Genomic DNA, 144,179 nt, shown 5'->3' with positions numbered 1-144,179 from the left:
TGTTGGTCTCCCTGGCACACACCTGGTCAGCCACTGAGAGTGGTCGGAACGTCTAGGTCCAGTGAACTATGAAGGTAGGCTGACTGATTACCCCCCAGAGCAGGACCAAAAGGATGAAGGTGAGAGGTGTGTTGAAAATCCTTCTGAGAAAGCAGTTCAAGGGGCTACACCACATCCAATTCTGTGAGTCCCGAAGCTTCTTCTTCATTGTTAGAGACCCTCTTTAGGAAAAGAAAAACAGAACTACAAATACAAAACTAGGCACCAAAATGAATCATTTCTTTAGAATAACACATCACACGTTTAAAGAAGCTGGCCAGTCCTACAAATACCACAAAATCCAGAAGAGTCGTGCAATATTTTTACTTACTCGTTGTCTGAGGCATCTCTAAATTCCCTTTTCCCTACACTTCTTTGGTCTTCATACTTCTCTTCGTGTAAGAGTGATTCTGCAATTAATTTTCTGTAGAGAGAATAGACAGAGAAATCTTTTCTCCAGCACGACTGATCAAACACTTATTATTGAAGCTCAGGAGAGTTTCAGGCTCAGAACTCGTTATTGTTGGTCATGGGGGTTTTTAGGACTGTTGTCAGCCTGGGAAAACCACAGGGAGCTTTTTTTCACTTATGATCCATAGCTTTCAGGGCATCTCAAGTTTTCTTGTGGGGTGATTCATCTTAAGGAGTCTGCGAGTTGGTGACACTCCTTACCCAGTTTATTGTGAATTCCGGGTCGTGGTACATTAAGAGTTTTGAGGCGCCTCCGTATTTCAGGCCAGTCTGCTGAAAGGGAAAACAAAGGCCTCCCTAAGAAAAAATGCCTACCAGCTCCTGCAGCCTGGACTCGCCACACCCAGAGCCTCATTTGCAGCTTTCCTCTGTGAGGCAGTGCATAGAGATTGCTTTGTGTTTAGAAAGGGAAGAATGAGTTCCCTGCCCACGGTGCCAGGGAGCAGCCTCCTGCATCCTCTGTCTGGAGGCCAGGGAAAGGGGAGGCAGGGAAAGCAGACCAGGTGGGAGGGCCAGGCTCTGGGGGTCCTGCTGATCTGGACTGGTAGGATCTCAGAGATCCCTGGGAATGGACGTGTAGGCGAAAGTGGGGTCCTGGGTCTGGCTGCTCGCCAGTCAAAAGCCAATAAAGAGGCAAGGTTGGTGGAAGGGAAAGTTTGTTTTATTTTGGAGGCCGGCAACTGGCGGGGGGAGGGGCGGGGGAGGGGACGCTTGTCCGGAAGGCCGACTTCCCACCCCGGCCAATTGGGGGGCAAGAGCTTGTACAGACAGAGGGAGGGGGCTCCATGCAGAACGGCACAGTCAGCTCTGACGCTCATCTTGAAACTGGTCCTGCGGAGGTCTGCTCAGCATCATCTTGGCTGTTTTAGGTACAGTTAATCTTCAGTTCCAGGGTCGGTTTGCTCCCATTTCCTTGAGGCCAATTCTTGGAATTGTGGCAACTTATGTCATGGCTACAGTCTGGTCATCATGTAGTTCACTTCTTCCACCTGGTGGCGGTTTCAGTATCTATAAGACAGCTCACAGGATACGGCTCAGAATATTATCTATAGCCCTTGAGGAGGGACTAAAAGTCCTTGACTTCGCTTACTGACTAAACTATTATTATTTTGTCCCGTCTGATTGCTTTTCTTTGCTTTTGCATTTTCTTACTTCTCTGATTAACCTTATTCTTTGGCAGAAGTTTTTCCACACACAAAAGGCAGGTGGGGGACATCGGGGGGCGGGGGGGGAAGGACCATAACGTCCTGCTCCGTTTCAGCCAACCTTTCTAGAGTAGACAGAGAATTTCAACTTGGTCCCGGAGCATCCAGAAGCAGATGCATTACAAAGTGTTTGCTAATTGTGCTCTCGAAACGTGAAAACAGCACCTGGGATTATAACTGCAACAGTAGTCACGTTTGATATCTTATCTCGGACTGAGAATAAGGAAACTAACGATATTAGTTTGTGAGGGCTGTCATAACAAGGTACCACAGACAGGAGGCTTAAATGACAGAAATTTATTGCTCAGTTCTGGAGGCTGGAAAGTCCAAGGTCAGGGTGTGCCAGAGTGGTGAGGTTCTGGAGAGGCTCTCCTTCTGGTTTCTACGTGGTCGTCTTCTCTGTGTCCTCACACGGTGGAGAGACAGTGAGCTCTCCACTGTCTCTTCTGATAAGGGCACTAATCCCATCAGGAGGGCCCCACCAGCCCAGGGCGCACGGTGAGCTGAGTAGGTGCCCAAGCTGGAGACGCGGGGCCCTTGAGCAGGAGGCAGGCCACTGGCACACCTGGTGCCAAGCTGCTGTGGCAAGAAATGGGTCACTCTGGGCTCTGCCTGGGATGGCCATGTGCTGTGCCTCATTATTTAAACACAGCCTTGCTGATAACCATGGCTCTTTCCATCCAGACTAAGGCTGTTGTGAACACGAAATAAAATAACGCATAGGAGCACTTAGACCTGGATCTGGAAGAGCCCACCCATTGGGAGTGGTGAGAGGTGCTGCTGGTGACCGTTTAGTGATGGTGGTGGTAGACCAGGAGCCGTCTTCACCTTGGCAGTGAGGGGGTTTGCTGGCCTGTCTGCCTTCTCTTGTCTGGTTTCCTGTTGTAACAAAAGTGGCTCAGCAGCGGGTGGCCCTGAGATGAGCAGTCACTTAGGAGATGTGTCATCCCCCTGCTCCAGGACTGAGAGTCATGAGGTCAGGATGGAAGAAGAAGCAAGTGTCTAGAGTTAGCTCAGGAAACAAGCGGGAACTAGGAGTGTGAACAGAAAAAGACAGGTTTGGTAGACAGCAGAGTAGAGGGGTCAGATATCACAGGTCGTGATGGCTGTGACAGGGGACAGCAGGCAGCTCTGGGATTATCCTGAGGAGGTCAGAACATGAGGAGGTGGGCTGGGGAGGGCTAAAGATGGAATTTCATAGGCTCGAGGAAAACCAAACCAACCAAACAACCACAAACACTTTTTTTTTTTAACTCCCTAAATTTTATTTATTTATTTATTTTATCCAGCAGGTTCTTATTAGTTCTCTATTTTATACATATTAGTGTATATATGTCAATCCCAATCTCCCAATTCATCACCCCACCACCACCGCCCCTCCCCCCTTGGTGTCCATGCACACAAACACTTCTAAGGTGTTCGAATGAAACACTTTCACGCCTAGTATTTCATGCATTCCTAAGCATGCCCCTATTAATTTGTAACATGGTTCTCTCTGGCTAATGAGTGATGAAAGGCTCAGAGAGGTTAGGGGGCTTCCTTAAAGGCACACAGCACACAGAGGACAAAGCCAGCCCGGGAAGCCCCAGGTCTACCTCTGAGCCACCGCATAAGGCTGCCCAGAGAGCACACGGATGACCCACCCCCGCCAACCCAGGGTGAGACCACGGCCGATTCCATGGGCTGTGTGGCCACGGCAGTGACCTCTGGAGCTGGTGACTTTATGAACTGTAACATCCCCTGTTCTTTAATGTACAGCCAGGAGCTGGACTCTGGTCAGCCCAGCAAGGGCAGCGAGCCCAGGTCAGCGGGCAGCCAGCTTGGTTCCGCTTCAGTACGAGCTGCCCAGTGACTGCTCTGCAAAGGCATCGTAACCACGAGCTTCTTTACGGGCTTTGTCCAGGTCTGGATTCCACCTGATTCTGCCATTGCACAGAGACCCGATGCTGGCCCGGGGTTGCTGTCTGTAAGCTTGACCGGACTCCAGGGAGTGAGAGACAAACCACCAGGGACAGAAGAGAGCACGCAGACATCCCCACGGATGCTGATGCCACACGACACAGGCATAGGTCTCGAGGAACCCAAGACAGACACACTTACACACCCATGTGACACTGGGAGCCCAGCAGAGGGAGGCTTAGCTTCTGGTGGAGAATCTGAGCTGTGTCACTGGAGCGGGAGGCTTGTTGGCTGTCAGCAGGCACTGCGCAGTGAGGGCGGCTGTTCTGGTGGGAAGCCTGTCTGGGGCCCCTGGAGAATCTCTGCACCACCAGGGCTGCAGGGAGAGGGAGGCTGGAGCCCGGCCAGCAGCCACTGGCCAGGCAACATGTGGGATCTTAGTTCCCCGACTAGGGATAGAACCCATGCCTCTGTAGTGGAAGTGTGGAGTCAACCCCTGGACTGCCAGGGAAAGTCCCGGGGATCTTATTCTTTAGAGACTGTGTTTGCCAGCACCCTCTGAGCTGTAAACTTTGCACACATCTCCGTTAACTTAAGCACAAGGAGGTGAGCTCAGGGAGTCAAAGCTCAGGGCAGGCAGCGGTGGGGCTGGTCTCAGAGGGGCTGGGTTGAAGGCAGGACTCCAGACAGGCATCTGCTCTGTCTCTGCTCCTGCAGGGTCTCTGCTTCTCAGGCAAGGCCATGGCTGTCATGCAGCTCTGTACACAGCCCTTCAAGGAGCTGGCCAGGAGGGCGCTTCCACCCCCAGGCATGTCTCAGAGCTCCTGGAGCAGATGCTGAGCGGCCTGCCCCGGTGTGCTCACTTCTTCTGCCCCACTTGCGGGTGGAAACGCCTTCACAGGTGTCTGGTGCACCTTTGTGTCCTCGTGATGGCAGAGGCCTGGCTCTAAAAACCAAACCCAAGTCTTCTCTACTTTCATATCTTTGGGAAATGAAGGGCTAAACAAGGTGTCTTCATTTGTACGGGCTACCTCACAAAGTCCCACAGAGTTGGCGGCTTAAACAATAGAAATCCATTGTCCCACAGTTCTGGAGGCTGAAAGTCCCAGATCAAGGTATTGGCGGGGTTGGTTTCTTCTGAGGCCTCTCTCCCTGGCTCTTTGATGGCCGTCCTCTCCCTGTGTCTTCACATGGTCCTCCCTCTGGGTGTCGGTGTCCTAACCTCCTCTTCTTATAGGGACACCAGCCAGACTGGATAATTTAATGACCTTCCTTTATCATAATTACCTGTCTAAAGACCATATCTCCAAATTAGTCACTTTCTGAGGTACGGGGGGTGGTTAGGGCCTCAACATCTGAATTTCAGGGGGACGAATTCAGCTGATGACGCAGAACTAACCAGTCATCTGAGTTGAGTTGTGGATAGGAGGTGAGAGTGATAATAATTTCTAGTGGTTCCTGGGTTTTGTCTTTGTGCCAGACTGTAAGACCTTTTCCGTGACGTCACACATTTTGTCCTTGTAACAACCCACGAGTTGAGATGTCCCAATAAACTGCTTACCTCCATTAAAAAAAAAAAAAAAGCTGAACAAAACCAAGGCCCAGATGTCAGGGTTGGTATTGAATAGGAGCAGGAAAGATGCAGGCAGTGACCTGGAACAGTCCGGGTCAGCATGTGTGTCCATCCATCTTTTTTTTTTTTTTAATTTGTTTATTTATTATCTTTGGCTGTGTTGGGTCATCGTTTCTGCGCAAGGGCTTTCTCTAGTTGCGGCGAGCAGGGGCCACTCTTCATCGCGGTGTGCAGGCCTCTCACTGTCGCGGCCTCTCTTGTTGAGGAGCACAGGCTCCAGACACGCAGGCTCAGTAGTTGTGGCTCATGCGCCTAGTTACTCCGCGGCATGTGGGATCTTCCCAGACCAGGGCTCGAACCCGTGTCCCCTGAATTGGCAGGCAGATTCTCAACCACTGCGGCACCAGGGAAGCCCTGCCCATCCATCTTTAATGCATATCGTGAAGTCACGTTCCTTCTTGTCCAATTTTTTGTTACGATACCCATTAGTCAAATTCATCAACAGATATTGATTGCAGAATTCACTCCATATTGGGCCCAGAGCAAGGTAGTTGGGAAATTTGTAGGTGTAAGACTTGTTACTGTGGGGAAAATCTTTCCGTGTTTGCTCATATGTGGATAAAGAAGCTCTGGAACGCGACAAAAGAGACGCATGTTACCGTTAGCAGTGGGGGAACTAGGCGGGTGGGGACAGAGGAGTGAAGGTGAATTGTCACTTTATACCTTTTTGTATATTTTGATATTTTTTGAACCATGTATCTGTATGGCCTATTCACAAAAATGAAGTTTAAAAAAGAAGAGTGAAACAAGAGCCCGGGGAATTCCCTGGTCATCCAGTGCTTTCACTGCTGGGGGCCTGGGTTCAATTCCTGGTCAGGGAACTAAGATTCCCACAAGCCAGGCACAGTGTGACCAAAAAAGAAAAAAATCAGGCTTTAACTTTGACAACACAGGCTTTAACTTTAACAACACAGTAAGTCTAAAATTATCCCACTGTCTTCACTGAACAGCCTCTGAGGATAGGTAGGAGTAGACCTTGTTAGCCTTGTTTTGCAAGTAAAACAATGAGGCCAGGAGAGGGTGTGGACATGACCACTCAGCCAGAGGGTCACTAAGCCTAAACCAGGGCCTAGTTCTCTGATTCCTCATTTGGGACCCTCTTCACTACACACATGGTTGGTCCTTAGAAAATGGGGACAGTGGATGTTACTATTATCAATCATTCAACAAATACGTTTTGAGTCTCTGGTGAATTAAATGCACGTGGTCCCTGACTTTTGGGGACTTACATTCTAGTGGAAAACAAGTAGATTCTCAAATGAGCATATAATTACACATTATAGTAAGTTTTATAAAAGAAAGTAAAGAAATGCCATAAGAAAACAACAGAGTATACCTATGTCCAATGCCATTGTGTTAAATATTCATAAATTACTAATAAGTATAAAATAAAACTGACTTTTTCTACCTGGAAAAAAAATTCTCCCAGTAAACCTGTTTGGGCGTATTAAGTGTCACTGTCTATTGACACACTAAAAGCCCCTTCCTTAAAACCAGACTGTCACTGACCGGGATGTCCCCCCCACCATTGACCCTTGGACACAGATCCCAGCCCCTCTGAGGTCGATAGGGGGACCCCGTGAGCCACTTGGGACAACCAGGAGCTTGTCAGGTAAACAGCCAAAGGGAAAAAACAACCAGGACATAACATAGGGCAGGAAAAAACCTTTCTTCTACCCTTCATAGGTCCGCAGATGATGCTGTGTAATACAAAGACAGATTAACAAGACAAAGCAAAACAAGTGTATTAGACCTATGGTTACCAGGGGGGAAAGGGGTTGCAGGGGAGGGATAAATTGCGAGATTAGGATTGACATATACACACTACTGTATATAAAATAGATGAATAACAAGGACTTGCTGTATAGCACAGGGAACTCTACTCAATACTCTGTAATGACCTATGTGGGAAAAGAATCTAAAAGAGAGTGGATATCTGTATCACTGATTCACTTTTCTGTGTAGCAGAAACTAACACAACATTGTAAATCAACTATACTCCAATAAAAATTAATTAAAAATAGTAAATGTGCATAGAGTTAAAAAATCATGTTTATTAACATGTTTGTCTCATATATGTATATGGGAAAGAATAACTCAAAAAGAGGTGGCTTAGAACTCTGGTTTATATAACACCTTCAACAAAAAACAATAAATTTATAGAGAAATGGAGAGAGAGAGAGAGAGAGAGAGAGAGAGAGAGAGAATAACCAGGGCTGACACTTGAGTCTGGGTGGCCAGGGAACAGAACGTCTTTGGTGGGGGCTCTGCTGGCCCATCACCTACCCCACGTGTAGTACTGTACTCAGCTTGGCACTGGGTAATTTGGGAGGAAAAACGAAGTAGGAAACATGTTCCTAGACCTCGAGAACCGTACCATCTGGCTGCAGAGGTGACAGTAATCTGTGAAACAATCAGAGAGGTTTAGAGAGTCGGGGGGACTGGGGAAGGAAGAATGAAGGAATTAGCCAATCACACGGGGTGTGATTTGTTCAGTGGATGGAGATGTGGGGAAGGCCTGAGGGGTGGGGAATTGAGGTGCGCGGATCTGGTTATGCAGAGAGTCAGGGCGAGGTCCTGGGTTCAGGAGCGACTGTGAATCCCGGATCCTCCATGCGCCAGCTGGGTGACATCGGAAAGTTAGTTTTTCTCTCTGAGCCTCGGTTTCCTAACCTGGAAACTAAATCTTATGGTTTTTACCCCTTATGTGGTTGTACTGTAAATGAAGTAAGATATATGCAGGACTTTGGAGAGTGAAACGCCCTTGACTCAGTCATCTAGGACCTGGAGGTGGACCCTCTCCACGGGCAGCACTTGGTGAATTTCCAGTGTCTGCTGCAGCCACCAGCTCAGCCTCCTGGTGAAGAATCAGCTTGGGAGCTATAGGCATCGGTCCAGATCTGTGTCCCCTGATTAACGAGTAAATGATAGGTGGGGTTTGTGGAGACCGTGATCTGGGTTTGCAAAGGGAAATCAGTCTCTCTCTCTTTCTCCCCCTCCATCCCCCTCCCTTCTCCTCCCCTTCTTCCCCCTCCCCCTCCTTCCTCTTCCTTCTACTCTTCGTCTTCTTCCTTCCCCCTCCTCCCCCATCCTCCTTTCCTCCTGGGTAGTAGCTCAGGGCTACATCTCCTTCAGTACAGCCATCTTTCAGAGAACTCCGAGCAAGGTCTCTCTCACACAGATTAATCAAATACGTCATTGACTTCAACTCATAACGCATGAAAATAGTGAAAACCAAGAGTGCAACTACAGTTCTTTCTTCCAGGGAAGCTCCTCAAATGACTGGGGCATTTATATAAGCAGCAGTCATCTGGCAGCAGGTCACGGTCACGGGTGAGTGCAGGGGAGGCTGTGATTACTAGCCCAGTGAGAGGATTCAGCCACCGCTTTGATACCTTGGAAAATGTGGATCCACTGATCCTTAAAAGCCTGGAACAGCCTTTAAACGCAATGTTTCCTCTTTCTGAGTTTTTGAGTTGAAAGAGATCTAAATACCCTTCGTTTTACACATGAATAAGGCTCCTGGGCCTTACAGAGTCACATGGCCAGTGAGTGGCGGATCTAGAAAAAACACAGAACTAAGTATCCTGACGTAGACAAGATCTCTTTCAGCTCCACTGCTCTGCCTTTCTCGTGCGAGCTCATTATGAATTAGCAAGCTCTTGTGGGCTGAGATCCATCAGGAGGTGGACAGAGCCCCTCGGCCTGGGGAGGACAGAGCGACATGCCCCTGCCCCCTCCCCACCTGCCTCTCCTCTGGGACACTCAGCAGGTGGCAGGAGAGGAGCCACTCCAGCAAGCCCAGAGGCAGCAAAACCAGCCAGGCTGTTCTTGCAATGGCCTAGGGAGTAGGGATGAGTTCCTGAGCCAGGAGGAGGAGATGTCAGAAGACCCAAAAGGTGAGAGGAAACCCCAGGGACAGGGTGTTATAGAAATATCCGGAGGAGGAAATGTGCCGGACGGACTGGAAAACAGGGTGGCCCAGCGGTGCAGACCCGAAGCCAGACAGGGCCAGGAGGCAGCCCGTGAGATTCGGCCACCGGGAAGGGCTGACAGCCTAACGGGACCGGTTCTGGGGCAGTTGTGGGCAGAAGCTAGGCTGCAAGTGTGACGGAGAAAAAGGGAAGGGAGATGAGGGGAGAGGAAGCAGGCCTTGGTTTCCTTACCTGACCAGTAATAACATGTGTTATGAGACTGTGGATTCACCAGCTCTCAGAGGAGATGATGAAAACTTTCTGGTGATGGATGATGGCGTAACAGTGTGAACGTACTGAACGCCACGAAACCAAAAATGGTTAAAATGGTAAAGCTTATGTTATGTATATTTTACTACAATTTTTTAAAAGGTTAAAAACACAGTTTACAGAAAACTATAGCATTCTGTGCAAATTTTGTTTATGTAAAATATCTCAGTGGTAAGTTGGACTATGGATTACATATGGACATGATAATATTTAGGATATATTGGGTTAAATACACTATATTATTAAAATTATTGCCACATTTCTTTCTTACTTTTTAAAAATGAAGTTGCTCAAAAAAACTTTAAATCACATATGGGGTGAAACTTTGAGGCTTGAATTATATCTCTACTGGACTGCCTACTCTGGACTCTCAGAGAACGTGGAAACTTATGTGAATTCACTGTGTGTGTGTGTGTGTGTGTGTGTGTGTGTGTGTGTGTGTTATAAGCCTCATGATTGGCACTGCTCTAAGGGGCCACAGATAAGGGGCCAATCAAACTGTACCCATAGGGGTCCTGAGCAGGATAATTGAGTGTAGGACATCAGTCACAGAAAGGACTTCATTTAGAAAAAGAGTTAAATTAATACTACTCAGCCATAAAAAGATAATGAAATTTTGCCATTTGCATCGGCATGGATGAACTTGAAGGGTATTATGGTAACTGAAATAAATCAGAGAAAGACAAATACTGTATGACATCACTTACATGTGGAATCTAAAAAATACAACATACTAGTGAATGTAACAAAAAAGCAGCAGACTCACAGATACAGAGAGCAAACTAGTGGTGATCAGTGGGGAGCGGGGAGGGGTAATATAGAGGCAGGGGAGTAGGAGGTACAAACTGTTAGGTACAAAATAGGCTGCAAGGATATATTATACAACACGGGGAATAGAGCCAATATTTTATAATAACTATAAATGGAGTATAACCTTTTCAAATTCTGAATCACTATATGGTACACCTGTAACTTATACAATATTGTACATCAACTATACTTCAATTAAAAAAAAAAAGAGTCAAATTCACTTGATCTAACGTTAGGCTCTGCCCTGCTGGGCTTTCCCCTTGTACAGTCCAAAGCTCCACGTCTTGGGGGGACGGCTCTTTTGCTCTGGCTTCTATCACAATCTCTGGCCCCAGATCCATTCACTCACATGCAATCTAAGGAGTCAAGTGTCTGTCTGCTGAGGCTGGAGGGGCTTCAGATTTTCCAAGATCTTTCCCATAAGTAATAGTCATCAAGTGAGGTGGGAAAACATCCATTTGGCAGATGGAAACACTGAGGCCCAGAAGGCAAAAGCCTTTGTGTTAAAGAACACTGTACACTCTGTCTGAAAGACTCTTACTTCAATCTACATCAAATTAAAAAAAAAATGTTCTGACTCCAGGAATGATGTCTTTGAGGAATTACGATTCATCCTTGGAAATTTCTGAGGAAATTAGTTGGTAGAGACCAAAAGGCAAATGTGAGAAGAATATAATTAAAGAGACCACGGATGGGGCTAAAGCGCTTACTTACCTCAGGCATCTTTCAAAGAGAAAAGTCAAAGAAACCAAGCAGTCAGTGGAACATTAAAAAAAAGAACAAGTCAAAGAAAAACTACCATGCTAGAGTAAGTAGATACATCAAAAAGTCAGAAAGATAATTAAAGATGAGAATCTAATTACAGAGCATATGGGTTTAGACTAAAAATCAAAAGCTTTGCAAACACATTTGGAAAGAGAGGAAGGAAAAAAATGTCCAATTTAGAGAAGGAAGTCCCACCAGTCCATCTCCCTGAACCTCAATTTCCTCATCTATAATGCTCTCCAAGGCCCCTTTCAAACCCACATTTAGGATTCTATAAGATGAATAGCTAGGGACTTCCCTGGTGGCCCAGTGGTTAAGAATCCACCTGCCAGTGCAGGGGACACGAGTTCGATTCCTGGTCCGGGAAGATCCCACCTGTCACGAAGCAACTAAGCCTGTGTGCCACAACTACTGAGCCTGCAAGCCACAACTACTGAAGCCTGTGCACCTAGAGCCCATGCTCCACAACAAGAGAAGCCACCGCAATGAGAAGCCGGCGCACTGGAACGAAGGGTAGCTCCCGCTCACCACAACTAGAGAAAGCCCGCGCAGCAATGAAGACCCAATGCAGCCAAAATAAATAAAATTTAAAAAGATAAAGAGGGCTTCCCTGGTGGCGCAGTGGTTAAAAGTCCGCCTGCCGATGCAGGGGACATGGGTTCGTGCCCCAATCCGGGAGGATCCCACATGCCGCAAAGCGGCTGGGCCCGTGAGCCATGGCCACTGAGCATGCGCGTCCGGAGCCTGTGCTCCGCAACGGGAGAGGTCACAACAGTGAGAGGCCCGCGTACCACCAAAAAAAAAAAAGATAAATAGCTAAATTAAAATGTTTTATTTTTAACTTAAAAATTACATAGGTAATTTTTTGTAGAAAAAGTAAAACTTACGTTTGAGCAAGAAAGGAGACTCAAAATCATCAATCTTACCACCCAGAGAAAGCTACTGTGACTATTTTAATGTATACTCTCCCAGATTCATATATGTATAGATAATTTTGTATGAATTTTGTTATTACTCTTTTTTCAGTCACCAAAATATTTTGAGGACATTTTCTTGTCATAGTTTTATTTCCATGCCATTGTCTTTGATGGCTGCCATGTATTATAGTTTAAACAAAGGCATCAGAGTATAATGTTAGTTGCAGGTGTGTTTTAGTGCAAATGTGGGTGTGTCCAGATTGGAAAAGATGAAGAAAGTTGAGGGGAAAAAATGTATGTTGCCTTCTAATTTACAAAGGACTCTTTACATAAAAGCTTTATAATCTACAAAGGATTTTTTGGGATTTTATTTTTTTGCTGTACGCGGGCCTTTCACTGCTGTGGCCTCTCCCGTTGCGGAGCACAGGCTCCAGATGCACAGGCTCAGCGGCCATAGCTCACGGGCCCAGCCGCTCCGCGGCATGTGGGTTGCAGGATGCGGGATCCTTCCGGACCGGGGCACGAACCCGTGTCCCCTCCATCGGCAGGCGGACCCCCAACCACTGCGCCACCAGGGAAGCCCTACAAAGAGTTTTTATATCTTCTCTATGACTGCCCAGCTAGTACAGTGTCTATTATATAGGAACCATCAATAAATATGATCAAATAACTGAAAAAATAAATATGCATTATTTTATGTATTCCTCATAAAACTGGGATGAGATAGGCACCATCATCATCATTTTACAGATTTTACAGGTTGCCTCTGTTAAGTTGGTAAACTCCATTATGATTTATATAGCATTCTGCACAAACCCAACTCCTCTGAGCTTTATAACTGCTCTGTAACTAAGTAGGATTTCAGTCCCATTAAAGAAAGATGGAGAATGCGGCTCAAGTAGTCGGGGCCCGGTAGTCAATAAGTAAAAGAGCTTGACCTTGACTCCAAACCCAAGACATTTTCCATTGCTTCCCACCTGTGAAATGTTCTACAGTTTGGAATACTGGAAGTTGCTAGATACACCAGCCAAGGCTACAACCCTTGGGACTATTTTCCCCCCTAAACATCTTATGGAGGATTTTCTGCTGTGGACCTTCGCCAGAAATGGTCTGTGCTGATAAGGAAACTTCACTTTTTTGAGGGTGAACCCTGCCGACTGTGAAGCAGTGAAGCAGTGAAGCGCAGGAGGAAAGTGGAGAAAAGGCAGACTTTGGCGCCATCTTCTGGGAGCTGCTGTTCTTACATGCCATGCGTGAATTGAATAAAATTGACAAAACAGAAATTGTGTACTTTGTTCTCTGATACGCGGTCGATTTTGAAAATCTCTTGTAAGAAGAAACGTGGAAAACATAAATCTAATAAAACGTTAGTTAAATACTAACTTCTCCCCTACTAAAACATTGATCAAATCTGCAATCAGATCGAATTTTAACTCCACTGACTCTTCCCTCCCACCCTGCCCTAAAATACTATTACCCAGTAGAATAGCAACGATTAGAGAAGGGAGAATGAGAAAAGCAAAGGCTGTGCAAAGCCACTGACCTGGAGAAACTGAGACCTGATTCTAGGTGCAAAGCCGGCACAGCTCGCTCTCTCAGAGGAAAGAAACGTACTTCCAGCAACTTCTAAAACCAGGTAACCGCAGCAGAACGGAATCAAGGAAAGAGGCGCCAGCTGCATGCAGCAACGAGCCGCCCCCGGCAGCGACTTGGCTGGAGAGCTTCGCGCGCTGCTGTCCCGGGCCGGAGTTGGACCTGCTGGGTCCTTCCTTCGCGGCTGCTCTGGGCAAGTTATCTCTGCGGAGCCCGACCGGCCAACGCCTTGGGGGGGACCCGGGGGCTGGAGGTGGAGACGGGGTCGCCTGCACAAAGCCTGGGTGACCTGCTCGTACTGCCCCCTCAACCGCAGGCAGCCTGAGCCGGCCCTCCGTGGAGCTGAACTGGGGGAGGGAGGGAGGGAGGGAAGGAGGGAGGAAACCATCCGAGGACCCGCTGAGAACACCTGAGCTGCTTGGGAATCGATTCACAGTCACGTGAGCACCTACCAGCTGCTGCTGCTGCCGGAACCCGAAGCAGGGCTGGGTCCCGCGCTGTCCGTTTGTACAAATGACCCCGATAGAAAGCAGGCAGCGGTCATTATCGTTAAGACAGCACGTGCTAGGAGACCTCAGAGAAGAGGTTCCCTTTTGCGGGGCCGGCGGTGGGGGTGGGGGTGGACGGGGTGGGAGGGCGCCGGGGAGCACTCAGGTGGCCAAACGGGGCCTGGAAATGGGAGTGTAGGTGTGAGGGGTGGTGTGAGATCAGAAGCAGTCATGCTCACGTTAACAAAGGCGGCCGTCCCATCCCTGTCCGCCCCTCAGGTTTCCCAGGGGATCCACATGAAATCTCCAGGAACAAGTCACGCAGGTACTGATGAGGCTGAAACTCATGAAGATTTTCTCCAAAACTGACGATGGCAAAGGACCGGCTCTCTCCACTTTTCCACACTATGGGCTTGGTTTTGGCTTTGCTGGGACCAGGCTGTGCGAAGCCGGGGGGCTGTACAGTGTCACTGGCTTGGGCCAATGGGGCAGCTTTGCCTTGATTCTGGAACCAAGGGGCCTGGTGGTGAATTACAGGCCTGGCAGTTATTTCTATGTTTCCTGGGGTCTCCAGTCCTTCCTGGAGATGGGATGGTGGTCACTGAATTTGGTCCATGGTGGAGTTAGTACATCTGGGCTGCAGGAACTCTCCAACTAGGGGACACCCTGCCAGTGACCTCTGCTGTCACCCTCACGCCCCTTATCCCCCCTCCTCCCTCTGAGATGACTGTTAACAACCTTGGCAGGAGCTTCCCACAAACAACTGTGAGCAATTCCTTTTGAGTGTTTAGAACATGAGAAGCGAGGAAATGATTTCAGGTGTTCAAAAGTGAACTGCAGGTTCCATTTTGATGTTAAAGGCTTCACTGAGGTCAATAATAGGTTCTGTCATTAGGAGGAAAGCAAAATCCTACCCTCTTCGGCCTGTAAAAGTTCTACCCATTGGCAGCACAATAACAATGATTTTATCTGGGCCTCGAGACAGGGGCCCTTAAACAGAGCATGTGGGGACCCATTGCTGCCAGTGCAGTGCTGTATGCTTTGGGGTTCTCTTGGAATCCTCTGTGGATGTTAGTTGGAGAACAGGAGGTCGGTCTCTCAACAGAGATTTTATTCTCTCCTCACTTCTGTTTTCAAACCATAAACTGGATCAGAAATAGAACTCAGGTTCGTTCATTCATTTGACATTTATTTAATACTTGCCCTGAGCACGCCTTATCTTAGGCATTGGAAATGCATGTGTGATTAGAACCTGGTCCCAGCCGTATGGGATAAGCTATATCCTAAAAGTGTATTTAACACGAACCCAGAGCTCCTCAATGCCCAGGTCTCTCTCTCACTCATTTTCCATCACTTGCGCTTAGCACGGTGTCTGAGATTTAAGTGAAGGAGCTCAGGTAGGGTTTATTGAATGACTCATTGGCCAGTGATTAAGAATCTGCTTGCAACAGTGGCAATGAATCTGCTTGAGAAGACAAGTGGCAACTCTAGGGTAAGTAACACACAGATAAAGGAATGATTACTACTGCTTATTAAGAAATAAAATAAAATAACATGGGCACAGGGGAAAGAACATTTAGTCCTGCCTAGGAGAACTGGGATATTGAAAGGGGAAAACTCACTGTGTTTCTCTTCTACTTACCACTCTCCTCTCAATACTTCTGGCTACCAAATATGAGGGGGATTTTCTTACACCAAACAATTCTCCAACACCTGCAGGGTGTCCTACAATTCAGCTCAATTCTGACACTATCTCCGGGAGATGGCATCAGATCCCACAGTTTAAGGGCTCAGTCCCATAAGACCATGCCCCTGCCTTCACTCCAGACACCAACCTCAAGTCCAGGCTGTTACCTGTGCTTCTGACCCACTATAAATTGAGGGTTCCCACGACCCCCTCTTTGGGTTCAGTAATTGGCTAGAATGGCTCACAGAACCCAGGAAAGCAGTTTGCCTACTGGATTACTGGGGGTTGTTTTGTTTTGTTTTTTGTTTTCTGTGTTTTCTGTTTTGTTTTGTTTTTAGATTACTGGTTTATAATTAAAAAATACAACTCAGGAACAGCCAGCAGGAAGAGATGCACAGGGCTAGGTATGGGGGGAGGGACGCAGAGCTTCTGTGCCCTCTCTGGGACCCCATCACCTCTGTGAGTGCACCTACCCAGAAACTCTCTGAACACCATCCTTTAGGATTTTTTATGGAGACTTCATTACGTAGGCATGATTGATACATCATTGGTCAGTCAGTGATTGAGTCAACCTCCAGCCCCTCTCCTCTCCCTGGAGGTTTGGGGGCTGAAAGTTCCAACTCTCTGATCCCTGAGTGGTACCCTGGCAACCAGCCCTTATCCTGAGGGACTTTCCAAAAGTGACCTCATTAACATAAACGCAGCTGTGGTTGAAAGGGGCTTTTGATGAATACAAAAGACACTTCTTTGAATTCTCTTATCACTTAAGAAATTCCAAGGTTTTAGGGGCTTTGTGCCAGGAACTGGATCGGGAGGAAGACCAAACAGATATTTCTTATTATACATCACAGAATCACAGATGTCGTCACAGCGAAGTTGCCAGCTGGGCTGAGTTTTAAGGGACAAGTAGAATTCACAGAAAGTAGAAAGAGGTCCCGGAGAGAAAATAACTTAGGCAAAGTCCCTAGAAAGTGAAAGATCATGACCCACCATGGAGCAGATGGAAGTACAGGATACGTGTGGGCAAGCAGAGAGACGATGCTGAGAATCTCGGCAAAGGAATGTGTTTTCTTTTGGCCATGCTTTAGAGGTCAGGCTTTCTCTTATAGGGGGTGGCAAACCCTTGAAAGGTTTTAGATCTCACTGTGCGAACAACACGGAAGTGCAGGCTCAAAGGTGGAGCATTAATAGGGGGCGACTTTGGTCCATGTGAGCAATGATGCAAGCACAAAAAAGGGCAGCCCAGGAGATGGAGAGAAGGATGCAGAGGTGAGAAGTGTTTAGGACGAGTGATCAAGGTGCAGGGTGGTGATGAAGAGCTCAAGCTTTGGAATGAAACAGATTCCAGTGTCAGCCCAGCTGTCTATTAGCCCTGTGACCTTGAGCAATCAATCTGTCCTTCAATCTCCTCATCTATAAAGCACTGCTAATAAGAGTACCTACCTCGTATAATTGGTGTATCAGATGAAAATGTTAGTATAATGTCTGGCACACAGAATGTGTCCATTAAATATGAGCTATAATGATTACTACTGATTTGACATGGGGTGGAGGGAGATGAAAATTGAGAAGTTGAAGGAGACAGGCTTCTAGACAGAGCAAGTAGGGCAAAAGTGGTGTCCTGGACCCAGGTGAGGAATCCAGGTAGAAGAGCACACTCGGGGGAGAGAATTTTGAGTTCCAGTTTTGGAAATGTTGAATTGCAGATGTCCATGGGACAGCAATGGAAATGTCCATCGGGCATTCAGTAGAGAGATTTGAGCTGGAGTTGGAAATCTGGGGGATGCACAGCATAGAAGAGGAAGTTTAAGCCAGTACAGGACATGAAATCGTTTAGGAAAAGGCCTTCAAGTAGGAAGAGGAGAGAACTCAGAGGACACCAGCGTGCAGAGGGGGCGGAAGAAAGGCCCCCAACAAGGATGCCGGGATAGCTGCAGATGGACGAGAGAGGTCTCCCAGAAGCAGCGCTGCCAGGGGAGAAGAGATCACCCAGGACCCACCCACTGGGCTCTTGCTTTCTGCTGGGCAGCTCACAAAGACAGGTAAGGCAGACACTTACAAGAAGAAACTTACAAAAAGGCTGCAGGAGCCCCCCAAACCTCACTTCAAGGGACTGCAATTCTGTTTCCGTTGGTTCTTTTCTTTCTTCTCCCTTCCTTATGAATAAAAAATCTTCACTTGCCATTTCTCTGCCCATCTCTGTCTTTGCTTATAGGATGGAGGTTGGGCAAGGCCCCATGTAGAGGACAGGTCTGCTGAATGCATTACATGGGCGGGGCAGGCAGACCAGTTGTCCCGTGCTGCCTTCCAGCCAGTCAGTACTTTGAGAAGCGAGTTAAATACTCTAGTCAGGAAGGAAGGAAGTATTGGAGGTCCGTGAGAATGTAATGCAGCTGCTTTACCATCTTTGGCATTGCGAGAGACACACGCATTTCAAATTAACGTTAAAGCTTGTCTCGTTTTGTGACAACGCCATACATGTCTAGGGCAGGCAAGAAGCTCTATTTATGTATACTTAATCAGTATAACCACATGTTTGGAGTTTGACTGAGTGGGAACTTTTAATAGTTGCTCCCACTGTCAGCAGGTTAGTGTGAAGCTCTACCTCTCCTGACCCATTGACTGCCAAATTCTCCCCTCACCGTGATGAAACGGCATCCCAGTGCAAATCTGCAAAAGATGTTCCTCAGAGCTCCCTCCATGGGTTAGAGAACTGTGTCCCAGAATCAAAGGCTGGGGTGCTTGCCCTAGGGTGGCTCGTGTCCCCCACTCTGCTGAGGGTGCACAGACTCTGAGTATCAACTGAACAGTTATTTTGGGTACCGTGCAAGGAAATCTTGGGATGCGAATCAAATCCAGTTTAGTTGACTTCTAGGTCCATAGTGACAAGGGATGAGGATGATGGGGAAAGAATAGCAAACCCATCCCTCATTCTTAAAATGGACCCAGACATTATTTTAAGTACTTTACATGTATTGATAATAGCTCCATCCTTGTGAAACAGGAGGGAAGGGCAGAGCAATCCACTTCTTACCTATCACTTCGTCTCTCACTGTATTCTTTCTGCCACGAGACATAAAGAACCTGAGCTTCATTAAGTCCCGAGAACAGGTGTGTGATCTCAATTAAAAGACAGCAGGTTCAAGTCCCATCCTGAGTTGTGCGGTTTCACTTTCAACAACCATGAGGTAGGTGCTATTTTTAACCAATTTAACAAATGAGGAAACAGAGAAGTTAAGTAACTTGCCCAAGGTGGCACAGCAAGCAAGTTGTGGAGCCAGGATTTGAACCTAGGCAGCCTGCCTCAGAGTCCGTGCTCTCAGACACTGTCATTGCTATATATCTGCATCATCTCACATAACTCAGCGTCACAACACTTTTTTTCAAAATGGAGCTCTCTTTTTAAAAAAATTTTTGGCCACACCCCATGGCACGTGGGATCCTAGTTCCCCGACCAGGGATCGAACCCACACCCCCTGCATTGGAAGCACTGAGTCTTAACCACTGGACTGCAAGGGAAGTCTCCAGAACTCTCTTTTATCCTGTCCCTATTCCCATTTTCACTTCTTTCTGATAATTAGCTCTCTCTAGCCCCTCCCCTTGCTAATTCACACCTATTTTCCCTTCTGGTCAGCCTCTTGGCCTTTTGTTCCCTAGCTTCCTGGTTCTTTCTTTCTAAAGTTCCCCCTTCTGGCAAGTAACTTCTCACTCACTTCACCTGGACTGTGCCTTCCAACTCCGTCAGTGTGAGGGTGTTGTGTTCAATACCATCCTCCAGAGGAAAGGCAGAGAGGCCATACTTCCTGGGTCTGCAGGGAGTCGGGGGGGATCAAGGACAGGTTAGGAAGCCATTGAAATCGACTGAGAATGACTAAAATGAAAAAGACCAATAACATCAAGGACTGGCGAGGATGTGGAGCAACTGCAACTCTCATCCATTGCTGGTGGGAATGCACCATGAAACACCCGCTTTGAAAAACAGATTGGAAGTTTCTTCTTAAGTTCAATATACACCTACAAGCAGCCCAGGAATCCTACTCCTGGGTATTGTCCCAAGAGAAAGTAAAGCGTATGTTCACGTAAACCTGGGAAGAAACATGCATAGTAGCTTTATTTGTAATAGCTAAAAACTGGAAACAACCCAGTTATCTATCAACTGGTGAATGAACAAACTTTTGTGTATCCATACAATAGAATGATACTCAGCAGTTAAAAAAGAAGAAACTACAGATATTTGTAACAGCATGGATGAATCTAAAAAGCAGTAGGGGGCATCCCTGGTGACACAGTGGTTGAGAATCCACCTGCCAGTGCAGGGGACACGGGTTCGAGACCTGGTCCGGGATGATCCCACATGCCGCGGAGCAACTAGAGCCCGCGAGCCACAGCTACTGAGCCCGCGTGCCACAACTACTGAGCCTGCACTCTAGAGCCCGCGCGCCGAGAGCCTGTGCTCCACAACAAGAGAAGCCACCGCAATGAGAAGCCTGCGCACCGCAACGAAGAGTGCCCCCCGCCACCGCTGCTCGCCGCAACTAGAGAAAACCCGAGTGCAGCAACAAAGACCCAACGCAGACAAAAATAAATAAATAAAAATAAATTAAAAAAATAAAAAGCAGTAGGCTAAGTGAAAGATGCCAGACACAAAAATCACATACTATATAGTTCCATTTTTATAAATTCTAGAAACAAAATTATAGCAACAGAAAGCAGATTGGTGGTTTCCAGGGTTGGGTGGAGGAAAGGGATTGACTGTAATGGAACACAACGGGGCTCTGGGGAGGGATGAGGATGTTTCATATCATGATTGTGATGGTGGTTACAATAGGATCCATTTGTTAAAACTTGCCAATTGCGGGGAGTTCCCTGGCGGACCAGGGTTTAAGACTCCGCTGTGCTTCCAATGCCGGTGGGGACACAGGTTAAATCGCTGGTGGGGAGCTAAGAAACTGCATGCCTCGCGGCCAAAAAGAAAAACCAACAACAAACTTGCCAACTGTGTACTTAAAGTTGGCGAATTGTATTATATGTAAGTAGTACCTAAGAGAAGAATGAATGAGGAAAGCTTCCAAAAAGACAGAAAAGAGAAGGGAACAAGATCTTGCCAGGTAAGGGAACTGGGCAAAGTATATAACTGCTCTCTGCCTCTATTTTCATACTTAGAAAGTAAGGATAATAATACCCAGTCTTCAATGAATGTCAAGTTTCTGCCTCCTGTCCTTCCTTTTTTCCTTTTTCCATACCACCAGACGGGACCAACTGTAAATCAAGATAATCATTTGATGGGTGGGGAGGGCAATTGTGGCTACATACCCTATCTCCAAGGTCTTTAGATGGAGATAGTTGTCTCTCCAAAGGGGAGATTTCCCCTCTGTAGATAGAATGACACAAAGACTCTCCTATATTGTTGGGGGAACACAAAGAGATACAGTATTTCTAGAGTGGAATTTCATAGTATGGAAAAAAATTTAAATGCACATGCTCTTTTCCTTAGCAACCCACTTCTATAAACCTATGATACAGAAGTGCTAGCAAAAAAAATTGCAGGACTTCTCTGGTGGTGCAGTGGTTAAGAATCCGTCTGCCAATGCAGGGCACACGGGTTCGAGCCCTGGTCCGGGAAGATCCCAAATGCCACGGAGCAACTAAGCTTGTGCGCCACAACTACGGAGCCTGCGCTCTGGAGTCCATGAGCCACAACTACTGAGCCCGTGTGCCACAACTACTGAGGCCTGTGCGCCTAGAGCCCGTGCTCTACAACAAGAAAAGCCACCACAATGAGAAACCCGCACACCTCAAGGAAGAGTAGCCCCCGCTCGCCACAACTAGAGAAAGCCCGCGTGCAGTAACGAAGACCCCACGTAGCAAGAAATAAATAAATAAATTTATTTTTTAAAAAATTGCAAAAAATATCTATGTGGAAGGATGCACACTAGACCTTTGTTTGTAAGAGCAAAGATTGAAAATGACCTCAGTGCCCATCGCTAAGGCTTGACTCAGTGAATTACAGGACTTCCATTCCCTGGAATATATGTGAGCTGACAGACAGCATAAACTAGATATGTTTATACTGACATAGGGGGACCTACCCAATATATTGCCTAGTGGAAAATCTGTGTGTAAAACGGTATGTCTGGAATGATACCATCAGAGAAAAAATGTGTGGGACAGAGATTGCTAGCTGTTTGTCAGTATCCCTTCTTTATTTCATTTAGTAATAGAATTCTGGTCTCCCCCCACTCCTGTCTATTTTAAGTGGGCAGCTAAAGACTGCATTAGCTTGTGTGGGTATGAAGATGCCAGGGGGCAGTGTAGCCAATCCTACACTTAAGTGGGCGGCCAAAGCCTTCCTTTTAGCCAGGTTTAGCAGAGAGCCTAAATTCTGGCCAGTGGGATGTGAGCAGAAGTGATGTGTGCAACCAAATGGTCACATCCTTCTAGAGGAAGTTAGTGGTTCACTTCCTCTGTCCCCTTCCTGCAGCTGGACCCCAGAGATAAGGCTTTGATGCAGTCAAGGACCCCTGCTAGAGGATGAAACTTCATGGAACAGAGGCAACTCCCTGCCCTGTCCCACTCCTCCAAACACTTCTAGAAAGAGAAAGAAACATCTGTCTTGTTTGAGCTACTGTAGTTTGGGGCCTCTGTTACAGCAGCTAATCCTATATTCTAAGTAATACGGTATGTGTTTATAGTATCACCACTACTAATAATGATAATTAACACACACCTAGTGCTTATTAAGTGCTAAGCTCTGCTCCAGCCACTTTGCATGTGATAACTTGTTTAATCCTCACAGTAGCCCTATGAGGTGAGAACCATAATTCTCCCCATTCTACAGATGAGAAAACTGAAGCACGAGGAGGTCGAGGAACTTCCCGAGGTCTTCCAAGGAGAGTGACAGTTGCACCCAGGTAGTCTGACTCCAGAGACCATGTCCTAATAGAAATCCCCAATGACCTCTGGAGTATGGGATGCAGGGAGGGGAAAGGAGAACCTTTCCTTTCGACACTGTACATGGCTGAATGTTTGAAGTTTTTCTAACAGTCATGCACTGCTTTCATAATTTAGAAAATGAAATTTTTTTAGGTCTAGACATTTAAGGGGAAAGTAAACACAATGGAGAGAGGTAACATTTGCTTAAAATAAAACTCGAAAAAAGAGACAATTCATTTCTGGGGCTAATGGTCCCCTCAGCCTCAGAGAGAGCAGGGATGCAGGTGGAAAGCCCTGATGTTGTAACAGGACAGTAGTAAAGGGTGGATTGGATGCTAAGACGAGCAGAATGGGACTGAATTGTCCCATAGATGAGCCAAACAAGTCAGCTGGTGCGATGTTGTCCAAACAACCAGTTCAACACGCTTCCCATTTTTCATCATTTGTTTTGCCATAATCTATCTTCAGTGTAAACTTAGGAAGGAAAAAAACCCTCTGAGTCAAACACTCCTGCCCTGAGAGGGTCTCAGGAGCACTGTCTCTCTTTACGTTTGTAAATATTTAGCACTCGAGTTCCTGGAAGAAGAAAAGTACTTGACTTTCCTAAACATCCCTGGGCTGCAGGACAACCCCGTGGGGTGTGTGTTCTGAACCAAAATGTCACACCATATTTGGGCTGAAATGAGTAGATTGCTGATGGTTTTAGTTTCAGATCTTCTAACTTGAACGAAAGCTATTAGGTCCACACAGTTACCAGACATAAATAAACCGTGTAAACTATATGGATAATAGGTCTGTACACTCATGCAGAATAAATGGACTCAAGGGTTTCTGTCCATTTATTTATCTGCAGGGTTTTTGTGGCAGAGAGGAAATTCTTGTGCATTACACAGAACCCTATGGGAGACCCAAGCTGACAGGTTTTAGTTAAAAGGGTATTTTGCATCTCAGTTAGACTACTTATAGAAAATAATATTTGAACAAGTTTTAGGTTGAAAAAAAAATCCACCCACAGTACAATGTGTACCAAAGATGATGTATTAGTTACAGCTTCAAAATGGCTGTTTTATTCATTTGCGCTTTTTTTTAAAAAAACAATATAATAATCAGCTGCATTTTCTCCTCAATAGTATCTGTGGAATAAGGTTATCTGGACCAACGAAGACTCCATGCTGAGAGCTATCATTTTATTTTTTATTTTTGTTTTTTAAAATTTTTATTGGAGCATAGTTGATTTACAATGTTGTGTTAGTTTCAGTTTTCAGCAGAAGTGAATCAGAGGATGGACATTTTAAATTATATTTGTTTTAAACCCATCTACAACTATCATTTTCCCCAGGACCTTCCTGGACACAGGGACCAATGACTCAGTCTCCCATGCAGTGTTTGATGTTTACACCCCCATGGAGGTGGTTTTGTTATCCAGCTGGCTCCTGTCTGAATTGTTCTCATTAAGGAAACTTTGCTTTGAACAACACAGTTTCTGCTCATAATCAGTTCAGTTTGGTGAGTATTTCATGAGCACCTACTATGTGTTTCCTCCTGTGAGAGGACCCAGAGGTGAACAAGGAATTCAGGGTCTGGTAAGGAAAAAAGACTAACAGTGACGGAAGTCTGAAAGTGATACTATTCTAAGGCATGAGTGATAGAGTCTATCTTCTAAAAGAGGGGAGAAGGAGTGAAGCTCAGGAAACTGCAAGGGGTGTGGAGTGGCCAGAGCATGAAGAATGAGGTGGGGCGTGAGGGGGCCAGGGAGGGCCTCAGGGGCCCCATCACTGATCCTGCACCTCCTGCATCGGCCGTGGCTCCCAAGCAGGGGCCTGGGGTCAGCTTTGTTCTGTGACAAAGCTTTCATTAGTCCATGGTAAAACTGTTAAAAATTACATGTATTATAATTGCAAACTATATAATCACACATATGTAGTCACATATACATTCCTATATTCTTTATATAAAGTGGATGTTTCATAGTCAACCATATTCAATTAAAAAGACTCTTGTTGGGGACTTCCCTGGTGGCACAGTGGTTAAGAATCCGCCTGCCAATGCAGGGGACACAGGTTCGATCCCTGGCCCAGAAAGATCCCACATGCCGCGGAGCAACGAAGCCCGTGCTCCACAACTACTGACCCTGCATGCCACAACTATGGAAGCCCGTGTGCCCAGAGCCGGTGCTCCTCAACAAGGGAAGCCACTGCGATGAGAAGCCTGCGCACCGCAACAAAGAGTAGCCCCACTCACTGCAACTAGAGAAAGCCCGCAAGCAGCAACAAGACACAGTGCAGCCAAAAATAAATAAATAAATTAATTAAATTAAATAATAACCAACAAGGACCCACTATATAGCACAGGGGACTCTGCTCAATATTCTGTAATAACCTAAATGGGAAAAGAATTTGAAAAAGAATAACATCTCACAAATGTTATGGTACCTTCCCTCACAAGGTTGTATTCAATCCAATTATTTTATCCCTTTCCCAAAACACTAACCTATCTTTTTTTTTTATTGGAGTATAATTGCGTTACAATGTTGTGTTAGTTTCTGCTGTACAATGAAGTGAATCAGCTGTATGTATACATATATTCCCCTCCCTCTTGGACCTTGGACCTCCCTCCCCACCCTATCCCACCCATCTAGGTCATCACAGAGTACCGAGCTGAGCTTCCAAAAAAAAAAAAAAGAAAAAGAAAAAGAATAAGAATGGATACATGTATATGTATAACTGAATCACTTTTCTGTACATCTGAAATTAACACAACATTGTTGATCAGCTATGCTCCAACATAAAATAAAATTAAAAAAAAAAAAAGGTAATGAGGTCTCAGCTCCCAAAGTCCATTTCTGTTTGTATTTCATCGTAGAAAGCACCCTCTTCAGCCTGAATTCAGTCAATCCAAGTCCCAGCTGACCTGGATTCGCCAGGGGATGCCCTAAAACAGAGACAGCCACCTGCGTTCCCTTCCTCTTGGTACTTAGGCTGGGGGTGGGGTGTGTGGGAGTCTTTCCTTTCCCAGGAAGTGGTTCATTTTCCCTCCTCCATTACAGATCCTGAAAAACAACCACCCAGAACATCCCACCCCCTCCCATTCGGTCCTTTCATCTCTAATAGGAAATCTTTTATTTTTTCCCTTCGTTTCCAATCTGAGAGGTTACCTGAATGTTCTAGTGAGTTTTCAACTCCCCCTTAAACTGGATGCCCTGCTGATCAGCGTATATCCCTACCTCTGGCTCTTCCCCACTGGCCAGGAGAAGTGGCAGGCCTGGGTCAAGCCATGGCACAGACTGCAGAGGGTCAGGCAAATGACCCTGGGGAGGGGCTCATAGCAGATGCTTTCTGGTTTAATTGGGAAGATAGACTGGAATCAGGCTCAGGAAATGGGACAGAGTTCAGAGACCAGGTAGTGGCCCTTTCGGCAGCTTCTCCTCTCCTCATTCCGCAAACATCACACAAGCACCCCCCAAGTGCATGCACACACACAGCACGTGAGTCTACACACTGACCTCACCTACCACTCCCCTCTCTCACCCTGGCTCCAGCCAGGTCGACTGCCTCACATACCAGGCTGGTTCCTGCTGCAGGACCTTTGCACTGACTGTTCCCTCTGCCTGGAACACTCATAGCTCCTTCCTTGGCTTCCTTGTAGTCTTTACTCTATTGCCACCTTTTCAGTGAGGCTTTCCCTGACCACCTTATTTAAAATTCACACTTCCCTTCCACCACCACATTCCCCAAACCCCAACTCATCTTCATTTTCTCCATAGCACTTGGCCCTTTTTACATATGAGATAATTTACTAATCATATTTATTTTTTCTCCCTCAACTAGGATGTGAGTTCCATGACAGAAGGAACGTTCGTCGCTTTCATTCAATGCTGTATCGCCAATGCCTAAATCTAGGGGTCAACAAACAATAGCCACTAGGTCAAATCCCACCTACCCTCGTTTTAGTATAACCAGCAAGTTCAGAAATGTTTTGTATTTTAAAATGTTTAAAAAAAAAAACCCAAAACAACACAACAAAAACCCACTATTAGCTTTTCAGAGAGACAGTTGCTTCAAGATTTGAGGACATTATCTCTTGACCCACAAAGCCTAAAGTATCAATATTTACTATATGGCCCTTTACAGAAAATGTTCACCTACCCCAGCCTAAAACGATGCCCAGCACAGAGTAGATGCTGAAAGAAGGAACGAACGAATGAATGAATAAATGACCACCGTTTTACTTTTAATTAAAGAACTGAATAAAGAACAGACTTGTGGTTGCCACAAGTTGGGGAGGGGGAGGGAGGGAGTGGGAGTTTGGGGTTAGCAGATGCAAACTATTCCATATAGAATGGATAAACAACAAGGTCCTACTGTATAGCATGGGGAACTATATTCAATATCCTGTCATAAACTATAACGGAAAAGAATATAAAAAAGAATATGTATATGTATAACGGAATCACTTTGCTGTGTAGCAGAAATTAACACAACAATGTAAATCAACTATACTTCAATTAAAATATTAAAAAGTAGGGCTTCCCTGGTGGCGTAGTGGTTAAGAATCTGCCTGCCAACGCAGGGGACACGGGTTCAAGCCCTGGTCCGGGAAGATCCCACATGCCACGGAGCAACTAAGCCTGCTCGCCTAGAGCCCGTGCTCCGCAACGAGAGAAGCCACCGCAATGAGAAGCCCGTGCACCACAACGAAGAGTAGCCCCCCGCTCGCTGCAACTAGAGAAAGCCTGCGCACAGCAACAAAGACCCAATGCAGCCAAAAATAAATAAAAATAAATAAAATTTTTTAAAAAAGTAAAAAGTAAAAAAATAAAGAACTCAAATAGGAACTACGTGGCTGTATTTAGGAGGAATTTGATTTTCGGAATTACGTGGATCGAAGGGGAGAACGTGGGTGTCTCTCTTGTTTGTTAGAGGATGTCAGAGGAAACAGAAGGTATATACAGGACAAAGTAAAGGGAAGAACAAAAAGGGAATAGTAGAAAGGGAAAGAAGTGGAAGGAGAGGGAGAAGAAGGGAAGAAAATGAGGAGAGTGTGAGACCAGGGCCTCACAGAAGGGTGGTACGTACCTCGCTTCTCCCCACAGTCTGGAGGCACAACCAGAGCGAAGAAAAGTGTCTGTTCCATTTGGTCCAAAGACATTCATGGACCAACTAACGGATGCAAGGCCTTACGCCAAGCTCTCTAATGAGAATTCAGAAACAATCATGTAAATGCCAGCTGACCAGGATCTGACGGTCTTGTGCAGTGGGTCTCAAACTATCAGCACCAGAATCCCCTGGAGGGCTTGTTAAAACACAGATATGGGGCCCACCCCCCAGGTTTCTGACGCACTAGGTCTTGGTGGGACCCTGAGAATGTGCACTTCAACAAGTTTCCAAATGTTACTGCTGGCTCCACATTTTGAGAACCACTGGGCTTGTATCTCTTCACCAGGGAGGAATGATTCAAAACACTGGAGTGGTGTGGAGAAAACCTGCAACTTTGATTAAAGGCAACAAATCGATTTGCACATCAGATGGACTCCGATCCTTTGATAGAGGACCTGCTCAAGTTGTCACCTGACATCTATTTTCCATTCCACTCCCATGACCAAAAATCATTCCTTGGCCCTTGCACACACCCTTCGGGCTGACCTGTTCTTATGAATTACTTTTTCTTTCATGCCTACCCTTGAGTTTCATATTCATCTGATATAATCTGTAGTCAGACGTTGAAAAGTGAATCAGCTGGTATGTGTTGATCTCACACCCTCTTGTATCTTTCCATAAAGGATTTGAGGGGATGTACAATTAAAATGACAACAAATTTAAAAAATTGAGAACAGATTAATATAGATGGAAGCAGAAGATCAAGATGGGAGAAATGAGGGACTTCCCTGGTGGTCCAGTGGTTAAAAATCTGTGCTTCCACTGCAGGGGCCACGGGTTCAATCCCTGGTCAGGGAAATAAGATCTCACATGCCACACAGTGTGGCCAAAAAAAAAGAAAGTTGTGGAAATGATAAAGGAGTTAATACAGACCATAGGGTCTGCACAGCTATCAAAGGTGAACCTTACATTTTACTCTGAGAGTTCCATGAGCAGACAAACCAAAGGAGAAAATCAGTCAGTCAACTCCTCAGGGGAAAACTCATAGCAGTCCCTTAGGGAGGGTGAAGTTTCTCCTGGCACTTGGATTTGAAGACAATCTAAGACTCTGGATAACATTACAAGCAAGGTCCTCAACAATCTACAAGTGATAAATGAGAGTATTTCCTGCAGCTGTCTCTTCTAGGATCCCCCTTTGTGAGCCAGGAGCAACTTTACATGAGCCCAGGCGCAAGACAGTGTGAGCAACTCTATATGGGGCCAAATAACCTGATCAAGGTGTCCATCTTTCTGATGTTCCAGAATGTTCCAGGGCCATCAGAAGGATGAGTAGACTACATGATTCAAACAACCAGCCTTAAAACTTTGACTTTCAACCAGGCTTTGCTGACGGTTAAACAGCAAACTAGTCTTCAGGAGAGACCATAAGCAGGCATTGAGTGCTACAGATCAAGGGCTGAGCCACATTCTTTAAGGATCACCCTATGGATTGAGGGTCAGCATCTGGAATCTTTATTCCTTTTTTTTTTTGGCCATGCTGTGCAGCATGCAGGATCTTAGTTCCCTGACCAAGGGTCGAACCCCCTGCAGTGGAAGCTCAGAGTCTTAACCACTGGACCACCAGGGAAGCCCCTGCATCTGGAATTTTTAGGTCTTTTTGCCTGCAAGTCACTGAAACCCCTCAATATGGCTTGAGCCCAAAGGTAATTTACATTATCTCACAAGACCAGAAATCCAGGGGCAGGGCTGGTTGATTCAGTGGCCCAAAAATGTGGTTAGCTATGGGGGTCTAAGACCTCCAGTGAAGTGTCTTCCACTCACTTCATTGTCTCCAAAAAATTAGTGAAAACTAACCAGTGGTAACATTTCCAAATTACTTACCTATATTGTAGGACGGTTCAGCATAAAAATTACCTAATGTAGAATTATTCACTCTATCTAGACTAAACATTCCTATTAATATACATATTATGCACACAACATCCCTTTTGGGTATAGGTTAAAAGGTCCATCCTACCCAGCGCTGGGCTGTGGATTGTTACCAGTCCCCAATGAGACAAGTACAGAACCTGAGAGCAACTGTGATTGGAAATTTTATAGCAATTTGACAGAGTAATTTTTTTTTTTTTTTTTTTTTTTTGCCGTACGCGGGCCTCTCACTGTTGTGGCCTCTCCCGTTGCGGAGCACAGGCTCCGGACGCGCAGGCTCAGAGGCCATGGCTCACTGGCCCAGCCGCTCTGTGGCATGTGGAATCTTCCTGGACCAGGGCATGAACCCGTGTCCCCTGCATCGGCAGGCAGACTCTCAACCACTGCGCCACCAGGGAAGCCCTGACAGAGTAATTTTATGTCCATCCAATCTAATCATTACAAATGTAAGATTTATGTCTTTTTAGAATTTTCATTTTAATTGCAGACCCAGAAGCACTCCTCCGGGCAGGCTCCTGCACTAGATCATCAGTCACAGTATAGGTATGGATTCCTCTCTCCCCAGGGGTCCCAGCCCTCACTCTGGACCAGATCCTGTAAAGAGTTCCTGTCACAGCCAAGTCCGGATTCAACGTGCAAGCAGTGGAAAAGTGGAAAATCAGAACGGACCCTGCAGGGGAAGCTTGCACCATCTGCTGTGAGAGGTTGGGGCTCTTCTACCCTGTAGACAGGGCCTCTCTTTCTGTGATTGGTCCCCTAACGATGTTGCACTTGGCCCTTCCCTGTGATTCCTTTCTCACATGATAGAAGTCCAGAGGCCAGCAGTTCAGGCAGTGGGGCAGCTCCATGTATCCTCGGGGACCCTTGCAGCTCACTGCAGCCCCCTCCCTGGGTGGCCTCGTGATTCACGTTGACTGCTGAGCTCCAGTCCACACATCTGCATCCCAGGCAGCAGATGAAGGAAGGAAGAAGAATTCCCCAGAAGATACTTTTAACAAAACCATTCATATCACAGAAACCGTTGGTTTTCAAGTTCATTGGCATGCACAGTTTCTAGGCCAGGTCTTTTCCTACTGGGCCACTCAGCCATTAGTAGGACATGGGTCAAACTGCTGTATGTTTCTTCCTAGCATTAGAATGAAGAGAGGGTTAAACAACCAAGTCCTACTGTATAGCACAGGGAACTATATTCAATATCCTGTGATAAACCATAATGGAAAAGAATATGAAAAAGTATGTGTGTATATATATATATATATATATATATATATATATAGTAAATCAACTATATTTCAATAAAATAAATTTTTAAAAAAAGAAGGAAGAGAGGGTTGAAATGTCCCTTCTTGATCTGTTTCCATCGTCTGGGTTTAAATTTTCTTTTTTCTTATAACTTTGTGCATAAGGAGTGGATTGTTTGTAATGAGAATTAAATGGAGTGATGGGAATTTTCCCGAATGGAGCCTGGAGAGACGGCGCAATCGCGACAGTCAGCAGATCCTCAGCTTTGATCAATTATTCTCCATCTCTCCAGCCCCTTCCCCCCACACCTTGCTGTCCCACGGCAACCTGGCCACCTCTTCGGACAAAGACAAAAAGTTCACTATTGATCTGAGTTGTTCTTTTACAGCTCTGTAAAGGGAAGAGCCCTGCCTTTGAAAACCTAGCATTGCCTTTTGCTAATTGAGTGTCCTTGAGCAAGGTACTTACTCTGACTCTCAGTTTCCTCATCTGTAAAATGAGAGTTAAAATACCCCTGCAGATTACACGAGATTGTAGATATACTTTGTAAATTAAAGGGTTCTCAGCCAAGAGGAGATGTTGCTACAATCATTGATCTAATAGGGTGCAGGAAAGGGAGAGATGGATTCTCTTGGGGAGGGGTCTGGGAAGGGTTTTTGCAGGAGGTAGATTTGAGCTGATTCTGTAGAAAGGTTAAAAGACACACGTCTTGTTTCTCCAGTGTTGGTGGTGATTTTGTCCACATTCTACCTCTCAACTCGCCTTACCCCTCACTCCCAACAGCGGCAATACATTATCAAGGGCCATAAAAATGTTCTCATCCTTTAACCCAGTAATCCTATTTGGGGTAGAAGATTTGAAGAAATAATCCCCAGAGAGAAAGAGCAATAGTCACTGCAGATGTTTTTTAACAGCGGCCAAAAAAAAAAAAAAAAAAGGAAACAGCCTAAATGCTAACAGATGGGAGATGGTCAGATGAATTAAGCTCAAATAAATGCAATGTTTGTAAAGTAATAATTAGGAAAGCTACACATGGAAACATGGAAAATGGAAAGCTACACATGGAAACATGGAAAATCATGACATTACCATGTGAACTGGAAAAAAGTGAATCTAAGTGTATGGGACTTCCCTGGCAGTCCAGTAGTTAAGGCTCCATGCTTCCACTGCAGGGGGTGTGGCCTCATTTGTGGTCGGGGAACTAAGACCCCATATACTGCGGGATAAAGTGATGTATGTATACTCTAGTGGTAGCCCTGTATAGAATACTGACATATTTGAACAGATTCGAATCCAGAGAAAATACTTGTATTTGAGTAAGTCTTATGTTGCCTTAAAAATGTTTACACAAACACTTGAATATCATTACATGGGTGCAAAGAGTATTGTGTTTGGAATTAGAAGGAGGCACATTAGCCTCAGCTATAATATTTATTAGCCGTTGAGACCTTGGGAAACCATTTAAATACTCTGAGTCCCAGTTTCCTCACGAGTAAAGTGGAACAGACACAAGGCTGCTGTAATGATTAGATGACATCACATATATGATACATACTTTGTAAATGGCACAGATGTAACCATCCTTTTTGCCCACCAGGTGGTGAGTGAGCCAGTCCCCAAACCTCATCCATTTTCTTCGGCCTGGGGAACTACCGTAGACTCAGTGCAGGTCTCACACCTGTGAAAGGAGAGGGAGGAAACAGGAGGATGGGTGGGAAGACACTCAGGCTGCAATGTGACTCTTGGCCAAGTCACCTAAAGGAGGTGACTGCATCCCGCAGGAGTGGGGCTGCGTAGTGCCCCGTCGGACTCAGTAAAGCGGGGCCACAGCGTGATGTGTCGGTGGGTGCGGAGGGCCAGCTCTACCTACCTTTAGCCGCTCGCTATTCTTTGATGAGAGGGGGCCCATTCTTGCTGAGGAACTTTCAATTTGCGGTCCCCTGCACCGCAGCACAACCCTGTCCAGACGTTCGCCTGGAATGCTCCTTCACCCTGCACACATGTGGCTCACTCCCTCACTTCCTCAGGCCTCGGCTTCAAAGGTATTTCCTTGAAGAGGACTTCCCTGATCACCCTAAATAAAACTACCTCTGACACCCACCCATGTAAATACTTACCCTAATTTTTTTCCTAATTTATTTTTATTCACAGCACTGTTACAACAGTGTCAGGTACATAGTAGGTGCTCAGTAAATGTTAGTTGATGAATAAGTGATCAGTATAGCTTATTAAAAGTGTAACTATAAATGCTAGATAAAATTATTTGGCATCAATGAACCCATGAAAAAGTATGCCCTGGGCTTCCCTGGTGGCACAGTGGTTGAGAGTCAGCCTGCCGATGCAGGGGACACGGGTTCGTGCCCCGGTATGGGAAGATCCCACACGCTGCGGAGTGGCTAGGCCTGTGAGCCACGGCTGCTGAGCCTGCGCGTCCGGAGCCTGTGCTCCGCAACGGGAGAGGCCACAACAGTGAGAGGCCCGCGTACCACAAAAAAAAAAAAAAAAAAAAAGTATGCCCTGTCCTCAGTACTTGAATGGATACACCTGGCTGACCCCAGTGGGCCTGTGAAACAGGCCAACTGTGCCTTAAGCACTCTGGTTCTTCCAGACTATTATTTTTCAGTCCTCAGTGGTGCCCTCTCATACCTCTTTTAGCCCCTTGAAATTCTCTGTTATGTCAAAACATGCTTTTCAAAACTCACAAATGTAGGTGGCCTCTGATTTTTTTTTAACGTTTTTATTGGAGTATAATTGCTTTACAATGGTGTGTTAGTTTCTGCTTTATAACAAAGTGAATCAGTTTTACATATACATATATCTCCATATCTCTTCCCTCTTGCGTCTCCCTCCCTCCCACCCTCCCTATCCCACCCTTCTAGCTGGTCACAAAGCACCGAGCTATCTCCCTGTGCTATGTGACTGCTTCCCACTAGCTATCAAATTTACATTTGGTAGTGTATATATGTCCATATATACACTACCACTCTCTCACTTTGTCCCAGCTTACCCTTCCCCCTCCCCGTGTCCTCAAGTCCATTCTCCAGTAGGTCTGCGTCTTTATTCCCGTCTTGCCCCTAGGTTCTTCATGACCTTTTTTTTTTTTAGATTCCATATATATGTGTTAGCATACAGTATTTGTTTCTCTTTTCTGACATACTTCACTATGTATGACAGACTCTAGGTCCATCCACCTCACTACAAATATCTCAATTTTGTTTCTTTTTATGGCTGAGTAATATTCCATTGTATATATGTGCCACATCTTCTTTATCCATTCATCTATCAATGGACACTTAGGTTGCTTCCATGTCCTGGCTATTGTAAATAGTGCTGCAATAAACACTGTGGTATATGACTCTTTTTGAATTATGGTTTTCTCAGGGTGTATGCCCAGTAGTGGGATTGCTGGACCATGTGGTAGTTCTATTTTTAGTTTTTTAAGGAACTTCCATACTGTTCTCCACAGTGGCTGTATCAATTTACATTCCCACCAACAGTGCAGAGGGTTCCCTTTTCTGCACACCCTCTCCAGCATTTATTGTTTGTAGATTTGTTGATGATGGCCATTCTGACTGGTGTGAGATGATATCTCATTGTAGTTTTGATTTGCCTTTCTCTAATGATTCATGATGTTGAGCATTCTTTCATGTGTTTGTTGGCAATCTGTATATCTTCTTTGGAGAAATGTCTATTTAGGTCTTCTGCCCATTTTTGGATTGGGTTGTTTGTTTTTTTGATATTGAGCTGCATGAGCTGCTTGTTTATTTTGGAGATTAGTTCTTTGTCAGTTACTTCATTTGCAAATATTTTCTCCCATTCTGAGGGTTGTCTTTTGGTCTTGTTTATGGTTTCCTTTGCTGTGCAAAAGTTTTGAAGTTTCATTAGGTCCCATTTGTTTATTTTTGTTTTTATTTCCATTTCTCTAGGAGGTGGGTCAAAAAGGATCTTGCTGTGATTTATGTCATAGAGCGTTCTGCCTATGTTTTCCTCTAAGAGTTTTATAGTGTCTGGCCTTACATTTAGGTCTTTAATCCATTTTGAGTTTATTTTTGTGTATGGTGTTAGGGAGTGTCCTAATTTCATTCTTTTACATGTAGCTGTCCAGTTTTCCCAGCACCACTTGTTGAAGAGGCTGTATTTTCTCCATTTGTATATTCTTACCTCCTTTATCAAAGATGAGGTGATCATATGTGCGTAGGTTTATCTCTGGGCTTTCTATCCTGTTCCATTGATCTATATTTCTGTTTTTGTGCCAGTACCATATTGTCTTGATTACTGTAGCTTTGTAGTATAGTCTGAAGTCCAGGAGTCTGATTCCTCCAGCTCCACTTTTCTTTCTCAAGATTGCTTTGGCTATTCGGGGTCTTTTGTGTTTCCATACAAATTGTGAAATTTTTTGTTCTAGTTCTGTGAAAAATGCCAGTGGTAGCTTGATAGGGATTGCATTGAATCTGTAGGTTGCTTTGGGCAGTATAGTCATTTTCACAGTGTTGATTCTTCCGATGCAAGAACATGGTATATCTCTCCATCTATTTGTATCATCTTTAATTTCTTTCATCAGTGTCTGATAATTTTCTGCATACAGGTCTTTTGTCTCCTGAGGTAGGTTTATTCCTAGATATTTTATTTTTTTGTTGCAATGGTAAATGGGAGTGTTTTCTTAATTTCACTTTCAGATTTTTCATCATTAGTGTATAGGAATGCAAGAGATTTCTGTGCATTGATTTTGTATCCTGCTACTTTACCAAATTCACTGACTAGCTCTAGGAGTTTTCTGGTAGCATCTGTGGGATTCTGTATGTATAGTATCATGTCACCTTCAAACAGTGACGGCTTTACTTCTTCTTTTCCGATTTGGATTCCGTTTATTTCTTTTTCTTCTCTGATTGCTGTGGCTAAAAATTCCAAAACTATGTTGATTAATAGTGGTGAGAGTGGACAACCTTGTCTTGTTCCTGATCTTAGTGGAAATGGTTTCAGTTTTTCACCATTGAGGATGATGTTGGCTGTGGGTTTGTCATATATGGCCTTTATTATGTTGAGGTAAGTTCCCTCTCTGCCTACTTTCTGGAGGGTTTTATCATAAATGGGTGTTGAATTTTGTCGAAAGCTTTCTCTGCATCTATTGAGATGATCATATGGTTTTTGTCCTTCAATTTGTTAATATGGTGTATCACATTGACTGATTTGCGTATATTGAAGAATCCTTGCATTCCTGGAATAAGCCCCACTTGATCATGGTGTATGATCCTTTTAAAGTGCTGTTGGATTCTGTTTGCTAGTATCTTGTTGAGGATTTTTGCATCTATTTTCATCAGTGACATTGGTCTGTAGTTTTCTTTTTTTGTGACATCTTTGTCTGGTTTTGGTATCAGGGTGATGGTGGCCTTGTAGAATGAGTTTGGGAGTGTTCCTCCCTGTGCTATATTTTGGAAGAGTTTGAGAAGGAAAAGTGTTAGCTCTTCTCTAAATGTTTGATAGAATTTGCCTGTGAAGCCATCTAGTCCTGGGTATTTGTTTGTTGGAAGATTTTTAATCACAGTTTCAATTTCAGTGCTTGTGATTGGTCTGTTCATATTTTCTATTTCTCCCTGGTTCAGTCTCAGAAGGTTGTGCATTTCTAAGAATTTGTCCATTTCTTCCAGGTTGTCCGTTCTATTGGCATAGAGTTGCTTGTAGTAATCTCTCATGATCCTTTGTATTTCTGCAGTGTCAGTTGTTACTTCTCCTTTTTCATTTCTAATTCTATTGATTTGAGTCTTCTCCCTTTTTTTTCTTGATGAGTCTGGCTAATGGTTTATCAATTTTGTTTATCTTCTCAAAGAACCAGCTTTTAGTGTTATTGATCTTTGCTATCGTTTTCTTCATTTCTTTTTCATTTATTTCTGATCTGATCTTTATGATTTCTATCCTTCTGCTAACTCTGGGGTTTTTTTGTTCTTCCTTCTCTAATTGCTTTAGGTGTAAGGTTAGGTTGTTTATTTGAGATGTTTCTTGTTTCTTAAAGTAGGATTGTATTGCTATAATCTTCCCTCTTAGAACTGCTTTTGCTGCATCCCATAGGTTTTTGGTCATCCTGTTTTCATTGTCATTTGTTTCTACGTATTTTTTGATTTCCTCTTTGATTTCTTCAGTGATCTCTTGGTTATTAAGTATTGTATTGTTTAGCCTCCATGTGCTTGTATTTTTTATGGATTTTTTCCTGTAATTGATATCTAGTCTCATAGCACTGTGGTCAGAGAAGATACTTGATACAATTTCAATTTCTTAAATTTACCAAGGCTTGACTTGTGACCCAAGATATGATCTATCCTGGAGAGTGTTCCATGAGCACTGGAGAAGAAAGTGCATTTTATTGTTTTTGGATGGAATGTCCTCTAAATATTAATTAAGTCCACCTTGTTTAATGTATCATTTAAAGCTTGTGTTTCCTTACTTATTTTCATTTTGGATGATCTGTCCATTGGTGAAAGTGAGGTGTTAAAGTCCCCCTACTATGATTGTGTTACTGTCAATTTCCCCTTTTATGGCTGTTAGCATTTGCCTTATGTATTGAGGTGCTCCTATGTTGGGTGCATAAATATTTACAATTGTTATATCCTCTTCTTGGATTGATCCCTTCATCATTATGTAGTGTCCTTGTTCGTCTCTTGTAATAGTCTTTGTTTTAAAGTCTGTTTTGTCTGATATGAGAATTGCTACTCCAGCTTTCTTTTGATTTCCATTTGCATGGAATATCTTTTTCCATCCCCTCACTTTCAGTCTGTATGTGTCCCTAGGTCTGAAGTTCGTATCTTGTAGACAGCATATATACAGGTCTTGTTTTTGTACCCATTCAGCCAGTCTATGTCTTTTGGTTGGAGCATTTAATCCATTTACATTTAGGGTAATTATCGATATGTATGTTCCTATTACCATTTTCTTAATTGTTTTGGGTTTGTTATTGTAGGTCTTTTCCTTCTCTTGTGTTTTCTGCCTAGAGAAGTTCCTTTAGCATTTGTTGTAAAGCTGGTTTGGTGGTGCTGAGTTCTCTTAGCTTTTGCTTGTCTGTAAAAGTTTTAATTTCTCCATCAAATCTGAATGAGATCCTTGCTGGATAGAGTAATCTTGGTTGTAGCCTTTTCACTTTCATCACTTTAAATACGTTCTGCCATTCTCTTCTGGCTTGCAGAGTTTCTGCTGAAAGATCAGCTGTTAACCTTATGGGAATTCCCTTGTGTGTTATTTGTTGTTTTTCCCTTGCTGCTTTTAATATGTTTTCTTTGTCTTTAATTTTTGATAGTTTGATTAATATGTGTCTTGGCATGTTTCTCCGATTATTTCCTTACCCATATTACGGAAGTTTTCAACTATAATCTCTTCAAATATTCTCTCAGTCCCTTTCTTTTTCTTATTCTTCTGGGAATCCTATAATTCTAATGTTGGTGTGTTTAATATTGTCCCAGAGGTCTCTGAGACTGTCCTCAATTCTTTCCATTCTTTTTTCTTTATTCTGTTCTGCAGTAGTTATTTCCACTATTTTATCTCCCAGGTCACTTATCCGTTCTTCTGCCTCAGTTATTCTGCTATTGATCCCTTCTAGAGAATTTTTAATTTCATTTATTGTGTTTTTCATGATTGTTTGTTTGCTCTTTAGTTCTTCTAAGTCCTTGTTAAATGTTTCTTGTATTTTCTCCATTCTATTTCCAAGATTTTGGATCATCTTTAGTATAATTATTCTGAATTCTTTTTCAGGTAGGCTGCCTATTTCCTCATTTGTTAGGTCTGGTGGGTTTTTATCTTGCTCCTTCATCTGCTGTGTGTTTCTTTGTCTTCTCATTTCGCTTAACTTACTGTGTTTGGGGTCTCCTTTTCACAGGCTGCAGGTTCGTAGTTCCCGTTGGTTTTGGTGTCCGCCCCCAGTGGCTAGGGTTGGTTCAGTGGGTTGTGTAGGCTTCCTGGTGGAGGGGACTAGTGCTTGTGTTCTGGTGGATGAGGCTGGATGTTGTCTTTCTGGTGGGCAGGTCCACGTCTGGTGGTGTGTTTTTGGGTGTCTGTGACCTTATTATGATTTTAGGCAGCCTCTGTGCTAACGGGTGGGGTTGTGTTCGTGTTTGCTAGTTGTTTGGCATAGGGTATCCAGCACTGTAGCTTGATGGTCATTGAGTGGAGCTGGATCTTGGCATTGAGATGGAGATCTCTGGGAGGTTTTCACCGTTTGATATTACGTGGAGCTGGGAGGTCTCTGGTGGACCAATGTCCTGAACTTGGCTCTCCCACCTCAGAGGCACAGCCCTGATGCCTGTCTGGAACACCAAGAGCCTGTCATCCACACAGCTCAGAATAAAAGGGAGAAAGAAAGAAAGAAAGAAGGAAAGAAAGAAAGAAAGAAAGAAAGAAAGAAAGAAAGAAAGAAAGAAAGAAAGAAAGAAAGAAAGAAAGAAGGAAAGAAGGAAAGAAAGAAAGAAAGAAGGAAGGAAGGAAGGAAGGAAGGAAGAAAGAAAGAAAGAAAAAGATAAAATAAAATAAAAAGTTATTAAAATAAAATACAAGAAATAATTATTTTAAATTTTTTTTAAGTAATTTAAAAAAAAGAAAGAAAGAAGAGAACCACCAAACCAAAAAACAAATCCACCAATGATAACAAGTGCTGAAAAGTATACTAAAAGAAACAAACAAAAAAACAGACAGACAGAACCCTCGGACAAATGGTAGAAGCAAAGCTATACAGACAAAATCACACACAGAAGCATACACATACACACTCACAAAAAGAGAAAAAGGGGAAAAAATATATATATATTGTTGCTCCCAAAGTCCACCTCCTCAGTTTGGGATGATTCATTGTCTACTCAGGTATTCCACAGATGCAGGGCACATCAAGTTGACTGTGGAGATTTAATCCGCTGCTCCTGAGGCTGCTGGGAGAAATTTCCCTTTGTCTTCTTTGTTCGCACAGCTCCCGGGGTTCAGCTTTGGATTTGGCTCCGCCTCTGCATGTAGGTCGCCTGAGGGCATGTGTTCTTTGCTCAGACAGGACGGGGTTAAAGGAGCAGCTGCTTCGGGGGCTCTGGCTCACTCAGGCCAGGGGGAGGGAGGGGTACGGAGTGCCGGGTGAGCCTGCGGCGGCAGAGGCCGGCGTGACGTTGCTCCAGCCTGAGTGGCCTCTGATTTTAATTGGAAGGAAAACCTCAAGTTCAACAAACAAAATTAAAACCAGTGGGTAAATGGGAATTGGAGGAGTTTTTTGTACCCTCTAAAATAATTCCATGAAGGCAGTTGTCCATTTTGTAGAAAGATAAACTATCCAGAGAAGAAATTACAATGCCCAGGAGGTACCGATTCTAAGCACAGCATCTCAGCACTAAGGAAATGACATGTAGCCCATACCACAGAACTAGATTGTTCAAAGAACTTCTAGTTCAACGTATTGTTTTTACTTTATTTCCGTAAGCATACTTAATGTCATATGGAAACATGTTACAATTTTCTTTTTTTTTAGAAAAATTTGTTCCCCACTCAGTTTGTTCAGTGGTTAGCTTGTCTCAGCATCAAACGTAGAACCAGAGGCTGAATGGCAATGATTGCTTAATCCAATGCCAACAAGGACATTTTTCACAAACATACTTTTGTAACTATTTTTCATCTAATTAGCTAACGCAAAGTAATGAGTCCTCGTGGTCTAACGACCTTCTTGCTGTGACTGAGTACAGTCAGCTACAGTGAACTACATTATAATCCGTCAATCGTCACAATTTATGCTGAATTTAGTTCATTATGCAAATTTCATGTTTATTTTCGTTACAATAAATGGAAATGGAACCTTATGGAGATTTATTACCTTTACTTGCACTTGACTCAGATTGATATTTCACAATCTTAGGCCATGAGTGTCATCTATCACAAGTCACTACTGTTTTCAATGAAACATACAATATTAAAAATCTTTGCTATTCTCTCATAGAAACAGAGAGTAGAATGGTGGTTGCCAAGGGCCGGAAAGTGGAGGAAATGGGGAGACGTTGGTCAAAGGGTACACATTTTCAGTTAAAAGATGAGTAAGTTCTGGGGATGTAACGTACAGCATGGTGACTATCTATAGTCGATACTGTGTTGTAGACCTGAAATTTGCTAAAACAGTTGATTTTAAGTGTTCTCACCACACACACACAAAATGCTAACGATGTGAAATGGCAGGTGTGTTAATTATGATAATTGTGATAGATGTGTTTATTACATGATTATGGTAATTATTTCACAATGTGTATGTATATCAAATCATCACATTGTACAGCTTAAATGTATACAGTTTTGTCAATTATATCTCAATAAAGCTAGAAAAAATCATAAAGGTGATTAACGTATGAAAATCCATTATTGGAATATGAAAATTGTGAACTGCAGCTGAGAAGCCATAAATATAAGCTTTTTGGATTAATCACCTAAGTTTTCTGTAGTACTATCTTGGCATGAACATTTTCTTGGAACATGACATAGTTATAAAAATACTCTCACAAATTATTTTGGAGAGAAAAAAATATAGAAGAAAAATGGTATGAAGTGAAAAATTTGAAAAACAGTGATTGGAAATGGAATTAAATATACGCAGATGCTTTACAAACCCTGAAAATGGGAAAGATAATAAGTCTTTATTAATAAAGAGAGTAATAATTCTGGTGCTTAAGGAAACATTACTAATTAATTTTACTTTAGGAAAAAAACAAGTGGAGAAATCTGGCAGACACCACTGTAATCAACTGATCAAAGTTAACTCCAGTGTTAATGTCCTTATTTGACAACTGTATGTGGCTATGTAAGAGAATGTTCCAGTTTTTAGGAAATATACACTAAAGTATTCAGAGGTAAAGAGACATCATGTTTAAAACGTATCCTCAAATAGTCTAGATAAAAAATGTGTGTGTGTATATCTATCTATCTATAGAGAGAGAGAGAGAAAGGAGACAGAATTAAAGCAATTACGGTAAAACTTTAAGAAGAAATCTGGGTGAAGGGTATATGAGAACTTTTTGTATTTCTCTTGCAACATTCATGTAAGTCTGCAAATTACATAAATCAAAATAAAATATTAAAACAACAACAAAAGGCAGGTTATGCTGGAGGTCTGATGTTAATGAACCAGCAAACGATCCAGATGAAAACAGGATGTAGAAATAGGAGGATTAAACTTTATCCTGAAAACTGCGGTATCTTCCAAACCAAACACATCGATGGACATAATGTGTTTCCCCCAAGTACTTTTTATCCAAATCTCCTTTGAGAATACAATAAATTGAGCACCAAATCCTGCTTGATTCTCATCCTTTGGTAGGGATGGTCACTTAACTTAGGATATCCTTATAACTGTTGAGCTTAAGTTGTTTAAAATAGCAATCACCTTATTCATGAGTTAAGTGAATTCCCCTGGAATTGAAACACTGATACGCTGAACTGTGCATGACATCTGGTAAATAAAGGAATAAATATAGCCATATGTGGTCAGTGGCCAAACCTCACAGGAGAGTGAGGTTATAACAGACGTCTCCTTCAGTGAAATAGACAACTGAGCTATTTTTCCACTCAGTTGCCTGGACATTTGTCTGAAATAAGCCAAATAGAAAAGTTACCTTGCCTTCTTATAGGTATAGCCTGCTTCCGAAATTTTGTCTTCTTGCCTTATCCCATCACAGCAGTCAATGAAAGAGTACATGTCTCAAAAGTAGGGTTTAACTTAAAGAAAAAGAAACAACTGGCATAGTCATTTAATTGTGGGTGCATATTGCTACTGCAAATATCAAATGATTTTTTTTTTTTTGCTGCGTCGGATCTTAGTTGTGGCACTTGGGATCTTCGTTGCTGTGTGCTGGCTTCTCTCTAGTTGTGGCGTGCGGGTTTTCTCTTTCCTGGTTGTGGCGCGTGGGCTCTGTAGTTTGCTGCACGCGGGCTCTCTAGTTGAGGCGCGCGGGCTCAGTAGTTGTAGCACGCAGTCTCAGTTGCCCTGTGGCATCTTAGTTTCCCAACCAGGGATCTAACCCGCACCCCCTGCATTGGAAGGTGAAGTCTTAACCACTGGACCTCCAGGGAAGTCCCTCAAATGATTCTTAAAAGTACTATTGAATTCTCAAACTGTTGACTTTTATTAACGTGCATGCAGCATCGTGCTAGGCTCTGTGAACTTTGGAAAAGAAACAGAATAACTGATCCTCGCCCCAAAGAGCTTATATCTAGGGGAAAAAAACCCCGCATAAAACAACTAGAGAAAAACATCTAGGTATTAAATACACTTACAAAATGACCAGAGCAAAATATGAAATTAAATATTCTATGATGAAGATTATGATTACACACTAAATGTTGAAACTATAAATTCTAAAGGAGTGGCTGGCACCTGGCCCACATTGTCCTAACGGGAGGCACAGCATAGATGTCATGTCCCCTGAGCACCAGGCAACGTGTGGTGAGTGCAGGGCTATAAATAGGAAATGACAGATAGTTTACAGTATATACAAACTAACTTAAGCAAGACTATACTAATGAAATTAGGGAACAGAAGCATACATAAACAGAGCATGAACATTGTGTATAAACAAGGGAGCAAATATGTTTTGTGGCTGGAAATTGAGGGAGAAAGCTCTCCTTCTACAGACAGGCAGGAGGATGTGGTAGAAAGAGTATCAACTTTGGTTTCAGATACACTGGGGTTCAAATCCTGGCTCTTCCACTGTGTGAAACTGGGCGCATTAACTTTTGCAGATCTCATTTTCCCTACATCTACTATAAAGCTACTAGCTTGTGCAATTGTTATTAGCATTAAATTCGATGCTCCATAAAGCATCTAGCAGAAGCAGGCATTCAACAAGGAGCATCCGCTGTTGTTCTCTGTGTCTCTGTTAAACATCCCACTGTGTTAATGTTGTGTCTGTCTTTCCCAGTAGGCTATGAGCTGCTTACAAAAGGGATTATGAGTTAATGGTCTTCGTATTTCGAATTCCTACTACAGTATCTGACACAAAGCGGATTCTTATTAATTGTGGAAATAATAAGAGTCATGAAAAACATACATTTAGATAATAATGATGGCTTAATATTAACTGAGTACTTCCTTTATGCTCCGATTCTGTGCTAAGAGCATTTTAGGGATCGTCCTATTTCATTCCCATAACGATTCTTTGTGGGAATGAACATCCCATGCAAATGAGGAGGATATAGAAACCTGCCCAGGTTCATAGGGCTAGTAAATGGCAGAGCCCAGGCCTCAGCCAGACTGGACTCCAAGCTACCCGCTGAGCGGAGAACAGCTCTTGCTCTGTATTAGCCGAGGAAAATTCCACCGACCAATAGGAGTTTCAGAAGCTGTCTGAGTACTAAAAAGGCAGAGAATTCGGGAGAGGGGGTGAGAGCATTCCAGGGACAGGCAGCGGCTTCAGAGCCAGCTCTGATGTGAGACAGAAGGTGGGATGGGGGTTTGGAAGGGGGTGAGTCTGAGGGACGGGCCAGATGGGGCTGGTTGAGCACACACTGGGAAAACTGGGGCCTGTGCAGGTGAGCACAGAGGAAGAAAGAAGAGCCTCTGTATGGGGTTCTCTCCGTTGGAAGGGGCAGAGCTGGGGCCCAGAAGCCCAGAGTCGGGCGGTGCAGCAGCTGAGGCTACGGATGGCATGGGGTAGAGTAGGAAGTCCTTCTGGGGCAGGACGGAGGCTTCAGGCTCTGGGTGCTGCAATTCTGGAAGGGAACTGAAAGAAAAGCCACTGGATCTGGCAGATTGCAGGCAGGCAGCGTTAGTTGCTCTTTAACATCAAGAGAAACAAATGTAGCAATAATGACTCCACTTGGTGTAGTGGTGAAGGGGGAACCAGACCACCCTGGGTCCCGGGCAGGCTTGCAGCTGTGCGACCTTAGCAAAGTGATTTAAACCTCTCTGGGTCCCTGTCTCTCTTCTGTAAAGTGGGGATGGTTTCTGTCTCCTAGGGGTATTGTGATTGCAAAACGATGGTGTATTTCGTTGGCTTTTTCTTCATATTTTCTACTGGACTCATGCTCCTTAAACATTATACAGAACTTGCTGTTTATTGGGAGAATTCTCCCAAACTGGGTCCCAGGTCCTTAATTTTAGTGGGCAACAGGCAATGGGGGATACTCTGTTGACCCCTCCAGGTTAACAGGTCTGACATCAAACACATACCCAACTCCCAACTTCCCAGCTCCCATTCCCTGATTTCAAAAGGCAACACATGTTTTGCAATCCTCCAGGCTCAAAACCTTCCACCCAATTTAAACTCTTCTCCTCTCACCCCATCCCCCATATCAAATTTATAATCAGGTCTTATTCCTTCTTTCACTGTAATGCCTTTTAGATTCATTTCTTCTCGGTTTCCACTTTTCTTTCCTCATCCCTATTTTTTTTTTCCTTTCAGCGATCCTCTGATGACCTCTGTGTCTCTTCTTTCAACCCAGTGCCAAATTAATGACCAACGGATTATTTCGGATACCACTTATGTCGCTTATCTCCCTTTGTCAAGAACTCTCAATAGTTCTCCTGTGAGGGTTAGAGCGAGTTCAAATTCCTAGGTTTAGTATTAAACTTACTTCGAACTGGAATTCGGGAATTCCTTTCCCGAATTCTCCACCGGGGGATGGCACCTTGAATCCACCCACAGCTCAGCCCTCCAGCTTCTAGAAAGTTCCTCCTGCAGCCCCCTGGTGAAATTCTATGCCTTCCGGAAGACCTGGTTTGATTTCCATATCCCCAAAGATGCTATCCTTGACCAGCTATTCCATTCCCGATGTCCTTTATCACTTGGGGGCTCCACCCCGCCTAACACTGTTGTACACTCATGACTTTGGGGGTTGGACCCGACTTCTGGCCGAAGTTCCCATTACCAAGCATAGGCTCCCACACTCAATAAAGCTGAAAGAATGGAGGGATGAGTAAATGGCCATGCTCCTGGCCCGATCCCTTCTTGCTGATCCTCAGCACCTACTCCTCCCTCTTCCTACCAGTCTGACCATGTCCGACCTCCGGACGCCACCAAGCAGCGTTGGGGTGGACTGTGTCCCCGAATCCAGGGCATTTCCGTGTCGCCCGATCTCCACGACTTAGCCCTGGGCCGAGGATAATGGTGCAAAGCCCGGCCCTCTGCTCTTACTCCCGGAGGGGCCGTTCGGTGGGAACTGGGCTGGTTTCGGGAATAGCGGCCACCAGCGCCCATCACCCCGCGGGGAAGGAGGGCTACCCGGGCAGAACGGCTGGGGGATTAGGTGTCGCCCCTCGCCCTCCCCCTCGCGGCCATTGGGCAGCCTCCGCGGCGCGCCCTGTGGACGGGGCGGGGCCCTCCCCATCTTCCCTCGGTTCCCTCCCCTGTTTCCCGGGGTGGGAACCTCGGGAGGCGGGATACGCGGAGGGGCTGCCGAGGGGCGTCCGGTTACATCTCCGCCTTCCTCAGCCTCCGGCCGCAGAGCCCCTCGGTTTGAGGGACGGCAGTCCGGGAACATGTTGGCCGCGGTACGCCGGAGCGGAGCTGCGTGGACGCGGGCGCTGCTGCTGCAGCTGCTGCTGGCGGGGCCCGGGGGCTGCCTGAGCCGCCAGGAGCTCTTTCCCTTCGGCCCCGGGCAGGGGGACCTGGAGCTGGAGGCCGGGGACGACCGCGTCTCCCCAGCCCTGAAGCTGAGCACTGCGCTCCGCTTCTTCGACAAATCCGACCTCAACTCGGTCTACGTGAGTGCGACTCCGGGCGGGAGATGGGGGCAGTTGTCTGGGAGGGCGCGGGGGGCTGACGCGGCGTCGGAAGGAAGGCCCGGGCGGGCCGGGGGCGCCCGCGGAGCCGGACGGACGTGAGCGTCGTGGGCGGGGACCCAGACCCGCAGGCCGCCGGGGCGCGGGGTGCGGCGCTCGGTCCCCAAGCCCAAGGGGGCTCCCGCCTCCGCCCGGCCCGCCGACACTTCCCCGCCGCCTGGTCACTGTCGTCCGAGGTGCACTCGGGTCTGGGGAGCTCGTCCCGTCTGCGCCGCCCTGCGCGCGCCCTGCCCGACTCTGGGACACCGCGACCCCGCGACCCCGGGACCCGGGCGGCGTTTCCACCCCGGCGGCTGTGGACCGCATCTCCTCCGAGAAGTCGGTCCGCGTCTCGCCATTGTCCCCTGCCTTTTGGGGACAGGACCCGGTGCGGTTGGGACCAGGCGCGGGCGCGGGGCAAAGGCCAGAGCTGGGTTGCAGCCGGCACGCGGGCCCTGCGACTGCCGTAGGTGCCGGGGCAGGAAAAGACCGCCAAACCGGGCCCTCCGCCCCGGGAATGTAGCCGACAGCCCCTGCATTTGTGTGTGTGGACTCCGGATATGCCTTGGCAATGATTCTGCTCTCAGTCCAGAGTTAAGGGCTGGGAAAGGGCGCCCCGGTGATCCAATTTCCTGTAGCCGAGCACTGTCACCATGGGGGGCGGGGGGAGGGCGGCCAGATGGCGAGCGGGACAGGGACCTTTCGCTCTCTGGATCCTTCTCTGAACTGGCCGGGCTCGGGGACGCTGTCAACTTGGTAAAGTCCTTTCGTGCCGCCGCCTGCCGCCGCCGCCACGCACCATGTGGATTTCATATAAAGCTGTGTGCATTCCAGAAGTGGAGGGAACAACGCCATCAGCGGCTGGAGCTTGTCCTGCCGGTGAAATGGCTGTGCTCGTCTTCTGGCCGGGGTAGATCTCGCCCGGGACAGCACCCACGTGGAGCTTGTCGGCTTTGCCCAAAAAGAATGAGTCCTCGAAGTCTCCACCGACAGAGGGTGTCCCCTTGTTGGTTGACTGCCCTGACCTCCTTGCACAGTCTGCTGTAGCCTGTAAAACCCTGTCTTAGGTTTTTAAATGCATAAGATGAAATCCACAGGATTGCCAAGGAGATCAATCCTGTTGAAAAATGAGTTAAAATATTTTTTAAAAATTGTATTAAGTAATATATGCGGTTTTTTTCTTCTTAACCGTATTAAATAGCAAGGTGTAGCAGTGGATCCAGTGTACGATCAGCTAATGCCGGAACTTTCAAGGTCATGGGGACTGTAAACAATATTCAGAGACACCTACTGTGACTATAATAGGAGAATATCTGTGACTTCTGTTAGTGGCAAGGTCATTAAGTGCTAATGCTACTGTGTTTTGTTGCCTACATTTATAATGGAAGGAAATGCTAAATACCAGTTGCGGGTTACTGAAAATTAAAATGAAATTTCTTTTTCTCTCTAGGTTGACAGACCCACTGAATTGTATTCATGAACCCCTATGTTAAATTAGGGCCCTCCGCCCTTCTTTACTTGTGGCATCAGACTAACCACATTACGTTCTAAAGACCTAGAAAATCGATTGCTAAAAAGTGATTCCTGTCAGTCCACACCTTCTGAGCCAATTTGGGTTTTTAATCTGCATTTCAGTGAGAAAGACTCCCAGAGCTCTCTTTGCATCTTATTTCTGTGCTTCAGGTTGGGTTCCCAGGAAGGACTCTGAGATGGAGATTAGCAGGTAGGTTATTTCATTAGGGTGAGCTTCGCAGATCCACAATTGTAGAAGGGAGGGCAGTGAAGAAAGATTGAGCGGAGTAGTGGAGCTGCAGTGCAGGCCAGCAAGGGCATCCAGCCAGTCCCCTGGGAGCTCTGGGGGTGGGATGGCCTTTCAGAGCTCTCTCAAGTCTCCTGAGAGGGATGGACCTCCATGTCCTTACAGTGATCAGTGATTCCATAAGGGCTGCCCTGGACCCAGATGTGACCCTCGGGTGAGGCAGTTTTTTCCACAGAGGCAGTTATCGAAGAGGAGGGCTGAGGACTGCATTCCCAGGAGCTGAATGAGGATCTGGTGCCACATCACAGCACCCACCACTATTTGTAGTTTTGTAGATGCTGTTTTGAGCTGATGGAAACCCTCACATGGCCCTGAGTGAAAGGGTGAATTGACAGGAAGTGTGAGCATGAACTAGATGGTCTGTACTGTTCTGGGCATTAGATTAAGAAAATGAAAGGAAACCCACTGAGAAGGAAAGTGATTATTGGATGAGTATATCTACATGTGTCAGGAACTTGCTAGTTTTACATTATTTAATCCTCAAAACAGCATGCCCCCTTTTTTTCAGATGAAGAAGTAATAACAATAATTAGTAATTACCCAAGGCCATCGCATCAGTTAAAAATACCCAAACTAGGGCTTCCCTGGTGGCTCAGTGGTTGAGAGTCCTCCTGCCGATGCAGGGGACACGGGTTCGTGCCCCGGTCCGGGAGGATCCCACATGCCACGGAGCGGCTGGGCCCGTGAGCCATGGCCGCTGAGCCTGCGTGTCCGGAGCCTGTGCTCTGCAAAGGGAGAGGCCACAACAGTGAGAGGCCCACGTACCACAAAAAAAACCCCCCCAAAACCCAAAAAAAACCCAAACTAGGATTTCAGCCCAAATCTGTGTCTGACTCATAATGCTTTCAAGCATCAGACCTAAAACATGTGATGGACCCAAGGGCGTGCTGTGAGTTAGAGTAGTGAGGAAAGATTTTACAGAGGAGGTTACATTTAAGACTTGAAAGACAGGTCCATTTTCAGTAGGTGGAGGGGGAAATGGAGAGGCCATTCATGGTGGGAGGTACTGCAGGGGTAAATGCATGAGGATGGGAACAAGCTTGGCATATGCTGGGAAAGTGAGGAATATGACCCCACTGGAGCAGAGTGTTTTTGTGGGCATAGGAGGGTTCAGTCTGGGATAGGCAGTAGGGTCAGGGGATAAATGTATCAGTTAGCTCTTGCTGTGTAACAAACAGCCACAAAAACGTCAGTGGCATATAACTATAAGCACTTGTTGCTCATGTATCTGGAATCTGCAGGTGGTGGGCTGATTTAAGGTGGCTTCAGCAGGAGCAACTGGGATGATCTGGTTCTGCTCTGGGAGGTGGTGGGGGAGGGAGGTGTCTCAACCTCCACAGCTGTTTTGCCTAATATGGTCATTAGCCATGTATAGCTATTTTAAATTAATTAAAATGAAATAATATTAAAATTTCAGCTTTTGAGTCACACTAGCCACATTTCAAATGTTCAACACTCTCACTAGTGGCTAGTGGCCACTAGATCGGACAATGCTGCTGTTGAATGTATCCATCACCACTAAAAATTCTATTGGATGGTGCTGCTTCAGGGGGCCAGCTTAAGCATGTCCTCTTTCATGGAGATGTCAGAAGCATAAAAGAGTAAGTGGAAATGCATAGTGCTTTTCCAAGCCTTCCCTTGGGTCATGCCTCCTAACATCTCAGGGACTAAAGCAAGTCTCATGGCTGAGCCCAGAGTCAATGGGTGAGGAAGGTCATCACCCTCCCCGCCCCCCGCCGTGGTGGTAACAGGCATGGATACAGGGAGAGCTGAAGATGTGGAGCCAAACGATGCAATACATTACCTGGAGGGTCATGAAAGACGGCTCCTGGAAGGTTAGTGGTTGCTGGGTTATACTCTCTGTAGCTGGTCACAAGGCATGCCCGTCTTTAGTAAGATAAGTCTGGCAGTGGTTTGCAAGACAGCATGAACAAATGGACAAGAAGAGTTTGGGAGCAGGAAAACCAGTCCCATAAGTTACTGATTTATCAGATATGCAGGAATTAGAGCGTACAGGAATGGGGCAAGGAGAGGAGCCGGTGAACCTGAGTTGATCTAAGATGCATCGGCAAGATTTCTGACCAGTCACACGTGGAACGCGGAGGAGAAGGCAGGGAGGGAGAGGTTCTTGGTCTTGAGGCGTGAGTGAATGACGAGATGGTTGGCAGAGCTGACTTGAGTGAAAAGGCATTAGTCCAGGTTTGACTTGGTGGTGTTAGAGACCAAGAAGGGGACCAGAACGTGGAGATGCCCTGGAGCTTGTAGACCTTCAAAAGAGCAGTTAGGTTGGAAGGTGAATGGAAGCCTTGACACTGGTTTACGAGGGGAAGTAGGAAAGCAGGGAACAAGCTGAGAGCTGGGTTTGGAGCCCTTGGAAAGGGTACGATTAGTGATGACCCAACTCATCAGTTCTAACAGTGCGGTCTGGGGACTCCTGGGTGCCCTGGAGACTTTTTCAAGAAATTCACAAGGTCAAAACTCTTTTCCTGGTAATAAGAAAACGTTGTTTGCTTTTTCTACTCCCGTGCTCTCATGTGTATATAGTGGAGCTCACTAGAGGCTACAGGATATGTGATATCTACATGTGTTGTGATATTTATCACAACAGATTGAATGTAGAAGGTAGGAGAATCCAGCTATCTTCCATTAAGCCAGACATCAAATTGATTTGCCCAAATGTACAACAACGACACTTCTCTCCCTAGGTACTTTTGGGTTTTATTTTCTTTAAAATTATGTTAACATGGAATGAGTTCATTATTACTTAAGTATTATAAATATTTAAATTTTTCTCAATTTTAATTTCTGGTATGATAAGTATTGATCAATATAACCTATATAAACATGAGATTCCGGGAGTTCTTTAATAATTTTTAAGAATATAAAGGGGTCCTGAGACCAAAATGTTCAAGAGCTGCTGATTTGATGGTATCTAGACATCGTATGCCTCTGCCTTAATTTGAGAGCTGTTCCAAGGCAGAGGGTATTGCTGGGGAATATTCCATGGTGGAGCGAGGGGCCATCTTGGTTTCCTAACTTTATCCTGTGGGCCATTGCGTGATAAGATCTGATTCTCCACGTGGAGTAATCTCTTTATTTTTAAATCAGCACAATCCCAGTGATGAAACCAGTCATTCTTTGGACCCCATCCTGAGTAACGAGAGGGGAGTGGGCCAGTGTTTAAATCTAGTACATGATTTGATTACATATGATGTTATTCATGTCTTGACTCATAAGCATGGAGAAATGAATTAGTTATTGTTCAATAAGTTCAGTTTGGGAAATAAAATTCTTTATGGCTATGAAAAAGTAATAAAAGGATATCCTTGGAAGCAAAAAGATTGTATACTGCTCTCCTGATGCATCTCCTCATCTCCCTTCCTCATGACTGTCTGTCTGTCTCTCTGTCTCACACACACACACACCACATACATCTTCCACAAACTGATTTTCATTATACCACTTACATATAGGAATTTTTCCTTAAGTAAGGTAAATTTAACTCTTAAGATCTTCTAACGTTCTTCCTATTTTTACCCTACCTTCTCTGCCAATACAGGCCACTGACTTTCTTCAAAACTTGCTTCAGGGACTTCCCTGGTGGTCCAGTGGTTAAGGCTCCACATTTCCATTGCAGGGGGTATGGGTTCAATCCCTGATGGGGAAGGCGCGGCAAAAAAAAAAAAAAAAAAAGAAAGAAAATTTTGCTTTATTCCACCAACCTTACCAAGGAATTCTTTTTTAAAAAATTATTTATTTATTAAGGCCGCACTGCGCGGCATGTGGGATCTTATTTCCCTGACCAGGGATCGAACCTGCACCCCCTGCATTGGAAGGCGAAGTCTTAACCACTAGACTGCCAGGGAAGTCCCTCGTGCTAGATTTTTTTTTTTTTTTTTTTGCGGTACGCGGGCCTCTCGCTGCTGTGGCCTCTCCCGTTGCGGAGCACAGGCTCCGGATGCACAGGCTCAGTGGCCATGGCTCACAGGCCCAGCCGCTCTGCGGCATGTGGGATCTTCCCGGACCGGGGCACGAACCCGTGTCCCCTGCATCGGCAGGTGGACTCTCAACCACTGCGCCGCCAGGGAAGCCCTGTAACTTACTCTTGATCATGCAGACAAGCAAGTCTCTTAGAGTTCATCCTGTTCCATTGAAGCAACACTTGTGCCTATAGAACCTACTGACCCTGTGGTAGTTGCATTTGACATCAAGGCTAGTTTCATCTGCCATTTCCTGAAGCAACATATCCACTTGGTTTTGTGGTATATTGTTAGGGTTGTGGAGTGACTCATCGTGTCTTCCCTTTGTTGCGTTTGAACCTTCAGCATTTCCAGTTGGTGTTTACACGTGTCCATGGGGACAAACATCTTTTCATGGAGGTTCATACCCCTCCATGTAGCATCTGCAGAGCCAACCAACGGCCGTGAACTTTGTCACCTTGCCCGTAGTCTGAACTCCTGCTGCCACAGCAGGAGCCCCAGCGCTCACACTCCAGAAATTAATTGCTTGTTTCCTCTGGTGGATTGCATTTTCAATGTGTATTCTTGCCTCTTCTGGACTCTGCTCTTCTAAATGGCCTTTTTAATCTTGGCCTTTCCAGCCTTTTCTTCTCTCTCATATTTCTTGGCATTGTTATTAAGTTCTCTGACAGCAAACTACAAGTTAAATAGGTGTTTCTCCATATTCGACATGGTCCCGTGACTTGTTTGGGGAGGCGCAGGTTTGATGGGAGGGTACATGCAGCCCCGTCCTAGTCTTGAGCTGCAGGCCGGCCTGGCTCCCTGAGATTGTGTCGTATTCCTCTTGACATCACTCGTGGACCTGCCACACTTACTGGCACATAGGAAGTTTATCGTTAAGTCCGGGGCCACCACCCATGGTTATGCAGGTGGTTTGCAGCACAAGGCTCTGACTGAGGGGCCAAACCGGCTAAAGTCCAGCCCTCAGGCCACTCACCAAGCCCTGAACCTCAGCATGGGCCTGGGGCCATTCAGAGGAAGGGGTACTTGCTTCTAATTTGCCCAAAGGCGCCCTGTGGTCTAACAGTGGCCCTGGCTGAGTCGCAGAATACTTGATAGAGTATTAATTTCTAATGGGGGCTAAAGTGAAATTGATGAATCAGGTTGATTAACCAACTTATAACTGAGGTCCAGTCACTTCATATCTCACCCTCTTATTATTCCAGACCTCTCTTATTATAAAACAAAGAGGTTTGATAAGATTATCTCTAAGGTTCGTTTTATCGTGGATCTTTGGTATTCTCTGATCAAGTGACCAGGTGTTGAATATATACCTTTACTATGTACAGGACACTGGTTATTATTTCTCATATAATGCAGTGCAATGTTGAGGTACATCATCTAGTCATTCAACAAATATTTAATTTGTTGCCTAACATGCCAGGACCAGTGCTAGGCTTTGGAGATAGAGATTGAAACCAGAGCAGTGTTGTTTCTGCTCTTTACAGTCTAGTGAGGAAGACAGACATTAAACTAGTAATGACACTGTGATAAGTGCTATGAGGAAGAAGATCATATATTGTGGTGAAACTGAGCTAGACCTTCTCCACCTGGAACTAAAGCATGGGTAGGGGGTTAGCCATGTGAAAAGGGGAAGGGGCAGAATGGTGCCTCGTTTCTGAGTGTGAGACCAGGAGCTTGTAGAGAGGAGGAGCTTGGCATGTCTTCAGGACAGAATGAAAGCCAGTGTGAGTGAGGGCAGTGGTGCAAGAACTGGGGGAGCTAAGTCAGACCCGGACACTGCAGCTCAGAGCCCTCCAGGTGTTTCCCTTTGCACTTAATGACATCCAGCTTCTCACCACGTGTGGTGATGGTACAGTCACGCTGGCTCTCCACCGTCATCCCTTATTATCCTGGCTGTCCTCACGTGCTGGGCTCCAGCCTCACCAGCCACTTTCTATTCCTCGGCCACAGCCAGCTTGTCCCACCCAGGTGTAGACACTCCTCTCCCCTCTGCACCGTCCCGTCACGCAGATCTGCTCACATGCAGACGCCCGTGCGTGTTGTTTTGTTGCATTCTGTCTTGATTTCATCCCAACATGTATAGCCACCTAAAACTAGTTTATTTGTTTACTTGTGTGTTGCTCATCTTTCCCGTTACAGTCTGAACCCTTTGAGGGCAGCGTCTGACCTGCCTTATTCACCGCTGTGTCCCAGGTACACACCAGGAGTAGGGTCCGGGGCACATAGTGGGTGCTCTGTTATGATCTGTTGAATGAATGAAGGTATGAATGAACGCTAGGTATTCCTTACTTCATTCTATGAAGCAGTGGGATGCCATTAGAGATTCAAGCTAGATGAGTGACATGATTTTTTTTTTAATTTTTATTTTATACTGTAGTATAGTTGATTTACAATGTTGCGTTAGTTTCAGGTGTACGGCAAAGTGATTCAGTTATATATATACATGTATCTATTCTTTTTCAAATTCTTTTCCCATTTTAGGTTATTACAGAATATTGAGTAGAGTTCCCTGAGCTATAGGATAGGTCCTTGTCGGTTATCTGTTCTAAATACAGTAGTGTGTATATGTCAATCCCAAACTCCTGATTTATCCGCCCCCCCACATGATTTATTTGTAAAAGATTTCCATTTCCTCAACAAATAAATGGCATGGGAGAAAAAGGAGGGAGAACTGCATAGATTAAAAGAGGCTTAAGAGACAAGCTAACCAAATGTAAGGTAAGGACTTTGTTGGATCCTGATGGAAACATGGAAACAAACTGGCCGTAAAACACATCTTGGAGACAAACTGCTTTTCTAGGAGAGATACATATGGAAATATGGACAGGTGAAATAATTTGATGCCTGGGATTTCATTTAAAATACTTCAAAAAAGAAAAAATAAATATGCACATGTGTGGAAGGAATAGATAAAGCAAGAACTAGAGTGTGTGGATAATTTTGGTGATTGTTCTGTGTGTGTTTGAAAATTCTCCCTTAAAAGTAGTCTAATTAGGGCTTCCCTGGTGGTGCAGTGGTTGAGAGTCCGCCTGCCGATGCAGGGGACATGGGTTCGTGCCCCGTTCCGGGAAGATCCCACATGCCGCGGAGCGGCTGGGCCCGTGAGCCACGGCCGCTGAGCCTGCGCGTCTGGAGCCTGTGCTCCGCAACGGGAGAGGCCACAACAGTGAGAGGCCCGAGTACCGCAAAAAAAAAAAAAGTAGTCTAATTATAAAAGTTTTTAAAAAATGATGCTGCCTGTGGGTAAAGGACTTTTAGGGGAGGTGTGGAGGAGGAAGAGTGAATTCTACAGCTAAAGACCTGTTGCCAGGGTCCAGGGGAGGGTGGCGGTGGTGTGTGGACACGGGTTGTGGGTTCTAGAGCTATTTGCAGGTGAGTGTAATGAGGCTTGCTCATGTGTTATCTCATCTGAGACACGCAGCAGCCCTGTGAGGTCGCTCAGGCAGGTGATAGGATGAGCCCCCTATTATAGAGAAGAACACTGACACATGCAGCTAAGGGCCTTGTCAAAATACACTCAGCTCGGGTCGAGGTAGACCTTGAACTCAGATCTTCCCACCCCTAGTTCTGCGGTCTTTATACTATGCCACCTTGGATACCGACTTCTTCCCCTCCTTCATTCATTTATTCATTTGACAGTCTCTCATCAGCACTGTAATGTACAGACTTTGGGGCCAGGTGTGTGAGGCTACACTCCCCATTGCATTGCTTGTGAAAAAGGTTGGTTCTTATCCCTTAAGGAGCAGGTTTCTTAAGTGCTTTGTCCTCAGGTAAATTTTTTTCTTAAATATTTTTTTTTTTTTGGCCGTGCTGCATGTGGGATCTTAATTCCTCAACCAGGGATCGCACCTGTGCCCCCTGCAGTGGAAGTGCGGAGTCTTAACCACTGGACAACCAGGGAAGTCCCTTTAATTTTTAATTAGAAATGTTTTCACACACACACACAAAAGGGGAGAAATGAGTATCATGAACACCCGTAGACACATTACATAAAGGTAACTGTTGTTAGCATTTTCCCTATTTGTTTAATTTCTCTTTACTCATGTATCCAAAGTAACAATAAATTACAGTCATCATGACATTTCATCACCAAATATTTTACTATGCATTCCTAAGACAGTAACAGCATTTCCCTACCTAACCAGCATACTATTATCAAACTAAACAAAATCAGTAATAATTTCCTGTTACCAGTTTATGCCGAGTACATATCAAATCTCTCCAATATCCCCAAAGTTGTCCTTGGTAGCTAGACTCATTCAGACTGGGGCCCAAAGGATGACAAGCATTACATTTGGCTCTTTAGTCTCTTTTACTTTTTTATTTTATTTATTTATTTGGTTGCACTGGGCCTCCTTAGTTGTGGCTCGTCGGCTCCTTAGTTGTAGCACGTGGGCTCCTTAGTTGCAGCACGCCAACTCTTAGTTGCGCCATGCATGTGGGATCTAGTTTCCCGACCAGGGATCGAACCCAGGCCCCCTGCATTGGGAGCACGGAGTCTTATCCACTGCACCACCAGGGAAGTCGCTAGTCTCTTTTAATTTTGACCAATACGCTCCCCCTTTTTATTTCTCACTTTATTTAAGAGTCACAGCTTAATGTCCTGTAGAAGGTCCCACCTTCTGCATTTGACTGTTTCTTTGTAATGTAGTCTAGCCTGTTATTCCATCTCTGTATTTTCTGAAAACTGGTAATTTTGAAAATATTCAGGTTAAACATTGTTTTCTTTAGAAAACACGTAGAATTTTATTTTTAAATTAATTTGGGGAATAGTAAGACAATGCAAATGGTTAACAAAACTTGTAAAAACAGTGTTAAGGGAAGTTTCCTTCCTACCCTGGCCTCCAGGCCCATCGTTCTCTCCCCAGAGACAATCACTATTCATGAATTTTTTATCTCTTTGCAGAGAGAGCCTCAAATGTACAAACATATGTATGTACACATTCTCCCTTGTTTTCTACACCTCCTTGATTTTCTAAATAACAGTGTTATGAGATATAATTTACCTACCCTAAAATTCACCGCTTTAAAGTGTACAGTTCAGTGTTTTTTGTATACCCAGGGACTTGTGCAACCATCACCACTGTCTAACTCCAGAATATTTTGCTCACCCCCAAACAAACCCAGTATCCTTCAGCAGTCATTCATTCCCCATCTCCCCCACCTCCCCGCTGCCCCGGTCCCTGGGAACCACTAATCTACTGTCTGTCTCTATGGACTTGTCTGCTCTGGACGTTTCACGTAAATAGAATCATACAACATATGACCTTTTGTGACTGGCTTCTTCCACTGAGCATAACATTTTCAAGCCTCCTCCACTTTGCAGTACTTAGCAGTGCCTAGTTCCTCTATGACTGAATAATATTCCATGGTTTTATTTTTCCTTCCATAAGTTCATGGATATTCAGGTTGTTTCTCCTTTCTGGCTATTATGAATAATGCTGCTATGAATGTCCGTGTCCCAGTTTTCGTGTGGACGTCAGCTTTCAGGTCTCTTGGGTATATACCTAGGAGTGGAATTGCTAGGTCATATGGTAACTCTATGTTTAACGTTTTGAGGAACTAATAATATCAGGAGGCAAGTGATGTCTGGTTGTTGCTCTGCTAGCTGCTCGTGTTAAGGTGATGACAGCTAGATCATGTCTGTCGTGTTACATTTTTCCCCTTGTAAGCAGAGAGCAAGCTATGGGGTGATACTTTGTTTGGCCTTATGTAACTGTCCCTTTGCCCACCAACCTTTCACTTAATGTCTGTAGCAACCATTGACGATCTTTGCCTGAATCAATTATTAAATTAACGGTTGCCAAATTGTGTCTTATTTTGTCTTGTTGTTTACTTGTTGGTTTCTAGCATTCTTTCTACATTTATTAGCTGGCATACTCCTGTAAAGAAGAGCTTTCCCTCATCAACTGGGGCTTTTGGGTTACACTGACATGGTTTGTTCTGGAAAGGCAGATAAGTACTTAATTCTTTCCCTATAATTTCTGATGTTCCAATTAAGGGACTGGTGTTGAAATTAAGGGATTGGTATAATCCAAATTCAGGGAGTCCTGGTGCCCTAGTCAGCACAGGTGAACTTCTGATATCTCTATCCAAGGTGTTAAGGAGGGGCACACTTCTCCCCAGAGACTGAGCGTTTGGACAAGGCCCTTCTCTTGCCTTTCCTGATCACCTCCTGTTCTGGAATGCTGAAGGACACTTCTACCTCTTCTTTTTTTTTTTTGGCGGTACGCGGGCCTCTCACTGTTTTGGCCTCTCCCGTTGCGGAGCACAGGCTCCGGACGCGCAGGCTCAGTGGCCATGGCTCACGGGCCCAGCCACTCCGCGGCATGTGGGATCCTCCCGGACCGGGGCACGAACCCGTGTCCCCTGCATTGGCAGGCAAACTCTCAACCACTGCGCCACCAGGGAAGCCCACTCCCAACCATTTTTAAATGTTGGCAGATAATCTCAGGTAGAAATTTCCTGCAGAAGAGATGGGTAATTTATCCTGAGTCTCTCATTAGACATTAACTGGATTAAGTTTAAAACACTGACTCATCTTTTAACTATTACTACCAGGTTGCCCCTTGTTTTTATCTGCTAATCCTTTTGCTTCTATTTCTAATTCAAGCCAGAGTCATTTCTCTGGTTCTGTGGAGTTAATAGAAAATATTTGCAATTTAGACTCAAGAGTTTCGTTCTCGCACTTCTGGTGTATGATCTTAGGCAAGTCCTATAAACGGAAATTCATTTTTTTCTCAAATGAAGAATGAAGATGATATTAATGCATGCTTTACTAGGTTCACTACAATAACTGGAGTAAAAATGCTTTGTAAACTGTCAAGTACCACTCAAGGGGGCAGGCCCCAGGTCCCCTCTGGGCTCTAGGCTGGAATCAGTTAACCTCCACCTTGATTGTGTCATTAGTTCAGGCTATTTCAGGGACTTCTTTCTCAAGTTTTTCTTTTCTTAGGCCCTTTTCATTTTCTAGGTTTTTCTAGCTGCCCAGTCTCTGTCTGTGGAGCCATCCCATGAAGCTTTGCAACTTCCAGGACTTTTGCTCCCCGTTTCTCTAAACTAGGTGGCTGAGTATAACAGAAAGAGCACCGGTAATGGACTCGACCAGATGTGGGTTCAAATCTTGGTCCCATCACTTGCTGGCTATGTGACATGAAGCTAAATTAAGTCTCTTGTCATTTCCTTGTCTGTTTCATATGCGTGAAAAGAGGGGTGGTTGTATTAAATCAAAAAAAATGCAAACAGCTTTAGTAAAGGGCCTCAAACCTAGCAGTAAGTGTTTGCCTCCCTTTCCTTCCTTGGCCTAAATTATTTTACCTTAGGTTCCTGCTTCTTCCCACCCATGGAGTTTGCTTTTGCAACTGCAAGCAATTTCATTGTCTTCCCAGTACTGCTCTTTGCATTTCTAAAAGGAGCCCATTTGTTTCTTATTTGTGCCTACCTCAAGTATTCTTAACCACATCTGTTTTAAAGAAGGCTTTCCCCTCAGGGTTGCAGGGGAAAAGCATCCTGCCCTGGGGCCTGCTACCAGGCTCATTGAAGTCAAAAAAGATGGCTGTTGTTTCACTTCCTCAGCGTTTGCTTGAACGTAAGGAATCTAACACATAATTTTAATGTATGGAGTATCTGCATTTAGACTTTCTCCAGGCCTTCATTTGCCTGTGAGTTCACTTTAAAGATGCACAGGAGATTGGAAGTGCTTTTTTTTTTAAATGGGGGCCACTTCCTCATCGTGAGTTAGTGCTCTGTTGCCTCTTACTGTCAGCTGAGTGGAAACAATTGTAAGTAAGTGGCTCCAACTGTTAGCCCTGTGAGGCTTGCATTTTCACCCAGGGGCGTTTTGTGATGTAATTGATGGTGCAGCTGGCTGAAGAGCCTGTTTGGTGTGTTCCTTGGGGTGAGTGAATAGGTGTGTTCTGTACAGGGCTGTTAAGTTGCGCTAGTAACACGCTGAGCTGAACATTAACTTTGCTGAAGGAACTTCTTTTTCCCAGTGTGAACTGTCAGCAAGATTCAGGGCGGTATTTACGTTGGTCAGTGTGCTGGAGGTAGCTGTCTTTCAATAAAGAAGCAATGTATTATTACGCTACCAAAAACCTCAGCGAGGCAATTTTTGGTTAGAGTTACCTTAAGACAATAATATAACATCATCATCATCATCATCATTATTACTTTAGCCCTCAATAATACAGACAGACTTTCTCAGGAATGCATTCAATTCATAGGAGTTTTGGGACTTCCCTGGCGGTGCGGTGGTTAGGACTCCGGGCTTCCATTGCAGGGGGCGTGGGTTCGCTCTCTGGTTGGGAAACTAAGACCCTGCAAGCCGTGCAGTGTGGCCAAAAAAAAAAAAAAAAAATTCACAAGAGTTTTGCCATGTTATAGTTACCAAGTCCAAGCTCATACTGCTTGCTGAATGACAGGCCAATAAATCGAGAGAGGTGTTAGGACAAGGAATAGTGACTTTATTTGGAAAGCCAGCCGACTGAGAAGATGGGGGACTAGTGTCCCAAAGAACCATCTTCCCTGAGTTAGGGTTCGGGCTTCTTTTATACCAAAAGGCAAGGGGGTGTGGTTGGTTGGTGCCCAGTTCTTGGTGCCAGAATCCTTTGTTCTTGCAGCTGTCCACGTAGGTCTGGTGACAATGTTCCTATAAACGTCCAACAGGACAAATGTTATTCTCTGTTCTGCAACTTTTTAATCTCTATATGAATGGAGAAGTGTTATGCCTTTAAAGTTCAAAGCCTTGAGAATGGGCTGTCCTGTATATTTCAGGCTACAGGCAACATTCTTTTGTTTTGTTTTTTTTTTAATAATAGATCTTTATTGGAGTATAATTGTTTCAAGGTTAAAATGAAAGAAACAGATCCAATACAGAGTTAGATTTGTTCTTCCCTATTACATAATTCACAGCAAGGAATGTGCTGGTGCCACTGGGACTCAGGGCTCCTAAGTCAGGACTCCAAGGTGCTAATTGCAAACTGTTAAAAGATAAACTGGGGCATATTAAAATTCTTAAGCGTTTATTTGAGCAAAAATCGATTTGAATCGGGCAGCATCCAATCTAGCAGATAGAAAGGAGCTCCGAGGAGCTATGCAAAATGAAAGACTTTTATAGGCAGGAGGGAGTGGGTACAGGGAAGTTATCTGGCCAAAAAAAGCAGGTCCTAGTATTGCAAAGTTACTTTTCTTTAGGGGAGGGCAGGGGTCTACCCAGCAGATGACCTCACTAGTGCTGATCAGGTGGTTTCTGATTGACTGGTTTAAGATTTCCATATGGAAACTATAATCAAGTCTCAGTTTGGTGATGTGGGGCTTAGCATAAGCGACTCCATTTTGGGCCTGTAAATGGCCCAAAGATAGAAAGAGGTGCAGATGTAAAGGAGCTGGTGCTAAACCCTGCTTGGGGAGGGCAGGAGGGCTTCACAGGGAGAAATGAGACTTTGCCACGGACAGGAGCTGAGTGAGGGTCTTTGAGGCCGAGGGGACCATAAATGCAAAAGCACGCAGTGTTAAGTAGGTGAAACACCATGGTGAGTTTGGAGAAGTGCAAGCAATTAAAAAGAAAAATTCCAGCGCATCTATTTCTATTCTAGACTTTTCCTTACCAACATTCATATCAAAACTAAAACCTGGTCCTATAATCCACGTAATTTTTCAGCTGGCACAAAGTGATGAACAGAAAATAATACTGGTGACTGCTGTATAATACTTATGTTTAATAATTGTTTCTTTCTGGACTCCGGGCCCTGCACCTGGTGCCTCAAGCATCTGCAACTTTTGGTTCCTGTTAATTACTAAACCTGCTTTCACCAGCACCTTCTACTCATTAACACAATCTAGCGCACCCAGTGCAACTAACATTCCTGAAAATCTCTGGTAGAGGAGAGGCAGGGGTTGTGAGGGAAGGGGTGGACCTGGGGCAGTCTGGGGAAGGAGGAATTCAGACAATGAACGTGGGCCCTCCTCCTCGCAGAGAGCATTCATGTGGGCTTAGCTATAAAAGTTAACTGCCTTTCTTTAGAAACTTTAAACTTTAGATTAATCACTTCATTATCTATTTTTTAAAGTTCATTTTGAAAATTTTAAACATATGCACAAATAGAATATTATGATGCAGTCTCATGAATCACTCAGCTTCAACATGTATCCGTTTATGGTGCGTCTAGTTTCACCTATATCCCCACCTATTCTTAATATTCTCCCCTCTTACCTAAACTGAATTGTTTTTAAACAAATCCCAAACATTTTATTTCATTGTAAATATTTCAGAATGTATCTCTAAAAAAGTGACTTTTTAAAAACAAAACGGGGACTTCCCTGGTGGTGCAGTGGTTAAGAATATGCCTACCAATGCAGGGGATATGGGTTCGAGCCCTGGTCCGGGAAGATCCCACATGCCACGGAGCAACGAAGCCCCTGTGCCACAACTACTGAGCCCACGTGCCACAACTACTGAAGCCCGCGTGCCTAGAGCCCGGTGCTCCGCAACAAGAGAAGCCACCGCAATGAGAAGCCCGCGCACCGCAGCGAAGAGGAGCCCCCGCTTGCGGCAGCTGGAGAAAGCCCGCGCGCAGCAACAAAGACCCAACGCAGCCAAAAATAAAAACATAAACAAAAAGAAACCTTGCAAAATCATGATCACACCTAAAAAGTTAACAATATTTCCTTAATGTCATCCAATATCACATAGGTTCATAAAATATTTTATTTGACTTTTCAGTTGACTGGTTTAAATCGGGATCCAGGCGAAGCCCACACCTCACGTCTAGTCGATAGGTACCTCACGACTTCTGAAATCTACAGGTTCCCCTCACCTTTTTTCCATGCATTTATTAAAGAAACTGGGTATTTGTCCTTCAGGATGTCCCATATTCTGGATGTTGCTGGTCACATCCCTATGCTATCCTCTGAGTGTGCTTCTGTCCCCTGTATTTCCTGTAAAGTGGTGGTTACATCTAGAGACTTGCTCAGACTTGAGTTATCGGTTCACATTTACGCAAAGTGTTTTAGTAAATCGTGTCGCACTCCAGCGGAAGAACCACGGACACATAATGCTGTGGCCCTTCTCGAAGCTCACTGGGCAGTATTTCTCAAACAGCCTTGGGGGCTTCCCTGGTGGCGCAGTGGTTGAGAGTCCGCCTGCCGATGCAGGGCACGCGGGTTCGTGCCCCGGTCCGGCAAGATCCCACATGCCGCGGAGCGGCTGGGCCCGTGAGCCGTGGCCGCTGAGCCTGCGCGTCCGGAGCCTGTGCTCCGCAACGGGAGAGGCAACAACAGTGAGAGGCCCGCGTACCGCAAAGAAACAAAAAAACAAAAACACAGCCTTGGTGGGAGGCTGTATCCCTATGGACCTCCCCTGTGCACTTCCTGGAGGGAGTTGGGAAGGGAGGGAGCTCAGTGTGCCAGGCAGGGGATAAGCTCTGTAGCTATGGCACAGACCAAGACGGACCTGGTCCTGGACCGCAAGGGATGTACTGTGGCGGTGGGGAGAGCGGCCAGAGCTGGCAGACGAGTCAGTGAGATCCCTACAATCTGTGGTCTGTGCCCGGAAGGACACAGATAGGAGGCGGAGACATAAATGGGGGCCAGGCGTGAGGGAAGGGAGGAGGAGGGGCCAGCCAGGGGAGCTTACCCTGGATGGATGGAGGAGGCTCCCTTAGGTGTTACTTCAGCTGAGCCCTGGAAGAGGCGAGAAAGAGCCCGTTATATGGGTGCAGGAGGTGGGGAAGAGGGATGCTGGTGGTCGCAGGGATGGAGAAAGTGCCGTATACTTTGGAGGCCGGACACACAGGACATGGGATGAGAAGGAGCAAGGAATCAAGGCCGCCTGCCAGGTTTCCTGGCTTAAGCAACTGGGTGAACAGCTGTTATGGCGACAGCCCTGGGCAGCTGGACAGGAGGCTGCGTGACTCTCTCTGTGGTGCCCAGTCTAGTCCCTTTCGAGATGGTGTTACCGACTTGGGTCCTTTGATTCTTTTTTTTTTTTTTTTGCGGTACGCGGGCCTCTCACTGCTGTAGCCTCTCCCATTGCGGAGCACAGGCTCCGGACGCACAGGCTCAGTGGCCATGGCTCACGGGCCCAGCCGCTCCGCGGCATGTGGGATCTTCCCGGACCGGGGCACGAACCCGTGCCCCCTGCATCGGCAGGCGGACTCTCAACCACTGCGCCACCAGGGAAGACCAGTCCTCGGATTCTTTAATCAGTAGAAATTGATAAGAAACCAGACAAAAAACTCAGGCAAGGCTTTACTGTGATTGTGCTGCAGCTTTAGGGGTAAAAACAAGAAACAGGCGCCCTTGCTTGTTCTCCTAGGGGGGGCGCGGTGAGCTGGTCCCTTAAATGGGGTGAAGGTGGGAGCGGATTGGTGGGTCGGACCTGAGGGGTGGCTTAGGTGGCCTACCCACCCCCTTGGTGGTGCTGTGTGCAGGGGGCATGTGCAATACCCTGCTTTTGCTCCAGGGACCTCAGAAGTGGCGATTGGTTTGTGGCCTTTTTGTATCGTATTGTTAATAATTTGTCCCAACTGCGCATGCGCACAGTTATTTTTAGTCCCCTATAGTTCCTTTGTATTCTGTTGCTGGAGGAGACGTCTGTCCAGGTCCAAGTGCAAGCGCCCCGGTAGAGGGTCCCAGGTCCCAGCCTTTCTCAGTGGTACCCAGGTCTGTCCTCCTGGCCTCCTTCCCTTTGTGCGCCTGCCCTTTTATTGAATTGCTCGACTTGAACAAGACGGAGAAAAGGATCCAGGCCAGTAGGAGTATCATGAGCTGGACAGATTTGTGAAATAAGCCTGGCACCCAAATGTAAAGGAATATCGTTCCTCAAGTTGGCCATTAATTGTTACATTTGGAGAAAAACAAAAACAAGACTGAAAACGTTTACGAAGAAGTTTAGGAATCAAATGAAACTTCCGGGTGTTCTGTATATGACATCTTTCTTCATTATCACAGACAAGTGAGTTGAATGTGCCATAAAACTGCCTGAAAAATAATTTTCCTACTAATACTAATGAGGGTTATCTGGTCTTTGTCCAAAGCATTTGCAGGCAGGGCGTCATGCTTCTTGTCTAAAAACTCAATTCCTAAAGCATTCCTTGTGAAAATAGAAATTCCTGTGCCCAGTTTCTCAATAATGTAAGGCACCGGGAACATTTTCAGAATTGTTGGCCTGATTTAAATTTCACTGGAAAACAGCTTTTTAAAACCAAGTTGTCTGTATGTGGCTTCCATGTGATCACTTCCCACTGGCAACTGGTAACTGCCAACTTCTGGTGGCTTGAGAAAGTGAGCCGTTTCCCACGCTCCCACACGGCAACCCAATCAGGATGTTTGTGCTGGGAGATGTTTGGATGGGGTGGAGGCGAAGAGGGCAGGAGAGCAGCTGGACGAGGCTCCTTCCCTGACTCCCTTCTCTGCGGCCTGTCCGTGCATTCTAGAAAATCAGTGCTGGTGCCAGGTGATGATGGAAAATACGTCACCTGAACAGTTAACAGACCGTGACGCTTGGTGAAAAGGAAGGATCTTGCTAGGTCCACACTTAACTCTCAAACCTGTTCTTTTCCCTTCTCGGGGCCCACATTGGCTCCATCACATCGAAGCTTTTTACCTGGTTCTTGGCATGTTGCAGAGTTTGGTGTTAAGTTCCTTTCCTTCTTGTCGGCCGCTGCCCCCTTCTCTAGGGATGAGGTCTGAAGTGACTGAAGGATAAGGCCGTGGGAAGGATAAGTAAGTGACCTGGAAAACCCACAGGCCTTCTCATGGACTCCTGAACAATTGTAACTCCCTTTGCTGCTGTGTTCTTCCAATCTGTAACCTCTTGAAGCTCAAACTAGGGCCATAGGCAAAGTCGCTCCCATTGGATTAGGCATTTTTTTGTTTTTAATTCATAGACTCCAGAAGTAAAAAGATCACTGGCGTGGTGTTCTCTGTCACCAGTGAACTGTGCACTAACAAGGATGTGGGAAGGGCTCAAAGCCTCATTCTAAGCATGGCTTTGCAGGAGGCCCAAGCACGCCCACTGCCAGGGGGCTGTAGTCCCTTCCCCATTTTCCCAGGGAATGTGGGTTTTAGCTGGATAAGAACAGTGAAATCTTTTCATAGACTATAAACTGGTTTCAAGAAGTGATAACTGGTAACTGGTTTCAAGAAGGCTGTACATGTAGTGATCAAGAGGGCCGACTTTGAAGTCGGGCTCCTTGGGTTCAAATCCCGGTGAGGCCTCTTATTGGTAACTTTGGACAAATTGATTAACTTACCTCATTTTCCACCTCAGAAAAATGTGGATAATAGTAATAGCTAGTTTTATGGGGTTCTTCTGAGGATTAGATGTTAATAAGAGGTCTGGGACATGGTAAACATTCAATAAATGTTAGCTATTGATCTAATTCATTAATCTGTTCAAAATAACGCCACCATCGTGACCCATCACGTTTACTTCTTGACACTTGTTTGCTTATTGTCTTATCATCTGTTTGTGTAAGTCCATCTCCATGTCTTTCTGGATTGTGGGTACCTTGAAGGCAGAGCCTGGGTTCTACTTATTTGTGGACCCACAGTGCTTAGCACAGCCCTGGTTTGTAATGATTACTCTGTTGAGTAAATGAACACAGTCTTTGATGATGACTTATGTTTGAATGGTCCTTCGTGTGCCACAAACCACACACTTGGGAAGCCTGAGATGCGAAGTTTAAGACCCTTGCCCAAGGTCTGGTGACGATGCCAGAGTCAGGTCCTGTGATTCTTGCCCCTGTTCCTTCTACCAGGCCGTCCTCCCCAGGAAAAGAATGCTGAGTTTTATAGTCCTGGATCATGTCTTTCTCCAATTTTTTTTGTATTTGACACACTGTCATGTTTGATACACTATGACAGCATTCTGTGAACGGGAGCTCAGTCTCCCTGAAGAAGATGTCGTTTCTGCACATCTTTTTTTTCTTTTCCTTTCCTTTCTTTCTTTTTTCAAGGAAGAAAGAGCTGAGATAATTTTATCTTTACGTACTCTACAAGTGCAACTATTGTGTACATTTGAGATTAATGGCAGTTAACGGAACTGCACTGTTTTCCTCTTGAATCTCACATAAGTGAAATCATATACTGTGTCTGGATTCTTTTGCTTGGCTTAATATTGGTGAGATTCACTCGTGTTGTTTTGTGTATTTTAAAAAACTACTGTATAGCATTCCGTTGTATGAAATGGCCAGAATTTATTTACCTGTTCTCTTGTTGATGGGTATTTGGGTTGCTCCCAATTTTTGATTGTCAGTTTCTGCACTCCTTTTAATGATGTTTGGTTTTGTACAGATTACCACAAATGGCATTATTGCCATGAGTGAGCCCCCAGCCGAAGAATCCCATCCTGGGCTGTTCCCACCGACCTTCGGAGCAGTCGCCCCTTTCCTGGCGGACTTGGACACGACAGATGGCCTTGGGAAGGTTTACTATCGGGAAGACTTATCTCCCTCTGTCACTCAGTTGGCAGCGGAGTGTGTCCAGAGAGGGTTCCCGGAAGTCTCTTTCAAGCCCAGGAGCGTGGTGGTTGTCACTTGGGAATCCGTGGCTCCCTACCAAGGGCCCAGCAAGGACCCTGCCCAGGAAGGCAAGGTAAGCACCCACCCAGGCTCAAGGGCAAATAGTCTAACATGTTGGCTTTGTACACTTTGGTCTTCTGGTTTGTGCTACTCTGATGTACCCCACGCCCATGCGATTGATAAAGGCTGGACAGACATCCAAAGCAAAATCTAGTAAGCTGTTTGTTGCAGGTCTGAAGCTTCCAAAACCTTATCTGCAGGGCTACTTAAATCTATGCTGTAATGACGATTAGATGTAAAGAAAGCCAATTCCTGAGAAGATTGCCACATGGCAAGAACAGGGCTGATAAATTACAGCCCTAGCTGCTCTTACGCTGGGTGGTGGATAGTGGGAGGTGGCTTCTAGATAAATAGAGAATTTATTAATATGAAGTGATAGGTTAAACTAATAAAGCAGTCTCAAGAGATGTGAAGAAATAAAGACCAGATCCAGACTCTAGTTGGGGGGACAAAACCCATTTGTACCATGTGGGTGGTTCAGGAAACAAGTTTCATCATAACCAGGGATGGGAGTCTCTGTGGATGCAGTGGTTGGGAAAGGTGTTAGGGTGTGTAGAGCTTGGACTTGCCCTTGGAGGAAGGGGGGAATATTTGAAGAAGCCATCTCTAGATCTGAGGCGACTCTTTAGGACATGCTTTGATTTCTCCTTGGAAAAATAAATTTGCTCCGCCATTGTTTAATTTTTATAGCATTACAGGGTAGAGAGCAACTTGAAAGGTCCAAAAGCACTCCCTTTAAGTGGGGGATATTCCCAGCTGGTGGTTCCCAAAGTGTGTACCACAGAACACTGGTCCCACAGACATTCCTTGAGGAAGAGGACTCCTCAGACCAAATAAGTTTGGGAAGCGCTAAAACTGTATCTCCCTCATGGTGACTCACTCTGGAAAGTCCTATAGTACAGAAACCTGCTTAATTTTGTTTAATTTAGCCATCCCCAAACCTTTTGGCCATACCCTTTTCCCTCCCAAATAAGACACATTGCATCCCATAGAGCACACTTTGGAGAAGTCTGTCTGACACGTTTTGCTTTGCCACCTGTATCTGCCTGAGTGCTGTACTGGAAAACTGTTTAAAACCTTCAATTTCTCGAGTGTGCATCCTTTTCACTTGAGCGATACCTGCCCAGCCCCTTGTACAGAGCTCTTGCCTGCTTCACGGGCCAAATCTCCCCTCACTCTTACTTCTCTGCACCCTCTTGCAGCAGCTGTATCAGATTATTTGCAATTCCCTGCTGAGGCTTTTTGCTTGTTTGTTTTACCCACAGTCTCTTGCACTAGCTGTGCTCTCTGCTTGCGATGGCCTCTCCCTGACCCTCACTGCACGTGTCTAGCTCCTGCTTGTTCTTTCCGCCTCCTCTGCCCCCACTCCTCCCAGCATCGGGCACTTCGCCTGCACACAACTCCATTACAGAATCTATCCTCCAGTTTGGCAATGTTTTGTTCACCTGTCACTTTTCCCACCTAGACTATAAATTCTCAAGTGCGGCGATCGCGTACTTTATTCGTCTTCACAGTGCTCGGGACAATGCCTGGTGTGTAGGAGAGGTACTAACTTTAGGAATATGTTCTCTGTGCCTGGCCCTTCCTATGCTAGCTCACGTAGTCCTCCTAACATTTCTGTGCCGTAGGTGGCTTTATCTCCATCTTACAGATTCACAGCTCAAGGTTCAGAGAGGTTAGGTAACCTGCCCAAGGTCACACAGTCAGTGAGGAGTAGAGCAGGATTTGGATCCAGATTTGTTTTCTCTCAAAGCTCATTTTCTTTCTTACTGCACGGTGCTTGGGCTCAATCAGCTAAATAATGAATGTGGTTGAATATGTTTAATGGCTGTGGAAACAAATTCTGTGCGTAAGAATTTGCTAAGTTGCATGAGATTTAGGCCACTACCTGGAGGTGTCATCTATAGTTTTGCATTAACCTTAGGGTCACGGTTATGCAGAAAGTATTCATTGATTAATTAGAAAATTTCTTGTTGACATAGCTTTAGAGATATTTAAGTGGAATTATCCTGGAATACTTGGTCCTACAAAAGTATTTCTTTAGAATAAGGTGTAAATACTGCCATCTCTGTATTTTTTAGATACGATCTGGTGAAGAGCACATTTTAAGATCTGTAGATATTTTCCTGAGTAACTGAATTTTAACTCATCTTCACAGAGAAACACATTCCAGGCTGTTCTGGCCTCCTCTGATTCCAGCACCTACGCCATTTTCCTTTATCCTGAAGATGGTCTGCAGTTCTATACGACATTCTCAAAGAAGGATGAGAACCAAGTTCCCGCAGTGGTTGCTTTCAGCCAAGGTTTAGTAGGATTCATATGGAAGAGTGACGGAGCTTATAATGTATTTGCTAATGACAGAGAATCACTTGGAAACTTGGCCAAGTATGCTTTTTTTTTGTTCTTCAGTAGGTTCTCCCCTTAATAAGACTATCATTAGTCTATAAGTCTGTAAGACTATTTAAAACAGTCTATAACTATTTAAAACAGTCTATGAGACTGTTTTATTAAGCATAATGTGATGGGCAATATAGAACATTACCTGAAAATGTTCCCATGGATTTAAATTTTGTATATAATTTTTATATTATGGAGTACTTTGTTTTTCTGATGAACTCAAGGGAATATACTCTGAGAATGAACAGGTATCCAAGTTTTTAGATATCATTCTCATTTGAGACAGCTTTACCATCTCTTCTATACGTATAAAGTTAGAAATACAAGTTATTCAAAACTATGTCCTGCTATGGCCCCAAGGCTGAGAAAACCCCTCCCAATTTCATATTGCCAGTTGAGTCTAAACTCCTCTACACTTTAATGGTGTGCTGGTAAATGCTTAGCAACTGGCTTTAGGTGGGTTGGGGAAGCCCTCATTTATAGCATTTGCCTATTTCCGTGGTGTAAATACTCCTACCCATGGCCCGTTTACAGCTGCTCACATCATGTCGCTCAACCTGGGGTTGAGAAAAGGTGAACCATTATATAGTATTCTCACCATAGAGGTGCAGTAGATTCAAATAACTTGAAGAACGTAGCTAATATGAGTCTCAAGTATTTATTCCCTCTGCTTTTATTTCTTTTAATTTTTATTGTAGTTGATTTACAATGGTGTGTTAGTTTCTGCTGCACAGCAGAGTGAATCAATTATACATATATATATATCTCCACTCTTTTTTAGATTCTATTCCCATATAGGTCATTACAGAGTATTGAGTAGAGTTCCCTGTGCTATATAGTAGGTTCTTATTAGTTATCTCTTTTATATATAGTAGTGTGTATATGTCAATCCCAATCTCCCAATTTATCCCTGCCCTTCCCCCTTGGTAACCATACGTTTGTTTTCTACCTCTGTGACTCTATTTCTGTTTTGCAAATAGGTTTATTTATTACTATTTTTTTTTTTAGATTCCACATATAAGCGGTATCATATGATATTTGTCTTTCTCTGACTTACTTACTTCACTCAGTATGACAATCTCTAGGTCCGTCCATGTCACTGCAAATGGCATTATTTCGTTCTTTTTTATGACTGAGTAATATTCCATTGTATATAGGTACCACGTCTTCTTTGTCCATTCATCTGTTGATGGACATTTAGGTTGCTTCCATGTCCTGGCTATTGTAAATAGTGCTGCAGTGAACACTGGGGTATATGTATCTTTTTGATTGCCTCTCATTTTAATATAGATTATTTAATTGTAAGTTTATATACTTTAATTTTTTACCGGCTGGTTCAAGCAAGCTCCTGCATAGCACTGCCTTTATTTGAGTCCCAAGCAGACAGATCGATTAGATGTCCAATTTCTGCAGGACTTTCTTGATTCCTCATTCCCTGTCTAACCCCAATCTTTTGCTCAGTATTCTCTACCAAGTAGTGTATGTCCCTTCTTTCCATTGTACGAGCTGGTCATTTTACATAATTTCTTATAGGAACACTTCCAATCACACACAGAAGAACAGTAAAAATGGTGGTGCAAGAAGTAGAGATTAGGGTTATTCTATTGTATTTTATAACTATAAAATGCCTTTAGATTCTCAATATCATTTGTATTTCACTACACACTTTGAACATAAAAAGGTAAACTGAGACCTGTCCAAGGTTCCACAGCTAACAGTGTTGGGATTTCTAATAAACCAACTCTGTACCATTTTCACTCATAACTCTTCTGACACCAAATTTGTGGGGTTTTCCCCCCAACCAATTCTCCAACTCTTCAGACACCAGCTAGGTGTCCTGTAATTCGATTCAGTTCTGCTTGGAGTCAGCACATACCTCACAGGTTAAGGGCTCAGTCCCACAAAACTGCCCCCACTTCAGACATCCCTTGCAAGTCCTGGGTTGCCACCTGCACTTCTGATCAACCAGCTATAAATCGGGGATCTCCATGAACCCCTGCTCAAGTTCGATAATTTGCTAGAATGGCTCACAGAACTCAGGAAAGCACTTTCCTTACTATGACCAGTGTGTTATAAAGGATGCACTCAGGAACAGGCAAATAGAAGAGATGCATAGGGCAAGGTATGGGAGGAAGAGTGGGTGAGGGGCTTCCGTGTCCCCTCTGGGCTCACCACCCTCCTAGCCCCTTGATGTGTTCACCAGCCCCAAAGTTCTGTCAATCTCATCACTTAGGAATTTTTATTACATAGGCATGATTGATTAAACCATTGGCCGTTGGTGATTAACCTATTCTCCAACCCCACTCCTCACCCCCCTCCCTGGAAGTCAGGGCGTGGGGAAGAAAATTCCAGCCCTGTAATCAAGCCTTATTCTTTTTTTTTTTTTTTTTTGCGGTACGCGGGCCTCTCACTGTTGTGGCCTCTCCCCTTGCGGAGCACAGGCTCCAGACGCGCAGGCTCAGCGGCCATGGCTCATGGGCGCAGCCGCTCTGCGGCATGTGGGGTATTCCCGGACCGGGGCACGAATCCGTGTCCCCTGCATCGGCAGGTGGACTCTCAACCACTGCGCCACCAGGGAAGCCCCAAGCCTTATTCTTCCTAGTGACCAGCCCCCATCCTGAAGCTACCCAGGGTCCCCAGCCACCAGCCATCTCATTAGCATACAAAAAGACACTCTTATCACTCCAGAGATAACAGGGATTTTAGGGATTGTATGCCAGAACCAGAGACAAGGACCAAATACATATTTCTTATCATATCACACTATGCCCTGGAAAGAGAATAACTGAGAAAGTGGATGACTCCGGTCAACAGGTTGCTTATATGGTAAAGCACATGACCAGTGATTCCTATAAATTGCATTTTAAGGCCTGAAAATGTCCCTGAAGCGTGCCTCTCGAGTGGCCAAGACTGAGCCTTTGCTAGGGTTGGGCCCATTGGATACAGCCTCACCGTATCCCCCTGGATGGTCTCAGCTCAGTGATGACCAGACAGGACTGCATCTGCTCTCTCATCCTCTACCGAGGCTGTGGGCAGAAGCAGACGTTGGGTTTCAGATTGACACGGATCCCCAGGGCTCCTTCTGCTTGGTTGCTGGGGGCTGTTTGTGGGTTGCTGGCCTGTTTCCAAGAAGCCTGTCCTTCCCCCTAGGAGCAGCAACTCTGGGCAGCAGGGCATCTGGGTGTTTGAGATTGGGAGTCCGGCCACGGCCAGTGGCGTGGTGCCCTCGGACGTGAACCTGGGATTGGACGATGGAGCAGAGTATGATGATGAGGATTATGACTCGGTGACACCTCTGAGCCTGGAGGACACGGGCACCACATCCTTCCCCTATGAGGCCCGGAGAAAGGGAGACACTGGCACATACAACGTGCCCAGTGACCTGCCCCCCCGCCGCCTGGCTACTGAGAGACCCCCTGGACCTCCCACGGAGAGGACCAGATCTTTCCAGCTGCCAGCGGAGAGGTTTCCCCAGCAGCAACCACAGGTCATAGATGTGGATGAAGTTGAGGAAACAGGAGTTGGTAAGGCCATTTATGTTGCAGGTGGTACCTTCTTGGATACTTGGGTTTCCAGACAGGGGAGCATTGCTGGTGGGGTGTCAGCTGTGCGCATTATTTGGTGGTTTGTAAGAATGAGTGCCTGGGGAAAGAGGGGTGGAACTCACAGCTGCCGAGCATCGATCGATGGGCCCGAAGGCTTCAGAGACTCCAAGGGATCTGGCCATTAGGGCTGGGGTTATGGAGACTGTAGAACATGTCCTCTTTCAAGTTTTCTATTATTCTTTCTTTTTTTTTTTTTCTGTTTTAAAGAGAAAAGTGCTTTAGAATTATTTTGATAGTCAGATTTCCTTCCTTATTTGTGACTTCTGAGATCAGTAGTGTATTCACCCACCTGAAAAAACATTTTAGAAGCTCTTTTGGCTATTGACACGGTTTATCTTTGAAATTTATTTCCTCTTGGTTTTGGAAGGAGGATGGTTGATGATTTTTCCTCCCGGACCCTCTCAGTTTCAGAGTTAGTTTGTGAACGTTTAAAACTACAAAATAAGTAGATCCCCTTTTTGAGGATGGTTTTAAAGTACAATATCTTGTAATCAACCGTATTATATCAGATTTTGGCTACATTTTCAGGGAAAACCACTGGAACCCCAGCATGCTTTGATTTGTCTTATAAAAGACATTTGAACTAGACTGTGTTCATTATTTTTTTGCCCTTCAGGTTGACCTATAATCCATTAAGATTCCTATCAAGGGGACAGTCCAAGCCTTTAAATGATGTTTACTGTGACGCACAACTGCTTCAACTATGAAGTTATCCTAAGGCCCTCAAAACATCTACTCAGTTCCACATTATTCACCCATTTTTATTTCTCCTTACTTGTGATTTGTCTCGTAGCCATAGTCGGATGTTTGTTCTTATCGAGTATCCCAAAGCATGGACAGTATCTGGTGGCCGGGGTAGTGTGCTTACTTACCTCTGAGGCACAGAAACGGAGAAGCTGCCCCTAGTGACATGATGAGCACGTGGTTCATGTCTCAGGGCTCCCTTTATACACATGGCACCCTGGCTTTCCTGGGGTAATGCTGACACCTAGCACGTCGCACTCAGCTCTTATAGCCGGGTCTCAGAGTGGTCGCCCCAAGGTGGATTGCATATGTTTACCGGCACATATGTTTACCTTCAGGGTGAGCTTTGAGTCTCATCCTGCTTTCACCCCACATACGTGTCTCTGAAATTCTCATTTGTGAAGCCTTCACTTAAATGAGAGCATAGCTAGCCCCAGCAGCTTATGGTAGTATATTCCTTGGTACTAGTAAAAAGAAAAGCCCGGATTTGAACCCCAACTGTGTTTAAAAGAGATGTTTTTCTGCCCTCGATCCCAGTTATTTCACTGTTTTTATTAGAAAGGTCAGTCTTCTGTAGCCAGCAGTGCATTCCTGGTGTGATTTGAATGGTCACCCACAGATACGTCGACCATAACAGACCCACTGGGAGCTGGGCTTAAGCAATCAGTAGCCTCACATGCGTTCAGCTCAGGGCCCAAGTATTTTCAGCTCCAAACGCCATCTTTATAAATACAGGAAATTCCCTTCTGGGTGTGTAGGACTCATGGAATCTACCTGGAGTTAAACTTTACTTTTCTCTTCACTCATAACAGTCATTTATAAAGTGGGTCATTATCCCCTATAAAAGTTCATCCCCTTTTGTGTTTTTGAACTTCATCCCAAATTAATTTGCTCTGGATTTTTGAGTTTAATGAGCTAGTTCATCATCCAATAAAATGAACCTGGGAGGGAGACATTTTTTTTTTTTTAAGAGACATTTAAAATAGGGAGAAATTCTTCTTGTTTCTTGGGTCAGAGGCTTTTAGACCAGGTATGACTGAGGAATTATTTCTAACTAGCTTTTGACTCAAGAGCTTAGGATTTATCCCCTGGTGAGAAGAAAGGGTCAATTTTTTTTTTTTTTTTTTTGCGGTACGCGGGCCTCTCACTGCTTTGGCCTCTCCCGTTGCGGAGCACAGGCTCCGGACGCGCAGGCTCAGCGGCCATGGCTCACGGGCCCAGCCGCTCTGCGGCATGTGGGATCTTCCCGGACTGGGGCACGAACCCGCGTCCCCTGCATCGGCAGGCGGACTCTCAACCACTGCGCCACCAGGGAAGCCCAAGGGTCAAAATTTTTAAAAACTACTTTAAGCTTGTTAAAATGGCACTTTATGTTATAGATATTTTACCACAATAAAAGATAATTTTTAAAAATTTTAAGGTCCCTCCTGCCCAAAATGTGAAGCGGATCTGACGACATTAGATGGATGCCATATTAAGATTGACATTGGGTGGCAGTCACCTAATATTGATTCCGTGATACTGAGGACATTGGATTATAGCAGTTTTAAAGAATTCACCCTTGTGATTTCTCAAACTCCCTTTAGACCTGTTTGCTTTGGTGGTTTGAATAATAGAACCACTATACTATTTAAGTGGCTACAGGTAGAGAGCCCTGGGTCTGAATTGCCTGAGCAGATGTCAAGTCTTGCACAGTTGAGGGCGTAGGGTCAGAAAGCCTCCTGGCCCAGAGCCCTGTGAAGCGCTTACAGGTGTGCTGTGTTCTCTCCAAGCAGTTTTCAGCTACAACACAGATTCCCGCCAGACGTGTGCCAACAACAGACACCAGTGCTCTGTGCACGCAGAGTGCAGGGACTTTGCCACCGGCTTCTGTTGCAGCTGTGTTTCCGGCTACACGGGGAATGGCCGGCAGTGTGTTGCAGAAGGTACTTTGCTTCTGTCTGTTCCCTTTGAAGGGGGAGGAGTGGAGTTTTTGTTTTGGTGCTTTTTTTTTTTTTTTGCGGTACTCGGGCCTCTCACTGTTGTGGCCTCTCCCTTTGCGGAGCACAGGGTCCGGACGCGCAGGCTCAGCGGCCATGGCTCACGGGCCCAGCCGCTCCGCGGCATGTGGGATCTTCCCGGACCGGGGCACGAACCCATGTCCCCTGCATCGGCAGGCAGACTCTCAACCACTGCGCCACCAGGGAAGCCCCTTGGTGCTTGTTCTGAAATCTTTCCTTTACCTAGATCTCTAAACGGGGGTGGTATTTTCAGTCGGGCAATGATAGTTGATCTCTCATTCCCCATTCTTGCCTGTATTTTTCTACTGGGGGTGTGGTCCTGGGGAGTGTCCTTTTTTTCTAATAAGGGGAGGTCTCTTTCTTTCCTGTGCTGTTTCTCCATCTCTGAAATGACGGCCATTGGGAACCCATCTTCACAGCTGTCCCTATAGCGTGAGACGAAGGCTGAAGTGTTGAAATTATGCAGCCTGGACCACAAATTGTCAGTGCCCCCCATTTTCCTCCGTTTCTTTCAAACCTTTTCTTTTGGCATCACTCAGACCATCCTAATGGTGGTTCAACTCCAGCAAGGCCACAGTGGGCTGGTGGAAACCAAAGTATGTAGCGGGTAACGACCTGTCCTCATGCCCCTGGAATCCCAACGTGGTGATAGAGGAGCATAGCGGGTGCATCACAGCTAACTCTGGAGCCCAGACCCATTGTGGGCCCACTCCAAAAGGGACTCAGCTGGCGTCAGTGGGCTGGCATCAGTTCTGAGCTCTGCCCCCGGAAAAGGACCAACCAGTCTTGACATTCTCAGATGGTCAGAAGAATCTTCTCTGCAAAAGTCTAGAGGGTCCGGATAAGAGTTTACTTCGAGAGGGAGACCTATGGGAACCTGAGGCCATAAATCAGAATTTAAACAAAACCCAAACCGACCATACTGAACATTTGTTCCTTCAGATGCCAAGTCACCTCACTTGTCACCTGTCATTTTCCTCGTGTGTTTAATGAGGAACCTCAACTGCTTCACACAATACAACTAAATAAAACTCAGCTGGAGGAACACTTTTCTGTTTTTCAGATCCCCTGCCATAGCTAAAATGAAATCAGTTATTTTGATTTGCTAAAATAAAAAAGTTCCCTCCTAGGTCACAGTTAGATGGTTAAATACTATCTGCAGCAACGAAAGAAAATTTTGGATACGTTGCGTATTAATTTGGGGGGATGTTTTTAACGTTTATAAACGTGTTGTCTGTTTGCTTCCAAAGCCCACCGCCCCAGGGATGGTGTACCTTTGCTGCTTTGTTTTAGGCTTGGCTTTTATATTTCTCTCACCCTGGGAGCAGCTTCCACAATCTACAGTGAACCTTTCTTCTCAAAGAGCAAAAATCTCATTAGCTCTTTCTGTGCCAGATATCAGACTGAAAATGCCGACAGGTTGCATTTGGCAGGAAGCTCAGATGTGACAGATGGCTCGGCTGCATTTTTTGACCTTCTGTGCACGCCCCGTCGTAGTTTTGTGGTTTAAATATTTTTTTGGAGTCTTGCTACTTTTGAAATAGTTTTCTAACTCCAAGTTTGGTGGAAAAAATTTGGTTTCCTTCCCCCTGGCTTTCCTGCTTGTTTCTGTAATTGTTTGGGGGAGGCATTTTTTGATATTAGTCCTCTAACTTCACAGCATCCCCCAGTGTAATGACATAGTTTATTTGCAGAAATACTCTGTGTCGAGTCTGCCTTGGCTTGTCAGTGAACCTGTTTATTTTATATTTTATTTTATTTTATTTTTGGGGGCCGCACCGCACGGCATGCAGGGTCTTAGTTCCCCGGCCAGGGATGGAACCCATGCCCGCTGCAGTGGGAGTGTGGAGTCTTAACTTCTGGACCGCTAGGGAAGTCCCTCAGTGACCCTGTTTAGCAGCTAAGGCATACTGAACACAGCAGAAAGTCTTCAGAACACGGGTGACCATGCTCAGATGAGGGCTCGTTTGTCTCAGGTTATTCTACAAACTTTACTGAGAACTTACTGTGCACAGAAACCTCTGCTAAGACGGAGCCAGGGAGTTGGGTGGGAAAGACATTTATAATCTAGGAAGAGAAACACAATATGTACAATCAGTAAGTGATAGAATTTCTACATCAAACCTGAACAGTCCAAGGTGACTTATCTACCTCTTCCTTCAGTTTTTTTTTTTTTAAGATGTAAGTAACACAGTCACTTAAAGTATACCATTTGGTTCTTTTTAGTGTATTAACTAAGTGGTGCAACCACTACCTCTAATTTTAGAGCATTTTCATCGCTCCAGAAGGAAACCCTGGATCTCTTAGCAGTCACCCTCAGTTTATCCTCATCCCCAGTCTCTGTCAACAACTAATCTACTGTCTGTCAACACGGGTTTTCCTGTTCTGGATATTTCATATAAATGGAATCTTGCAACATGGGACCTTTGTGTTTGGCTTCCTTCACTTAGCATGATGTTTTCAAGGTGCACCCATGTTTTAGCGTGTATCGGGTACCTCGTTCCTTTTTTCTAGCGAAATAATATCCATTTCACGGATATACCACATTCTGTTTATCCATTCATCAATTGATGGACATTTGGATGCTTTCCCTTTTTGGCTGTCGTGAATAATGCTGCTAAGAACGTCCGTGTACAAGTTTTTGGGTGGACGTATGTTTTCTGTTCTCTTGGTATATACCTAGGAGTTGGAATTGCTGGGTCATGTGGTAACCTTCAATTTTCTTATTCAAATACAAGAACAACTTAATTTCTTGAGAGCTTATCTTTTCCTGATTAAACAATAATAAATATATGCAAGTTATAAATATTTGAACATTATAGAGATGTATAGTATAGAAAATGAAAGTTCACCGTATGGCCCTGAGTTAGCCACTGGTAGCAGTTTTGTGTACACCTCTTCAGATATTTGCCCCTAAGTGTATGCTAACTTTTATCATTAATGTGATTTTCAGAAATGGTGTCCTATACATATACTATTTAGCAATTTATGAAGAAAGCTTTTAAATATGCCATAGTAAGTTTCCCATCTTTCCCAGTTGGCTAAATGGAACAACAAACACCCCAGCCCACAAGCTGGTTCTGGGTCAGAGGGCGTATTCGTGTGGCCTTCGATATCCGCTCTGGCCACTTCTGCCTGGCTTGGCTTGAGTGAAGGTCCAGGACTCAGACTGGCAGTCCTATGTTTGAGCCAGAGATGCTCCTTAAGATGTGTTACAGATCAGGCAACCAAATGTCCCATCCAGTTTAGCCCTGCTGTCCCAGTGAAATGACTAATTCTGTCCCCAATACTCTCAAAAGTGAGACATTTATGTCACCTAGTTCTAGACCACCCATGATACTGTTCTATGAGATCGTTTTATTTGCCTCAGACCTTCCTCCATCAAACAATGGGTCTCACTTTTCTGCTGTCCATGATCCATCAGCGTGGAAGAGAGGAAGAAATTGGAATTTGTAAGGCTCATAGACACAGCCATAGGAACTGCCTTTTTTGAACAGCTGCTTTCACTTACCCCAAAGCCCTTTACCCCAGCACTGTTTGGCTCTTTGCTTTTATAGGTACAGATCCTACCAGACATACTATTCTATTCTGAAGGGCTGGCTGCTTTCTTTGTTTCTCACTCAGGTACCCCCCAGAGAGTTAACGGCAAGGTGAAAGGGAAGGTCTTTGTGGGGAACAGCCAAGTTCCCATTGTCTTTGAGAACACCGACCTCCACTCCTACGTGGTAATGAACCATGGGCGCTCCTACACAGCCATCAGCACCATTCCTGAGACCATCGGGTACTCTCTGCTTCCTCTGGCCCCTATTGGAGGCATCATTGGATGGATGTTTGCCGTGGAGCAAGATGGATTCAAGAATGGGTTTAGCATCACAGGTAACTGACATCAGACCTTAAAATTAACGGGCTGGGGTGAATGGAAAGGGAACTCCATGTCTGCAAGTAACTTACCGATAAGCATTTTGTGGCTCTGGAAATAAGGTGTTGAGGTAAAATTATCAAGAAGTTTTTCAATTAATATACATTAACTAAGACTGTCTAGAATTGCATTTTGATCAGGGAGCGATTTCAGGGCGGAGATATAGATTTAGGCGGAGCAAAGGATGTTTGCTCCTATATCCTCACAACCCAACGTATGGGGCTGCTTCTACTTATCCAGCCTGCCTCCAAATTCCCAACTAATCTGAAACTGACATTTGACATTTCCTCAGTATCTGCTTGGAGAAAAGGAACCTGTCGTTTCTAGCTGGTAAAATCAGCCTGATAAGCATAATCCTCACGAGTCTTAGGAAAGCTGAGTTTCCTTGGAGCTGCTTAGAGACCGTGTCCCGTTGGGGAAAGTTCAGTCTTTAGGGGACATGTGGGCAGATTGTCGGTGGGTGGGAGCGGAGGAGATGCTTCCCTGGAGCAGTGGTGGCCTCTCCCATGCTGTGCTGAGGCTGGTCCCCCTGTGCTGGAGGCCCTTTCCTGGAACTGCTTGGCTGGAGGAGTCTGCATCCTTCATCTCTGGCCGCTCGCAGGACCTGGAGCCTGCTGTTCTGGGGCACAGGTACATAGCCACCACCTCTGACTACCTAGACCTGTCTTCTCCAACATCCCTAGCCTCACTGTAGCTTCAGCCACGGCTTTATTGTGAAAACACTGCTGAGAGCAGGGTCTGTAGGCTTTGCACAGACACCCCTCCCAAAGTTACAGAGCATAAATACCTAACTTCCTGAAATGTGGACGTTTTAAGAAACGAGAGGATATATATTTGAAAAGGGTATAAGATACCTTATTTATGGCCCAATGTTTTTTCTCCCTCTCGCACAGGCATGTGTACCCCGAGTATCATAACGATGTTTAGGCTCTCTTGCAAACACATGCTCTTCCCTGTGCAGACGTAGTTGAGCTTTGCGGCCAGATCCACAGATCCTAGTCCTTGGCTGCACAGCATTTCATATTGGTGTTGCCTTGAATATGGGTTGACTTAAATGGATGGTCCTTTGTAACTTATATCAGCTTCAGGGAGGCTGAGGGAGTCTTTACAAATTCCCTACAACAGCAAATCTTTGTTACTACAATGGTCCTTCTTAACTGCCCCTGTGTTATCAGCTGGAAATCTGCCTGGGACCTGGGGGCCATAAAGCAGGAGTTGTCCAACTTTTTCTGCAAAGGGCCATTTAGTAAATATTTTAAGCTTTGCCTAAATGTTTTAGGCTATTCGGGCTTTGTTACAGCTATAGTAAGTCCCCTACATACAAATCTTCAAGTCGCGAACTTTCAAAGATGCGAACCTACGTTTGCATGTCCAGTCACGTAAGTTAGTTCACATGTCTGGCGTACATTGTCACGTGAGTGCATCCTCTACAAGTGGTTGTGCTTTTGTGTACTTCACTGTACAGTACTGTATAGAGTACGGTAGTACAGTATCTTCATTTCAAGCCCAGGATGTCTGGAAGCAAGCGTAAAAGCAGTGGTGATGTAGCTGGTACTACTGTACTTTGAAAGGTACGGTACTGTACTGTAAGATTAAAAATGTTTTCTTTATTTTTTTTAATTTATTTTTTTATGTATTGTTTGTGTGAAAAGTATTGTAAACCTATTACAGTACAGTCCTAGATAGCGGATTGTGTTTGTTGGGTACCTAGGCTAACATTGTTGGACTTACGAACATATTGGACTTACGCATGCGCTCTCGGAACAGAACTCATCCGTACGTAGGGGACTAACTGTCTTCAACTTTGTCATCGTCGTTGAGCGAAAGCACCAAAGATAATATGCAAATGAATGATCATGCCTGTGTTGGAATGAAATTCTTCATGGGCACTGAAATGTAAATTTCATGTACTTTTCACGTATCATGAAATGGCTGTCAGCTCTGCTATCAGGCGTCTGCAAAGGTGGCAAAGGGAGGAAGCTGGAAGAAGGGGGGGTATTTTTTCCTGCTTGTTGGGGGCTGCCTCCCTGCCCAGACCAAGGGGAGATCCTGAGCCAGCACCTTAGTGTGTGCTCCTAGGATGGTTTCTGGGTCTGGTGATAGTTTGCTCTGAACAAGTGGCCCATCCTGACCAGGGCTTAGCTCTTACAGTAGTCATTCCCACAGCCGACGTCCTGGAGCGTTTGATGTTGGGCAGAGGACGTTTTAACGTACTTACCTAATTTCCCCAAGACAGATTGTATCCCTTTTTCATCATCAGGAAATGCAGGCTCCCGTGAGGTTAAGTAACTTGTTCAGGCTCACCCAACCAGTACCCAGCACAGCTGGGAGTCCAACTCCTATCCCCTGCTTTTTCCAGCACAAGCCATGAGCCCACCCATCTCAGATGCTGGTTTGCAGCTGGCAAGCAGCTTCTGTTTCTTGCGCGTGACTCAGTTGGGCCATATGGATGTCCCAGCTCTGTCCTTGGTGTCAACAGCCCCATTTCTACTAACCAAACTAAAGCATCTGCAGAGGAGGTGTGAGCCTGTCCCCACAGTGAGCCCAGGGTGGGCATGAGGGTGGCTTCCCTGACAGCAACGTGACAGACTGACCTTGCTTTGCAGGGGGCGAATTCACCCGCCAGGCTGAGGTGACCTTTGTGGGGCACCCGGACAAGTTGTTCATTAAGCAGCAGTTCAGCGGTATTGACGAGCACGGACACCTGACCATCGACACGGAGCTGGAGGGCCGAGTGCCGCAGATCACCTTCGGCTCCTCGGTGCACATTGAGCCCTACACGGAGCTCTACCACTACTCCCACCAGGGTGAGCCACAGTGCCGCGTCCCGGGCCAGCGTCACCCACAGGCTCCAGCCCTGAGCTCATGCTATCTCCTGGCCTTCGGAGAGGGAAGTGCAGGGGGTACCTTATACAAATCACCTTTTCTCTAATAGATATCATGCACACTCATTGGAGAGAATTGAGGGCAGAAAAGAAAATAAACATAACTTACAGATGTAAAACCAGGACACAATTACTATTAGATTAAGTGTATTTCCTTTCAGCCTTTTCCTTCCATATAAAAAATACCCCAACATATGTATATATACCAACACAAATAATATCCCAACATAAAATCTCACCATATTATATAATTTCAAAACAGTATAATTTTATTATAATATACATCTGTATGTACTTTTTAAGTTTCAAATTTACAGAAAAGTTGAAAATAGCAGTTTCCACATATCATTTACCCAGCCTCACCAGTTGTTAACATTTTGCTACATTTATTTATCATTCTCTCTCGCATACATACATATATATATATATGGGGTTTTTTTGGAGAGTAAGTTGTAGGCACCATGATCCTTCATTCCCTAAATAATTTACGTGTTCTTCCTAAGGACGAGAACATCCTCTCACACGGTCCCAGTACACTCATCAAAATCAGGAAATTTAACATTGATGCAATACTACTGTATACTCTACAGTCAAGTATATAGTTTCTATTTACATAATTTCAGTCATACCACATTATTGTATCTTCACTTTTCCAGTTAGCATCAAATTATGAATACTTGATAGTTTCATTCTAGGCTTTGCAAACACTTTTTAATGAATCTCTACCATTCTATTGTATGGCTCTCAATGTAAACCATTCTCTTTTCTAAAGCTTAGGTTATTTCCAATTTTTCCTTCTCATAATGAGTTGAAATAATCACCTTCATCATAAATCTTGACCACGTTTCTGATTCTTTTCTGACCGAATTCCTAGAAATAGGAGTGCCGAGTCAAACAAGGGAGACTCTTTAAAGGCCCTTATTAAATGGCCATCCAGAATGGTTGTACCAATTACCATGGCCCTGTGGCTCGCTCCGGCTCTCCTGGGGAAAACGAGTGGGTGAGTAGGAGGTGCAAGGAGCCGCAGCACCCCGGTCTGCAAGTCAGGCTACGACCAGATGGTGTTTCTGGCAGCCCAGCACGTGGGAGCTGGACAGGAGGCAGCTTACACTAATCTTTTATGTATCCTCTGGCTTTGATTATGAACTACCACAGAGCACACAGATATAAAGAGTCTTCTATACTTTTTTTAAAATAGGAAGTTGAGATTTTCATTGTATGGGGGAAAAGCGAGCTGTCTTCTAAGTGGGGAAGACTTTCCCTTCTCTATTGAGATCTGCTCACGGCTCTTCAGTAATTTATAGAAATTGGCTACTGAAACCTATGAGTGTCTCATTTTTATATATCAGAGAACCGTTTAATCTAGGGTTATTTATAGCAGCCTCTATTTATTGAATCCTAAGTGAGATAACCCGTAAAAAGCAGTTAGCACTCTGCTAGTCGCGTGGTAAATGCTCCGTAAACGGTGGTGTGTCTTAATAAGAGTATTAGCCTGCTTGATCCCAGAAATTTTACATACATTGTCTCATCCTTACCGCAGCCCATGTCGGAAAGGAAACAGAGGGTAAAGAAGTTAGTAACTGGCCTATGATCACACGCCTTGTGAGCGAAGGGGCAAGGTGTGAGTTCAGGTGTCTCTCCCTCCAAGCCCGTGCTCTTTCCATCAGACCTTAAACTCTGGGTTGGTTCTGGGTGACTTAGGAACTTATAGAGAAGCACTTGATGAGAAAAAGCAGTAACTATTTCTAATGCAAACAACATCAATAATAGTATGGGAAATCTAGGTGACAGAATGAGTCCCAGTGCTGAAATAAATAGTTTTATGTATCCTGTTCCGTCCGATCTCTCATCTGGTAGCAGTATAGGCAGAGAATACTGCTGATGGTTTTAGAGCCCTTGACTAAGCCTCTTGTAGCCTCAAGATCTCTCCTTTGTGTCCCTGCCTTGTCTCCCTGCTTCCCTCCCGCATCCAGTGATCACATCATCCTCCACCCGGGAGTACACAGTGATGGAACCCGAGCGGGATGGCACTGCCCCTTCTCACGTCCACACTTACCAGTGGCGCCAGACCATCACCTTCCAGGAGTGCGTCCACGACGACTCCCGGCCGGCCCTGCCCAGCACCCAGCAGCTCTCAGTGGACAGCGTGTTTGTCCTGTACAACCAGGAGGAGAGGATCTTACGCTATGCTCTGAGCAACTCTATTGGTCCTGTGAGGGGTAAGAGGTGGCAGCTCAGACTGGGCGTCGTGTGTGTCTGCCTGCACGGCTCTCTCGGTGCTTTTGACATGTTGTTTTTCGTCTCTTACTCTCAGTAAGAAGAAGAAAGTTATGCTGAAATAGCTCCCGGCAGAAATAAACGTCTTGTCATTTATGATTCTTAGAAAACCTACCTGTCTCTGTTCTGCTAACCTAAGGCCTCCTCATTATTCCATTTGGGGTAGAGAAGAATGATAATCCTTGAGTTACCTTAAAGAGTAGACCATCCAAGGGCTGCAGCTGCCTATGGCTGGGCATTTATTTTTATCTTATTTTTTATTCTTTTCCATTATGATTCATTGCAGGATATTGACTGTAGTTCCCTGTGCTATACAACAGGACCTTGTTCTTTATCCATTCTCTATATAACAGTTTGCATCTTCTAACCCCAAACTCCCAATCCATCCCTGTCCTTCCCCCACACCCTTGGCAACCACAAGTCTGTTCTCTATGTCTGTGAGTCTATTTCTGTATCCTAGATAAGTTCACTTGTTGTTGTTTCCATGTCATAGATTGTTTCCGTGTCTTGGCCATTGTGAATAGTGCTGCTAGGGGTGCGTGTGTCTTTTTGAATTGTCTGGGTATATGCTCAGGAGTGGGATTGCTGGACCCTATGGTAGTTCTATTTTTAGTTTTTTGAGGAACCTCCATACTGTTCTGCATAGTGGCTGTATCAATTTACCTTCCCACCAACAGTGTAAGAGGGTTCCCTTTTCTCCACACCCTCTCCAGCATGTATTGTTTGTAGATGTTTTGATGATGGCCATTCTGACCGGTGTGAGGTGATAGCTCATTGTAGTTTTGACTTGCATTTCTCTAATGATTAGCGATGTTGAGCATCTTGTCATGTGCCTGTGGATGGCCAGGCATTTAAAACACTCTGATACTCACTGTGTGCTCAGGGCCTGGGGAAATCCTAATCAAATCTGCTGAAAGTCAGGCACGGAGCCTACAACGAGTTTTCTGCCCGGGGACGGCACATTGCGAGAGGCGGGGTCTAGTCTCGGGGTGCTTCTAGCTGCGTGGAAGGAGCTGCAGCTAGTGGGACAGCCCAGTGTCAGGTCTCACATCATCCAAATCTTTAAGCCCTAGGGGTTCTGTATATTTGGGGTCTAGGTGTGAAGGTCTTTCTCTTTTTCAGTTATTTTTGATTCTCCCTCTGTACCCAGGTCACTTCTCCAGCTAGTCGAGTTTGTCCTCAGCTCCATAAAGCAGAAGGAGGGCAGGTGTCTGTCTCCTTCCTTTGACAGCTGTAGCTCCAGGCATCAGGGGTTGGCGTATTAAAAGGCCAGACAGTATCAATAAATATTTCAGGCTTTGCCAACCGTGCAGTCTCTCTCAGTTCTGTGACTGTAGCACAAAAGGACCCTATGCAAGTGAATGGGTGTGGCTGGTTTCCAGTAAAACTTTATTTACGAAAACAGACAAATGTCCAAAGGGATGTAGTTTGCTGATCCCGCCTCAGGTGACCCCCAGGTGACTCAGGAGTCGGCGGGTTTTCTGGTCATCAGTCCTGCCTTACTTTCTGGGGTTTCTGGAGGAATAAGAGTTTCTGAATCCTCACTGGGTTTCAATGTCTCTGCCTTCACAGACGGCTCCCCTGATGCCCTTCAGAATCCTTGCTACATCGGCACTCATGGGTGTGACAGCAATGCAGCCTGTCGCCCCGGCCCCGGGACCCAGTTCACCTGCGAGTGTTCCATCGGCTTCCGGGGAGACGGACAGACCTGCTACGGTACAGTCGTCCACTCTGACTTGGTGATGGTGGGCAGCGGGGCGGGGGGGCTGCAGAAACAGATCCTGTACAGCAGAGGGGCGAGGAAGAGGCGGCACCGGTGAGATAAACACTGATGGTCACGCTCAGTGTTCCCTCCGTGATGTTAGGGGTCCTGGCCCTTCCTTCATCTGGTCAGATGCCCTGACTCTAAGCAGCAGAGTAGAATTTATAAGGCCACACTCCACTTCACGTCGAGAATACATGGGCTTAAAGGAGGGGAAAGTCAGCGCTGTTTATAACACACATAATATGACTACAACTGCGATGTACCCAGGCATTGTTGTGTTAGGTGCTTCACAAACACTAACTGATTTAATTCAGCAACGCTCATGAGATAGATTCTTTCATTTCTGTCTTTCAAAAATTATTTTTAGTTGTGGTAAAATGGACATAATATAAAATTGATCATTCTAACTCTTTTGAAGTGTACGGTTCAGCAGCATTAAGTACATTTACATGATTGGTGGTGACCATCCCCACCATCCATCTCCACAACTCTTTTCATTTGCAAAATGGAAACTCTGTTCCCATTAAATAACAACTTCCCATCCCTCCCCTCCCCCGCCAGCCCCTGGCAACCACCATTCCATAACACTTTCTACAAATCTGATGATTCTAGGTAACTCATGTAAGTGGAATCATACAGTATTTGTCCTTGGCTGTATCTGGCTTCTTTCACTTAGCATAGTGGCCCCAGGGTTCATCCATGTTGGAACCTGGGTCAGAATCTCCCTTCTTCTGAAGGCTGCGAACTATTCCATTGCATACACATACTCTTTTTTCTTTTTAATCCATTCATTTGTCTATAGGCACTTGGGTTGCTTCAATTCTTTTTCTGTCGTGAATTATGCTGCTATGAACATGGGGTACAAATATCTGTTTGAGACCCTGCTTTCAACTCTTTTGGGGATATACCCAGAAGTGGAATTGCTGGGTCACATCAATTCTGTGTGTGTTTTTTTTCGAAGAACCGTCATAGTGTCTTCCCCAGCAGCTGCACCATTTTATATCCCATCGCCAGTGCACAAGGGCTGCAATTTCTCCGCATTCTTGCCAACACTTGTTTTGTTTTTTGGATAGCGGCCATCCTAATGGGTGGGAGGTCTATTCCTGTTTTTACAGATGAGCCGGGGACCTTAGAACGTTGGACCTTGAGTCTCTGACTCAAGTGCGTATATTACACTGTCTTCACTGTACTTATTTTATTGCTTATGATTTCACTTTAAATACTTTCACGTAGACAGATTGATATTTATGTTTGTTACTAAATTTTAATCCACCGCCAAAAGGCGGTTAGTTGACTCCTGACTCCATGAAGAGTCCATATAGCAGAGGCAACTAGGGTAAGAATGTCAGAGCTTCCTAAACCTGCCACAGGGGCTCACCAGCAAATGCAAGGAGTGCTAGAAGTAAGCTTCCCTAGTGAAATGGGGGGCGTGCACATGTCTTTTTGGCCAGAATGATGAGCAGCCCCCTTGCATGACTGGGGCATAAGAATCTGGGGAGCCCAGCAGCCTTGGAATTTGGGAACGATGCCTTGGGTCTGGAATCCGTTGAATTGAATCCATTGGATGCCTCCAATGAATGGCAGCTTTAGTGTGCTGATTTCATGTGAAGGTTAGCAGATCCTGCTGCTGGGGTATGGCTGCAGTTACTTCAGAGTGAAATTTATGTGAGGTGCTCATTGGAACGTCTGAAAGGATGGAGAGCAGGGACTGGACTTACGGGAACAGCTTGTACCACTGTTTAGCCGGCTCGCTGAGGACTTGGTCCGTGTGGTAGAATTCAATCTGAGACTCGCTTCCCTTGTAACGTACCACTGGGCAGGGGACATAGTTCCTACTCACCTCTGATCATCAGAGTTCCCCCGGTGTTTCCCCAAAGAGCCCAACAGTCTTGAATGGCTAAATTGGCTCAGGCCACTTTGAAACTGTGATACTGTGTGTGTGTGAGCAGAGACCTCCCAGGCCATGGTGATGGTGATGGACACCACGAAGGGATGAGGTGCCCCCATTTCTCCAGCGGAAGCCTATGCCTCCTTAGTCTTTATGTAGCTGTGCTTCAGCTTCATAAGCCAACTGAACACAGTAAGTCCCCTACATACAAGCCTTCAAGTTGCGAACCTTCAAAGCTGCAAATGTGCATTTGCGTGTCCCGTCATGTAAGTTAGTTCACGTGTCTGGTGTACATTGTCACGTGCGTGCATCCTCTATAAGTGGTTGTGCTTTTGTGTACTTTACTGTACAGTACTGTATAGAGTACGGGAGTACAGTATCTTTGTTTCAAGCCCAGATGTCCGGAAGCATGCGTAAAATCAGCGGTATATAGATGCTTGTGGTAGTTGGGTACCTAGCCTAAGTTTGCTGGACTTACGAACAAATTGGACTTACAAACGCACTCTCGGAATGGAACTCATTCGTATGTAGGGGAATTACTGTATTAGTAGAACGTGGAGCTACCCCAACCTGCTGCCCCATAACCTCTGGCTAATTCTGCTTTTGGTGCCTGAGCTTGTGGTGGGACTGCTTGATTCACTTTTCCAGGGCACAACCAGCCATGCTTTATGGATGGAATCTGTTGCTATCGTGGAAACCCCTCCGATGTGTTGGCCCAGGAAGACAGGCGTTTGTGCGCGCTTGCTTTTGCCCTGGCAGATGTGCACCATGGAATGTGGGTATATTCCTAGTCAGGCTACTTTCTGTTCTGGGTCACGAGAATAAGCCTCGTAGCGTTAATGCATTGAGACACCGGGCTGTTGATAGGAAATTGCATTAAGCAGATCACTTCACATATTATTTTGACCTGGAAAGTGCCTCTGGAGAGGATGAGGGTGAGCCTTTGTCATTCAGTGTGTGTAGTGTTGATATAATGATAGATGACATTCAAAGTAAGGCTGGGCTTGATTAGACACTGCAGAGTGACCCTGCGAGCTAATTTGGAGATTTCCAGTTGAATCACAAGAGCTCTGGTGCCTGACAGAATGGCTTCCCTATATTTCTCAGTTGGGAGGCTGTAAGAGAGGGTTTTGCACAGTCTCTCATTGAGTGCGCACAAGGCATTTAACAAATAAATCCTGGGATGCTTCTCCAATAAGAGCCTGGTGTTTATGAAAAGGACACATTTTAGAGAAACTTAGAGTTGTTGAAAAGTAGCCACTCTGAAAAAAAGTCGAAAAGGAAGCAGTGATTACAAGAATAATCCAGGATTTTCCTGTTGCGTTAGGGAATGATTTATGTGAAAGGAAACCTCTTCCCAGTGAAGACGTTGACCAGATCATGACTAATAAGAACAATAATCTTCAAGCAGATATTGTGATCTTTTATAAGGAACAGTTATCACTAGTTCACGGTTTCTACTAAAGAATGGATTAGAGTCCTAGCCTCCAATTACAGAAGGGAGGGTTTAAATTAGGCATTAGGAAGAATTTCCAAACTGTAAGGACCGTGAAATAATAGCAGGGAGATGGCTAGGGTTTTGCTCTGAAAGAAAAGGAGTCGCCCAGCTTGGATTTTATGTGTAGACCTTCCAAGGTTTTATGTGTAGACCTTCCAAGGTTTTATGTGTAGACCTTCCAAGATTTTATGTGTAGACATTCCAAGATGGAGGTGGGGGTCGTGCTAGGGGACCATCCCCTCCCTCATCCCACGGGCCCCCAGGTCCCGTTTGCCGTGGTTCTCCAGGTAGGGTGTGCCGGATGAGCATCCTTCCAATCACCTAAGAAGCTTTCGAAACACGCAGTTTCCCTTTCCATAAACCTTCTAGGGGTGGAATGAAGCTTGGAAAATTGCCCCTGGTGATTGGGTTCTGTCCCTTTGATTGGAAACTGCTGCTCTGTGCTCTCGTGCTTTGGCAGTTGAGCCTCAGCTGTGGATCCCTGCAGTTTGCACAGCGTGTCCAGACATCTGGCCTGTAGTGTCCTCTGAGAGCTGTAGTGCAGAACACAGTGAAGCAGAATGATCTTTTTCTCCCGTGTTGTTGAAGCAGCAGCTGGTGGATGGAGCTGGAAAGTCCACACTTGCTGAATATCCCTCCACCCCCATCCCAGCTCCAGCTGGTTAAGAGGCTGCCTTGGGAGGGGCTTTGTTCTGTAACCTTCCAGCTGTGCCTGGAGCCATAGTCTGGTCTGAGATCTTTTTTTTTTTTTTTTAACTGCAGTATAGTTGATTTACAGTGTTGTGTTAAGTTCTGCTGTACAGCAAAGTGAATCAGTTATACACATGTATACGTTCTTTTTTTATATTCTTTTTCATTATGGTTTATCGCAGGATACTGAATATAGTTCCCTGTGCTATACAGTAGGACCTTGTTGTTTATCCATTCTAAACGTAAGAGTTTGCATCTACTAACCCCAGACTCCCAGTCCATCCCTCTCCCTCCCCCCTCCCCCCTCCCCCTTGGCACAAGTCTGTTCTCTATGTCTGTGAGTCTGTTTCTGTTTTGTAGATAGGTTCATTTGTGCCAAATTTTAGATTCCACATATAAGTGATATGAGATCTTGTACCTTTTTTATTATTACTTATTTATTTATTGGCTGTGTTGGTTCTTCCTTGCTGCGTGTGGGCTTTTCTCTTGTTGCAGCGAGCAGGGGCTACTCTTCGTTGCGGTGCGTGGGCTTCTCACCGCGGTGGTTTCTCTTGTTGCAGAGCACGGACTCTAGGTGCACAAGCTTCATAGTTGTGGCATGTGGGCTCAGTAGTTGTGGCTCACGGGCTTTGTTGCTCCGGGGCATGTGGGATCTTCCCGGACCAGGGCTCGAACCTGTGTACCCTGCATTGGCAGGCGGATTCTTAACCAGTGCACCACCAAGGAAGCCCCGAGATCTTGTATCTTAAACACGTCACAGAAACTTACGTTGCAGTGTAGTTTCAAAAGCTGAATGCCATTTGGTTTGGGTTTTTTTCTGAGTATAGGTCCAACTACGGGGCTGAAGTGGCAAAAATGCCTGTCTTGTGCAATGTAGTCCAAAAAGCCAGCAGGGCTTTTGCCTCACCAGTGAAGAGACCGGCTGGACTGGCCATCGGAGGTGGAGCATGAGGAAGATTCACATGATGGAACTGAGGAGGGGCAGCTGAGAGGGGGAGGGGGTTGTGTGGTCTCAGCCACTATAAAATCTTCCTCACACGCATCTCCAAGAGTTCTAAAAATGCCAGAAGTACCTGTGCACTCTGAGAGTGAGGTTGGCACAGAAGGATCTTGTGTGACTGTATTTATTTCAATCCATCAGTGGACAGGTGACCTAGGTGATGACAGAGTAGCTTGATTTCTTATCTGGGCCAACCAGCCTTCCTGTAGTGGTAGCCACAGACTGGCCCCCAGTGCCAGTGGCCACCTGAGGGCTATGTTCCTAGAATCGGAACACCCCTGTGGCTGGTAGTGTAGGATAATAATAATAGGTGCATTTCTTTTTTTTTTTTTAATTTCTTCTTATTTTTTGGCCGCACTCTGTGGCATGCAGGAGCTTAGTTTCCCAACCAGGAATCAAACCCGTGCCCCCTGAATTGGGAGTGTGGAGTCTTAACCGCCGGCTGGCCCGGGAAGTCCCAATAGGTACATTTCTCGAGCAGGCTAGGCTTACATCCATTTTCTGTAATCTTCAGTAGAACCCCTCAAGATGAATAGTAGCGTGAGTACTCACCAATGGGGAAACTGAGGCAGAGGAGTGAGGCAACTTGCCTGGGACCACACAAGCTGGTAAGGAAAGGAGGCAGGATTTGAACCTAGCTGTGTCCAGCTCCGGAGCATACGTTCCTTTGTTCCAGTCACCCCACGCGATGGCCACAGTATTGTCCTGTGGGAGAGCATCACTCACAATCTTATGAGTTAATGGTTTTCCTGTTAGTGCATTAAGCGCAGGATAACATTCCAAGATTCACAGTTAGGCTTTAAACGGTCCCACTTTGCTTTGTCAGTATCGTTGGAGAAAGGAAATATTTTTGAACAAGAGCATATTTAATTACGTTTTGTAGTTCAGGAACCTTATTCAGAGTCTGGAGACTTGTCTGCACGTGTTTCTAACACGTATTTGCCCATCTGATGTTAGTGGGCGCCAGGCTCAGCAACTAACTCCAAAAGGCAGGGCGGGTTGGGCGGGGAGCGGGGAGTACACATTTATTTAGGAGGAGGGCCTTGGGATCACTCTCAAATTATGCACAGAAAAAAAGATTTCTTTAACATCATTTTGGAATATAAAAAGGTGTGTTTTAAAGTGGATCCGTTTGCATGCCAAAATGCTTTCTATTTTATTATGTTTAGTGGTGTTTGAAGAGGTGTTTTTTTTTTAAGAGTCTGCATTCAAACAAAAATTTGGGAGGAATTCCCTGACAGTCCAGTGGTTAAGACTTGGCGCTTACACTGCAGGGGGCCTGGGTTCGCTCCCTGGTCGGGGAACTAAGATCCCCGAAGCTGAGCGGCGAGGCCAAAAATAAATAAATCAATAAATAAGTCTTAAAAACATTTTTTTTGCCGTAGATATTGACGAATGTTCAGAGCAGCCCTCGGTGTGTGGGAGCCACGCAATCTGCAATAACTACCCAGGAACTTTCCGATGCGAGTGTGTGGAGGGTTACCGGTTTTCAGAGGAGGGAACGTGTGTGGGTAAGTTCTGTGGGTGACTTTTCAACACGAGTAATTCACATGACGTCTGCCAGCACCTGTGTGAATGGTATTGCCCCAGGTAGTTGTCCTGGCTGAGATGGAAGGTTCCCTGTACTGTTGGGGAGGACAGTTTACAAAGGTGAATCAGACTTCATTCCTTTCCTCCGACTGCCTGGAGAGTCACAGGTACAAGGCATAAGCAGTGTTGCCTGTCTACACTGGTAATACCCTTCCCTTCTTATAAAATTCCTTTTAATTCTTTCCATTATTCGTTTAATAGCTATTCAAACAATTAGACATGTTTCTCCTTATAATTAGTGGCCTTGCGATTCACATGGAGGGAACACCTTATAGGCATTTGTGTCATTACCTGCCTTCGATTGAATTCTTCCTGATTTACATCTAAAACTCCATTCGGAGCCTTTCTATTTACGGATTTCCATTTTACAAGCCCCAAGTACTAGCATAACTTCATAGCCTATCAAAGTTAGAAGGTAAGCCTATTAATTAGGCTAATTATGCTTTAGGTTGCTGATGATTTTGGTGATGATGGTGATGGGCCAACTCCAAAGAGCCAGATTGTTTAAATTTCCCCACTTTTTCCGACTGCTGCACTTTGACCTGTTGTTTCCAAGAATTTCAAGTTCAAAGATTCTTGGAGATTTCCAGGTCTGGAGGGCAGCATGCTAAAGGGGCCATCTGAACTGAACATTTCTTCCCAATTTAAAACAGATTCCTCTTTTACTGCCTCAGTGAACCATCTCCTTGTCCTTTCCTTGCTGTTTACTAAACCCTAGCATGCTTTCTGTTTGCTCTGTCTTGAAATTCAGATGAGGTCGCCAAGGTCCCAGGGTGAGATGGTGTCTTGAGGGCGGAGGGAACAGGCCGTTCTCATATTTTGAGTATGACCCAAACATCTGTGAACTGAGAGACAGCCAGTCCCCTTTGCACAGAGCTGAGATTTCAGCTCTGCTAAAGTTACTTCTTCTTTTTTTTTCCATAAAGAACAATTTCTGTGAATTTGGCCTGACTTCCTTCTCTGCTTTTTGAGACGAAGCAGATTCAAAGATCTGTTTTCTGTGGCAGCACCGTTTGCATTATATTTCGGCTCAAGCTTTGGTGGTGGATCCCTTACCCCTTGGGTGGTGACGTGGACAGTCCTGGGGCAGACGTGTGTGAGGCATGTTGTGTCCTCAGTTTCTGTCTCCAGCCATTCCTGGGATCCACCCTCACGGAAGGGCTAGGGCGGGGTGCAAGACAGGTGGTGGGCAAACGTCTACTCCTAGGCATTTGATTTTGAGGAAGACAACCTCTCTGGGCCTCAGTTCCTCACCTGTAAAATGAGGTGATTAGACTGCATCATGGGCTTCCTGTGTCCCGTGGAGCCCTTGGAGATGCCCCAGGATCTGCCAATGGGGATACAAGGACTATTTCATTTTCCTGTATATCAATTTCTGAGTAAGATTTTGTTTGAATAATGGATTCCCCCCTCTCAGAAGCAAGTGTGAAAACCACCTGAAGATCATTAAGTTCCACCAAGACCTGGCATCGAGGTCTCCTGATTCTCCCCCTGCCCGTGGCCCCCTGTGCAGTTCCATCCCACTTGGCTTTTTGCCTCTTTTAATTGGCTCCTTTGAGACTCACCTCATAGAGAGATGGCTCACTGGGTGAAACCAAGTCTGCCTGAATGCATTCACACACAGAGTCCGGCTCCTCACTGGATAATTTACGGGTCAGTTTCACTCTCCCGGAATTCCTTGTTAAAGCTACGTCCTGGGTTGAAGCACAGGCTGGGACCGATGTCTGTCAGGTCAGAGCAGGGAAGCGTGAGGAAAGAATCTGGATGGTTGTCTGTGTCCTGACAACTGTGAGGGGCTGGGCGTATGGATGGCCAGAGGTGACTGTCTTTCCATGAGGATGGGTATCCATTAGGGGAGGGGCTGCTTTGTGGATTTCCATCTTTGTCATTTTCTGCAAGCCTGTGACTTTCTCTTTTCCACTGGGTGCAAACTTTTAGTTAATTGGAATGTGCAAAGTATGCTGACACAAAGGAAAAGAGCCTCAGCTGACCTGCAAATCACCTTTATGTGTAGATACAGTTGCCGCCTGTGATACGTGACCTGTACGGAGCATGGGCAGGTTGGGACCCTGAGTTGTACAGTGCACGGCACCATGCACCTGCCCGTCGGTCAGGGGGAACAGGGCTGGGCTTCAGCTAAAGGCTCAGCCTGGCTCACCCAGCGTTCCTGTCCTCCCTCCCTCTCCTGTCATGTTGTTAGGAAAAATTACTGTGAATCATTCATCTCTGTGATCTTTTTCTCAGAACTTAAAGTAACTAGAGGCTGTGAAACCACTCCCCTAAAGGCTGTTTATTCCCCGCCCTTTTCTCTCCTTGTAACACGTGGCTTCTTTCCCTCATTTTGTCCTTCCTTCTCGGCATCACCTCCCTTCTCCGCGTTGTCTCATTTCCTGGCCCCAGCCAGCCTTGCAGGTGTCTCTCGGGGACCAATGTCACATGGGGTGGCGGCATCTCAGGGCAGTTCCTCGGCTCTGCCCATGCCAGGTCACAGTCCAGGGTTCTCTTCAGAAATGCGGGAGCTAGAAAAGTAAAACCCCAACTGAACATGTAATTGTAATTAATTTTTTAAAATTAATTTTTATTGGAGTATAGTTGCTTTACAACGTGTTAGTTTTTGCTGTACAGCAAAGTGAATCAGCTATACGTATACATATATCCCCTCTTTTTTGGATTTCCTTCCCATTTAGGTCACCACAGAGCACTGAGTAGAATTCCCTGTGCTATGCAGTAGGTTTTCACTAGTTATCTATTTTATACATAGTAGTGTATATATGTCAATCCCAATCTCCCAATTCATCCCACCACCACCTCCACCACCCCCACCACTTTCCCCCCTTGGTGTCCATGTGTTTGTGCTCTACATCTGTGTCTCACTTTCTGCCCTGCAAACCGGTTCATCTGTACCATTTTTCTAGGTTCCACATATATGCGTTAATATACGTTATTTGTTTTTCTCTTTCTGACTTACTTCACTCTGTATGACAGTCTCTAGATCCATCCACGTCTCTACAAATGACCCAATTTCGTTCCTTTTTATGGCTGAGTAATATTCCTTTGTATATATGTGCCACATCTTCTTTATCCATTTGTCTGTCAATAGGCATTTAGGTTGCTTCCATGACCTGGCTATTGTAAGTAGTGCTGCAATGAACATTGGGGTGCATGTCTCCTTTTGAATTATGGTTTTCTCTGAGTATATGCCCAGTAGTGGGATTGCTGGGTCATGTGGGAATTCTATTTTTAGTTTTTTAAGGAACCTCCATACTGGTTTTAAATCCCATTTTGAGCCTGATTTTCTGTCCTCTCCAAAACTTTCCCCTCCCTCCCACCCTGTACCCCCTGCTAGTTGACAGGCAGGGTGAGAATTGTAGGAAATTGCCAGCCTGCGGGGTTAGGAGCCTTTGAGGGAAGCACAGCTGGATGTGCTGGTGGCCCCTCTTGTGTAAATCAGTGAAAAGGTCTCCTTTGTGTTGTTGTATATTTTGCTTAAAAATATACACTGCCAAACGTAAAATTGATAGCTAGTGGGAAGCAGCCGCATAGCACAGGGAGATCAGCTCGGTGCTTTGTGTCCACCTAGAGGGGTGGGATAGGGAGGGTGGAAGGGAGATGCAAGAGGGAGAGGATATGGGGATATATGTATACACATAGCTGATTCACTTTGTTGCACAGCAGAAACTAATACAACATTGTAAAGCAATTCTACTCCAATAAAGATGTTAAAAAAAATAAAGAAAAAGACAAAAAATGCTTTGTATACTTTGAAAATGAAAAAGGTAGAACTAAATTGCTTGGAGTTGTAAAGTTCTAAAGCTTCCCTCAGAAGAAAATTGCTCTGGCGTGAAAAATGGTCTTACATAAAGGAAAACGTGATTTAAAAAATTAAATTATAGGGGCTTCCCTGCTGGCGCAGTGGTTAAGAATCCGCCTGCCAATGCAGGGGACATGGGTTAGAGCCCTGGTCCGGGAAGATCCCACATGCCACGGAGCAACTAAGCCCGTGCACCCCAACTACTAAGCCTGCGCTTTAGAGCCCGCGAGCCACAGCTATTGCAGCCCGCACACCTAGAGCCCGTGCTCCACAACAAGAGAAGACACCACAATGAGAAGCCCGCGCACCGCAACGAAGAGTAACCCCTGCTTACCGCAACTAGAGAAAGCTTAGGGAAAGCAACGAAGACCCAATGCAGCCAAAAATAAATAAATTAATAAATTAAAAAAAACCTAAATTATAAACTACCTTTTTCTAGAAAGGGTTTGAGGATTATAGAAGCATAGGTGTGGGAATTCCCTGGCGGTCCAGTGGTTAGGACTCTGCACTTTCACTGCCATGGACCCGGGGCTCAGTTCCTGGTTGGGGAACTGAGATCCTATAAGCCAAGCGGCTTGGCCAAAAAAAAAAAAAAAAAAAAGAAGCAAAGGTGAAGGTGATGGCAGGGCAGGGGACATTAGGACCTACCCATGTTGCCAAGGGTGGGGCACAATGAGGCTGGAGCGAACACAATGTGTAAAATGGTCACTTATGCACTCTAATGACATGAATATTTGATGGAAGAGAAGTGAGACTCCTTTCCTGGTTGTTCTGTCTGGGTATATTTCCCCTACATTTTTTTTGGTCCCAATTCTCCGAGAGTGTCCCTTTCACACTTTGCGAGCTGAAGGAGTTGGGGGAAAGAGGACCCTGGAGAGACGAAGAATGTTAGAAACGATGAAAGGTGAGAGAAGACAGAAGCGGCCCAAGGAAACAGTGTGTCCTTGGTTTGGTTCAGTGTAATCTGGGCTACTGTTGTCTGGAAAGAAATTTGGACCACTTGTAGCAATTTAAAATCCAGTAACCCTTTGGCCCACAGACTTGGTTCCATGGTCCCTGTCCCATGGGAGTTAGTTAACAGTCCAACTTCAGGAGTCTAAACTGCTGAGTCCGCAGGCTGGGCCTCCATCCACCAATACGGTACTTTGCTAACCTCTCATGGGCGCAGACAGGATCCTCTTCTTTACCTGTCCCCTGATGGTGCTTGGAGCTCTCTCTGCCGAAGCACTTGAGACAGAATGAACTGGAATTAATCTTGGGAAGACTCATTGAGGATACAGTTGAGGAGTCCTCCTGTATCCAGGATAATCTAAACCCTGAGGGCCTCCTTGCAGGAAGAAAGTGTCCTGTTCTGGCATCATGAGGGCCAGGACTCTGACCTGGGCCTTAGAGCTTTAAGACCAGAAGTTAAAGTGCCTTACAAACCCCAGAGTATCTGAACCAGCTGTTGGAAATCACCCCCTAGACCTTAGTCCTTGACTTTCATCTTGAGGCAGCAGCACAAGATGGGGTATGATTTTCTAGCCTGTATGTCACATGCCTACTTCCTACAACCTCATTCTCTGAGTCTTGTCATCAGGACCCTTTAGAAAATAATAGTCCCATCTACTGGGCCTCCCCATGCTTGGCATGCTGGAAGTCATTCCTATTCTACAGGGGAAGAAATTGTGGCTCCGAGAAGTTATATGATTTACCCAAAGCCATAGGGTGGCCTCATGCACCTCGTAGAAACCCAGGGCTGCCCACCCCAGAGGCCCACAGTCATCCTACCTGTCTCACTTCCCTGGGAAAGTTTATTTCACCATCCCCGTCTCACTTACCTGGGAAAGTTTATTTCACCTTCCTTGGTGGGACGTGGGTGACTTTGGCATTCGTAGTGAACATTCCACCCGCCCAGTGAGCCGAGGGCAAAGATACTGTGGAAGTCTCAGATCCTCAGCTCCAAACGCTCCACCAACAGAGGTGCCACGGGAAGCGTGTCTACCTGCAGATTCCACCTCCACATTCAGAGGAAGGGAAAGTTGGGTTTCGGGGACCAGGTGTGGAGAGTGGCCTGAGACAGAGCCCTGGGGCGAAGCTGAGGTCGAGAGCCAGGCCAGTTGACCCCCTGCAGTGGCAGGCTGCGAAGACTTATCAGAGGTGGGATCCAGGTGGGAGGAAACAGGAGGAGAGCCAGGGGTACCATCCAGCGGGGAGCAGGGATGAACCTGAAGAGATGTCTGGAGGTCTGGGGTCCAGACATGGTCCACCTTAGTGGACTACACTGCTTGGAAGGGCCCTGGGACTGCTCAGGGGACTCTTCCAAACATTGCATGTCAACCTTTTGTCTGAAGCTGTCATGGACCAGCGCCCCATCAACTACTGTGAGACTGGCCTTCATGACTGTGACATCTCTCAGCGGGCCCAGTGCATCTATTTGGGAGGCTCCTCCTACACCTGCTCCTGTCTGCCAGGCTTCTCTGGGGATGGCAGAGCCTGCCAAGGTACGTGGTCACTCTGACTTTCCTCCCTGTGTAACCTGAAAAAATTCCCTGGGTGATACTTACCACATGCTAATTACTGACTCAACTCCAAATTCAAGAGAATTCTTCTCGGGCTTCCCTGGTGGCGCCGTGGTTAAGAATCTGCCTGCCAATGCAGGGGATATGGGTTCGATCCCTGGTCCGGGAAGATCCCACATGCTGCAGAGCAACTAAGCCCGTGTGCCACAACTACTGAGCCTGTGCTCTAGAGCCCGTGAGCCACAACTACTGAGCCCATGTGCCACAACTAGTGAGCCCCTGCGCCTAGAGCCCGTGCTCCGCAACAAGAGAAGCCACCATGATGAGAAGCCCGTGCACCACAACAAAGAGTAGCCCCCGCTCGCCCCAACTAGAGAAAGCCCGCGCACAGCAATGAAGACCCAACACAGCCAAAAAAAAATAATAAAATAAAATTAAAAAAAAAAAAGAGAATTCTTCTCTCAACTCTGTTGAGTAGATGGGCTGTATTTTGTATCTCTAGTAATTTGAATTATGTGTTTTCTTTGGGGGGCTGTTCTCATTGGGGAAGACACTTGTCCTCCCTGTACCATTTTGTTCCATGTCACTTGCTCGTTCAGGCAATAATTAAACACCTGCTGTCTGCTAGGGACTGAGGAGATTGTTTGTCTTTCATGAAAAGACAAACAATCCTTACACACATGGAGCTTAAAGTCCAGCCTTTTATTTAATAAGATACATACAGTCATTCACCTGGCCTGCTCTAACCTTGTGTTCCAAAAATGTAAAGTCCCCTTTTTGAATAAATGACTTCAGATGCAGAGAATAAATGGTTCCACAAAATTCAGACCTCAGATCAGTCCATTGTTGGCAGCCAGGGTGCTCTTAGAGATAATTTTAAGTGAAATAACTCTGAACACCGTTCCCCGGTCCCCTGGTTTGCAAAATTACTTAACGTTACACCATGGAGTATTTCTGGAAAGTCCAAGCTTCTCTAAGAGATTATAATTTCTGAAATACTTTCTCTTTGTTACTGAACATGTGAATTTTCTCTGGTCTTTGAGATTTTTCTGTCAAGCCGTTAATCATCTGTCTCCAAACTCAGACATTTCTGAAGCTCTCGTTTATGATGAGAAGGAAATAATGAAAAAAGATCCTCTCGTTTTTCCTTTTGCTTGATTTTTCTTGAAAACATCAAAGTGAAACACATTTGTAAATACACTGGATAGAAATTGAGGAGTTAGTGTTTTGATAATTAATGTTTGATGAGTTCCTAAATCACTGTTCCCAGATCAGAAACTGAGTCCCCAGAAGTTGAGCAAGTGGCTTATATTATTCTGGAAACTAGGAATTCTAGAAGGAATCTCACTATCCCCGGGCTTGGTGGCTGTCTTGCAGATGTGGATGAATGCCAGCTAAGCCGATGCCACCCTGATGCCGTCTGCTACAACACTCCAGGGTCCTTCACGTGCCAGTGCAAACCTGGTTATCAGGGAGACGGCTTCCACTGTGTGCCTGGAGGTAAGGTGTCGGGGACGTTTGGAGTTGGCGGGTCATTGCCTTGTCCATGAGTACTGAGTACATGGCCCTGGGAGAGAAGGCGAGGTGGGGACGTGGGAGCCTCCGTGGAGAGTTGAGGTGGGCGATCAGAGCACAGCTGCAGTATTGAGAATGCGGGTTGCACACTGCACAACTCTGGGGGTCCCACACCTGGATCAGAACTGTGCTGGCAGCCTGGAGGCTGGTCATCCCTGTGACTTGAGCAATACAGGGTAAGAACTATCTGTATTAGGGTTCTGCAGAGAAACAGAACTAATGGTTGTGTGTGTGTGTGTGTGTGTGTGTGTGTATGTGTGTATATATATATATATATATATATATATATATATATAGTGAGAGAGAGAGAGAAATATATTTATTTATATATAAAGAGATTTATCAGAAGGAATTGTCCCACACAACTATAGACGTTGGCAAGTCCCAGGGGTTGTAGTTGGCAAGCTGGAGACCCAGCCAGTGTCTGAATCCAAAGGCAGGAAGAAGCTCATGTTCCATCCATAGGTCACCAGGAGGGGAGAATTCCTTCTTACTCAGGGAAGGGTCCACCTTTGTGTTCAATTCTGCCCCTCCACTGATTGGCTGAGGCCCACCCACCTAAGGGAAGTCCATCTGCTTTACTCAGTCTACAGAGTGAAAGGTTAATCTTAGCCAGAAACACCCTCAGAGAAACACCCAGAATAATATTTGACCAAATATCTGGGCACCCTGTGGCCCAGTCAAGTTGACACCTAAAATTAACCATCACAGATTCCTAAGAGTCACGGGGAATGGTGCTGGGGTGGGGTGGAGGTGAAGGGCCACCAGCGGTGGGAAGAGGCAGGCTGAGGGCTCCGCAGAACTGGGTGTGCCACCTATTACACCTGGACTGTGCAGCTTCTAAAGTTGAGTATTTTTTTTTTTTTAGATGTTGGGGGTAGGAGTTTATTAATTAATTTATTTATTTTTGCTGTGTTGGGTCTTCGTTTCTATGCGAGGGCTTTCTCTAGTTGTGGCAAGCGGGGGCCATTCTTCATCGTGGTGCGCGGGCCTCTCACTATCGTGGCCTCTCTTGTTGCAGAGCACAAGCTCCAGACGTGCAGGCTCAGTAGTTGTGTCTCACAGGCCCAGTTGCTCCACGGCATGTGGGATCCTCCCAGACCAGGTCTTGAACCCATGTCCCCTGCATTAGCAGGCAGATTCTCAACCACTGCGCCACCAGGGAAGCCCTAAAGTTGAGACTTTTGTGGTATCTCATTAGATCATGAGGATAATGATAGCCCTAGTTCAGTACCTGGAATGATCCTGGAACTTAGGAGGCACTCAACAAATGCTGTTGGATGAATACGTATAATTAGCTGCCATTTGCATGAAGCCTACTGTGTGCTGGGTGCTTTACCTACACTGTTTCATGTAATGTTCATAATCATCTCTTTAAAGTAAGTACTATCACTATTTCCATTTACATAGAGGATGCTAAAACGCAGAGATAAAAGCACAATCAAGGTCCCAGGGGTAGTAAGTCCTAGAACTAAGTCTCAAACCCAGGTCTGCCCAATGGACTCCAGCCTGAATTCAGTTCCTGAAATCACATGGTACCCTGTCATGAGATTAAGGTTGTATCTGATGCCTCCGACTGCAGTTAGCCAGTTGAGTTGTTACTTATTTTAATTGCTGCTGCTGTTGTTGGCAAAATATATTTATGCCACTGTCAATGTTTCAATAAGAGATACATGGAAATTTCCATTTCATCACTTTTTTGAGCAATTACAAGCTATTTCAATGTCTGCCTCCCTTCAGTAGCCTTGAGTGCCTTGAGCATAGGGTGCCTGTGCACTTTATTTTCATGTCCCCAGTATCCTGTGGAGTATGTGGCCTCTGTTGGGGCTCATAGCTCTTTATAGTTGTTGAGGAAATAAATGAATGCACCTCTCCTACCGGCAGTGTATAATAGTATTGATAATTATTTATTTGCACTCTCAACAGGACTGGGTGTGACCAGTTTTTAGGATAATTGACCATCTAAAAGGGGAAGAATATCAGATTAAAGTTTAAATTTCGATATACAATACTACATATTGCTGGTCTAAATTGTTTTCTGCTTAGGACTGGACTCAACAAACTATGACTTGCAGGTCAAATCTGGTCCACTGCCTGTTTTTGTAAATAAAGTTTTATTGGAACACTCATACTCTAGTTTATGAATAGCCTATGGCTGCTTTCATTCTGCAAAGACAGAGGTCAGTAGTTGTGGTAGAGGCTGTAAAGCCTGAAATATTTACTACCTGGCCCTTGACGAAAAAGTTTGCTGATCCCCAGCCTAGATGAACCCAGGCAGGATCAACCTTTTGTTCCTGAAATTATGGGTAAAATACACGGCTCTCCCCACAGATTCTGATAGGCAGGTTACATAGAGAAAAGTTCATGATAATTTGAGTTAAGACATTCCAGCAGCTATTAAAGATGACTAAGGCATTATCTCCTTAGGCTTCCTTCACATCTCCAGTTCAAAAGGAAGCAGATGTTTCATTTTTTATTTTTGTTCTTTTAACCCGACACCTCGCCCCATTTTCGAGGCTCTATTGACTAAACAGAAACAAACCCAGACCTATAGTCTGGGATACAAAAATGGGACAAGGATAAAACCAATCAGAGTTCTTTGCTAGGATTATTTAGGTATTTAATCCAGTTTTCTTAAGAAATTCAACATCTATTTATATGCTCGAGAGAGAATGTACACTAGAAATATATGTGTCCATCGAGTATTGTTCATAACAGAAAAAAAAATCTAAGTGACTACCAGCAGGAGGAATGGACAAATGAGTCTGGGTACAATTCATACCATGAAATAATATACAGGAGTTAAAATGAGTGAACTAGAGGGAATCGCCTAGCGGTCCATGGTTAGGACTCTGCGCTTTCACTGCCAAGGGCCCTGGTTGAATCCCTGGTCAGGGAACTAAGATTATGCAAGCCGCGAGGTGCAGCAAATAAATAAATGAATGAATGAACACATTAAATAATAAATAAGTAAATAAATAAATCTGAGTGAACTAGAGTTAATGGATAAATCTCCACAGCATGTTGGGCATAAAAAAGTCATAAAAGACTCTCACTTTCTGAGATGGCTCACACTCTGTCTACGGAGTGTGTCTCTCTCAATAAATTTACTTCTTATGTATTAAAAAAAAAGTCATAAAAGTATGATCCCATTTATATGAAATATAAGCCTGTATGAAAAGAAACCTGCATATGTATAAACATATACAATAAAACTATAAAACGCATGCATGGGAATGAGAAACAAAAACTTCAGGATAAAGGTTACTTCTATGGTAGGAGAGGGAATTGGGGTTGGGAAGGGCTGCACAAGGTCTGCATTTGTATTTCTAATGTTTTCTTTTTTCCTTAGCTGGAATATGAACACTGAGGTTTTCATCATATTTTTCTAAATTTTGTGTGACTAAATAGTTAATGAAATATTAATGAAAAATTAAGTATAGTGTTATCTGGACTCCTATTACCCAACATAATGAAGTGTAGGGATTAGACATTGAGCAGTTTTGGGTACCTACTCTATACAGAGGGGCTAGTTTAAAAAAATAAAAGACTAAACTAGCTTTAGGGGTGTGTCAGTTAAGGTCATGGCTGCTGCAGTATCAGCCAATGATAAACAAAACAAAAGAAATGATGATTTGTTCTCCACTGTCCTTCTGCACTCTTTGCCCAAAATGCATGTGTGGATTGTGAAGTCAGCTCAGCGGGGCACTATTACCATTTTCTTTAAAATGGAATGGAATGAAAAAAAACAATAATCGAGAAAATAGAGTATGCCGAATATATGCAGTAGGAATAAGTATTGTTTCATGAAATAATAGTTGTGGATGCTTGTCTAGTGCATGGCTGAGTGTGTGCATGTGTGTGTATGTGTAAGCATGCGTGTGTGTCCTGAACTGCAGAGCGGAAAGCATTTCTATGGGTTGTGGTCAGGAAGTTTGAAAGCTGCCATGTTAGTTATCTATTTCTGTGTAACAAATTGTCCCCCAAAGTTAGCAGCTTAAAGCAGTAAATGTATATTATCTCACAGTTTCTGTGGGGCAGGGATTTCAGGAGCTTAGCTGGGTGATCTGGGTTCAAGGTATCTCAAGAGGTTGTTGTCAAGACCTTAGCCGGGCTGCCATCTTCTCTGAGATTCATCTGGGGCTGAAGGATCCCTATGGTGGTTGGCAGGCCTTACGGGCTGCTGGACGGAGGACCTCAGTTCCTCATAGCACGGGTCTCCCCACGGAGCTGCCTAAGTGTGCTTAAGACCTGGCAGCTGGCTCCCTCCAGAGCAAGTAAGGAAGGGGAGTGTGCCCAAGATGGAAGCCACAGTCTTTTTCAAAAAAAATTTTTTTAAGATTTTTTTCTTTTTTTGCATTTTTTCATTGAAGTATAGTTAATTTACAATGTTGTATTAGTTTCAAGTGTAGAGCAAAGTGATTCAGTTATATATATGTATATATATATTCTTTTTCAGATTCTTTCCTATTATAGGTTATTACAAGTTACTGAATATATTTCCCTGTGCTACACAGTAGGTCCTTATTGTTTCCCTATTTTATATATAGTGGTCTGTATCTGTTCATCCCAAACTCCTAATTTATCCCTCCCCCACCCCTTTCCCCTTTGGTAACCATAAATTTGTTTTCTATGTCTGTGAGTCTGTTTTGTAAATAAGTTCATTTGTATCATTTTTTTTTAGATTCCACATATAAGTGATATATGTTTGTCTTTCTCTGACTTATTTCACTGAGTATGATAATCTCTAGGTCCCTCCATGTTGCCACAAATGGCATGATTTCATTCTTTTTTTATGGAAGCCACAGTCTTTTGTAACCTAACCTTGGAAATGACAATGCTGTCACTTCTGCTGATACTGGTAGTCACAGGCCAACCCTCCTACAGTGTGAAAGGGAACTACCTAAGTGTGGGAATATGAGGAGGTGGCAGGTCTGGGGGAATGGAACTGGGTAGAGGTTTGGAATATAGGAGAGCTTATTAGAGGATGAAAGAGGAGTATGAAGAATCCTGGGCTAGAGACGTAAAGGCCGAATTCTTAAGGACAAGTACCAAACCTGGGGATGCTTGGTCACTCTTCTTTACGCTTGGCTCCAGGCCCGCTTACCAGCTTACTGCTTCCAGACCCATAGCCATTTATAGACAGGAAGGTAATTAAAGAGGTCAGAAAGTAGGGCTGCATGGAAAGAGGAAAACATTTAGGATAATACAATTGTAAAGGGAGGAAAGCTGAGGAAGAATTTAACATGTACTTTTTGTTTGCTGTGTGTCTGTTGTTTGTGTTACAGTTTGCACTTTGTTTCAAGCAAACCCACTGTTAGAAAACTTGAATTTCCCACTGAGAGCTGGAAAGGGCTCCAGAAATTCTGTAATTCATCTCCTTTATTTTGTAAATAAGGAACATGAGGTCCGAATAATTTCTTAGTTTACAAAAGGTTTCTTGAACTCTTTATAGAAAAGAATTTCCTAAGGCAACTTTTCTCAAAATTGCGTAAGACGCTTTTTGAAAGAAAAACATTTTTAAGATCTCCAGGGTGCGCTTAGATTATTATGGAGAAATCTAGGTATCAACTTCTTTTATAACTATAAAAGCAAAACTCATTTACATATTAAATACTAACCAAATGTCAAATCATAAATTTCCAATCAACATTAATTTAATGTGCCAGACTATTGTTTGTCTGAGATGAAATTGCCATTCCTGCGGTAGCCTCCCCCATCCTGGATGGTTATTCTTTCCATTTCTACTGGATAATTCCAATCAGCCTGCAGAGAAGCCATTTCTCATCCAAAAGACACAAATGAGGGGCTTCCCTGGTACGCAGTGGTAGAGAGTCCTCCTGCCGATGCAGGGGACGCGGGTTCGTGCCCCGGTCCGGGAGGATCCCACGTGCCGCGGAGCGGCTGGGCCCGTGAGCCGTGGCCGCTGAGCCTGCGCGTCCGGAGCCGGTGCTCCGCAGCGGGAGGGGCCACAACAGTGAGAGGCCCGCGTACCGCAATAAAAAAAAAAAAAGACACAAATGAGGACTTCCCTTGAGCCTCCACTCCTCCCCAACTGCCGTCCCATTCCTCCTCCCTTTTATAGTGTTTAATTCCTCATGAGGGTTGTCTGGAGTTCTACTTCCGCTTCCTCTTCTCCCATTTTCTCTCCTTTTTTCTACCGTTTTATTGTAAGATAAAACATAGATGCAGAAAGTCGTATAGAACAGATGGATAGCTCAAGGATGGATAGCTAAGGTGAACCCCCATGTGACTACCACTCAGGTCAAGAAGTAGAACTTCACCAGCAGCCCCAGAAGCTGCTGCAGGTGCTCTGTTCCAGTCATTGCCTTCTCCTTCTCTCCAAAAGTAACCACCAACATCACCTTCACAGAAATCACTTCCTTGCATTTCTTGTTTCATCATACATGTACATTCCTAGACACTAGAGATTTAGAGTTGCTCGTTTTTCTATCTCTAGTTCCCTCTGCCATCCCTTTCTTGTCCTTAAAGTTTATCTGTTGAAGAACCCAAGACTTTTGAGCTGTAATTTCCTACAGTCTGGGGCAGTTCAACACGCTTCTCTGTTCTCCATATAGTCTGCAAACTGGCAGGTGAGTCCAGAGGCATGATCAGACTTGGGTTCAGTCCTTTTGGCAAGACAATTGGTGGTCTTCCCTTACATCAGAAGAGCGTAAAGTCTGCTTGTCTCACTCCAGGTGATGTTAGGAGCCATTAATGATTATGTCCTAGATCCATTAATTTCCAGGGAGTGGCAAATGGTGAGATGTTAATTCTATCATTTCTTTCTCCTTTATTAGTTGGAATTGATGCTCATTGCTTAGGTCCATTAATGTTTAGTGGGTAACAAAATGGCAGTAGTCTAATTCTATCATCATGGTGGGGTATTTTTTTTCATTTATTAGTTGGACTACTTATAAAGAAATGCTTCCCCTCATCTACCCTTTGGATGCCCAGTGGTACATCTCATAAAGAAAAGGCAGGATAAATGCTTGGATCTTTCCCTTTTTTTTTTCTTACTGGTTGACAAGATAACAGATTGATTCCTTATTAGCCAATGAAGTTTGCTAATTAATTGTTAGTTTTTTAATAGCATTATAGACTCATGGGTATCGATTGGTTGTAATCATTATTCTCATTGTGATTCAGAGTCCCATCTTTGGCCCATGGGAACCTCTTCAGTTTGGCCTCTGGTCCTTTTGACATGATCCTAGTATAGTCAACCCTCCGTATCCATGGGGGTCTGGTTCCAGAACCCCTGAGGATAGTAAAATCCACAGACGCTCAAATCTCTTGTATAAAATGGTGTAGTATTTTCATATAACCTATCCACATCCTTCCCGATACTTTAAATCATCTCTAGATTACTTACAATACCTAATACAATGTAAATGGTATGTAAATAATTATAAATACAATGTAAATGGTATGTAAAAATTGTAAAAATAATGTAAATGCTATGTAAATAGTTGTAAATACAATGAAAATGCTATGTAGATTGTGTGGCAAATTCAAATTTTGCTTTTTGGAACTTTCTGGGATTTTTTTTTCTAATATATTCGATCTGTAGTTGGTTGAATCCAAGGATGTGGAACCTTGCAGATACAGAGGGTCCACTGTGGTCTTTAATATCTTCCTTGCTCTCTGAACTAGAACCAGCCTTTTTTCCATGAAGCTCTTCTTTTAGTGGGAAATAGCATTGCAGGACCACAATCTAAGCAGTAGAAATGTTCAGACAGAGCTAGGAATTCATGAGTCCGTGTTGATAGTTCCAATTCAGATACATGACCACAGCGTTTTTCCTTTACCCCGTCTAGATTATATCCATATCTCCTTTCTTCCACACTGAGAATTCTGGTTCTCAAGGGCACAGTGGATGTAAGAATTAGAATAGACCATAAGTCCGTATTTACTTTATTCCACATTACACACATAACAGGCTGAGAATTCAAATACTACATACCACCAATACAATTTCTTAGAACAATTAAAATTTTTTGCACGTGCCCTCCTATTTTTGTAGTTATATCTACATTGCCTGGGCATCTACGTGTAACCAACACCTACTATATTCTCTCACTTCGTTTGTTTTTGTTTTTTGGCTGCGCTCTGCAGCACGTGGGATCTTAGTTAACCAACCAGGGATCAAACCCACGCCCCCTGCAGTGGAAGCATGGAGTCTCAACCACTGGACCGACAGGGAAGTCCCTTTGTTCTCTCACTTCGAACCCTCATTGGGTCTTAGTTCAGCAAGTCACTCTTTATTGCTTGTTACTAGTCCTTACGTCAATGCCTCTCTAGTTATTTGGTTGTCAGAAGCTTGTTCTCTAGTAAATTTCTAGGGAAGGGCTCATGAAAACAGTATTCCTTGGTTCATTTTCTTTCTCTGACTATCTCAAATATTCCTCTGACATAAAGCATGGCTGTCCAAAGGGCAAATGATCATCGGAAGATAATTTCCCCCTTCTTACCTGGGTGCCCAAAGGATTCTTTTTCTTTCTCTTCCATAGTTCCCTTCAAAAGTTCAACACGTTTACTAGAATATGAGTTGGTGTTGGTTTTTCTGGGTCTTAGTTACACGGTGTGCTTTTTCAATTTGTCATTTCACATCTTTTAATTTCAGGAAAGTTTTCTGGAATTTTAGTTTCTGTTCTCTTTCCTTTTGCTTTGGGTTATTTTTTAGGGACTTCCATTTTGCGTATTGAACCTTCTTTGCCTGTCTCCAGTATTCGCCCGAATCTCCTAAATTTGTTTGATATCCTTTCTTTTTTTCTTTAAACGTTTTCCTTGCTTCCACCTTCTGTTTCTCCTAAGGCATACTCTGTTCTGTTTATTCACTTTGTGTTCCGTCTAGTTGAGTCTTCATTTCTGAAATGATTCTTTGTTAAAAGTTTCTACTTCTTCCCTGAATTCTGTTGCCTCATTTTTGAGTTTTTCAAATGCTGATTCATTTTGTTCTTTCCTGTTTTTTTAATCATTTTCTACTGTCTTTTCGCTTAACTTGAAATATTGGGCAGGCCAAAGGTTCGTTTGGGTTTTTTCATAATATCTTATAGAAAAACCCTAACGAACTTTTTGGCCAACCCAATAGACGATTACAGTTTTGATCCGTTAGCACATCTTTTTGGCAAGCTTTCACTCTCTGTAGGGTTGTTGTACTCCTGACTATCCTTTTATATCCTTTTTCCTTACAGTAACTTTGTGTTGGATTTGCCTTCCATACTTTTCTGTTGTTCATTTTTATGAGAGTTTTAGTTTTCCTGAACTTTCTGAAAGACGCTTGGTGCAGATAGCTTTTTCTAGCGACACAGAGCTTCCTCTTCTGCTCTTTTGGTGAAGTGTTTAAAAATATTTCAGCTTACATTACAATTTCCTGGCTCTGCTCCCCTCCCCCGCCGGACCTTCTCTTTCCTTGTACGTGTCATCTTCATCCTCCTTAGTTTTGATTCCATTCCCAGCACTTTCTCCCCAGTAGGGGCTAGATCTTCCAGCTGCTGTTGGCTTTACATTCCACCTTGGAGTAGAAAAATCCCTCCAAAGTTTCAGCTGCCATTTTCAAATTGGCTCACTTTCCAGCTGAGCACCTGTTAGCTCTTTGGGTTCTCCTGTTCCCAGAACTGTTAGATGCCCTGCCGCTTCCCTCTCCTTTCTCTACACAGACGCTGACACCAGGGGGGCTTTGTGACCCCTGCTTGTGTCTGGGGGTTTATAGGACAACCTGGTCACCTCGTTTCATTGTAAATGTTGCCCATGGCTTTGTAGCTATTCTGTCTTTAATTAGATTCTAAAACTAGGCTGTTACCCTCTTCCCAGAGCCTCCCATTCCCTCTTGAACTACTGAAGCCAAATCCAGCCTCTGTACCCCGATACCCAATTATATCTCGGAGACAGAGTTTTGGGTGAAGTAGAAAAGAGGAGCTTTATTGCTTTGCCAGGCAAAGGGGGACACAGTGGGCTAATGCCCTCAATACTGTGTGTCCTGACCTGGAGGGAGTAGTGAGGAGTTTTATAGCAATGGTTCAAAGAGGGTGTGATCAGCTCGTGGACCTTCTTCTGATTGGTTGGTGGTGAGGTAAGCGGGAGTCTGCATCATCAACCTTCTGGTTCCAACCAGTCTGGGGTCTAGTGCTTGTGGGCAGCAAACAGTTAACTTCCTCCACCTGGTGAGGGTTTCAGTGTCTGCAAAACAGTTAAAAGATACTGTTCTGTGTATCCCTTGAGGGGGAACCAGGACCCTGCCCCAAGGCTGCGCTATTGTTTCTTGACTGTTCCTCTCTTGTCTCTGCATCCCCTCCCTTCCCTGATTAGCAACGGTCTGAACCTGCCCTTTGGAACTCAGGGAAGGTCTTGGAGGTTGAATGAAGCCTATTTCCTGTAATTAAGACATGGGGGGGGGGACACAGGAAGGCTTTTGTGCCCAGGAGCCACACAGGGTCCTGCTCAGTTTCACCACTGCAGCCAGCTTTGCCCTACCGTCCCCCAACCCCCCTCCCCACCCTGGAACTGCTCCTGTAAAAGCCAGCAATGACCTTCACTTTGTTAGATCTTAGCCCTGCCCCCATTTCTTAGCAGCGCTTGGTACAGTTGACCTCACCTTCCCGCCTAAAACACTTTCTTCTTTTGGTGTCCAGGGTACCACACCTCTTAGTTTTCTCCATCATTGTCTGGTATGTGTCACTGGGGGTACGATGAACCTCATTGAATGGATGAGGGTTTAGACAGGCTACTAACTTGCCCAAGGCACCTGGCTAACTAGCCAAGATCAACTGCTAAATATTTCTTAAGCATCTGTGATGTGCCTGTCACTGTACTCGGCACATAAACAGTAACGTCTGCGCTCAGGAGGAGCTCACACTGTCCCTGTGCAGGAAAAGAGAGCACTTGAAACTATAGCGAGTCTGGAAGTGGTAACTCGTGGCTGGGAGGGGAGATCCAGGTGGGCTAGGGAAGTGAGGGAAAGCGTGAGAAGTAGGATTTGGCCTTGGAAGATGGGTAGGATTTGAACAGGAGATGGGGAGGAATAGTGGGGACGAGATACCGTTAAGCAGCTCAGGTGAGGTCAGGACGTAGAGGATCCCGAAAACCAGGCCCCCAGAGGCTGGAGAACTCCTATGGTCTTGAGGCCCGTGGCCCCCTCTGGCCACTACCTCCCTGCCTTGCAGCCTCACACAGCCTCATTTCCAAGTCGGCTTCTCCATCCCTTCTTTTTCTCGAAGTCCTCTCACCGTAACCCCAAGAAGCATCATGTCACCGCCCTCACCAATATCCTGAATTTCCTGGCTTCTTTATCCTCCTCCATGCACGGCCTGAAAACCCCCAGCTTGAGGTGAGTCCTACACCCAGGCCACTGGGTTCAACCGCGCAGAGCATTAGGGGTGTATTAGGAACACTGCAGAGATTGATTGCCCTCGGTGTCAGGTGACCCCTTGACCGAGGTGGTCCTCCTCTCAGCTCCCAAGCAGCCTGTTCGACCGCTACCAGCCACTTCTCACAATGCGTTACCCTGGTGGGGTCCTGTGAACTCCCAGGGCCCTCGTATCTAGCGACAGTGCCCGCAGCCTGCAGGGCACCTGGCTCGCAGAGGTTTCAGTAAATGCTTATAACAAATACATAAATGATTCAAGGGTCTATGGGGTTCCTGATCTGAGAGATACACAAATTTAAAAAGCCCACACTAGGGAATTCCCTGGCAGTCCAGTTGTTAGGACTCTGCGCTTCCACTGCAGGGGATACGGGTTCGATCCCCGGTCGGGGAACTAAGACCCTGCAAGCCACACAATGGGCCCCCCCCCAAAAAAGGCCCACACTTATGGGGTGTCAGGAGAGGAAGGATGCAGGGGGTGGGCCGAGGAGACGGGAGTAAAACCCAAAGACGCAGTTTCACACGATGAGACGGCACAGGTGCCGACAGGCTAGAGGTGCATTTTCTCTTCCTGATGCTTTATGACCTTTCTGCCTTCCCCTCCCCTTTTGCCCTTTGCCAATTGCTAGTTTATTTCCCCCTTTCTGGGCATTCTCCTTCCTCACCAGTCCTGTAAGGATTGGGGGCAAATGTTGGGAAGGGACCTGAAGAGAGTTCATAAGTAGAGAGATTTTTACCACCATCATCATCATCATCGGTGGTGGAGATTGTGGCGGTGTCCTTAGTAAACCTCACATCAGATGGGTATTGTTCTTTTACTTGTAGATTCCCATTCTTGGAAACTTGGCAATCTTGGACTAACAAGGGTCCATTTGGCAGTTAATGAGATGAGGCTAGGAGCCCAAAATCTCAAACCCAGCAGAGACCAGGCATGGTTTCACCACGCCCATGTTAGCTCATCCCAAGATGCGTGTGTGTGGCAGTGCCACCGGGAGCAGATGGCCCCTTACGGAGGGGGCTGGACTGTGCAGGAAGAGGTTGAATAAACGGAACCCCCCCCCCCAGCGAGTTCCTCCATCCCACTGAGTATATCAGAGGCTACAAGAGCTATTTATTTGAATTAACACCTAGGAAGAAGTTTAATTAGGCAAGGGAATGGGATGTAAATCAAGAGACAAAAACATGTGCTTTTTTTCTTCTCCATCTATTTCCTTTTCCTCTCATTCTCTTTGTCCCCAATTTGAGAAGAGTCACCCCAGACTCCCTGCTGTTCCCTGGATAAGTATCAGGTCTCGGATGCTTCCTCCCCCCGAGCAGATTAAACTAGGTGAACAAAGAGAATCTTGCCTCAGTTATTTTATCAACCAGAAGCAAGGCCGACGTGTCTTTATTAGCCCTTCCCCACCCCACCCACAGTGGGACATTCCCTGTGGGAGCCTGGAGCCTTGAGCAGGAGACACCCACAGGGGCTGCTGTGGGCCAGGCTGAGAAGCCATCCCAGGGAACACAGTGATATCACAGCTTTCCATAGACACACTTGGGGAATTTCCCTGGCGGGCCAGTGGTTAGGACTCGGTGCTTTCACTGCCGAGGGCGCAGGTTCAATCCCTGGTCTGGGAACTGAGATCCCACAAGCCACGCAGAGCGGCCAAAAAACAAAAAAACCACACACTTGAAATTCTGTTTCCTGAGTCACAACTGAGGTCTCCCCCACCTTAATATAAGTTCAAGATACAGCACTTAAGATACAGTTGAGCAAGAGGGAAGACATATGGGAACATATGTATATGTATAACTGATTCACTTTGTTATAAAGCAGAAACTAACACACCATTGCAAAGCAATTATACCCCAATAAAGATGTTAAAAAAAAAAAAGATACAGTTGAGATACAGCTCCACTGGAAATCCTAGATCACTTGAGATTTTGTGTATTGGCTAACCCAAAACTGTCAGCCGCGTACAAGGGAGGTACCCCTTCCTCCCTTAAAAGTTTCATTTGGTTGACAGTACACAGAATACCAAGCCTGTTTTCTAGCTGGAAAGGCGGCACCATACACATATGTTGATGGAAGGGAAACAAGTCTGTGGGCCACAGACAATTTGGGGGAGTGTGTTAAGCTAACTTGTGTGTGTCACCGTTGCCATAACACATTCAGTGTGCGGGGGGTGTCCTAGGCACTGGGCATGTGGGTGCAGAGGGCCCGGGGCTGGGCTAGGAATCCAGAGACCCGGGTTCTAGCTTGAGCTGAGCCACTCGCTACTGCTGTGGCCTGGGGAAGCCAATCTGAGCTTCCGTTCTCTCATTTGACGTAAAAACCGTAGTTGCCTGTTGCATAGGATTATGGTGAGAATTAAGTGAACGATTTGTGAGCAGAGACAGCTTGTACAGAAACTAAAGCCCTGTACAAATGTAAGATACTGAGGAAGTAAACAAGCCCTACATCTAAGAGTGAGTGAAGAAAACCAATATTTTTATCATCAACCAGACGGCTTATTTGTGTCTTTGTTTGGCTCTTCCTACATCAAATACGTTTTGTTGTTGTTGTTGTTTTTAATTTTATTTTTTTAATTGAAGTGTAGTTGATTTACAATGTTGTGTTAATTTCTGCTGTGCAGCAAAGTGGCTCAGTTACACACATATATACATTCTTTTTTATATTCTTTTCCATTATGGTTTATCACGGGATATTGTATATAGTTCCCTGTGCTATACAGTAGGGCCTTTTATTTTTGTTTTTTATATTAGCCTCTGGGACAAAAGAGAAAGCAGACCCAGTTTCCCCTCCCAGGTTCAACACACACTTTTCTGGCAGGCTCGCTGTTTCTAATCGAGGGGCCAGCCGTGTCCAGCAGGCTGACATGAGAACTGGCAGCACAAAGGCACTTTAAACGTTCATCGGCAACACATCACCGAATGCACTGTGAAGGCCTGGTGTAGATACAGTCCCGGGTGAACACCCTCTCATTCATTTACTATATGTATTAAACTTGGATGCTTTCATGCCACATCCACAGAGTTGAGTTGTGACAGAGACCATATGGCCCACATAAGCAAAAATATTTATTCTCTGCCCCTTAGCAGGAAAAGTCAGTGGAGCCGTGCCCTCGATCGTATAACCACAAACGTCCAGTAAAGATCAGAAAAGCACTCCAGCATGCTTTTGCTCTCCAAGCCCTACAGAGAGGATCTCTTGTGTGATACAGTCACAGATGAACGCTAGAACCCGGGTCTCTGGACTCCTAGCCCAGCCCCGGGCCCTCTGCACCCACATGCCCAGTGCCTAGGACGCCCCCTGCTCACTGAACGTGTTATGGCAACGGTGACACACACACGTTAGCTTAACTCACTCCCCGAAATTATCTGTGGCCCACAGACTTGTTTTCCTTCTGTCATCTGGCGTAGATACAGTCACAGATGAATGCTGGAGTGCAAGACTTAAAATTCCAGCCGTTCACATTGTCTCATCACATTCTGCTCACGCCTCAAATAATACCGTGGGATTAGTTACTCCTGCCATCGCTGGTCAACCAGCATTGCTGACAGGGCCAGAAGTGGTGGAACTGAGGATCAAAAACATTTTTCAGACACGAAATTCTGTGAAATATGTAATATATTATTATATACTCTATTATTACAATATATATATTATGAACACAGTAATATATTAATACACATTAATATATTAACTAGAGTATTTATATAAGATTTCTCCCTAACATAACTAGCAATGCCCTAGAGCAGGGGTTGACAGCTACAGACCCACAGGCCAAATCTGGCCCACTGTTTGTAAATAAAGTTTTATTGGCACACTCATTCATTTACAATATGTATTAAACTTGGATGCTTTCATGCCACATCCACAGAGTTGAGTTGTGACAGAGACCATATGGCCCATATAACCAAAAATAATTATTCTCTGCTCCTTAGCAGGAAAAGTCAGTGGAGCCCTGCCCTCGATTATATAACCACAATCTTCCAGTATAGATCAAAAAAACGCACTCCAGCACGCCTTTGCTCTCCAAGCCCTACAGAGAGGACCTCTTGTGTGTATGTGCTGTGTCCTGGGCTCTTCTGTCAAGACACTGACTCATTGGATTGTTACTGTGTGTTTGCTTGTTCCCTTCCCTGCAGACTGGGAGCTCCTTGAGGGCAGGGCCTGGGGTTTATTCCCATGTCCATCCCCACTCCAGCCCAGGAGGGGCTTCCTAAGTCAAGGTTAAGGGGATGCAGTCCCTCATTACCTTCTCAGAGGCTGGAATCTGCTCAGGGAGACAGACCAGGAACAGCCTTAGAGTCTCAGCATCAGTGTGATGAGAGTCACAGGGCGGGCGAGCCCAGAGCATCCTGGGAGCTCTTGGAGGGCCCGAGAAGCACATGCCTGAGCTGATTCTTGAAGGATTCACCGGGCAGGAGGCGGGGGTGGGCGGGGAGTCACACAATGAACGGCGCATGGAAAGGCCCGCAGGAGAGGGGCAGCAGACGTGGTTCAGTTTGGCTGAAGTGTGGCTCTCGGCAGTGTCTGGGCATCGCTTTGGGTGGCGGTTGCCTCAGAGATGATGGCAGCGCTGGCCTGGCTGGATGCTGTGGTGGCTGGAGTCTAGCCAGCGTGGAAGCAGCTGCAACTCTGCCACTTACAACTCTATAAACATGGGAGTTTACTCCAGTTCATAGCTTCTCATCAGCAATTTCCCAAAGATAGAGCAGTATTTCCCAGCCTTGGGATCTGAGTTACACAGTCAAAAGGCCATGTTTCATGCCAAACACTAGCACGTAATTAAAAGGAAACATACAAATATTGGTAAATGTGCCCTGTGATCTTTGGTCCCCCAAATCTTTGACCCAGACTCAGTGTGGATAATCAAGAAGCTGGTGATGATAAAAAGGACAAATTTAAGAAACACTTGAAATTTCTTAAAACAAATGTCAGTGCTGTCCATCGAGTGATGAATGGATAAACAAAATGTGGTGTAGCCATGCAATAGTATATTATTCAGCCACAAAAAAGAACAAAGTACTGGGACTTCCCTGGCGGTCCCAGTGGTTAAGACTCTGAGCTTCCACTGCAGGGGACGCGGCTTCGATCTCTGGTCAGGGAACTAAGATCCCACATGCCGCGTGGTGCAGCCAAAAAAATAAATAAATAAAAAATCTTAGGGCTTCCCTGGTGGCGCAGTGGTTGAGAGTCCGCCTGCCGATGCAGGGGACACGGGTTCGTGCCCCGGGCCGGGAAGATCCCACATGCCGCGGAGCGGCTGGGCCCGTGGGCTGTGGCCGCTGGGCCTGCGCGTCCTGAGCCTGTGCTCCGCAACGGGAGAGGCCACAACAGTGAGAGGCCCGCGTACCGCACACACACACAAACAAAATCTTAAAAAGATAAAATAATGAAGTCCTATTACATGGCTACAACATGGATGAACCTTGAAAACGTTCTGCTGAGTGAACGCAGCCGGACCCGAAAGGTCGCATATCGTACGATCCCATTTATGTGAAATAATCAGAATATAGGTAAATCCATAGAGACCGATGCAGACTGGCGGTTGCCAGGGGCTGGGATGAAGGAGGAAGTGGAGACAACCATTTAATAGGTCTGGGGTTTCCTTTGGAGGTGAGGAAATGCGTCGGTGCCAGAGGAAGGAGGCGGCCACTCAGCGTTGTGACTGTACTGATGCCACTGCCTTGTTCACTGTAAAGTGGTCGATTTGGGGACTTCCCTGGCGGTCCAGGGGTTAGGACCCGGTGCTTTCACTGCCGAGGGCCCGGGGTCGATCCCTGGTCGGGGAGCTAAGATCCCACAAGCCGCGGGGTGCTGCCAGAAAGAAAAAAAAAAAAAGGTTGATTTTATGTTATGTCAGTTTGCCTCAGTTTTTCAAAACTGAAAAAAAAAATGGCCTAGGAAGGAGAAGAAAATGTAGATATACTCTTCTTGACCGTTAAATTCACTAAATAATAATGACGTTTAAATTTTTTTTAATTAATAAAACATTTGAGATTAACATATACACACGACTATATATAAAATAGACCATCAACAAGGACCTACTGTGTAGCACAGGGAACTCTACTCAATACTCTGTAATAACCTATATGGGAAAAGAATCTGAAGAAGAATGGACATATGTATATGTATAATTGAATCACTTAGCTGTACACCTGAAACTAACAACATTGTAGATCAACTATTCTCCAATATAAAATAAAAATTAAATTAAAAATTTTTTAAAATAAGCTATAAGGATATATGGTACAGCATAGGGAGCATAGCCAATATTTTATAATAACTTTAAATGGAGTATAATCTATAAAAATTTTGAATCACTATGTTGTACACCTGAAACGAATATAACATTGTAAATCAACTATACGTCAATAAAATAAACATTTTTTTAAATTAATGAAACAAAACTCAGTAGTGAACAGGCAGCTCCTGAGGTTCTGAGTTGGATTTGGGGACTTGAGCTGATGACCCCCCTTTTGCTCGCCTCTCTCACAGAAGTGGAGAAAACCCGATGCCAGCATGAACGAGAACACATCCTCGGGGCGGTGGACCTCCAGCGCCCCCGGCCTCCGGGACTGTTTGTTCCCGAGTGTGATGAGCACGGATACTACGCGCCCACCCAGTGCCATGGCAGCACTGGCTACTGCTGGTGTGTGGACCGCGACGGCCGCGAGGTGGAGGGCACCAGGACCACGCCTGGGATGAGGCCACCGTGTAAGTCAGAGGACAGTGCTGGAGACCGGAAGTCTCAGCACCTGCGAGCATCGCCGGGGACGCTTGCTGGGGACCCTTGCCAAAGGTGCACTTGGCACTTTCTGCCTGCCCTAAATCCTGACCTGCACCACTGGCTCGAAGCCCGTCCCCCCCTCCCTTTCTCCCCTCTGCAGCCCCCTTTTCCATCTCCCCATCATTGCCCACCCCCACCATCTCTCTCCCCACTTTCCCTCTCCTCCCTCTTAGCCTTTCCTCCTCTTGTTTTGTGCAAACCTGTTCTGTGCAAATGATGGGCAGGACCCGCTGCATTGAGGCTGCAATTGGTAGCAGAGAGGATGTGTGCTCCGGGGTCCCCGAGGTAAACCTTGCAGTGGGTGGCCCAGCATTCCAGCGGCTCTGCGCCGGCACACAGCGCAGGGATGGGAGAGACCAACCGGAGCCCCTCCCCAGGCACGGAGGGGCTTACTCAGGCGTGGAACTGTTCTCTTCCTGGGACACTTGCCTCTTTCACAGTTGCTCCTGGACCTTTAGGTACTCGGTCCATTTAGAACGCCAGGAGCAAACAGCCGCAAAGGGTTCTGCAAGATAGTTCTGCGACGGTGGGAAGGCGCCGAGCTGGGGGCCAGGCTCTGTGACCCTGGACAGATACTTGCCTGAGTCTCAGCATCGTCGGCCTCAACATCGGATTCAAGCAAAATAATCTCTAGGATGCTTCTCAGCTCTGAAATTCTGTCCCAGGCGTAGAAAATGGTAATTGTCACAAATTACCCAAATCTAACACAATCAATCCTTGCCTCTCCATTCTCCATTTAGCTAATAATCATAAACTGATCCCCTACCAGATAGTTTCCCAAAGCTGCTAAGAGGCTGCTGAGTAAGCAGTGATAACTTACAGGGACTTCCCTGGCGGTCTAGTGGTTGAGACTCCGCGCTTCCAGTGCAGGGGGGCGTGGGTTCAGTCCCTGGTTGGGGAACTAAGATCCCACATACTGTGAGGGGCGGCCAAAAAAAGGGAAGTGACAAGTGATCACTCACAATCTTCATTACGCCAGCCAGCCAGCATTAACTGAGTGTCAGATTGGTGTGGTCAGTGCTGGCAGCCCAGAAGGAAGCCCCAGTGCCAGCCCCAGAACCTCAGAGGACAGGTAAACAGGTGCAGGGTAGGGAAAGGAACCTTAAGAGAGAATAGGTGGGCCAGGAAGCACAGTGGCTTGGGGGGTTGCGGGCTAGCCCAGGAAGGCTTTGCAGAGCAGTACTGTGAGAACCAAGGTTTTGAGCAGGGTCAGGAGTCAGCTGCGCTGGGGAGAAGGGGTTGAGGAGACCCGTGGTCCAGGCAGCAGGAACAGGCGGAGAGGCAGGAAAGAAACCCGCAGGGGTCTGTGTCCTGTGGGAGGGGAGCAGAATGGAGGTAAGGACATCAGGTGCCCCGCTGAGGGGTCTGGATTGGTCCCGAGGGAGCCCAGGAAGGGTTTCGAGCAGGCGCTGATGTGACCAGGTTTCAGTTTTAGAAGAGCTGAAAGGGAGGAGTGAGACCCTGGTGGTGGGGAGGCGGGTGCAATTAATTAATTGCAGTATTTCTAATTAATCCAGGTGAGAAACTGGCGAGGGTCTGACCTGAGATGCTGGCAGTGAGTTTGGAGGGATAGATTCCAGAGATATTAAAAAGGTCCACCAGATTGTTTTATATCATTGGTTGGGTATAACAGGCAAGATGGACAAGAGGAAATAACTGAAAATGAGCTCGGTGATGACCTGGTCCCATTCTCTCACTTCAGAGAGCAGGAAACGAGCCCAGGAAGGTCCACGACGTGTCCACACAGCGAGTGTCAGGGCCAGGTCTGGGGCCCAGGTTTCCCGACAGCCACTGCATGTTCCTTACCTGCAGTACAGGCTGCCTGTCCCCTCCTGGGACATTCTCTTGTCAGGTGAGCCAGGAGCTGTGCTGGGTCACCAGGTCAGCAGGTAGGAGGCAAGGCCGAGTCTGAGGGAGGATTAGCCCTGCCCATCACTTCGTTCTGGAAAGCCCAGAAGGCCTATGTTCCCGTTTGTGGCGTCTGAGACCCTCCCACCTCCGTGGGATGGGGTGAGTGGGGCTAGTCCACTCAGATGGTCTCCTCGAGCATGAAAATACTCAGCAGCTTCCTGCTGGGGTGCGAGCTCTCTGTGGCCAGGGTTTCAGGGTTGCTGCTGTTGCATTGTTTTTGTTCACTGCTGCAGCCCATATGCAGAGCAGGGCACCGATAGCCAGGTTAGTTCCATTAACGGGGAGACTGAGCCATTGTTTTTTTCCAATCGACCTTTAATGTTAAACTCTGGCCCTGCATCATCTTCATCACAAATGCCCTTTGATTGACTAAGGTCTTCCTGCTCCTTGTGCTTTCGGATATTAAATGTGCACATGTGACGGTGCAGTTTGTGGTGCCATGAAGGCGACGTGACCCGGTGTGGGTGCGTGTGTGTGAGTCCGTGCACGCGCCCGCACGTGTGCGTTTGTGCATTCCTACTGCACGGGGGCCTTACTCATTGCCATCTCCCACCACCCAGGTCTGAGTACAGTGGCTCCCCCGGTTCACCACGGACCCTCAGTTCCTACCGCCGTGATCCCCCTGCCACCTGGGACCCACCTACTCTTCGCCCAGACCGGGAAGATAGAGCACCTCCCCCTGGAGGGAAACACCATGACCAAGACGGAAGCCAAGGCGCTGCTTCATGCCCCGGTGAGTGCTGGCCGATGGCGCTTGGTGACAATTTCTGCTTCAATGGCCTGGAGCAACGAGCGGGGTGCAGTCAGCCCAGGGACCAGGGCTGGACCCCTGGACCCAGGACCTCTTCATTCTGTGTGACCCTGGGTGTCCACCTCTAAATGGGGCCACTGTATTCCTAAGCACCCCCGTGAGGCTCGAGGGTGGGAGCAGAAACAGGAGGCCTTCCAGAGAGACCCCTTTGGTATCTGACCCCTCAGGTGGGCGCATCACGTGAGTTTGCTCTCTTGTCTGCGAGCATCTGCCAGGTTTGATGTTGCCGTCCCTGCTAAATTAGCAACGTGACTCATCTTTCCGCAGCCGCTCAGCTCAAGATGCGCCTGTCTGCCCAGAGGCAGTAGTAAGTAACCAGAGCTTTTCAAAGCTTCAAAGATGCATTTTGTGAGTTGGGGAATTTTTGTCCGTTAGTTAGAGGTCAGACACTTCTGAGGAGCTTTTCTGTCTGGGATCCTGACCTCCTGCCAGGAAAACAAACCTGAGACCTGGTGGAGGCTTCTGGCTGTGGACTCAGGGTTGCCAGGGCAGTGGGGGCCGTCAGGGTCCTCTAAGGAGCGAAGAAGTAGCAGCGAGTGGGCTACCAGCTCTTAGAGATGAAAGTCCAGCAGGAATCCTCATTACCCCTCCGTGCTGGTTGCAGAGCCTGCGTAAAGGTTCCGGGTAGAAATGTTACTTTCTTCTCATCTTCCTTTCCCTACTCCCCTGTCTTTCCCACCTGCCCTATTTTCTCTTCCTGCCTGGATCTCTACACACCGCCATACCCCCTCTTCTTTTTGACCAGGGAGGAAACATGATCAAAAAAAGTCTGCAAAATAAAAATGCTTCTTTTTAAAAAAATGTATGTTATTGAAGTATAGTTGATTTACAATGTTGTGTTAATTTCTGCTCTACAGCAAAGTGATTCAGTTATACATATATATATATATATATACACATTCTTTTTCAAGTTCTTTTCCATTATGTTTTATCATAGGATATTGAATATAGTTCCCTATGCTCTACAGTAGGACCTTGTTTATCCATTGTTGTTTATCCTTTTTGTTTATCCATGTAATTGTTTATGTCTGCTCATCCCAAACTCTCATTCCTTCACCCCCATCACCTCCCCCTTGGCAATCACAAGTCTGTTCTCTGTCTGTGAGTCTGTTTCTGTTTCATAGATAAGCTCATTTGTGTCATATGTTAGATTCCACATATAAATGATGTCATATGGTATTTGTCTTTCTCTTTCTGACTAACTTACTAGAGATGATAATCTCTAGATCCATCCATGGTAAAAATGCTTTTCAAAAGCCTCCTGCAAAGCAGCCGTGATTGGATTCATGTTCTTCCCAACACAAAACCCTCTGATGGGTTCCCTTCACCCAGAAAAAAATCCAGTTCTTTCCATGGCCTCCGGCTACCTCTCCCACCCCGTTCCCTACCACTGCCCCCTCACTCACCGGCTGCAGCCTTCTGGCCTTCTAGCTGGTCCTCAACTCACCATTCACACTCCCACCTCAGGGCCTTTGCACTTGCTGTCCCCCTGCCTGGAGTTCTCTCATTCCAGACACTAGCACGGTTCACTGCTGCATGTCACTTGAATTTCTACTGGCACATCAGCTCTTAGAGAAACCTGTCCTGGCTGCCCTATCCAGACTGCAGCCTCCACCTACCCTGCTTTGTCTTTCATCAGGCACCCAGCGCTACTCAAAACATTGTATATCAGGGTACATGTTCTATGTCTGACGTATCTCTTCCCACCAAGAATATAAGCACAGCAAGATCAGAAATTGTCCGTCTGTTTCATGGAGGTGTTTGTTTCACAGGGGTATTTGCAGATCCCACACAGTGCTTGGCACTTGAAAAATATTTGCTGAACAAATGTGTAAGTGATCTTTGTGATTTCCTGTTGCCTCACTGAAGCACAAATCCCTCAAGGGGTAATCATCATTCTTCCTCGTATCCACTAGCACACACTTCCGGGTAGTGGGAGTGGGTTAAATTCCGTGTGAAAGTTTTCCCCCAAGACCAAGGGGAGAGGCTTAAATGCCAAATGAGGCTATGAAAAGCAGGAAATTGAGATGGGATCAGTGGAGGGAGAGTGCTGAAACAACCTTATAAATATTCACTGTGTCCTTCCTATCTATGTATCATCTATCTGTCTGTCCTTCTATGTATGTATGTATGTATCTATCTATCTAACTGTCTTTACCATCTAGCTATTTTAACTGTAGCTAATGCCACTGTGGCATTAAGTACAACCATCATCACCATCTATCTCCGGAACCTTTTTCATCATCCCAAACTGAAACTCTGGATCCATTCAGTAAAAACTCCCTCCTCCCCTGCCAGCCCTTTGCATCCCCTTCTACTTTCTATCTCTATGAATTTGCCTGTTCTAGGGACCTCCTATAAGTGGAATCATACAGTATTTGCCCTTTTGTAACTGGTTTACTTTATTTAGTATAATATCTTCAAATTTCATCCATGTTGTAGCACGTGTCAGAATTTCCTTCCTTTTTAAGGCTGAATTATATTCCATTATATGGATGTATCACATTTTGTTTATCCATTCATCCATCACTGGAGAACTTGGGCTGCTTCCACCTTTTGGCTATTGTGAATAGTGTTGCTATGTACATGGATTTACAAACATCTGTTCAAGTCCTTGCTTTCACTTCTTTTGTATATAGACAAGACCTGGAATTACATGGTAATTCCATTTTTAATTTTTTGAGGAACCACTGTACGGTTTTCCTTAGCACTGCACCATTTTGCATTCCCACCACCAGAGCACAAAGGTTCCAATTTCCCTTCTACCTTGTCAACACTTATTATTTTCTGTTTTTTAATTGTAGCCATCCTAATATATGTAAAGTGGTATCTCATTGTGGTTTTGATTTGCATTTCTCTAATGATTAGTGATGTTAGCATCTTGTCATATACTTACGGACAATTTATATATCTTTGGAAAAATGTCTATTCATATCCTTTGCCCATTTTGTAATTGGGTTGTTTTGTTCTTATTGTTACTGAGTTGTACGAGTTCTTTATATATTCTATCAACCCCTTATCAGTTACATGATTTGCAACTATTTTATCACCTTCCATGGGTTGGTTGCCTTTTCACTTTGTTGATTGTGTCTTTTACTGAACAAAAGCTTTTAATTTTGATAAGATCCAATTTATCTATTTTTGCTTTGATGTCATATCCAAGAAATCATTGCCAAATCCAATGTTATGAGGCTTTCAACTATGTTTTCTTCTAAGAGTTTTGTATTTTTAGCTCTTACATTTAGACTTTCGCTTCATTTGGAGCTAATTTTTGTATATGGTGTATGGTAAGGATCTCTGTTCCTTTATGACATGAGTTTTGGAGGGCAAGTGTCTGCTGATAATAACCCTGATTCTCCCAGTAAAAGAGCATCCTGGTCTTACACTTCTGTGGTCCCCAGGGCCTCACTTTGCATTTCCATATACATTTTAGAGTAAGCTTATAAGTTTCTACCAAAAAGAAAAGGAAAGGAAAGGAAAGGGAAAAAAAAGAAAAGAAAAGCAAAGCCTGCTGGGATTTTGATATGGATAGCACTGGATCTTTAACTCTATTTAGGGATATCCTAAACTCTATTTTGGATATCTTAGCAATATTAAATCTTACGATCCATTAAACTAACATCTCTTCATTTATTTGGGTCTTCTTTAATTTCACTCTACAATGTTTTATAGTATTCAGTATAGAACCTTGCACATTTTAAAATACTTATTCTTAAATATTTTGCTGCTATTATGAACATTATTATTTTAAAAGTCTACTTTTTGCTGGTATGTAGAAATACAATTTTACATTGACCTTGGATCCTGCAACCTTGCTAGATTCAATTTTTAGTTAAAATATTACTATAGGTTTCCCAGGAATTTCTACATAAATAATCATAGTCTTAAAATAGAGTGATTTTACCTCTTCCTTTCCAATATTTATGTCTTTTATTTAATTTTTATGATTTTCAGTTGGGCAAAGATTTCTTAGATGATATACAAAAAGCATTAGCCATAAAGAAAAATGAAATTGCACTTAATACACATTTAAAACTTTTGCTCTCCAAAAACATCATTAAGAAAATGAAAAAGTGCTATTTACTGAGAAAAAATATACATACGTACATATATATATGTGTATGACAACAGATTTTTATCTGAAATATAGAAAGAACTCCTTCAACTCAATAATTTAATTTTTAAAATGGACAAAAGAGGGACTTCCCTGGCCATCCAGTGGTTAGGACTCCACATTTCCTCTGCAGGGGGCATGGGTTTGATCCCTAGTTGGGGAACTAAGATCTTGTATGCTGCGTGGCACAGCCAAAAAAAAAAAAAAAGACAAAGACTTGAAGACAATTCATTTCAAAAGGTATCTAAATGCCTCTAAGCACAGGAAAGAGTCCCACCATCATCATTCACTAGTAGGTGGACCCCTCTCACCACTGGTCTGCACTTCCAGGATAAAGTCATCATTGGACTGGCCTTCGACTGTGTGGACAAGATGGTTTACTGGACCGACATCAGTCAGCCTTCCATTGGGAGAGCCAGTCTGCATGGTGGAGAGCCAAGCACCATCATTCGACAAGGTGGGCAAGCAAATGTCAGTCTTCCTTTTGGGGTTTTGCTTCTAGCAGCCCACGTGGCTCTTGGGAGAGAGTGGAGGGGTGCGGTGTATGGTTGTTTGCAGGATATGGTAATCTGAGAGGGGCTGTGTTCTCAACCTCAAACATCGCCCTTTCCAGCCTTCTCTGAAGAGTCCTCTGAGGACTCATCACTAAATCATGAACATCTTAGCTGGGGATTTGTTGCTAGCCTAAGGAGAGTAAAATTAAAACGGGGTAAATGTCCATGCCTGTCTCTGAAAGCTTCTGTAGCCAGTTTTAAGGAATAATAAAGGCCAAGCTTCACCATCCAGTTTGGATATACATTTCACCCTCTGGCTGCTGAGCCTAGAACCGATTCTCAGACTGTCTGCCCCAGGGTGGGTGGTCCATCAGGCAATAAGCAGATAGATCGTAAAGATGGAAGGATCACGAGCATATTGGCAAATATTGTCCCTGAGAAGTGAGTCTATTCGCAAGACGGTTTTCCAGTTGAAGGGTTGTCACTTCAGCCTGTAATCTCATGGTGGGGTGGGTCTCCTGTCTTCTACCTCACCCCCACTGGACCTTGCTCAGATTGCCAGAAGAGTACAGAAAATCAGGCCGAACTCTTACAGACATTTCTGTTTTTGTTGCCTCACTGATGATAAAGCACATGGCACGTTGGCACAGCTTACCCCTCAACATTTAACCTCAGTGCCTTAACTTACGGATGCTGATTTAAGCTGAGGACTCTATTATGTTAATGCCTACCTTCAACAAGCCAAGGCTATTTTACGTAGATATGTTGTATCAAGATTCAAGTCCATTATGACAAAAACCCAAGGGCCTGTAAAAATTCTCCTGTACTGAAAAGGTCAAATATTACACATTACGAAGTCTGTGACTCATCAGCTGACTTGCAGATATTTTCAATCAAAAGACATTGTCATGCCAATGATATTTGCTGTGTAAAATCATCTTGTTTCCTCTGCAAAACACTCAAATCAAAGATACATCCTTAAAATATATGAGCCTCTTTGGTATTTCTTTTTACTTGGGGCCAACTGTAGATTTTCTAATTTCCAATTTAACATTTCCCTAGAAATTGGTACTCTGGAAGGGTCCCTGTGCCTGCGGAGTAGCCCCTGGGGCATGTTTTTCCTTCCTTGGCTCCTTCGGAAGAGATGATGTAGCAGGAATTAAACTGAGGTTGAGTTAAATATGTCTGACTTTGGACATAGACCTCAAATCCTTTTCTGGAATCCAGTATGCTATTTAAATAATGTCTGCTAGTTTTCATGGCTTGCTTTAATGAACAGAAGTTTGAAAATGCCTTTTTGCATCTTATCACTGTTAAAAATGTTGCTATTATCTGTGATTTAACTTCAAAACCCAGTGGAAGAGGGGAGTAGGTCATCGTTTGCTATTTCCTGTTGCTTTTGGAACTGATAATCCAAGAAAGCTTTAAGCTCAGTAAGAAACATTCCAGACAAAAGCCCACTGTGAAAACACAGAATTAAATCAGAATGTGATCTTTGTAGAAGAAAGATCCCTAGGGATACATTTTTTTTTTTAATTTCAAAAAGAGAGAAAGAAACTTCCACTTACATCTTCATCGTAGTATGTGTTGGTACATTCCTAGTGAGTGAAAATGGCAGTGTGTATCTTTTCTTTTTCTTTTCTTCTTAATTTCATAACGTCTGAATCCTGGGTTTCTCTGTCTTTCCTTGAGTTAAAGTCCTAGCCAAATATCTTTGAAAAGTATCGTCATCTGTTTCCTTTCAACATAATCAGTGTGGAATATATTGCCCTGACGTCTTCCCATCTTGCCCTGACTCACAGCAAAGGATGAGGTTTTCCAGGCCTTTCCTTTGGCTCCTTATCCCATAAAGTATTTTCCTGGTTGGGGAAGGAGGTAGGGTTGCTCTTGGGTTTGACGTCAAGAGCAGGGCTGTTTATAAAGAGACAACGTGACATGGAGTTCCTTCCTGGAACTTGTAAAGAGACGCTCATTGAACAGCCTTCCCTGGTCCCACTGTTCTATGCGTGTCTGAATAGCTCATGCCTCTCAGACAGGATGTACTCATTCCAAATATACCCCAGAATGATTTCTTCTGATATTGTCTGAAAGTTGAAAGGGGCCTTTGGAGTTCAGTCTCACCATCTCTTTGCCTCTAGGGACATGGAAAATATTTTAATACTTTATAAATCTTTACTTTTATATAGAACAATAAAGAACTTGTTTAAAATTAGAAACTGCTGTTTTTAATCCTTAATAAACTTCCTCTGTTGGGGGTCCTTTGAGGGGGCTTAGACATTGCCGGCATTCACAGTCATGATTGTATTAGGGGTCTAGTGAAAGCCGATGTGGAGGGGGCTGAAGGTCGGGATTGCTCCTCTATTGATGAAAGAACACAGTGCTGCACCTGCCACAACTAAGGAGCCAGCGAGCCACAACTAAGGAGCCCGCCTGCCACAAATAAGACCCGATGCAACCAAATAAAGAAAGAAAGCAGAAAAAAAACAGTGCTGGGTTGGTTTCCTCGTTCCAGGCCCCTGGGGCAGGTTAGCTCCATCCTCGGCTCTCCCCCTTCCTGTTTCCACTTCCAGCTGTACTAGATGACCTTCGATTCTATAATCAGCAGAGGGGAAAGAATCCCAGATGACACCAGTAAAACCCTGGTGGGGTTTTAGCTTTTAACTTGATTGTATTTCTAGTCAGGAAACCATTGCAATCTTGAACTCCTGATTGGGTTAGGTGGGTGCTGAAGGTTCCCATTGCAGTCAGCTGAGGCTGTGGCAACCCCTGGCTTGGAAATCAGTTGCTTATAGCCTAGTAGGACTTCTGGGTGCTATTCACAATTCCTGACACCCCTTCTTTGTAATCCTAATACTTGTATCAAAGTAATAACAGCTGTGATTTCTTGCATATATTATTTCTCTGGAATAACCTTTTTTCCCCATTGATGAATAAGGTAAATCTGTCCCGTTCCCATCTTCAGATCTTCTGGTGCCTCCCCTTTGCATAAAGGATAAGCTCTAAGCTCATTAACACGGGCATCCTAATTTCATCTCTGGCCACCCTCCACCCTCGGGGTCTCCAGCCACACAAAATGACATATGGTTTACTTCAGGCCGTGTCTATTCTTCCTTTAGACCTATGTGCTGGTCCCACTACCTGGAAAACCTTTATCCAGGATCTTTGCCTGACAAAGTCCTGTTGTTTCTGCAGGAACCAGCTTTAGGAGGTGTTATCTCCCCCAGGAATCCTTCCCTGGTGTCCCCACGCTGAGTCCAGTGTCCCTCCTTCATGTTCCCACAGAACCTGGAACTCAGTCTGAACTGTGATTGGCTGTGGGCTTCTTCCTGAAGGCAGGGCCACAGCTTCAGCATCTTTGTGGGCCTGGCTTCCAATGTAGTGCACAGGGTGGATGTCCATCGAGGGAATGAGTAGCATTTTTCAATTTGTCACTAAGTGTTACTTATCTTAAACAACAAGCATTGAACACTCCCATTTGTTTTTTTCAAGGTGCAAGGATTGGATGCCAGGTGAAATAGCACTGAGTAATCAGAAAAACCTCATCTGACTTGCTTTAAAAAAAATCAGGAGTGTTTGGTGTTTGCTTCTAGATCTTGGAAGCCCAGAAGGCATTGCTCTTGACCATCTTGGCCGCAACATCTTCTGGACGGATTCTCACCTGGATCGGATAGAAGTTGCAAAGCTGGATGGGACCCAGCGCCGGGTGCTGTTTGAGACTGATTTGGTGAATCCCAGAGGCATCGTGACGGATTCCGTGAGAGGGTATCTTTGTGTAAATCTGTGTGTGCGTCTCTTCTATTTGCATCTGCCCTTTTGGATTTTCTCAAATGTTAGGCTATAACTCCAGCATTGCTCTCCTGAAATGAATGAGTTTAGGATGAGTGAGTCTACAGTCGGTGGCTTGCAGATATCCATGGCGAAATGGCAGTATGTTCACGTGTGATCATGGACTTGATACCGTGTTCCACTTTCCAATCTTTTACCAAGAGCCTTTGTAAGTTGACAGCTCAGAAATTGGATATTTCCACTTGGGTTGAATGGGAATCAACACCTGACTTGTATCGATCCCAGAAGAGTATCAAGGTAGCATAAATGTCCCCCTGGGGCTCCTTCCTGGGGGCCAACCCAGCATGAACACCTCCCTATGGGTTTTGTCAGCGTATCAGTGCTTTTTCTCCCTTTCCCTTACTGCAAGCTCTACATCTTACACACCGGGCCCGTGTCTCCTTGACGCTTTGACTCTTTCCCTTTGAGACCACACCTCTTGTTCTGTGGCCACTCAGCCACCTGCCTGACAGCAGGTGCCTTGACCACTGCTTCTGCCAGCCTTGCTTCTGGGCTTCATCCCCTGGGTCTGCTGTGCCTTCCTGTGTGGTGACAGCATATGGGAATTATTCCCATGTGTTTATGTCAGTTATGGTGTTCTAGGTTTTTTTGTTGTTGTTGTTGTTTGTATTTGCGGTACGCGGGCCTCTCACCGTTGTGGCCTCTCCCGTTGCGGTGCACAGGCTCCGGATGCGCAGGCTCAGCGGCCATGGCTCACGGGCCCAGCCGCTCCGCGGCATGTGGGATCTTCCCGGACCGGGGCACGAACCCGTGTCCCCTGCATCGGCAGGCGGACTCTCAACCACTGCGCCACCAGGGAAGCCCGTTCTGGGGTTTTTTAAACAGTTTTACTGAGATATAATATGTAACTTACGTTTAAGGGGAGTGAAATCGAGAGTAACAGAAAGATTCAAGTGAAGAGCCAAATCCAAGGGTCTTTGCAAAGGAAAATGTCTTGACGCCTGCAGATCCTTTTTAGCCGTTCTGTGTCTCAGTGTCTGCTAATGTCTTCACCATGGGTTCTTTATAAGTGTCTTTTTTTCCATAATGAACTTTATTTTTTAAATTTTATTTTAATTTTTTTTGGCTGCCCCTTGCAGATTGCAGGATCTTAGTTCCCCAACCAGGGATGGAACCCAGGCCCTCAGCAGTGAAAGCGCGGAGTCCTAACCCCTGGACCACCAAGGAATTCCCCTCTTTTAAAGTTTTTTGTTGTTGTTATTTTTTTAACTTTTTATTTTGTATTAGAGTCAAGTTGATTTACAGTGTTGTGTCAGTTTCAGGTGTACAGCAAAGTGATTCAGTTATACATATACATGTATCTATTCTTTTTCAAATTCTTTTCCCATTTAGGTTGTTACGTAATATTGAACAGAGTTCCCTTTGCCATATAGTAGGTCTTGCTGGTTATCCATTGTTTTAAAATTAATTAATTATTTTTTTGGCCGCATTGCGTTTTCACTGCTGCGCGCAGGCTTTCTCTAGTTGCATCAAGCGGGGGCTATTCTTCGTTGCGGTACGCGCGCTTCTCATTGAGGTGGCTTCTCTTGTTGCAGAGCATGGGCTCTAGGCATCTGGGCTTCAGTAGTTGTGGCATGCAGTCTCAGTAGTTGTGGCGCATGGGCTCTAGAGCACAGGCTCAGTAGTTGTGGCTTGCGGGCACTAGAGCGCAGGCTCAGTAGTTGTGGCTCGTGGGCTCTAGAGTGCAGGCTCAGTAGTTGTGGCACACAGGCTTAGATGCTCTGTGGCGTGTGAGATCCTCCAGGACCAGGGCTCGAACCCGTGTCCCCTGCATTAGCAGGCGGATTCTTTTTTTTTTTTTTTAACATCTTTATTGGGGTATAATTGCTTTACAATGGTGTGTTAGTTTCTGCTTTATAACAAAGTGAATCAGTTATACATATACATATGTTCCCATATCTCTTCCCTCTTGCGTCTCCCTCCCTCCCATGGCAGGCGGATTCTTAACCACTGCGCCACCAGTAGCGTGTACATGTCAATCCCAAACTCCTTAACTATCCCTCCCCCCAACCCTTCTCCTCTGGTAACCATAAGTTCATTCTCCAAGTCTGTGAGTCTTAAGTGTTTTCTAAGTGAACTTTTTCTCATGCATCTTCATATTTTTCTTCCTCTTTCTCCTCCTTTTCCTCCTCCAGGAATCTTTATTGGACAGACTGGAACAGAGATAGCCCCAAAATCGAAACTTCCTACATGGATGGCACAAACCGGAGGATCCTTGTGCAGGATGACCTGGGTTTGCCCAACGGGCTGACCTTTGACGCTTACTCATCTCAACTCTGCTGGGTGGATGCAGGTGATGGAAAGCCCCAGGCCTGGCTCCCGGGGTTGGAACAGTGCCTTGTTTTTTACCAAACAATTATTGTTACCCCCTGTACTATCAAGATTATCTGTTATGGGGAAGAGAGCTTAAGATAAGTGCTTTTTTCCTGCACAAACAATAGCTGCATATCTTTGCTCTGAAATTTATTGTTTCTCTAGGCTTGACACAGTCTAGGGAGAGCTCTTAATCTTCCAGGTCAGGGGTCAGCAAACTACAGCCCTGGGACAAATCCAACCTCCTTGGTATAACCCAGGAGCTATAAACGGTTTTCACATTTTAAAAAAAATTAATTTATTTATTTGTTTTTATTTTTGGCCGTGTTGGGTCTTCATTGCTGCGCACAGGTTTTCTCTAGTTGCGGCAACTCTTCGCTGCGGTGCGTGGGCTTCTCGTTGCGGTGGCTTCTCTTGTTGCAGAGCACGGGCTCTAGGCGCGCGGGCTTCGGTAGTTGTGGCTTCAGTAATTGTGGCTCATGGGCTCTAGAGCGCAGGATCAGTAGTTTTGGTACACAGGCTTAGTTGCTCCGCAGCATGTGGGATCTTGCCAGACCAGGGCTCGAACCCGTGTCCCCTGCATTGGCAGCCAGATTCCTAACCACAGCACCACCAGGGAAGCCCCGGTTTTCACATTTTTAAATGTTACATTTTAAAAGGTTATATACAGCACGTGGAAAGGAGGGCCTCTGGAGTGTGGAGTTCTGGAGTTTGGAGAGAGAAAACTGTAGCTGGAGCTTCAGCTTCCTGTTTGCCACCAACAAAATTATCAGCATCTTGCATCAACCGTGCGCTATCGATCCCTCCCTCTCTCCTACTCATTTCCCTCAAGCATTTTAAGAAGCCCCAGTGAAGAGCCTTAAAGAAGCAGTCCAGGATCAAGCATTCTCATTGCCTCTTGGAAAACAGGGAGGCCTCCGTGGCAAGTTCTCACCTCACGTAGGAAGAGAAGGGCCACATAAAGGGAAAAGAACTTCCAAAGATATAAAGAAGGTGTCTCATTCCTCCACATCCAATAGTACTTGTGTACAAAGCTTTAAAAGATGGAAGCAGAGTTTGATGGGCCTGCCTGCAGTTACCAGTGCCATCGTGTGCTCTGGACTCTACCCATTTTTACTGAGTGTATAATCTACATGGTCATTTCTAACTGAGTACTACGCCGTCATACGACGTCACCGAGGCCTCCAAAACACTGTGTATTTTAATTTGCATTTTTATAAGACTGTTTAGGCAAGCTCAAGTGGTAATGCAACATTTCTTATTATAGGATGCTTCGGAGTTTCAGATTTAAGACAATGACAACTTAATACAGTTGGCATTAGAGCTATCTAAAAGTTTTTTCAATCCATAGACTTTTTTGCAGACAAACTAGTTGGCTCAAATTTATTAGTCTCACACTCCTGCTGAGGCTCATTTTATATTTCACATGCAAGAATCTGAACGTCTCAGAAATGTAGTGCAAATCACGCATTCAGCCTAGTCATACTCATTTTCAGTACGGTCAAGTCTTCTCCCAAAGACCAAATGATTTGATAGAAATACTCTACCTTTCAGACTGGGGACAAACTAAACCTTGGCATTTTCAGTAAACTATTTGTTTACATTAGTAAAATAGATTGATACTGTAAAATAAATAAATAAAAGGTTATATAAATGCTTATATAATGTCCTGGGTTTTTGCCTCTTGGCTCACAAAACCTAAACTAGTTACTAACTGGCCCTTTAAGAAAAAGTTTGCTGACCCCCCAGAGCCTGTCCTCATCCTGATACCTATTAAGCACGTCACAACTTAACATTCTTGTAGCTCCCGCTTGTCCCCGGGGGCTTAGGCAGGACTTGAGGCCAAGGAAGATAAAGTAATGCAGCCCTGATGTGTGCTCTGGCCTGGGCGGATTTGGGGTGTCCCTCAGGCGAGGGATGTGGGCAAGATGCTCAGCCGGGGAGGAATGTCAGCCATCCATCAAGTCTCTCTTGTGTTCCTGCTCTGTTCTAGACACTGCCGGGTGCCACGGGGGATGCAGGGAGTAAAGCGTGCGCAGTTAAGTGAAAGCCCAGGCCTTAAGTTGGTCATGATGTGGGTATTGATGCGAGGCTGTGCAGCTCGGCAATTCTAAGGGCTCTGAATGCAGGGAGGGGAGGTTTGGAGAGGCTTCAAGGAGGAGGGGCTTGAGCAGGAGCTGGAAGATGGCATCGTTCCTAAGTCCCCGGGAACTGGTGAAACGGGGTGCTCTTCCTCTGCTCCAGCTTCTGTCTCCCCATCAGAACCAGGTATGGGTACTGGATGGAGGGGGTGTTGGTCAATGAGGGGCCAGGGAGGATGAACAGACAACTTTCCAGTTTAGAAGAGCAACTCTTGTGTTCTCTAGGATATGAGCCTGTAGCGCTCCCTCACCCTTGCCCTCATTACTCTCGTTTTTGGACACAAAGGGCCCATTTCTTGTATGAACAATGGAAGATTTGTGTTTGCCCCACACAGGCACCCATCGGGCCGAATGCCTGAAGCCCGATCAGCCCAGCAGACGCAAGATTCTTGAAGGGCTCCAGTATCCTTTCGCTGTTACAAGCTTCGGGAAGAATCTCTATTACACAGACTGGAAGACGTACGTCAGCAGCTGGAGCGTGGGGGCCGGGGGGCCTGCCCTGCCGCCCTCTCTGGAGGCCACGCCCTTCCCAAGTGGCCTCTTGGCTTGACCTTCCCGCCTCCAGAGGTGCCCCCTCTGCCTCGCCCTTTGATTGTCAGAGAGGAGGGCAAGGAATGGGAGGCGGGGCTTCTAGGGAAGCAGGGGGTGCCACGTATCATCTGGATGCTCCTTGATGGGCAGCTTCAAGTGCAGACTTGGACTTCCTGAGCATGTCTATTCTCTCCCCAGGAGCCAATCTCGGTCACCTGGCTGGTGGGCTCCATGCCCCTATTTTATTTTATAAACTGCAGTATTCCCAAAGCTGCTTCTTGACCAGCTCTTCCTGCAGGAAGGTGGGGTTAAACCAAGCAAGCAGATGTGACAAGGGCATCTGTATAGAAAGTTGATTTCCCAGCTTGGAATTTAGAGCCGGAGGGAAGAGCTAGCTGACCTTTTCCAATTTTTTTTTTTTAAGAAGCCAGAGAACTGCACGCCTGTCTCATCCCAGGAAGAGGGAGGGATGGCTAGGAAGCAAGGCCAGTGAATCTGTTTATGGCCTCCAAACAACAAAAGAGGCTGCCCCCTAGAGAAGAGTTCCAGACCTTAGATGTATTTTAACCTCCCATCTTTTGGTGCTCTGTAGGAATTCCGTGGTCGCTGTGGATCTCGCTATTTCCAGAGAGACGGATTCCTTCCATCCCCACAAAGAGACCCGGCTGTATGGCATCACCACCGCCCTGTCTCAGTGTCCTGAAGGTAACTCACCTGTGCTGTAACTGGTCAGGGGGCTGGAAGCACTCTGGGGCTCAGAGCCCACACTCCAGCTGCTACCTATGTGGCCTCTCATAGCCCTTATCACGTGGCGGGTGAGACACAGTCCCTTCCGTCATGGGTCTTCATTATTGAGTAGGTGAGCCAAGACGAATCAATAGAAAATGTTAAAGAATGAAGTGGATAGAGGATAAGGGTGAGGAAAAGTCTAAAAGTATGCGGTCTTCAGGTTCCAAGGAGGAACATCAGTGTTAGGATCTCTGCTGCTTTAAAATCCATCCATTTGGCCTGACAGCAACAGCAGTAATTCATAATAATAATAATTACCAGGCAAACATGGATGTGATACTTACTGTGAGCTAGGTACATCACATATATGAAGTCACTTAGCATACTAAGTGCTTTGTATCCACTCGTTCACTTAATCCTTGTAGCAACCCTATGAGGTAGGTACTATTATTATGCTCACCTTATAAATAAGGAAACGGAAGCCACTTGCCCAGAGTCACACGGTCACTTATGGTGCTCACAATGGCAGAACCAGGGATGAGCTATGCAGCCTGGCTTGAGTCTATGCTAGGCTGCCTCTCCAAATTCTCTCCCCTAACCCAACCTCCTTCCTGGTTTCCCTCCTGTCCCCCAGTCAAGTGGCCAAGCTAGATAAAGAACACATTGTGCTTTAAAATTCCAACCCCATGTTCTGTTCAGAGCTGGAAAACCCTCCCTGAGATCTATTTAATAGCTTCAATGGTAAATCTGCATAGCCCCCAGATCAGGAATCAAGGTTTTTGCACATCTGGCAAATCCTTAATGATGAGGAAACAGCCGATAGATAAGCTGAGCTGAGTGCCCTGTGCAGCCTTCCCTGTTCCCCAGGAGCCCCCACAAGCTTGGCCTCCCAGAGACCAAAAAGGGGTGTAGTATGGAGGCCACTCTCTTAGCTGTTGAGCTGACTTCTGCCTTTTCCAGGTCACAACTACTGCTCAGTGAACAATGGTGGCTGCACCCACCTCTGCTTGGCCACCCCAGGAAGCAGGACCTGCCGTTGCCCTGACAATACCCTGGGCGTTGACTGTATCGAGCGGAAATGAAGACAAGAGTGCCTCATTCCCTCTCTAAAGTATTTCACAGCAACACCCTACTTGAAAGGGTCCAGACTGAAAACTGTCTGACCTGGTGGCTAAGTGGACACCAGGTCCAGGGCCAACCCAGCCTGAACCCCAACAGCATTGCCCTCACTGTTCCCCAAAACATATGCCCTGCACTTCTGGAATGGGAAAGCCTCTACTCCTACGCAAAGACAGAAAACCTCCCTGACCCCAACCCGCAGACAAGCTTATACAGCCCTGAGTGAAGATTATATGCCCCATCCTGGTGCTGGAAACTTTCCCCAACCTTAACACCCCAGTGGTGAGTAGAACCTCCCCAGGCCTGAACTGCCCCTTCCCTGTGGCCTTACGAGCTCAGCCTCACTCTGAGATACCCATCATCCCGTCAGCTGCTGAACACACCAGCCAGGATTGTCTAGGCAAGGCTGTGAGCAAAGGAGGGAGTTAGCCCTCCCACACTTTCGTCTTGGTGCTCTGATTTCCCTTTTTATACTCCTGGCTTTTAACCCCTGAGTTCTGTACCACCTGCATCCTGCCCAAGGCCCACATTATAGAGAGCAAGCCCTGCTTTTTGGTCAAAACCCACCCTGTCCGAAGGATACATGGGTATTTGGTGGATGATACTGAGAAGCCTCTCCCAGCTAAATTATTGGCATTTCAGCAGTCGTCTTTGGTAGTCAAATGCTCAAATCAAAGGAGTGTCCTGTAGTAGGACTTTCAATGTGTAGAGTCAGATGTTTGAGAATGGGGATTCTATAGATGTGCCTTAAATTATACCAAAGATTACCAGAGCACTTGGATCCTAGCATCTGGTCTCTGGGGTGGCACAGCCCCACTGCTGGCACCTGTATCCAGCCTCCTAATGGAGACCCATCTGAGACACAGGCTGGGGCTGGTACCAGAGATGACACCCCCTATAGTCCCTCACCTCTGGCCTCCACCCATGAGATCCAATCTACAATCAACCATAAGCTTTCTTCTCCTTTGTTTCTCCCTCTATCCATGGCCCTTGCTGGCTGTATTCTCATGCAAAATCACAATCCAGGAGGGCCAAACTGAATATTTATACTAGTGATCCAGACCATTTATTGTTCATTGGTGTAATTAAAAGGACCATTGCCACATTTCATGTGTATGTTTCTACAGTTTGTTTAGAAAACCTCTCCTGACTATATATAGCTAGTGGGTTTTTTTGTTTGTTTGCTTGTTTTTTTTTTGTCAACTGCTTCCCAGAGTCCTAAAATGATAGAAATTTCGGACTGAAAGCTGAGATTAAGGAATTTGAGTCAGTAAAAATCGGGGTAAGGGAGTAGAGAAGACTCAGAAGTATCTCAAAGAGACTGACCAAGAGCAGGAATGGAAAGCCCAAGAGAAAGGGTGGAGGAGGGGATTTAACAATAGCAATGAGAAAAATTCTTAAATAACGCCAAAGAAAAAAATGGTATGTCCTTGCCAGAGAACACTTATACACTTGACATGGAAGAATATGCCTGTTTTTCTCCTTAAGGAAAAGACCCCTCTTCTTATCTGCAAACCTCAGGACACTCAGCCCCTCCCACCCCCTTTTCTGCAGTACATGAGACCTGAATCAAGAGAGCCTTTCCTTGAATAATTGGAGTTTGTTTTGAGAGGCACATATCCCCAAGAATCACAAGGTTTGGGGAACACATGGGTCTTTTATATAGCCCAACCCCATAAATTAGTTTAATTTTATATTTATCATTCCATATTGAGCCCTCTATATCAAATGTTTTGTCATGACTTTGTATAATGTTTATAACTATCTTATTCATTTTACTAAACTCATTCTAAAATTTTGTAAATGATAAATTCTTAAACTGTGGAAACCATTGAAGGTGCTTATTAACTGTTCCCCAGATTTGTACAAGTATTGGATGATTATTTGAGTTTACAGCTGTATAAATATTAGTGCAGAAAATAAATTTTTTTTTTTTGTTAAAAAATCTCCCTCTATCTTGTATGAATGAAGATATTTAATCTCGGGAGGCGGATTCACAATGGAAAGATAGCCATTTAATAATCTGCAAAACCTATTTAGTCCCCTGTGTTATAAGGGATGGTTTGTTTCCCAAGTGAGTCCCTGAACTTAGGGGCTGATATTTGACTTAAAAATTAATTCTATTGTGGACATCAAGTCACCCTTTTAAACATTGTTTTCATTTTTTTTTTTTTTTTTTTGCGGTTCGCGGGCCTCTCACTGTTGTGGCCTCTCCCGTTGCAGAGCACAGGCTCCAGACACGCAGGCTCAGCGGCCATGGCTCACGGGCCCAGCCGCTCCGCGGCATGTGGGATCCTCCCGGACCGGGGCAAGAGCCCGTGTCCCCTGCATCGGCAGGCGGACTCTCAAACACCGCGCCACCAGGGAAGCCCAAACATTGTTTTCATTTTTTAGAAAAATTTTAGCTACAGGCAATAGGGTTTCCTGATTCAGTTCTGAAGATGAGCTGTGTTTTTCTCCCCTCCTCATGTCCAGAAGGAACAAAGATACCTTCCTGACCTTGGCCACGGAGTGAGACCCCTGTTCCGTTCTAAGCTGCCACCAATGGGAAGTGCCACCCGTGCCGACCCCTGGGGGGATGAGAATGGACCGTTGACTTGGACAGAGTGAAGGGGGCTCAGAAATAGCAGGAACAAGGTGCTCAGAGCTGAAGTTGTAGAGAAGGGACCTGGTACGTCAGGGCCTGCTTGTAAAATGGCACCGTAGTGGGATCAGTCACAGCCTGCCAATGTGTATTTATTGACAGGGACAACTTACGTTAGGGCTAAAACTTCCAGTGTTTTATTCTGGTCATAAAATCGTAAAGGTGATGTCAGGGAAGATGGTGGAGTAGGAAGGTTTAGGAATCCATCCATCTGTCAAAACAGCAGTTGAACTGGCAGGAGCTGTCTGAATAAAGTACTTCGGAACTCTGTGTCTAGTAGAATGCTTGCAGCACCCAGGAGAGAGCTTCATGAGAGGCTGATACATTTTGGTCAATTTCCTTTTAATAGTGGCAACCATCACCCACCCCTCGGCCCCAAGACACTCAGCTGTGGGGACAGCAGCCCACGTTCCTAGTGCAGCTTGTTAGGGCCAGGGTGAGCGACAAGAACAACACTGCTCTCCAAAAATCAGATTTGTGGGTTCTGATCGCTGCTTTTAATTGTTTGGAGGCCAGCACAGAGGGAAAAGTCTTCCTGATGTTGGATTTGGCAATGATTTCTTGTATATGACATCAAATGCACAAGCAACAAGAGAAAAAGAGGAATTGGTCTTCATCAAAATTCAAAACTTTTGTGCATCAAAGGAGTGAAATGAGGGACTTCCCTGGTGGTCCACTGGCTAGGACTCTGTGCTCCCAATGCAGGGGGCCCAGGTTCCATCACTGGTCAGGGAACTAGATCCCACGTGCCACAACTAAGAGTTCGCATGCTGCAACTAAAAAGATCCTGCACGCGGCAATGAAGATCCCGCGTGCCGCAACTAAGAACTGACACAGCCAAATAAATATATAAACAAATAAATATTTTTTTAAAAAAGAAGTGAAATGACAACCAACCCATGAAAGGGTATAAAATATTTGTGACTCCGATATCTGATAAGGGTTAATATCCACAATATGTAAAGAACTATAACTCAACAATAACAATAGCAAAAACAACCCAATCAAAAACGGACAAAGGATTTGAATAAACATTTTTTCAAAGAAGATATACAAATGGCCAATAAGCACATGAAAAGATGGTCAACATCATTAACCTTTAGGGGAAAGCCAATCGAAACCACAATTCGATATCACTTCACACACATTAGGGTGGCAGATGGCTATCAAAAACAAAACCAGAAAATAAGTGTTGAGGAGGATGTGGAGAATTGGAACCCTTGTGCATTTCTAGTGGGAACGTAAAATGGTGCAGCCACCAAGGAAGTCCATTTTGCGGTTCCTCAAAAAGTTGAACACAGGGGCTTCCCTGGTGGCGCAGTGGTTGAGAGTCCGCCTGCCGATGCAGGGAACACGGGTTCCTGTCCCGGTCCGCGAAAATCCCACATACCGCGGAGCGGCTGGGCCCGTGAGCCATGGCCGCTGAGCCTGCGCGTCCGGAGCCTGTGTTCCGCAACGGGAGAGGCCGCAACAGTGAGAGGCCCGCGTACCGCAAAAAAAAAAAAAAAAAAAAAGTTGAACACAGAATTATCATATGATCCAGCAATTCCACTCCTAGGTATACACCCAAAGAAACTGAAAGCAGGAGCTCGAACAGATACTTGTACACCAATGTTCATAGCAGCATTATTCACAATAGCCAAAACATGAAAATAACCCAAGATTCCATCACTAGATGAAAGGATAAACAAAATCTAGTGTACACATACAAGGGAATAATATCCAGCCATAAAAAGTAATGGAGTTCTGACACATGCTACAACGTGGATGAACCTTGGAGTCACTGTGCTAAATGAAATAAGCGAGTCACAAAGGAACAAATATTATATGATTCTACTTATGTGAGGTACCTAGAATAGACAAATTCATAGAGACTCAAAGTAGATTAGAGTTTACCAGGTGCTAGGGGCAAGAGGAATGGGGGTTATTGCTTTATGGTTTCAGAGGTTTTACTTAGGGTAATGAAAAAGGTTTGGATATAAATAGTGGTGATGGTTACACAACATTGTGAATGTACTTAATGCCACATGTACACTTAAAAATGGCAGATTTTATGTAATATATATTCTACCACGATTTTTAAAATTACTAATGTAATATACCAAAAAAACATGGAATGTACACTTTACATGGGTGAATTGTATGGCATATGAATTATAATCTCAATAAACCTGCTTTCTAAAAATACACTGTAATTTAAAGAAAGGCGAGTTACCTAAGATTGGCAAAATGCTGATCATTGTTGTGGTTGGCTGAATTCTAAAGATTCCAAGATTCTAATCTAGGTGCTTTGCAGATGGAATTAAGATTATTGGTTAGCTGGACCCCAAGAGGCCAGTCCATCTAAGGATGATCTCTGTGTCTCCCTTGCCCCCTGGTTTCGTAGCGGAGAGGGAGGGAGAGAGGAGAGTGAATCTAAATGTTTATTTCCCTCTCCCTGCCGACTTGCTGAAGGTTATCTCTACCCCTTGACCACCGAAGGTCACTGCCCCTCTCCAGGTGTCCCCCTTCCCACGCTGTCTGCTAGGGTCCCAGGAACCACTCTCTTCCCTGGTCTCTGGACCTCAGGGAGGTAACAGCCTCCTAGCACTTTCCCCTAGGACTGCTCCGTTCCCTCTGAGGTTCCTCACACCCCAGCCATAACTTTAAACTTCCCTCATATTATCCTAACATGGGTACATCTGGCTTTTGAGACTGCAACTGAAAAAAAATTGCACAGCCTAAAAGCTGAGAATTATGTACTATTCAGCAGACTTAACTGAGGACTTCACAGCCTCTGAGATCACTCTGAGGCTCGGCTCCAAAGAGGCAAGGGAGGAGCCGGATAAATAGTTTTTGCAAAAACAAAAAGCAAACAAAAAAAACCCCAGGGAGCTGGAACATCAAAAGATTACTGTTAATTAAAGAACTAAAGAAAACCAGACATCGCAAGTTAATGAATTCAGCGCTTTTCCATGTATGGAAAGATGCAAGAATCTGGGCTTCTTGAAATTTTTCATTTGATATGCACCTTAGTATTTAGGGCCAGTGTTCTGGTTTTCTCCATCCTGAATCCCCTCAGGGTGCATGGTCCAGGGTGGCTGCAGTGACTGATGGCAGCAAAACCCTTTGTTTACTGATATGGCAGGTGACATTCTTCGAGCACAAAC

At 45.3% G+C, this 144,179-nt stretch overlaps 1 protein-coding gene across 2 annotated transcripts; it reads left to right on the top strand.

Moving 5' to 3' along the window:
• The first annotated feature begins 46,335 nt into the window (after positions 1–46,335).
• Positions 46,336–140,029, top strand: NID1 (nidogen 1). Of its 2 annotated transcripts, none has more exons than XM_082673374.1 (20): positions 46,336–46,642; positions 67,799–68,098; positions 70,244–70,470; positions 73,633–74,006; positions 76,607–76,756; positions 80,456–80,707; positions 83,357–83,557; positions 85,609–85,854; positions 87,485–87,628; positions 94,139–94,264; positions 100,488–100,637; positions 102,033–102,155; positions 120,086–120,304; positions 122,849–123,021; positions 127,544–127,670; positions 131,298–131,469; positions 133,689–133,846; positions 136,343–136,466; positions 137,131–137,243; positions 138,228–140,029. In XM_082673374.1, exons 1-20 carry the CDS (start codon positions 46,418–46,420, stop codon positions 138,347–138,349), a joined length of 3,726 nt encoding a protein of 1,241 aa, XP_082529500.1. In that variant the 5' UTR covers positions 46,336–46,417; the 3' UTR covers positions 138,350–140,029. The 2 variants fall into 2 exon arrangements, with proteins under 2 accessions (XP_082529500.1, XP_082529499.1); XM_082673373.1 differs by having other exon boundaries at positions 76,604–76,756.
• Positions 140,030–144,179: the final 4,150 nt, after the last annotated feature.

The sequence above is a fragment of the Grampus griseus genome (genome assembly GCF_964374135.1).
Source record: "Grampus griseus genome assembly, chromosome: 16".
NCBI lineage: Eukaryota > Metazoa > Chordata > Mammalia > Artiodactyla > Delphinidae > Grampus > Grampus griseus.
This window is presented reverse-complemented; position numbering and strand designations above follow the sequence as displayed.

What these genes read in the sequence shown, in the direction of transcription:
- NID1 (XM_082673373.1), top strand. Translation starts at nt 46,418, where the DNA reads ATGTTGGCCGCGGTACGCCGGAGCGGAGCTGCGTGGACGCGGGCGCTG. An exon ending in GAATGGGTTTAGCATCACAG is followed by an intron (nt 80,708 to 83,356) that starts GTAACTGACATC and finishes CTTGCTTTGCAG; the next exon opens with GGGGCGAATTCACCCGCCAG. An exon ending in AGAGGAGGGAACGTGTGTGG is followed by an intron (nt 94,265 to 100,487) that starts GTAAGTTCTGTG and finishes TTTTGTCTGAAG; the next exon opens with CTGTCATGGACCAGCGCCCC.